The following is a 144,179-nucleotide window of genomic DNA, read 5'->3' on the forward strand; positions in this document are numbered from 1 at the left end:
CACAGGAGTTGGCCCAGAGACACACAACTGGTTAACAACAAAGTCATATTCACAACCAGCGTCTGCACCAAGAGCCCGGTGCCCCACAGAACTGTGCCCATCGAGCAGTCAATATCTCCTGGACTCTCAAAAGATCTGAGCTGACACCCACCCCCGCCCCCCCCCACCTCCTTGCTGCCCCCAAAGATTGTATTTCACAGGCTGGTACCGGATCTGCAGCTTGCGGAGAGGGACATATCTGATCAGAGAACACAGGCCAGAACAAGGGGGAGGAGGGGAGAATGGAGCACATCCTGGCCCAATACACCTTGAGGATGATGTTCCTAATCAGAGAAGCCAGTCCACAGAGAAGACCACATGGGCAGCCCCACGATGAAACGTCCCTCAAAGACCCATAGCCCTAGAGGGGACAACACTGGAGACACAGTGTGGGAACTGCGCCCGAACTGATCCTGCCACATCGAGGCATGACACTAAGAGAGTGCAGCGGAAGAGAAAGAAAACGGAGCATCAAAGTCCCCGGGGAATGGCAAAGGTGGACTTTGTGGTCAGGGCTCGGTGCCCCAACAGACTGGACTGGAAAACACTCCTAAAGTTCACCACACAGTCCTTGTACTTTTCTTTCTTGGTTAGTGTTGTTTTCTTTTAGTGTCATTGGATTTTGGTTGGGTTTTGTTTTCATTTTTGTTTGTTTTTTTTTCTTTTTGTTGCTTGGTTTTGCTCAGTTTTGTCTTGTGCATGTTATTACCTTCACAGGTCTGTCTAATTAAGAGAGGCTGGATGAAGAATCTGGAGGAGTAAACATGTGACCGGCCCTTTCCATTGGGCATGGGAGTGAGGACGGTGGGGGGAAAGGAAGTGGTGTCAAGAAACCCAGAGACAAGCGAACAACAAGTGATGGAAATCGGTGGTGAGGGGGGATGTAGGAGGCCTGGTAGGGCGTGATCAAGGGTAATGTAACCAAGAGTAATTACTGAAACCCAAAGTAAGACTGAGCATGGCAGTGGGCACAAGAGGAAAATCAAAGGGTATAGAAGAGTGAGCTGGGAAGCAAGGGCCTGTTATAGATGTCTAAATAAAGGCATGTACATATACTTACAAAGGGGCCTGGGGAAATAGATCTATGTCCATATGTTTATAGATTTAGTATTAAGGTAGCAGATGGACATAGGGCCTCCGCTCAAGGACTCCCTCATTGCGAGAACACTGTTTTATTAAATTGGCATTCTACGATGCTCACTTTCCCTACACGATCACTGACCACAGAGCGGCTGCATAAGCAAATGTGGTGAAGAAATCCGATAGTGTCCAGCTACCAAATGATATAGCGTGTGGGGTCTTAAAGGCTTGAAGGTAAAGAAGCAGCCATCTGGCTCAGAAGCAACAGAGCCCACATGGAGGAAGGATACCAGCCTGTGTGATCACAAAGTTTCAAAGGGATAAGGCAACAGGCATCATGAGAACAAAAAAATCTTATCATGGAGAATGAGAGGGGACCGCCGGGTATAGACTCAAAACCTATTTACAGTGCACTGGACATCCCCTTACAGAAGGATCTCAGAGAGGAGATGAAAGAATACAGGGTATGAGACAGCAAAGATGAAACACAACATTCCTCTAGTTCTTAATGCTTCCTCTTGCCCCACTATCATGATCCCAGTTCTACCATACTAATCTGGCCAAACTAGAGAAGGTATTCTAGTACTGATAGGAATTTCAAACACGGGGAATCCAGGGTGGATGGGCCCTTTAGGACCAGTGTTATGAGAGGAGATACTGGGAGGGTGGAGGAAGGGCAGGATGGAAAGTGGGAACCGATTACAAGGATCTTCATTGACCTCAAAAGAAAGGTGGGTGAAGATATGACAAATGAATTAGTACATTTCAAAGGACTGATGAGGGATGGGTGGCGGGTATTGAGGGGGGAAAAATGAGGAGCTGAGGCCAGGGGCTTGGGTGGAGAGTGGAGATTTTGAGAATAATGAGGGCAATTAATGTACAGATGTGCTTCAAACAGCTGATGTATATATGGATTGTGGTTAGTGTTGTAGGAGCCCCTAATAAAAAGATCATAAAAGAAACAAAAATAATCTGGGCAGAGGGCTCATGCAAGGAGGATCTCAGGCTGGATTAGACCAGTCAAAACATCTACTGGAGTCGCCTCACCCTGTGTCTATTCCTGAGTCAGGCATGAAGCTTAGGGCACACAGCCCCAGCAGCTGGCCAGTGAGAGCGGTGGGTCTCTGAGGCCATTCTACAGGAGGAATGGTCCTCTGTCCTGCAGGGCCCACCTTCCTTTGTAAGCGTGCTGTCTGGGGCACGGCTTTCATGGAGTCCACACCATGGGAGCTCTACTACTCATGGGGGATTGGCAGGAAGCCTCTGCTCATGCGCACACACCACCAACTAGCTGGAGGATCTCCGTGAACAAAGCCTGAGGCAGGCAACAAGCCCTCTAACTGGTTCTGTAAGAGATACAATCAGCATCCAGAAACCTGCAACTGGGAGTAAGAGGCAGCATACCTTGGTCCCAGCCCATCCCACTCTAATCTACAAGAAGTGATATTGCAATGCAGAGGGTTTTCATAAAGCACTGCCAGGACTGTGGAATGAGCAGCCTCATTTGTGGACATGGATACTCTGTGATCCAGACGTACTACCTCCTCCCTTCCAGTCAGCTGACACAAAAACCCTTGCAAGCAGAAAGACATGCATCTGAACAGTACCCTCCAGCCACTCATGTGCAGCCCTGCTGCCTCCAAAGAGCCTTCTGAGTGAGAGAGAAATCATGCAGAAGTCTGGTCTGTCACTCAAGTGAGTTTTATGAGCGTTAGGGAGGCGTGGTGGGCAAGTCTGGCCGACCCCAATGGCTGAATTGAATTTACATGGCCTAGGTTGGTCAATCCAGGTCCAGGACTGACCCAGGTGTACCTCCCCTTCATGGCCAGAAACCTGGACCTCTGAGCATGCACAGGGTGCCTCTCCTAACTGGGCTCTTATCTTGGCCCTATGGGCATGCATAATGGATGCCCCAGTCCCTAGGATAGCTACCTAACATTTGCCCCCCTGAAGAGATATGGACCCAAATCTTTGGGGTACTGGGCGACGACATCTCTAGCTACTTCCTGCTGGCAAAACGGGCGATGTGGGGCTTTGGGTCCATACCCTTCCTACACTGCTGGGAGGGCTTGTCCATTGAGGGCAACTTTATCCAGGATGGATAAGGTTGAGGTGGTCCAGGAGATGGTAGTCGTGGACCTGGCACACTTGGTTCGGAAGCTTTAGTCACCCGATAACTTCTGGGAAAAACAAACGGTCTAAAAGGTAAACAGTTTGACTACGACAAGGCTAAGCTTGTGAGTTGACAGTGGCCTTGAAATTAGGTGAGTGTCACAGGAAACAAAAAATATCTTAGGAATACCAGACATGTGTGTTTGTTCATTGGAAGTACAGGAAGAGGGATAAAAGCATTCACACTTTCCCCTAGGAGGGCACAGGTTTGGCCACTACTAGGTGCAGTGGGATCACTGATTCATTTATGATGCTAAGGTCTTGGACCCACTGATAAGACCCATCCTTCTTTTTAACCCTATAATGCTTCAATTTTAATTTTGGGAAAAAATTATTTTATTTTTGTTGTGGACTTTCATAGTTATAAATATATATATATATGAATATATGAATATATACATTTTTAATGTTATGAAAACATCATGCTCCGCATTATAGAGTTAAATGGAAATAATGGGCTAGTACAGGAGGAGTCAAAAGTGACCATAATAGAGTAACTGCCTAAGTCATTTTGAATTTTCTTGGGATCAATTGGAGTAAAGGCTTGTAAATTACCCGGGGTCCAAATTCCCATGGTGCCTCCTACAACGCGTAGAATGTTCAGGGATGTTTCAGGGCTGGGAGATTAGTAACCCCTAAGTCCAGGATAACTTAGGGCAGGGGTCCTGAAACTGTTTACCCAGGGGGCCAGTTTACTGTACCTCAGGCTATTGGAGGGGCAGACTATAGTTAAAAAAAAAACAACAAAAATTATGAAAAAATTCATGTGCACCATGCACATCTTGATTTGAAGTTCAAAAAAAAAATAAATGGAGACACATACACCCGGCAGAAAGGATCATTGTCCTCGGCTGTCTGCATGTGGCCCATAGGCTGTAGTTTGAGGACCCATGCTCTAGGCGGTCACCAAGAGGATGTGGTTTCAACCCAATAGCTTGGAGACACTACAATTTGTTTAAAAGTAATGGGGCAGAAGGAGTCCCTGATTGACCCACGCAAGACTAGTTTTCCCATCCCCTATTACTAAGAGTTCATAGTTATGGTTAAGGGGAACCAGGATATCCAGATCTGATCCCTTTAATTCAAATGTGGGCTGACATTGCCACTAAGAAGCCTGCAAATATAAGACTTACTCCCTCCCTCAAAGAAAGGGTCCTTGTTTCCAAGGTTTCAGGAAACATGGCAGGACCGGAAAAACAAACGGTCCAAGTTCCCAAAACCACATAGGTGGAGGCCATCCCTCCCCCACACCCTCCCCCACCACCTCCCTCTCCCCCACCTTCCCCTCCCCTCCCCTCCCGATCTCTCTCCCCTAATCGGCTTTATCCCATTTTGCAGGAAAACTCTGGGAGTGGGAGAGCTGGCTTCAGACCCTTTGGTTCCAACCCCGCCCTATAAGTTTTCTAGGGTCCAGAAATAGAAAACTTCTAACAGGCCCTTATTGAGTCACTCCCTCCCCCACCGCCCCCCCCAACCTCACCCCCACCCCCAACCAGCAGCCCCCCACACACACTAGTACTGGTATGTCTTCCATACTCATCAGCCCACCTGTTATGATTGCCAGCAACTTCTCCAGGTGCTGTTCACCACGGAGGAAGGGTAGCCCTTCCACACAGAGGCCCAGTAAGCAGTCAGTGAACCTGATGGTCAGCGAGCGGGCACTCCCCACTTGAGAGAAACTCTTTTGGCCACTACACGATCAATGTGGGATCTCAATTCCTAGCAAGGCCCAGAGGGCTTTACCAGGTGTCACCCGTTGCTCTTACACGACCCTCTGCGGAAGAACTAGGAAACCTATGACTGTATCTAAGGTCAGTGAAAATTTTCAGGCTCTTATAAGAGAATGTCCGCCTGCCTTTCTAGAGTAGCTGATGTAAGCCTACGGGCTTTATACCCCTAACGGCCCCGAGGCCCCGAGAACCGGAGGGCAATAAGTATTGCCTTTATTACTCAGTCAGTCTGCCTCAGACATGAAAAAGAAGTTGGAAGGGTTTGAACGGAAAAATCTTAGTGATTTGGTACAAGTGGCTCATTGAGTGTATAACAACAGAGATGACCCTAGCACGACAGAGACAAAGAAACTAGCTAAAATACTAGTAATTGCCATGAGAGACCCCAGAGACTCAGGAAAAGGAGAGCATGGTCCACTCACGGAGAGACTAACCTGTGGGCACGGCCAAGCCATGGGGAAGGATCAATGTGCCTACTGCAGGAAAGAAGGACACTGGAAAAATCAGTGTCTTGAAACCCCAGGAGAGGTGCACGACCCTCCACTAGAGTGGACGGGCATCATCTGCACCTAGAAAAACCAAGCAAGAGACAATAATGCTTGAAGAAGCTGAATGAAGGGGTCAGAGCTCTTTTTCCCTTCGCCACCATAAGCCCAGGCTAACTCTCCATGTAGGAGGCCAGCCAGTAAATTTCTTGGTGGACAGAGGGGCCACCTTCTTAGGTTCAGAAAGGAATACGGGCACATTTTCAAAGAAAAAAATGTGAATTACTGTAAGCCTATGATTCCTTTCACAGATAACTCAAACCAGAAAGTTTGCAGGGATGTTAGGTGGGCTTCACAAGACAACAAGATAACAAATATCTATCTGCCCTTTGTCCCAGTTAGCTACCTGGTTATGATGGCACTGGCTCCTGGCTCAGCTGCTGAGCCAGTGAAGCAGTTATAGCAGGAGAAGACTAGGTGGCCGGTGGCCATCAACGGAAGGACCAAATCTCCACAGTGGGCTTCCTGTTTCAATATGGAGCCACGTATGTCAGCTGCGGGACACCATCTCTATCCTGAGCTCATAATTGCCACCCCAGGTCTAGAATGCAGCACGCAGGTACACACTATATGAAACAGTCTCTGATTAACCCCTCTCGATAACTTGCTGACATGGGAGTCTGGATAATCCAGTACATTTACTTTCCAGATGAGAAAACTCACTCAAAAACACACAGGAGTTGGCCCAGAGACACACAACTGGTTAACAACAAAGTCATATTCACAACCAGCGTCTGCACCAAGAGCCCGGTGCCGCACAGAACTGTGCCCATCGAGCAGTCAATATCTCCTGGACTCTCAAAAGATCTGAGCTGACACCCACCCCCCGCCCCCCCACCTCCTTGCTGCCCCCAAAGATTGTATTTCACAGGCTGGTACCGGATCTGCAGCTTGCGGAGAGGGACATATCTGATCAGAGAACACAGGGCAGAACAAGGGGGAGGAGGGGAGAATGGAGCACATCCTGGCCCAATACACCTTGAGGATGATGTTCCCAATCAGAGAAGCCAGTCCACAGAGAAGACCACATGGGCAGCCCCACGATGAGAAACATCCCTCAAAGACCCATAGCCCTAGAGGGGACAACACTGGAGACACAGTGTGGGAACTGCGCCCGAACTGATCCTGCCACATCGAGGCATGACACTAAGAGAGTGCAGCGGAAGAGAAAGAAAACGGAGCATCAAAGTCCCCGGGGAATGGCAAAGGTGGACTTTGTGGTCAGGGCTCGGTGCCCCAACAGACTGGACTGGAAAACACTCCTAAAGTTCACCACATAGTCCTTGTACTTTTCTTTCTTGGTTAGTGTTGTTTTCTTTTAGTGTCATTGGATTTTGGTTTCATTTTTGTTTGTTTTTTTTTATTTTTGTTGCTTGGTTTTGCTCAGTTTTGTCTTGTGCATGTTATTACCTTCACAGGTCTGTCTAATTAAGAGAGGCTGGATGAAGAATCTGGAGGAGTAAACATGTGACCGGCCCTTTCCATTGGGCATGGGAGTGAGGACGGTGGGGGGAAAGGAAGTGGTGTCAAGAAACCCAGAGACAAGCGAACAACAAGTGATGGAAATCGGTGGTGAGGGGGGATGTAGGAGGCCTGGTAGGGCGTGATCAAGGGTAATGTAACCAAGAGTAATTACTGAAACCCAAAGTAAGACTGAGCATGGCAGTGGGCACAAGAGGAAAATCAAAGGGTATAGAAGAGTGAGCTGGGTAGCAAGGGCCTGTTATAGACGTCTAAATAAAGGCATGTACATATACTTACAAAGGGGCATGGGGAAATAGATCTATGTCCATATGTTTATAGATTTAGTATTAAGGTAGCAGATGGACATAGGGCCTCGGCTCAAGGACTCCCTCATTGCGAGAACACTGTTTTATTAAATTGGCATTCTACGATGCTCACTTTCCCTACACGATCACTGACCACAGAGCGGCTGCATAAGCAAATGTGGTGAAGAAATCCGATACTGTCCAGCTACCAAATGATATAGCGTGTGGGGTCTTAAAGGCTTGAAGGTAAAGAAGCAGCCATCTGGCTCAGAAGCAACAGAGCCCACATGGAGGAAGGATACCAGCCTGTGTGATCACAAAGTTTCAAAGGGATAAGGCAATAGGCATCATGAGAACAAAAAAATCTTATCATGGAGAATGTGAGGGGACCGCCGGGTATAGACTCAAAACCTATTTACAGTGCACTGGACATCCCCTTACAGAAGGATCTCAGAGAGGAGATTAAAGAATACAGGGTATGAGACAGCAAAGATGAAACACAACTTTCCTCTAGTTCTTAATGCTTCCTCTTGCCCCACTATCATGATCCCAGTTCTACCATACTAATCTGGCCAAACTAGAGAAGGTATTCTAGTACCGATAGGAATTTCAAACACGGGGAATCCAGGGTGGATGGGCCCTTTAGGACCAGTGTTATGAGAGGAGATACTGGGAGGGTGGAGGAAGGGCAGGATGGAAAGTGGGAACCGATTACAAGGATCTTCATTGACCTCAAAAGAAAGGTGGGTGAAGATATGACAAATGAATTAGTACATTTCAAAGGATTGATGAGGGATGGGTGGCGGGTATTGAGGGGGGAAAAATGAGGAGCTGAGGCCAGGGGCTTGGGTGGAGAGTGGAGATTTTGAGAATAATGAGGGCAATTAATGTACAGATGTGCTTCAAACAGCTGATGTATATATGGATTGTGGTTAGTGTTGTAGGAGCCCCTAATAAAAAGATCATAAAAGAAACAAAAATAATCTGGGCAGAGGGCTCATGCAAGGAGGATCTCAGGCTGGATTAGACCAGTCAAAACATCTACTGCAGTCGCCTCACCCTGTGTCTATTCCTGAGTCAGGCATGAAGCTTAGGGCACACAGCCCCAGCAGCTGGCCAGTGAGAGAGGTGGGTCTCTGAGGCCATTCTACAGGGGGAATGGTCCTCTGTCCTGCAGGGCCCACCTTCCTTTGTAAGCGTGCTGTCTGGGGCACGGCTTTCATGGAGTCCACACCATGGGAGCTCTACTACTCATGGGGGATTGGCAGGAAGCCTCTGCTCATGCGCACACACCACCAACTAGCTGGAGGATCTCCGTGAACAAAGCCTGAGGCAGACAACAAGCCCACTAACTGGTTCTGTAAGAGATACAATCAGCATCCAGAAACCTGCAACTGGGAGTAAGAGGCAGCATACCTTGGTCCCAGCCCATCCCACTCTAATCTACAAGGAGTGATATTGCAAAGCAGAGGGTTTTCATAAAGCACTGCCAGGACTGTGGAATGAGCAGCCTCATTTGTGGACATGGATACTCTGTGATCCAGACGTACTACCTCCTCCCTTCCAGTCAGCTGAGACAAAAACCCTTGCAAGCAGAAAGCCATGCATCTGAACAGTACCCACCAGCCACTCATGTGCAGCCCTGCTGCCTCCAAAGAGCCTTCCTGAGTGAGAGAGAAATCATGCAGAAGTCTGGTCTGTCACTCAAGTGAGTTTTATGAGCGTTAGGGAGGCGTGGTGGGCAAGTCTGGCCGACCCCAATGGCTGAATTGAATTTACATGGCCTAGGTTGGTCAATCCAGGTACAGGACCGACCCAGGTGTACCTCCCCTTCATGGCCAGAAACCTGGACCTCTGAGCATGCACAGGGTGCCTCTCCTAACTGGGCTCTTATCTTTGCCCTATGGGCATGCATAATGGATGCCCCAGTCCCTAGGATAGCTACCTAACATTTGCCCCCCTGAAGAGATATGGACCCAAATCTTTGGGGTACTGGGCAACGACATCTCTAGCTACTTCCTGCTGGCAAAACGGGCGAAGTTGGGCTTTGGATCCATACCCTTCCTACACTGCTGGGAGGGGTTGTCCATTGAGGGCAACTTTATCCAGGATGGATAAGGTTGAGGTGGTCCAGGAGATGGTAGTCGTGGACCTGGCACACTTGGTTCGGAAGCTTTAGTCACCCGATAACTTCTGGGAAAAACAAACGGTCTAAAAGGTAAACAGTTTGACTACGACAAGGCTAAGCTTGTGAGTTGACAGTGGCCTTGAAATTAGGTGAGTGTCACAGGAAACAAAAAATATCTTAGGAATACCAGACATGTGTGTTTGTTCATTGGAAGTACAGGAAGAGGGATAAAAGCATTCACACTTTCCCCTAGGAGGGCACAGTATTGGCCACTACTAGGTGCAGTGGGATCACTGATTCATTTATGATGCTAAGGTCTTGGACCCACTGATAAGACCCATCCTTCTTTTTAACCCTATAATGCTTCAATTTTAATTTTGGGAAAAAATTATTTTCTTTTTGTTGTGGACTTTCATAGTTATAAATATATATATATATATTTGAATATATACATTTTTTAATGTTATGAAAACATCATGCTCCGCATTATAGAGTTAAATGGAAATAATGGGCTAGTACAGGAGGAGTCAAAAGTGACCATAATAGAGTAACTGACTAAGTCATTTTGAATTTTCTTGGGATCAATTGGAGTAAAGGCTTGTAAATTACCCGGGGTCCAAATTCCCATGGTGCCTCCTACAACGCGTAGAATGTTGAGGGATGATTCAGGGCTGGGAGATTAGTAACCCCTAAGTCCAGGATAACTTAGGGCAGGGGTCCTGAAACTGTTTACCCAGGGGGCCAGTTTACTGTACCTCAGGCTATTGGAGTGGCAGACTATAGTTAAAAAAAAACAACAAAAATTATGAAAAAATTCATGTGCACCATGCACATCTTGATTTGAAGTTCAAAAAAAAAATAAATGGGGCACATACACCCGGCAGAAAGGATCATTGTCCTCGGCTGTCTGCATGTGGCCCATAGGCTGTAGTTTGAGGACCCATGCTCTAGGCGGTCACCAAGAGGATGTGGTTTCAACCCAATAGCTTGGAGACACTACAATTTGTTTAAAAGTAATGGGGCAGAAGGAGTCCCTGATTGACCCACGCAAGACTAGTTTTCCCATCCCCTATTACTAAGAGTTCATAGTTATGGTTAAGGGGAACCAGGATATCCAGATCTGATCCCTTTAATTCAAGTGTGGGCTGACATTGCCACTAAGAAGCCTGCAAATATAAGACTTACTCCCTCCCTCAAAGAAAGGGTCCTTGTTTCCAAGGTTTCAGGAAACATGGCAGGACCGGAAAAACAAACGGTCCAAGTTCCCAAAACCACATAGGTGGAGGCCATCCCTCCCCCACACCCTCCCCCACCACCTCCCTCTCCCCCACCTTCCCCTCCCCTCCCCTCCCGATCTCTCTCCCATAATCGGCTTTATCCCATTTTGCAGGAAAACTCTGGGAGTGGGAGAGCTGGCTTCAGACCCTTTGGTTCCAACCCCGCCCTATAAGTTTTCTAGGGTCCAGAAATAGAAAACTTCTAACAGGCCCTTATTGAGTCACTCCCTCCCCCACCGCCCCCACCAACCTCACCCCCACCCCCAACCAGCAGCCCCCCCCACACACTAGTACTGGTATGTCTTCCATACTCATCAGCCCACCTGTTATGATTGCCAGCAACTTCTCCAGGTGCTGTTCACCACGGAGGAAGGGTAGCCCTTCCACACAGAGGCCCAGTAAGCAGTCAGTGAACCTGATGGTCAGCGAGCGGGCACTCCCCACTTGAGAGAAACTCTTTTGGCCACTACACGATCAATGTGGGATCTCAATTCCTAGCAAGGCCCAGAGGGCTTTACCAGGTGTCACCCGTTGCTCTTACACGACCCTCTGCGGAAGAACTAGGAAACCTATGACTTTATCTAAGGACAGTGAAAATTTTCAGGCTCTTATAAGAGAATGTCCGCCTGCCTTTCTAGAGTAGCTGATGTAAGCCTACGGGCTTTATACCCCTAACGGCCCCGAAACCCCGAGAACCGGAGGGCAATAAGTATTGCCTTTATTACTCAGTCAGTCTGCCTCAGACATGAAAAAGAAGTTGGAAGGGTTTGAACGGAAAAATCTTAGTGATTTGGTACAAGTGGCTCATTGAGTGTATAACAACAGAGATGACCCTAGCACGACAGAGACAAAGAAACTAGCTAAAATACTAGTAATTGCCATGAGAGACCCCAGAGACTCAGGAAAAGGAGAGCATGGTCCACTCACGGAGAGACTAACCTGTGGGCACGGCCAAGCCATGGGGAAGGATCAATGTGCCTACTGCAGGAAAGAAGGACACTGGAAAAATCAGTGTCTTGAAACCCCAGGAGAGGTGCACGACCCTCCACTAGAGTGGACGGGCCTCATCTGCACCTAGAAAAACCAAGCAAGAGACAATAATGCTTGAAGAAGCTGAATGAAGGGGTCAGAGCTCTTTTTCCCTTCGCCACCATAAGCCCAGGCTAACTCTCCATGTAGGAGGCCAGCCAGTAAATTTCTTGGTGGACAGAGGGGCCACCTTCTTAGGTTCAGAAAGGAATACGGGCACATTTTCAAAGAAAAAAATGTGAATTACTGTAAGCCTATGATTCCTTTCACAGATAACTCAAACCAGAAAGTTTGCAGGGATGTTAGGTGGGCTTCACAAGACAACAAGATAACAAATATCTATCTGCCCTTTGTCCCAGTTAGCTACCTGGTTATGATGGCACTGGCTCCTGGCTCAGCTGCTGAGCCAGTGAAGCAGTTATAGCAGGAGAAGACTAGGTGGCCGGTGGCCATCAACGGAAGGACCAAATCTCCACAGTGGGCTTCCTGTTTCAATATGGAGCCACGTATGTCAGCTGCGGGACACCATCTCTATCCTGAGCTCATAATTGCCACCCCAGGTCTAGAATGCAGCGCGCAGGTACACACTATATGAAACAGTCTCTGATTAACCCCTCTCGATAACTTGCTGACATGGGAGTCTGGATAATCCAGTACATTTACTTTCCAGATGAGAAAACTCACTCAAAAACACACAGGAGTTGGCCCAGAGACACACAACTGGTTAACAACAAAGTCATATTCACAACCAGCGTCTGCACCAAGAGCCCGGTGCCCCACAGAACTGTGCCCATCGAGCAGTCAATATCTCCTGGACTCTCAAAAGATCTGAGCTGACACCCCCCCCGCCCCCCCCCACCTCCTTGATGCCCCCAAAGATTGTATTTCACAGGCTGGTACCGGATCTGCAGCTTGCGGAGAGGGACATATCTGATCAGAGAACACAGGGCAGAACAAGGGGGAGGAGGGGAGAATGGAGCACATCCTGGCCCAATACACCTTGAGGATGATGTTCCCAATCAGAGAAGCCAGTCCACAGAGAAGACCACATGGGCAGCCCCACGATGAGAAACGTCCCTCAAAGACCCATAGCCCTAGAGGGGACAACACTGGAGACACAGTGTGGGAACTGCGCCCGAACTGATCCTGTCACATCGAGGCATGACACTAAGAGAGTGCAGCGGAAGAGAAAGAAAACGGAGCATCAAAGTCCCCGAGGAATGGCAAAGTTGGACTTTGTGGTCAGTGCTCGGTGCCCTAACAGACTGGACTGGAAAACACTCCTAAAGTTCACCACACAGTCCTTGTACTTTTCTTTCTTGGTTAGTGTTGTTTTCTTTTAGTGTCATTGGATTTTGGTTGGGTTTTGTTTTCATTTTTGTTTGTTTTTTTTTTCTTTTTGTTGCTTGGTTTTGCTCAGTTTTGTCTTGTGCATGTTATTACCTTCACAGGTCTGTCTAATTAAGAGAGGCTGGATGAAGAATCTGGAGGAGTAAACATGTGACCGGCCCTTTCCATTGGGCATGGGAGTGAGGACGGTGGGGGGAAAGGAAGTGGTGTCAAGAAACCCAGAGACAAGCGAACAACAAGTGATGGAAATCGGTGGTGAGGGGGGATGTAGGAGGCCTGGTAGGGCGTGATCAAGGGTAATGTAACCAAGAGTAATTACTGAAACCCAAAGTAAGACTGAGCATGGCAGTGGGCACAAGCGGAAAATCAAAGGGTATAGAAGAGTGAGCTGGGTACCAAGGGCCTGTTATAGACGTCTAAATAAAGGCATGTACATATACTTACAAAGGGGCATGGGGAAATAGATCTATGTCCATATGTTTATAGATTTAGTATTAAGGTAGCAGATGGACATAGGACCTCCGCTCAAGGACTCCCTCATTGCGAGAACACTGTTTTATTAAATTGGCATTCTACGATGCTCACTTTCCCTACACGATCACTGACCACAGAGCGGCTGCATAAGCAAATGTGGTGAAGAAATCCGATAGTGTCCAGCTACCAAATGATATAGCGTGTGGGGTCTTAAAGGCTTGAAGGTAAAGAAGCAGCCATCTGGCTCAGAAGCAACAGAGCCCACATGGAGGAAGGATACCAGCCTGTGTGATCACAAAGTTTCAAAGGGATAAGGCAACAGGCATCATGAGAACAAAAAAATCTTATCATGGAGAATGAGAGGGGACCGCCGGGTATAGACTCAAAACCTATTTACAGTGCACTGGACATCCCCTTACAGAAGGATCTCAGAGAGGAGATTAAAGAATACAGGGTATGAAACAGCAAAGATGAAACACAACTTTCCTCTAGTTCTTAATGCTTCCTCTTGCCCCACTATCATGATCCCAGTTCTACCATACTAATCTGGCCAAACTAGAGAAGGTATTCTAGTACCGATAGGAATTTCAAACACGGGGAATCCAGGGTGGATGGGCCCTTTAGGACCAGTGTTATGAGAGGAGATACTGGGAGGGTGGAGGAAGGGCAGGATGGAAAGTGGGAACCGATTACAAGGATCTTCATTGACCTCAAAAGAAAGGTGGGTGAAGATATGACAAATGAATTAGTACATTTCCAAGGATTGATGAGGGATGGGTGGCGGGTATTGAGGGGGGGAAAAATGAGGAGCTGAGGCCAGGGGCTTGGGTGGAGAGTGGAGATTTTGAGTATAATGAGGGCAATTAATGTACAGATGTGCTTCAAACAGCTGATGTATATATGGATTGTGGTTAGTGTTGTAGGAGCCCCTAATAAAAAGATCATAAAAGAAACAAAAATAATCTGGGCAGAGGGCTCATGCAAGGAGGATCTCAGGCTGGATTAGACCAGTCAAAACATCTACTGGAGTCGCCTCACCCTGTGTCTATTCCTGAGTCAGGCATGAAGTTTAGGGCACACAGCCCCAGCAGCTGGCCAGTGAGAGAGGTGGGTCTCTGAGGCCATTCTACAGGGGGAATGGTCCTCTGTCCTGCAGGGCCCACCTTCTTTTGTAAGCGTGCTGTCTGGGGCACGGCTTTCATGGAGTCCACACCATGGGAGCTCTACTACTCATGGGCTGATTGGCAGGAAGCCTCTGCTCATGCGCACACACCACCAACTAGCTGGAGGATCTCCGTGAACAAAGCCTGAGGCAGACAACAAGCCCACTAACTGGTTCTGTAAGAGATACAATCAGCATCCAGAAACCTGCAACTGGGAGTAAGAGGCAGCATACCTTGGTCCCAGCCCATCCCACTCTAATCTACAAGGAGTGATATTGCAAAGCAGAGGGTTTTCATAAAGCACTGCCAGGACTGTGGAATGAGCAGCCTCATTTGTGGACATGGATACTCTGTGATCCAGACGTACTACCTCCTCCCTTCCAGTCAGCTGAGACAAAAACCCTTGCAAGCAGAAAGCCATGCATCTGAACAGTACCCACCAGCCACTCATGTGCAGCCCTGCTGCCTCCAAAGAGCCTTCCTGAGTGAGAGAGAAATCATGCAGAAGTCTGGTCTGTCACTCAAGTGAGTTTTATGAGCGTTAGGGAGGCGTGGTGGGCAAGTCTGGCCGACCCCAATGGCTGAATTGAATTTACATGGCCTAGGTTGGTCAATCCAGGTACAGGACCCACCCAGGTGTACCTCCCCTTCATGGCCAGAAACCTGGACCTCTGAGCATGCACAGGGTGCCTCTCCTAACTGGGCTCTTATCTTGGCCCTATGGGCATGCATAATGGATGCCCCAGTCCCTAGGATAGCTACCTAACATTTGCCCCCCTGAAGAGATATGGACCCAAATCTTTGGGGTACTGGGCAACGACATCTCTAGCTACTTCCTGCTGGCAAAACGGGCGAAGTTGGGCTTTGGGTCCATACCCTTCCTACACTGCTGGGAGGGGTTGTCCATTGAGGGCAACTTTATCCAGGATGGATAAGGTTGAGGTGGTCCAGGAGATGGTAGTCGTGGACCTGGCACACTTGGTTCGGAAGCTTTAGTCACCCGATAACTTCTGGGAAAAACAAACGGTCTAAAAGGTAAACAGTTTGACTACGACAAGGCTAAGCTTGTGAGTTGACAGTGGCCTTGAAATTAGGTGAGTGTCACAGGAAACAAAAAATATCTTAGGAATACCAGACATGTGTGTTTGTTCATTGGAAGTACAGGAAGAGGGATAAAAGCATTCACACTTTCCCCTAGGAGGGCACAGGTTTGGCCACTACTAGGTGCAGTGGGATCACTGATTCATTTATGATGCTAAGGTCTTGGACCCACTGATAAGACCCATCCTTCTTTTTAACCCTATAATGCTTCAATTTTAATTTTGGGAAAAAATTATTTTATTTTTGTTGTGGACTTTCATAGTTATAAATATATATATATATGAATATATACATTTTTTAATGTTATGAAAACATCATGCTCCGCATTATAGAGTTAAATGGAAATAATGGGCTAGTACAGGAGGAGTCAAAAGTGACCATAATAGAGTAACTGCCTAAGTCATTTTGAATTTTCTTGGGATCAATTGGAGTAAAGGCTTGTAAATTACCCGGGGTCCAAATTCCCATGGTGCCTCCTACAACGCGTAGAATGTTCAGGGATGTTTCAGGGCTGGGAGATTAGTAACCCCTAAGTCCAGGATAACTTAGGGCAGGGGTCCTGAAACTGTTTACCCAGGGAGCCAGTTTACTGTACCTCAGGCTATTGGAGGGGCAGACTATAGTTAAAAAAAAACAACAAAAATTATGAAAAAATTCATGTGCACCATGCACATCTTGATTTGAAGTTCAAAAAAAATAAATGGGGCACATACACCCGGCAGAAAGGATCATTGTCCTCGGCTGTCTGCATGTGGCCCATAGGCTGTAGTTTGAGGACCCATGCTCTAGGCGGTCACCAAGAGGATGTGGTTTCAACCCAATAGCTTGGAGACACTACAATTTGTTTAAAAGTAATGGGGCAGAAGGAGTCCCTGATTGACCCACGCAAGACTAGTTTTCCCATCCCCTTTTACTAAGACTTCATAGTTATGGTTAAGGGGAACCAGGACATCCCGATCTGATCCCTTTAATTCAAGTGTGGGCTGACATTGCCACTAAGAAGCCTGCAAATATAAGACTTACTCCCTCCCTCAAAGAAAGGGTCCTTGTTTCCAAGGTTTCAGGAAACATGGCAGGACCGGAAAAACAAACGGTCCAAGTTCCCAAAACGACATAGGTGGAGGCCATCCCTCCCCCACACCCTCCCCCACCACCTCCCTCTCCCCCACCTTCCCCTCCCCTCCCCTCCCGATCTCTCTCCCCTAATCGGCTTTATCCCATTTTGCAGGAAAACTCTGGGAGTGGGAGAGCTGGCTTCAGACCCTTTGGTTCCAACCCCGCCCTATAAGTTTTCTAGGGTCCAGAAATAGAAAACTTCTAACAGGCCCTTATTGAGTCACTCCCTCCCCCACCGCCCCCCCAACCTCACCCCCACCCCCAACAAGCAGCCCCCCCCCCACACACTAGTACTGGTATGTCTTCCATACTCATCAGCCCACCTGTTCTGATTGCCAGCAACTTCTCCAGGTGCTGTTCACCACGGAGGAAGGGTAGCCCTTCCACACAGAGGCCCAGTAAGCAGTCAGTGAACCTGATGGTCAGCGAGCGGGCACTCCCCACTTGAGAGAAACTCTTTTGGCCACTACACGATCAATGTGGGATCTCAATTCCTAGCAAGGCCCAGAGGGCTTTACCAGGTGTCACCCGTTGCTCTTACGCGACCCTCTGCGGAAGATCTAGGAAACCTATGACTGTATCTAAGGTCAGTGAGAATTTTCAGAATCTTATAAGAGAATGTCCGCCTGCCTTTCTAGAGTAGCTGATGTAAGCCTACGGGCTTTATACCCCTAATGGCCCCGAGGCCCCGAGAACCGGAGGGCAATAAGTATTGCCTTTATTACTCAGTCAGTCTGCCTCAGACATGAAAAAGAAGTTGGAAGGGTTTGAACGGAAAAATCTTAGTGATTTGGTACAAGTGGCTCATTGAGTGTATAACAACAGAGATGACCCTAGCACGACAGAGACAAAGACACTAGCTAAAATACTAGTAATTGCCATGAAAGACCCCAGAGCATGGTCCACTCACGGAGAGACTAACCTGTGGGCACGGCCAAGCCATGGGGAAGGATCAATGTGCCTACTGCAGGAAAGAAGGACACTGGAAAAATCAGTGTCTTGAAACCCCAGGAGAGGTGCACGACCCTCCACTAGAGTGGACGGGCCTCATCTGCACCTAGAAAAACCAAGCAAGAGACAATAATGCTTGAAGAAGCTGAATGAAGGGGTCAGAGCTTTTTCCCTTCGCCACCATAAGCCCAGGCTAACTCTCCATGTAGGAGGCCAGCCAGTAAATTTCTTGGTGGACAGAGGGGCCACCTTCTTAGGTTCAGAAAGGAATACGGGCACATTTTCAAAGAAAAAAATGTGAATTACTGTAACCCTATGATTCCTTTCACAGATAACTCAAACCAGAAAGTTTGCAGGGATGTTAGGTGGGCTTCACAAGACAACAAGATAACAAATATCTATCTGCCCTTTGTCCCAGTTAGCTACCTGGTTATGATGGCACTGGCTCCTGGCTCAGCTGCTGAGCCAGTGAAGCAGTTATAGCAGGAGAAGACTAGGTGGCCGGTGGCCATCAACGGAAGGACCAAATCTCCACAGTGGGCTTCCTGTTTCAATATGGAGCCACGTATGTCAGCTGCGGGACACCATCTCTATCCTGAGCTCATAATTGCCACCCCAGGTCTAGAATGCAGCGCGCAGGTACACACTATATGAAACAGTCTCTGATTAACCCCTCTCGATAACTTGCTGACATGGGAGTCTGGATAATCCAGTACATTTACTTTCCAGATGAGAAAACTCACTCAAAAACACACAGGAGTTGGCCCAGAGACACACAACTGGTTAACAACAAAGTCATATTCACAACCAGCGTCTGCACCAAGAGCCCGGTGCCGCACAGAACTGTGCCCATCGAGCAGTCAATATCTCCTGGACTCTCAAAAGATCTGAGCTGACACCCCCCCCGCCCCCCCCCACCTCCTTGCTGCCCCCAAAGATTGTATTTCACAGGCTGGTACCGGATCTGCAGCTTGCGGAGAGGGACATATCTGATCAGAGAACACAGGGCAGAACAAGGGGGAGGAGGGGAGAATGGAGCACATCCTGGCCCAATACACCTTGAGGATGATGTTCCCAATCAGAGAAGACAGTCCACAGAGAAGACCACATGGGCAGCCCCACGATGAGAAACGTCCCTCAAAGACCCATAGCCCTAGAGGGGACAACACTGGAGACACAGTGTGGGAACTGCGCCCGAACTGATCCTGCCACATCGAGGCATGACACTAAGAGAGTGCAGCGGAAGAGAAAGAAAACGGAGCATCAAAGTCCCCGGGGAATGGCAAAGGTGGACTTTGTGGTAAGGGCTCGGTGCCCCAACAGACTGGACTGGAAAACACTCCTAAAGTTCACCACACAGTCCTTGTACTTTTCTTTCTTGGTTAGTGTTGTTTTCTTTTAGTGTCATTGGATTTTGGTTGGGTTTTGTTTTCATTTTTGTTTGTTTTTTTTTTCTTTTTGTTGCTTGGTTTTGCTCAGTTTTGTCTTGTGCATGTTATTACCTTCACAGGTCTGTCTAATTAAGAGAGGCTGGATGAAGAATCTGGAGGAGTAAACATGTGACCGGCCCTTTCCATTGGGCATGGGAGTGAGGACGGTGGGGGGAAAGGAAGTGGTGTCAAGAAACCCAGAGACAAGCGAACAACAAGTGATGGAAATCGGTGGTGAGGGGGGATGTAGGAGGCCTGGTAGGGCGTGATCAAGGGTAATGTAACCAAGAGTAATTACTGAAACCCAAAGGAAGACTGAGCATGGCAGTGGGCACAAGAGGAAAATCAAAGGGTATAGAAGAGTGAGCTGGGAAGCAAGGGCCTGTTATAGACGTCTAAATAAAGGCATGTACATATACTTACAAAGGGGCATGGGGAAATAGATCTATGTCCATATGTTTATAGATTTAGTATTAAGGTAGCAGATGGACATAGGGCCTCCGCTCAAGGACTCCCTCATTGCGAGAACACTGTTTTATTAAATTGGCATTCTACGATGCTCACTTTCCCTACACGATCACTGACCACAGAGCGGCTGCATAAGCAAATGTGGTGAAGAAATCCGATAGTGTCCAGCTACCAAATGATATAGCGTGTGGGGTCTTAAAGGCTTGAAGGTAAAGAAGCAGCCATCTGGCTCAGAAGCAACAGAGCCCACATGGAGGAAGGATACCAGCCTGTGTGATCACAAAGTTTCAAAGGGATAAGGCAACAGGCATCATGAGAACAAAAAAATCTTATCATGGAGAATGAGAGGGGACCGCCGGGTATAGACTCAAAACCTATTTACAGTGCACTGGACATCCCCTTACAGAAGGATCTCAGAGAGGAGATGAAAGAATACAGGGTATGAGACAGCAAAGATGAAACACAACTTTCCTCTAGTTCTTAATGCTTCCTCTTGCCCCTCTATCATGATCCCAGTTCTACCATACTAATCTGGCCAAACTAGAGAAGGTATTCTAGTACCGATAGGAATTTCAAACACGGGGAATCCAGGGTGGATGGGCCCTTTAGGACCAGTGTTATGAGAGGAGATACTGGGAGGGTGGAGGAAGGGCAGGATGGAAAGTGGGAACCGATTACAAGGATCTTCATTGACCTCAAAAGAAAGGTGGGTGAAGATATGACAAATGAATTAGTACATTTCCAAGGATTGATGAGGAATGGGTGGCGGGTATTGAGGGGGGGAAAAATGAGGAGCTGAGGCCAGGGGCTTGGGTGGAGAGTGGAGATTTTGAGAATAATGAGGGCAATTAATGTACAGATGTGCTTCAAACAGCTGATGTATATATGGATTGTGGTTAGTGTTGTAGGAGCCCCTAATAAAAAGATCATAAAAGAAACAAAAATAATCTGGGCAGAGGGCTCATGCAAGGAGGATCTCAGGCTGGATTAGACCAGTCAAAACATCTACTGGAGTCACCTCACCCTGTGTCTATTCCTGAGTCAGGCATGAAGCTTAGGGCACACAGCCCCAGCAGCTGGCCAGTGAGAGAGGTGGGTCTCTGAGGCCATTCTACAGGGGGAATGGTCCTCTGTCCTGCAGGGCCCACCTTCCTTTGTAAGCGTGCTGTCTGGGGCACGGCTTTCATGGAGTCCACACCATGGGAGCTCTACTACTCATGGGGGATTGGCAGGAAGCCTCTGCTCATGCGCACACACCACCAACTAGCTGGAGGATCTCCGTGAACAAAGCCTGAGGCAGACAACAAGCCCACTAACTGGTTCTGTAAGAGATACAATCAGCATCCAGAAACCTGCAACTGGGAGTAAGAGGCAGCATACCTTGGTCCCAGCCCATCCCACTCTAATCTACAAGGAGTGATATTGCAAAGCAGAGGGTTTTCATAAAGCACTGCCAGGACTGTGGAATGAGCAGCCTCATTTGTGGACATGGATACTCTGTGATCCAGACATACTACCTCCTCCCTTCCAGTCAGCTGACACAAAAACCCTTGCAAGCAGAAAGCCATGCATCTGAACAGTACCCACCAGCCACTCATGTGCAGCCCTGCTGCCTCCAAAGAGCCTTCCTGAGTGAGAGAGAAATCATGCAGAAGTCTGGTCTGTCACTCAAGTGAGTTTTATGAGCGTTAGGGAGGCGTGGTGGGCAAGTCTGGCCGACCCCAATGGCTGAATTGAATTTACATGGCCTAGGTTGGTCAATCCAGGTACAGGACCCACCCAGGTGTACCTCCCCTTCATGGCCAGAAACCTGGACCTCTGAGCATGCACAGGGTGCCTCTCCTAACTGGGCTCTTATCTTGGCCCTATGGGCATGCATAATGGATGCCCCAGTCCCTAGGATAGCTACCTAACATTTGCCCCCCTGAAGAGATATGGACCCAAATCTTTGGGGTACTGGGCGACGACATCTCTAGCTACTTCCTGCTGGCAAAACGGGCGAAGTTGGGCTTTGGGTCCATACCCTTCCTACACTGCTGGGAGGGCTTGTCCATTGAGGGCAACTTTATCCAGGATGGATAAGGTTGAGGTGGTCCAGGAGATGGTAGTCGTGGACCTGGCACACTTGGTTCGGAAGCTTTAGTCACCCGATAACTTCTGGGAAAAACAAACGGTCTAAAAGGTAAACAGTTTGACTACGACAAGGCTAAGCTTGTGTGTTGACAGTGGCCTTGAAATTAGGTGAGTGTCACAGGAAACAAAAAATATCTTAGGAATACCAGACATGTGTGTTTGTTCATTGGAAGTACAGGAAGAGGGATAAAAGCATTCACACTTTCCCCTAGGAGGGCACAGGTTTGGCCACTACTAGGTGCAGTGGGATCACTGATTCATTTATGATGCTAAGGTCTTGGACCCACTGATAAGACCCATCCTTCTTTTTAACCCTATAATGCTTCAATTTTAATTTTGGGAAAAAATTATTTTATTTTTGTTGTGGACTTTCATAGTTATAAATATATATATATATATATGAATATATACATTTTTTAATGTTATGAAAACATCATGCTCCGCATTATAGAGTTAAATGGAAATAATGGGCTAGTACAGGAGGAGTCAAAAGTGACCATAATAGAGTAACTGCCTAAGTCATTTTGAATTTTCTTGGGATCAATTGGAGTAAAGGCTTGTAAATTACCCGGGGTCCAAATTCCCATGGTGCCTCCTACAACGCCTAGAATGTTCAGGGATATTTCAGGGCTGGGAGATTAGTAACCCCTAAGTCCAGGATAACTTAGGGCAGGGGTCCTGAAACTGTTTACCCAGGGGGCCAGTTTACTGTACCTCAGGCTATTGGAGGGGCAGACTATAGTTAAAAAAAAACAACAAAAATTATGAAAAAATTCATGTGCACCATGCACATCTTGATTTGAAGTTCAAAAAAAAAAAATAAATGGGGCACATACACCCGGCAGAAAGGATCGTTGTCCTCGGCTGTCTGCATGTGGCCCATAGGCTGTAGTTTGAGGACCCATGCTCTAGGCGGTCACCAAGAGGATGTGGTTTCAACCCAATAGCTTGGAGACACTACAATTTGTTTAAAAGTAATGGGGCAGAAGGAGTCCCTGATTGACCCACGCAAGACTAGTTTTCCCATCCCCTATTACTAAGAGTTCATAGATATGGTTAAGGGGAACCAGGACATCCCGATCTGATCCCTTTAATTCAAGTGTGGGCTGACATTGCCACTAAGAAGCCTGCAAATATAAGACTTACTCCCTCCCTCAAAGAAAGGGTCCTTGTTTCCAAGGTTTCAGGAAACATGGCAGGACCGGAAAAACAAACGGTCCAAGTTCCCAAAACCACATAGGTGGAGGCCATCCCTCCCCCACACCCTCCCCCACCACCTCCCTCTCCCCCACCTTCCCCTCCCCTCCCAACCCGATCTCTCTCCCCTAATCGGCTTTATCCCATTTTGCAGGAAAACTCTGGGAGTGGGAGAGCTGGCTTCAGACCCTTTGGTTCCAACCCCGCCCTATAAGTTTTCTAGGGTCCAGAAATAGAAAACTTCTAACAGGCCCTTATTGAGTCACTCCCTCCCCCACCGCCCCCCCCCAACCTCACCCCCACCCCCAACCAGCAGCCCCACACACACACTAGTACTGGTATGTCTTCCATACTCATCAGCCCACCTGTTATGATTGCCAGCAACTTCTCCAGGTGCTGTTCACCACGGAGGAAGGGTAGCCCTTCCACACAGAGGCCCAGTAAGCAGTCAGTGAACCTGATGGTCAGCGAGCGGGCACTCCCCACTTGAGAGAAACTCTTTTGGCCACTACACGATCAATGTGGGATCTCAATTCCTAGCAAGGCCCAGAGGGCTTTACCAGGTGTCACCCGTTGCTCTTACAAGACCCTTTGTGGAAGAACTAGGAAACCTATGACTGTATCTAAGGTCAGTGAAAATTTTCAGGCTCTTATAGGAGAATGTCCGCCTGCCTTTCTAGAGTAGCTGATGTAAGCCTACGGGCTTTATACCCCTAACGGCCCCGAGGCCCCGAGAACCGGAGGGCAATAAGTATTGCCTTTATTACTCAGTCAGTCTGCCTCAGACATGAAAAAGAAGTTGGAAGGGTTTGAACGGAAAAATCTTAGTGATTTGGTACAAGTGGCTCATTGAGTGTATAACAACAGAGATGACCCTAGCACGACAGAGACAAAGAAACTAGCTAAAATACTAGTAATTGCCCTGAGAAACCCCAGAGACTCAGGAAAAGGAGAGCATGGTCCACTCACGGAGAGACTAACCTGTGGGCACGGCCAAGCCATGGGGAAGGATCAATGTGCCTACTGCAGGAAAGAAGGACACTGGAAAAATCAGTGTCTTGAAACCCCAGGAGAGGTGCACGACCCTCCACTAGAGTGGACGGGCCTCATCTGCACCTAGAAAAACTAAGCAAGAGACAATAATGCTTGAAGAAGCTGAATGAAGGGGTCAGAGCTCTTTTTCCCTTCGCCACCATAAGCCCAGGCTAACTCTCCATGTAGGAGGCCAGCCAGTAAATTTCTTGGTGGACAGAGGGGCCACCTTCTTAGGTTCAGAAAGGAATACGGGCACATTTTCAAAGAAAAAAATGTGAATTACTGTAAGCCTATGATTCCTTTCACAGATAACTCAAACCAGAAAGTTTGCAGGGATGTTAGGTGGGTTTCACAAGACAACAAGATAACAAATATCTATCTGCCCTTTGTCCCAGTTAGCTACCTGGTTATGATGGCACTGGCTCCTGGCTCAGCTGCTGAGCCAGTGAAGCAGTTATAGCAGGAGAAGACTAGGTGGCCGGTGGCCATCAACGGAAGGACCAAATCTCCACAGTGGGCTTCCTGTTTCAATATGGAGCCACGTATGTCAGCTGCGGGACACCATCTCTATCCTGAGCTCATAATTGCCACCCCAGGTCTAGAATGCAGCGCGCAGGTACACACTATATGAAACAGTCTCTGATTAACCCCTCTCGATAACTTGCTGACATGGGAGTCTGGATAATCCAGTACATTTACTTTCCAGATGAGAAAACTCACTCAAAAACACACAGGAGTTGGCCCAGAGACACACAACTGGTTAACAACAAAGTCATATTCACAACCAGCGTCTGCACCAAGAGCCCGGTGCCCCACAGAACTGTGCCCATCGAGCAGTCAATATCTCCTGGACTCTCAAAAGATCTGAGCTGACACCCACCCCCGCCCCCCCCACCTCCTTGCTGCCCCCAAAGATTGTATTTCACAGGCTGGTACCGGATCTGCAGCTTGCGGAGAGGGACATATCTGATCAGAGAACACAGGGCAGAACAAGGGGGAGGAGGGGAGAATGGAGCACATCCTGGCCCAATACACCTTGAGGATGATGTTCCCAATCAGAGAAGCCAGTCCACAGAGAAGACCACATGGGCAGCCCCACGATGAGAAACGTCCCTCAAAGACCCATAGCCCTAGAGGGGACAACACTGGAGACACAGTGTGGGAACTGCGCCCGAACTGATCCTGCCACATCGAGGCATGACACTAAGAGAGTGCAGCGGAAGAGAAAGAAAACGGAGCATCAAAGTCCCCGGGGAATGCCAAAGATGGACTTTGTGGTCAGGGCTCGGTGCCCCAACCGACTGGACTGGAAAACACTCCTAAAGTTCACCACACAGTCCTTGTACTTTTCTTTCTTGGTTAGTGTTGTTTTCTTTTAGTGTCATTGGAATTTGGTTGGGTTTTGTTTTCATTTTTGTTTGTTTTTTTTTCTTTTTGTTGCTTGGTTTTGCTCAGTTTTGTCTTGTGCATGTTATTACCTTCACAGGTCTGTCTAATTAAGAGAGGCTGGATGAAGAATCTGGAGGAGTAAACATGTGACCGGCCCTTTCCATTGGGCATGGGAGTGAGGACGGTGGGGGGAAAGGAAGTGGTGTCAAGAAACCCAGAGACAAGCGAACAACAAGTGATGGAAATCGGTGGTGAGGGGGGATGTAGGAGGCCTGGTAGCGCGTGATCAAGGGTAATGTAACCAAGAGTAATTACTGAAACCCAAAGTAAGACTGAGCATGGCAGTGGGCACAAGAGGAAAATCCAAGGGTATAGAAGAGTGAGCTGGGAAGCAAGGGCCTGTTATAGACGTCTAAATAAAGGCATGTACATATACTTACAAAGGGGCATGGGGAAATAGATCTATGTCCATATGTTTATAGATTTAGTATTAAGGTAGCAGATGGACATAGGGCCTCCGCTCAAGGACTCCCTCATTGCGAGAACACTGTTTTATTAAATTGGCATTCTACGATGCTCACTTTCCCTACACGATCACTGACCACAGAGCGGCTGCATAAGCAAATGTGGTGAAGAAATCCGATAGTGTCCAGCTACCAAATGATATAGCGTGTGGGGTCTTAAAGGCTTGAAGGTAAAGAAGCAGCCATCTGGCTCAGAAGCAACAGAGCCCACATGGAGGAAGGATACCAGCCTGTGTGATCAAAAAGTTTCAAAGGGATAAGGCAACAGGCATCATGAGAAAAAAAAAATCTTATCATGGAGAATGAGAGGGGACCGCCGGGTATAGACTCAAAACCTATTTACAGTGCACTGGACATCCCCTTACAGAAGGATCTCAGAGAGGAGATGAAAGAATACAGGGTATGAGACAGCAAAGATGAAACACAACTTTCCTCTAGTTCTTAATGCTTCCTCTTGCCCCTCTATCATGATCCCAGTTCTACCATACTAATCTGGCCAAACTAGAGAAGGTATTCTAGTACCGATAGGAATTTCAAACACGGGGAATCCAGGGTGGATGGGCCCTTTAGGACCAGTGTTATGAGAGGAGATACTGGGAGGGTAGAGGAAGGGCAGGAAAGTGGGAACCGATTACAAGGATCTTCATTGACCTCAAAAGAAAGGTGGGTGAAGATATGACAAATGAATTAGTACATTTCCAAGGATTGATGAGGAATGGGTGGCGGGTATTGAGGGGGGGAAAAATGAGGAGCTGAGGCCAGGGGCTTGGGTGGAGAGTGGAGATTTTGAGAATAATGAGGGCAATTAATGTACAGATGTGCTTCAAACAGCTGATGTATATATGGATTGTGGTTAGTGTTGTAGGAGCCCCTAATAAAAAGAACATAAAAGAAACAAAAATAATCTGGGCAGAGGGCTCATGCAAGGAGGATCTCAGGCTGGATTAGACCAGTCAAAACATCTACTGGAGTCGCCTCACCCTGTGTCTATTCCTGAGTCAGGCATGAAGCTTAGGGCACACAGCCCCAGCAGCTGGCCAGTGAGAGAGGTGGGTCTCTGAGGCCATTCTACAGGGGGAATGGTCCTCTGTCCTGCAGTGCCCACCTTCCTTTGTAAGCGTGCTGTCTGGGGCACGGCTTTCATGGAGTCCACACCATGGGAGCTCTACTACTCATGGGGGATTGGCAGGAAGCCTCTGCTCATGCGCACACACCACCAACTAGCTGGAGGATCTCCGTGAACAAAGCCTGAGGCAGACAACAAGCCCACTAACTGGTTCTGTAAGAGATACAATCAGCATCCAGAAACCTGCAACTGGGAGTAAGAGGCAGCATACCTTGGTCCCAGCCCATCCCACTCCAATCTACAAGGAGTGATATTGCAAAGCAGAGGGTTTTCATAAAGCACTGCCAGGACTGTGGAATGAGCAGCCTCATTTGTGGACATGGATACTCTGTGATCCAGACATACTACCTCCTCCCTTCCAGTCAGCTGACACAAAAACCCTTGCAAGCAGAAAGCCATGCATCTGAACAGTACCCACCAGCCACTCATGTGCAGCTTTGCTGCCTCCAAAGAGCCTTCCTGAGTGAGAGAGAAATCATGCAGAAGTCTGGTCTGTCACTCAAGTGAGTTTTATGAGCGTTAGGGAGGCGTGGTGGGCAAGTCTGGCCGACCCCAATGGCTGAATTGAATTTACATGGCCTAGGTTGGTCAATCCAGGTACAGGACCCACCCAGGTGTACCTCCCCTTCATGGCCAGAAACCTGGACCTCTGAGCATGCACAGGGTGCCTCTCCTAACTGGGCTCTTATCTTGGCCCTATGGGCATGCATAATGGATGCCCCAGTCCCTAGGATAGCTACCTAACATTTGCCCCCCTGAAGAGATATGGACCCAAATCTTTGGGGTACTGGGCGACGACATCTCTAGCTACTTCCTGCTGGCAAAACGGGCGAAGTTGGGCTTTGGGTCCATACCCTTCCTACACTGCTGGGAGGGGTTGTCCATTGAGGGCAACTTTATCCAGGATGGATAAGGTTGAGGTGGTCCAGGAGATGGTAGTCGTGGACCTGGCACACTTGGTTCGGAAGCTTTAGTCACCCGATAACTTCTGGGAAAAACAAACGGTCTAAAAGGTAAACAGTTTGACTACGACAAGGCTAAGCTTGTGAGTTGACAGTGGCCTTGAAATTAGGTGAGTGTCACAGGAAACAAAAAATATCTTAGGAATACCAGACATGTGTGTTTGTTCATTGGAAGTACAGGAAGAGGGATAAAAGCATTCACACTTTCCCCTAGGAGGGCACAGGTTTGGCCACTACTAGGTGCAGTGGGATCACTGATTCATTTATGATGCTAAGGTCTTGGACCCACTAATAAGACCCATTCTTCTTTTTAACCCTATAATGCTTCAATTTTAATTTTGGGAAAAAATTATTTTATTTTTGTTGTGGACTTTCATAGTTATAAATATATATATATATTTGAATATACACATTTTTTAATGTTATGAAAACATCATGCTCCGCATTATAGAGTTAAATGGAAATAATGGGCTAGTACAGGAGGAGTCAAAAGTGACTATAATAGAGTAAATGCCTAAGTCATTTTGAATTTTCTTGGGATCAATTGGAGTAAAGGCTTGTAAATTACCCGGGGTCCAAATTCCCATGGTGCCTCCTACAACGCGTAGAATGTTAAGGGATGTTTCAGGGCTGGGAGATTAGTAACCCCTAAGTCCAGGATAACTTAGGGCAGGGGTCCTGAAACTGTTTACCCAGGGGGCCAGTTTACTGTACCTCAGGCTATTGGAGGGGCAGACTATAGTTAAAAAAAAAACAACAAAAATTATGAAAAAATTCATGTGCACCATGCACATCTTGATTTGAAGTTCAAAAAAAAAAAATAAATGGGGCATTTACACCCGGCAGAAAGGATCATTGTCCTCGGCTGTCTGCATGTGGCCCATAGGCTGTAGTTTGAGGACCCATGCTCTAGGCGGTCACCAAGAGGATGTGGTTTCAACCCAATAGCTTGGAGACACTACAATTTGTTTAAAAGTAATGGGGCAGAAGGAGTCCCTGATTGACCCACGCAAGACTAGTTTTCCCATCCCCTATTACAAAGAGTTCATAGTTATGGTTAAGGGGAACCAGGACATCCCGATCTGATCCCTTTAATTCAAGTGTGGGCTGACATTGCCACTAAGAAGCCTGCAAATATAAGACTTACTCCCTCCCTCAAAGAAAGGGTCCTTGTTTCCAAGGTTTCAGGAAACATGGCAGGACCGGAAAAACAAACGGTCCAAATTCCCAAAACCACATAGGTGGAGGCCATCCCTCCACCACACCCTCCCCCACCACCTCCCTCTCCCCCACCTTCCCCTCCCCTCCCCTCCCGATCTCTCTCCCCTAATCGGCTTTATCCCATTTTGCAGGAAAACTCTGGGAGTGGGAGAGCTGGCTTCAGACCCTTTGGTTCCAACCCCGCCCTATAAATTTTCTAGGGTCCAGAAATAGAAAACTTCTAACAGGCCCTTATTGAGTCACTCCCTCCCCCACCGCCCCCCCCCAACCTCACCCCCACCCCCAACCAGCAGCCCCCCACACACACTACTACTGGTATGTCTTCCATACTCATCAGCCCACCTGTTAAGTTTGCCAGCAACTTCTCCAGGTGCTGGTCACCACGGAGGAAGGGTAGCCCTTCCACACAGAGGCCCAGTAAGCAGTCAGTGAACCTGATGGTCAGCGAGCGGGCACTCCCCACTTGAGAGAAACTCTTTTGGCCACTACACGATCAATGTGGGATCTCAATTCCTAGCAAGGCCCAGAGGGCTTTACCAGGTGTCACCCGTTGCTCTTACGCGACCCTCTGCGGAAGAACTAGGAAACCTATGACTGTATCTAAGGTCAGTGAAAATTTTCAGGCTCTTATAAGAGAATGTCCGCCTGCCTTTCTAGAGTAGCTGATGTAAGCCTGTGGGCTTTATACCCCTAACGGCCCCGAGGCCCCGAGAACCGGAGGGCAATAAGTATTGCCTTTATTACTCAGTCAGTCTGCCTCAGACATGAAAAAGACGTTGGAAGGGTTTGAACGGAAAAATCTTAGTGATTTGGTACAAGTGGCTCATTGAGTGTATAACAACAGAGATGACCCTAGCACGACAGAGACAAAGAAACTAGCTAAAATACTAGTAATTGCCATGAGAGACCCCAGAGACTCAGGAAAAGGAGAGCATGGTCCACTCACGGAGAGACTAACCTGTGGGCACGGCCAAGCCATGGGGAAGGATCAATGTGCCTACTGCAGGAAAGAAGGACACTGGAAAAATCAGTGTCTTGAAACCCCAGGAGAGGTGCACGAACCTCCGCTAGAGTGGACGGGCCTCATCTGCACCTAGAAAAACCAAGCAAGAGACAATAATGCTTGAAGAAGCTGAATGAAGGGGTCAGAGCTCTTTTTCCCTTCGCCACCATAAGCCCAGGCTAACTCTCCATGTAGGAGGCCAGCCAGTAAATTTCTTGGTGGACAGAGGGGCCACCTTCTTAGGTTCAGAAAGGAATACGGGCACATTTTCAAAGAAAAAAATGTGAATTACTGTAACCCTATGATTCCTTTCACAGATAACTCAAACCAGAAAGTTTGCAGGGATGTTAGGTGGGCTTCACAAGACAACAAGATAACAAATATCTATCTGCCCTTTGTCCCAGTTAGCTACCTGGTTATGATGGCACTGGCTCCTGGCTCAGCTGCTGAGCCAGTGAAGCAGTTATAGCAGGAGAAGACTAGGTGGCCGGTGGCCATCAACGGAAGGACCAAATCTCCACAGTGGGCTTCCTGTTTCAATATGGAGCCACGTATGTCAGCTGCGGGACACCATCTCTATCCTGAGCTCATAATTGCCACCCCAGGTCTAGAATGCAGCGCGCAGGTACACACTATATGAAACAGTCTCTGATTAACCCCTCTCGATAACTTGCTGACATGGGAGTCTGGATAATCCAGTACATTTACTTTCCAGATGAGAAAACTCACTCAAAAACACACAGGAGTTGGCCCAGAGACACACAACTGGTTAACAACAAAGTCATATTCACAACCAGCGTCTGCACCAAGAGCCCGGTGCCCCACAGAACTGTGCCCATCGAGCAGTCAATATCTCCTGGACTCTCAAAAGATCTGAGCTGACACCCACCCCCGCCCCCCCCACCTCCTTGCTGCCCCCAAAGATTGTATTTCACAGGCTGGTACCGGATCTGCAGCTTGCGGAGAGGGACATATCTGATCAGAGAACACAGGGCAGAACAAGGGGGAGGAGGGGAGAATGGAGCACATCCTGGCCCAATACACCTTGAGGATGATGTTCCCAATCAGAGAAGCCAGTCCACAGAGAAGACCACATGGGCAGCCCCACGATGAGAAACGTCCCTCAAAGACCCATAGCCCTAGAGGGGACAACACTGGAGACACAGTGTGGGAACTGCGCCCGAACTGATCCTGCCACATCGAGGCATGACACTAAGAGAGTGCAGCGGAAGAGAAAGAAAACGGAGCATCAAAGTCCCCGGGGAATGCCAAAGATGGACTTTGTGGTCAGGGCTCGGTGCCCCAACAGACTGGACTGGAAAACACTCCTAAAGTTCACCACACAGTCCTTGTACTTTTCTTTCTTGGTTAGTGTTGTTTTCTTTTAGTGTCATTGGAATTTGGTTGGGTTTTGTTTTCATTTTTGTTTGTTTTTTTTTCTTTTTGTTGCTTGGTTTTGCTCAGTTTTGTCTTGTGCATGTTATTACCTTCACAGGTCTGTCTAATTAAGAGAGGCTGGATGAAGAATCTGGAGGAGTAAACATGTGACCGGCCCTTTCCATTGGGCATGGGAGTGAGGACGGTGGGGGGAAAGGAAGTGGTGTCAAGAAACCCAGAGACAAGCGAACAACAAGTGATGGAAATCGGTGGTGAGGGGGGATGTAGGAGGCCTGGTAGCGCGTGATCAAGGGTAATGTAACCAAGAGTAATTACTGAAACCCAAAGTAAGACTGAGCATGGCAGTGGGCACAAGAGGAAAATCCAAGGGTATAGAAGAGTGAGCTGGGAAGCAAGGGCCTGTTATAGACGTCTAAATAAAGGCATGTACATATACTTACAAAGGGGCATGGGGAAATAGATCTATGTCCATATGTTTATAGATTTAGTATTAAGGTAGCAGATGGACATAGGGCCTCCGCTCAAGGACTCCCTCATTGCGAGAACACTGTTTTATTAAATTGGCATTCTACGATGCTCACTTTCCCTACACGATCACTGACCACAGAGCGGCTGCATAAGCAAATGTGGTGAAGAAATCCGATAGTGTCCAGCTACCAAATGATATAGCGTGTGGGGTCTTAAAGGCTTGAAGGTAAAGAAGCAGCCATCTGGCTCAGAAGCAACAGAGCCCACATGGAGGAAGGATACCAGCCTGTGTGATCACAAAGTTTCAAAGGGATAAGGCAACAGGCATCATGAGAACAAAAAAATCTTATCATGGAGAATGAGAGGGGACCGCCGGGTATAGACTCAAAACCTATTTACAGTGCACTGGACATCCCCTTACAGAAGGATCTCAGAGAGGAGATGAAAGAATACAGGGTATGAGACAGCAAAGATGAAACACAACTTTCCTCTAGTTCTTAATGCTTCCTCTTGCCCCTCTATCATGATCCCAGTTCTACCATACTAATCTGGCCAAACTAGAGAAGGTATTCTAGTACCGATAGGAATTTCAAACACGGGGAATCCAGGGTGGATGGGCCCTTTAGGACCAGTGTTATGAGAGGAGATACTGGGAGGGTGGAGGAAGGGCAGGATGGAAAGTGGGAACCGATTACAAGGATCTTCATTGACCTCAAAAGAAAGGTGGGTGAAGATATGACAAATGAATTAGTACATTTCCAAGGATTGATGAGGAATGGGTGGCGGGTATTGAGGGGGGGAAAAATGAGGAGCTGAGGCCAGGGGCTTGGGTGGAGAGTGGAGATTTTGAGAATAATGAGGGCAATTAATGTACAGATGTGCTTCAAACAGCTGATGTATATATGGATTGTGGTTAGTGTTGTAGGAGCCCCTAATAAAAAGATCATAAAAGAAACAAAAATAATCTGGGCAGAGGGCTCATGCAAGGAGGATCTCAGGCTGGATTAGACCAGTCAAAACATCTACTGGAGTCACCTCACCCTGTGTCTATTCCTGAGTCAGGCATGAAGCTTAGGGCACACAGCCCCAGCAGCTGGCCAGTGAGAGAGGTGGGTCTCTGAGGCCATTCTACAGGGGGAATGGTCCTCTGTCCTGCAGGGCCCACCTTCCTTTGTAAGCGTGCTGTCTGGGGCACGGCTTTCATGGAGTCCACACCATGGGAGCTCTACTACTCATGGGGGATTGGCAGGAAGCCTCTGCTCATGCGCACACACCACCAACTAGCTGGAGGATCTCCGTGAACAAAGCCTGAGGCAGACAACAAGCCCACTAACTGGTTCTGTAAGAGATACAATCAGCATCCAGAAACCTGCAACTGGGAGTAAGAGGCAGCATACCTTGGTCCCAGCCCATCCCACTCTAATCTACAAGGAGTGATATTGCAAAGCAGAGGGTTTTCATAAAGCACTGCCAGGACTGTGGAATGAGCAGCCTCATTTGTGGACATGGATACTCTGTGATCCAGACGTACTACCTCCTCCCTTCCAGTCAGCTGACACAAAAACCCTTGCAAGCAGAAAGCCATGCATCTGAACAGTACCCACCAGCCACTCATGTGCAGCCCTGCTGCCTCCAAAGAGCCTTCCTGAGTGAGAGAGAAATCATGCAGAAGTCTGGTCTGTCACTCAAGTGAGTTTTATGAGCGTTAGGGAGGCGTGGTGGGCAAGTCTGGCCGACCCCAATGGCTGAATTGAATTTACATGGCCTAGGTTGGTCAATCCAGGTACAGGACCCACCCAGGTGTACCTCCCCTTCATGGCCAGAAACCTGGACCTCTGAGCATGCACAGGGTGCCTCTCCTAACTGGGCTCTTATCTTGGCCCTATGGGCATGCATAATGGATGCCCCAGTCCCTAGGATAGCTACCTAACATTTGCCCCCCTGAAGAGATATGGACCCAAATCTTTGGGGTACTGGGCGACGACATCTCTAGCTACTTCCTGCTGGCAAAACGGGCGAAGTTGGGCTTTGGGTCCATACCCTTCCTACACTGCTGGGAGGGGTTGTCCATTGAGGGCAACTTTATCCAGGATGGATAAGGTTGAGGTGGTCCAGGAGATGGTAGTCGTGGACCTGGCACACTTGGTTCGGAAGCTTTAGTCACCCGATAACTTCTGGGAAAAACAAACGGTCTAAAAGGTAAACAGTTTGACTACGACAAGGCTAAGCTTGTGAGTTGACAGTGGCCTTGAAATTAGGTGAGTGTCACAGGAAACAAAAAATATCTTAGGAATACCAGACATGTGTGTTTGTTCATTGGAAGTACAGGAAGAGGGATAAAAGCATTCACACTTTCCCCTAGGAGGGCACAGGTTTGGCCACTACTAGGTGCAGTGGGATCACTGATTCATTTATGATGCTAAGGTCTTGGACCCACTAATAAGACCCATTCTTCTTTTTAACCCTATAATGCTTCAATTTTAATTTTGGGAAAAAATTATTTTATTTTTGTTGTGGACTTTCATAGTTATAAATATATATATATATTTGAATATAGACATTTTTTAATGTTATGAAAACATCATGCTCCGCATTATAGAGTTAAATGGAAATAATGGGCTAGTACAGGAGGAGTCAAAAGTGACTATAATAGAGTAAACGCCTAAGTCATTTTGAATTTTCTTGGGATCAATTGGAGTAAAGGCTTGTAAATTACCCGGGGTCGAAATTCCCATGGTGCCTCCTACAACGCGTAGAATGTTCAGGGATGTTTCAGGGCTGGGAGATTAGTAACCCCTAAGTCCAGGATAACTTAGGGCAGGGGTCCTGAAACTGTTTACCCAGGGGGCCAGTTTACTGTACCTCAGGCTATTGGAGGGGCAGACTATAGTTAAAAAAAAAAACAACAAAAATTATGAAAAAATTCATGTGCACCATGCACATCTTGATTTGAAGTTCAAAAAAAAAAATAAATGGGGCATTTACACCCGGCAGAAAGGATCATTGTCCTCGGCTGTCTGCATGTGGCCCATAGGCTGTAGTTTGAGGACCCATGCTCTAGGCGGTCACCAAGAGGATGTGGTTTCAACCCAATAGCTTGGAGACACTACAATTTGTTTAAAAGTAATGGGGCAGAAGGAGTCCCTGATTGACCCACGCAAGACTAGTTTTCCCATCCCCTATTACAAAGAGTTCATAGTTATGGTTAAGGGGAACCAGGACATCCCGATCTGATCCCTTTAATTCAAGTGTGGGCTGACATTGCCACTAAGAAGCCTGCAAATATAAGACTTACTCCCTCCCTCAAAGAAAGGGTCCTTGTTTCCAAGGTTTCAGGAAACATGGCAGGACCGGAAAAACAAACGGTCCAAGTTCCCAAAACCACATAGGTGGAGGCCATCCCTCCCCCACACCCTCCCCCACCACCTCCCTCTCCCCCACCTTCCCCTCCCCTCCCCTCCCGATCTCTCTCCCCTAATCGGCTTTATCCCATTTTGCAGGAAAACTCTGGGAGTGGGAGAGCTGGCTTCAGACCCTTTGGTTCCAACCCCGCCCTATAAGTTTTCTAGGGTCCAGAAATAGAAAACTTCTAACAGGCCCTTATTGAGTCACTCCCTCCCCCACCGCCCCCCCCAACCTCACCCCCACCCCCAACCAGCAGCCCCCCCCACACACACTAGTACTGGTATGTCTTCCATACTCATCAGCCCACCTGTTCTGATTGCCAGCAACTTCTCCAGGTGCTGTTCACCACGGAGGAAGGGTAGCCCTTCCACACAGAGGCCCAGTAAGCAGTCAGTGAACCTGATGGTCAGCGAGCGGGCACTCCCCACTTGAGAGAAACTCTTTTGGCCACTACACGATCAATGTGGGATCTCAATTCCTAGCAAGGCCCAGAGGGCTTTACCAGGTGTCACCCGTTGCTCTTACGCGACCCTCTGCGGAAGATCTAGGAAACCTATGACTGTATCTAAGGTCAGTGAGAATTTTCAGAATCTTATAAGAGAATGTCCGCCTGCCTTTCTAGAGTAGCTGATGTAAGCCTACGGGCTTTATACCCCTAATGGCCCCGAGGCCCCGAGAACCGGAGGGCAATAAGTATTGCCTTTATTACTCAGTCAGTCTGCCTCAGACATGAAAAAGACGTTGGAAGGGTTTGAACGGAAAAATCTTAGTGATTTGGTACAAGTGGCTCATTGAGTGTATAACAACAGAGATGACCCTAGCACGACAGAGACAAAGAAACTAGCTAAAATACTAGTAATTGCCCTGAGAGACCCCAGAGACTCAGGAAAAGGAGAGCATGGTCCACTCACGGAGAGACTAACCTGTGGGCACGGCCAAGCCATGGGGAAGGATCAATGTGCCTACTGCAGGAAAGAAGGACACTGGAAAAATCAGTGTCTTGAAACCCCAGGAGAGGTGCACGACCCTCCACTAGAGTGGACGGGCCTCATCTGCACCTAGAAAAACTAAGCAAGAGACAATAATGCTTGAAGAAGCTGAATGAAGGGGTCAGAGCTCTTTTTCCCTTCGCCACCATAAGCCCAGGCTAACTCTCCATGTAGGAGGCCAGCCAGTAAATTTCTTGGTGGACAGAGGGGCCACCTTCTTAGGTTCAGAAAGGAATACGGGCACATTTTCAAAGAAAAAAATGTGAATTACTGTAAGCCTATGATTCCTTTCACAGATAACTCAAACCAGAAAGTTTGCAGGGATGTTAGGTGGGCTTCACAAGACAACAAGATAACAAATATCTATCTGCCCTTTGTCCCAGTTAGCTACCTGGTTATGATGGCACTGGCTCCTGGCTCAGCTGCTGAGCCAGTGAAGCAGTTATAGCAGGAGAAGACTAGGTGGCCGGTGGCCATCAACGGAAGGACCAAATCTCCACAGTGGGCTTCCTGTTTCAATATGGAGCCACGTATGTCAGCTGCGGGACACCATCTCTATCCTGAGCTCATAATTGCCACCCCAGGTCTAGAATGCAGCGCGCAGGTACACACTATATGAAACAGTCTCTGATTAACCCCTCTCGATAACTTGCTGACATGGGAGTCTGGATAATCCAGTACATTTACTTTCCAGATGAGAAAACTCACTCAAAAACACACAGGAGTTGGCCCAGAGACACACAACTGGTTAACAACAAAGTCATATTCACAACCAGCGTCTGCACCAAGAGCCCGGTGCCCCACAGAACTGTGCCCATCGAGCAGTCAATATCTCCTGGACTCTCAAAAGATCTGAGCTGACACCCCCCCCGCCCCCCCCCCACCTCCTTGCTGCCCCCAAAGATTGTATTTCACAGGCTGGTACCGTATCTGCAGCTTGCGGAGAGGGACATATCTGATCAGAGAACACAGGGCAGAACAAGGGGGAGGAGGGGAGAATGGAGCACATCCTGGCCCAATACACCTTGAGGATGATGTTCCCAATCAGAGAAGCCAGTCCACAGAGAAGACCACATGGGCAGCCCCACGATGAGAAACGTCCCTCAAAGACCCATAGCCCTAGAGGGGACAACACTGGAGACACAGTGTGGGAACTGCGCCCGAACTGATCCTGCCACATCGAGGCATGACACTAAGAGAGTGCAGCGGAAGAGAAAGAAAACGGAGCATCAAAGTCCCCGGGGAATGCCAAAGATGGACTTTGTGGTCAGGGCTCGGTGCCCCAACCGACTGGACTGGAAAACACTCCTAAAGTTCACCACACAGTCCTTGTACTTTTCTTTCTTGGTTAGTGTTGTTTTCTTTTAGTGTCATTGGAATTTGGTTGGGTTTTGTTTTCATTTTTGTTTGTTTTTTTTTCTTTTTGTTGCTTGGTTTTGCTCAGTTTTGTCTTGTGCATGTTATTACCTTCACAGGTCTGTCTAATTAAGAGAGGCTGGATGAAGAATCTGGAGGAGTAAACATGTGACCGGCCCTTTCCATTGGGCATGGGAGTGAGGACGGTGGGGGGAAAGGAAGTGGTGTCAAGAAACCCAGAGACAAGCGAACAACAAGTGATGGAAATCGGTGGTGAGGGGGGATGTAGGAGGCCTGGTAGCGCGTGATAAAGGGTAATGTAACCAAGAGTAATTACTGAAACCCAAAGTAAGACTGAGCATGGCAGTGGGCACAAGAGGAAAATCCAAGGGTATAGAAGAGTGAGCTGGGAAGCAAGGGCCTGTTATAGACGTCTAAATAAAGGCATGTACATATACTTACAAAGGGGCATGGGGAAATAGATCTATGTCCATATGTTTATAGATTTAGTATTAAGGTAGCAGATGGACATAGGGCCTCCGCTCAAGGACTCCCTCATTGCGAGAACACTGTTTTATTAAATTGGCATTCTACGATGCTCACTTTCCCTACACGATCACTGACCACAGAGCGGCTGCATAAGCAAATGTGGTGAAGAAATCCGATAGTGTCCAGCTACCAAATGATATAGCGTGTGGGGTCTTAAAGGCTTGAAGGTAAAGAAGCAGCCATCTGGCTCAGAAGCAACAGAGCCCACATGGAGGAAGGATACCAGCCTGTGTGATCACAAAGTTTCAAAGGGATAAGGCAACAGGCATCATGAGAACAAAAAAATCTTATCATGGAGAATGAGAGGGGACCGCCGGGTATAGACTCAAAACCTATTTACAGTGCACTGGACATCCCCTTACAGAAGGATCTCAGAGAGGAGATGAAAGAATACAGGGTATGAGACAGCAAAGATGAAACACAACTTTCCTCTAGTTCTTAATGCTTCCTCTTGCCCCTCTATCATGATCCCAGTTCTACCATACTAATCTGGCCAAACTAGAGAAGGTATTCTAGTACCGATAGGAATTTCAAACACGGGGAATCCAGGGTGGATGGGCCCTTTAGGACCAGTGTTATGAGAGGAGATACTGGGAGGGTAGAGGAAGGGCAGGAAAGTGGGAACCGATTACAAGGATCTTCATTGACCTCAAAAGAAAGGTGGGTGAAGATATGACAAATGAATTAGTACATTTCCAAGGATTGATGAGGAATGGGTGGCGGGTATTGAGGGGGGGAAAAATGAGGAGCTGAGGCCAGGGGCTTGGGTGGAGAGTGGAGATTTTGAGAATAATGAGGGCAATTAATGTACAGATGTGCTTCAAACAGCTGATGTATATATGGATTGTGGTTAGTGTTGTAGGAGCCCCTAATAAAAAGATCATAAAAGAAACAAAAATAATCTGGGCAGAGGGCTCATGCAAGGAGGATCTCAGGCTGGATTAGACCAGTCAAAACATCTACTGGAGTCGCCTCACCCTGTGTCTATTCCTGAGTCAGGCATGAAGCTTAGGGCACACAGCCCCAGCAGCTGGCCAGTGAGAGAGGTGGGTCTCTGAGGCCATTCTACAGGGGGAATGGTCCTCTGTCCTGCAGGGCCCACCTTCCTTTGTAAGCGTGCTGTCTGGGGCACGGCTTTCATGGAGTCCACACCATGGGAGCTCTACTACTCATGGGGGATTGGCAGGAAGCCTCTGCTCATGCGCACACACCACCAACTAGCTGGAGGATCTCCGTGAACAAAGCCTGAGGCAGACAACAAGCCCACTAACTGGTTCTGTAAGAGATACAATCAGCATCCAGAAACCTGCAACTGGGAGTAAGAGGCAGCATACCTTGGTCCCAGCCCATCCCACTCTAATCTACAAGGAGTGATATTGCAAAGCAGAGGGTTTTCATAAAGCACTGCCAGGACTGTGGAATGAGCAGCCTCATTTGTGGACATGGATACTCTGTGATCCAGACATACTACCTCCTCCCTTCCAGTCAGCTGACACAAAAACCCTTGCAAGCAGAAAGCCATGCATCTGAACAGTACCCACCAGCCACTCATGTGCAGCCCTGCTGCCTCCAAAGAGCCTTCCTGAGTGAGAGAGAAATCATGCAGAAGTCTGGTCTGTCACTCAAGTGAGTTTTATGAGCGTTAGGGAGGCGTGGTGGGCAAGTCTGGCCGACCCCAATGGCTGAATTGAATTTACATGGCCTAGGTTGGTCAATCCAGGTACAGGACCCACCCAGGTGTACCTCCCCTTCATGGCCAGAAACCTGGACCTCTGAGCATGCACAGGGTGCCTCTCCTAACTGGGCTCTTATCTTGGCCCTATGGGCATGCATAATGGATGCCCCAGTCCCTAGGATAGCTACCTAACATTTGCCCCCCTGAAGAGATATGGACCCAAATCTTTGGGGTACTGGGCGACGACATCTCTAGCTACTTCCTGCTGGCAAAACGGGCGAAGTTGGGCTTTGGGTCCATACCCTTCCTACACTGCTGGGAGGGGTTGTCCATTGAGGGCAACTTTATCCAGGATGGATAAGGTTGAGGTGGTCCAGGAGATGGTAGTCGTGGACCTGGCACACTTGGTTCGGAAGCTTTAGTCACCCGATAACTTCTGGGAAAAACAAACGGTCTAAAAGGTAAACAGTTTGACTACGACAAGGCTAAGCTTGTGAGTTGACAGTGGCCTTGAAATTAGGTGAGTGTCACAGGAAACAAAAAATATCTTAGGAATACCAGACATGTGTGTTTGTTCATTGGAAGTACAGGAAGAGGGATAAAAGCATTCACACTTTCCCCTAGGAGGGCACAGGTTTGGCCACTACTAGGTGCAGTGGGATCACTGATTCATTTATGATGCTAAGGTCTTGGATCCACTAATAAGACCCATTCTTCTTTTTAACCCTATAATGCTTCAATTTTAATTTTGGGAAAAAATTATTTTATTTTTGTTGTGGACTTTCATAGTTATAAATATATATATATATTTGAATATAGACATTTTTTAATGTTATGAAAACATCATGCTCCGCATTATAGAGTTAAATGGAAATAATGGGCTAGTACAGGAGGAGTCAAAAGTGACTATAATAGAGTAAATGCCTAAGTCATTTTGAATTTTCTTGGGATCAATTGGAGTAAAGGCTTGTAAATTACCCGGGGTCCAAATTCCCATGGTGCCTCCTACAACGCCTAGAATGTTCAGGGATGTTTCAGGGCTGGGAGATTAGTAACCCCTAAGTCCAGGATAACTTAGGGCAGGGGTCCTGAAACTGTTTACCCAGGGGGCCAGTTTACTGTACCTCAGGCTATTGGAGGGGCAGACTATAGTTAAAAAAAAAACAACAAAAATTATGAAAAAATTCATGTGCACCATGCACATCTTGATTTGAAGTTCAAAAAAAAAAAATAAATGGGGCATTTACACCCGGCAGAAAGGATCATTGTCCTCGGCTGTCTGCATGTGGCCCATAGGCTGTAGTTTGAGGACCCATGCTCTAGGCGGTCACCAAGAGGATGTGGTTTCAACCCAATAGCTTGGAGACACTACAATTTGTTTAAAAGTAATGGGGCAGAAGGAGTCCCTGATTGACCCACGCAAGACTAGTTTTCCCATCCCCTATTACAAAGAGTTCACAGTTATGGTTAAGGGGAACCAGGACATCCCGATCTGATCCCTTTAATTCAAGTGTGGGCTGACATTGCCACTAAGAAGCCTGCAAATATAAGACTTACTCCCTCCCTCAAAGAAAGGGTCCTTGTTTCCAAGGTTTCAGGAAACATGGCAGGACCGGAAAAACAAACGGTCCAAATTCCCAAAACCACATAGGTGGAGGCCATCCCTCCACCACACCCTCCCCCACCACCTCCCTCTCCCCCACCTTCCCCTCCCCTCCCCTCCCGATCTCTCTCCCCTAATCGGCTTTATCCCATTTTGCAGGAAAACTCTGGGAGTGGGAGAGCTGGCTTCAGACCCTTTGGTTCCAACCCCGCCCTATAAATTTTCTAGGGTCCAGAAATAGAAAACTTCTAACAGGCCCTTATTGAGTCACTCCCTCCCCCACCGCCCCACCCCAACCTCACCCCCACCCCCAACCAGCAGCCCCCCACACACACTAGTACTGGTATGTCTTCCATACTCATCAGCCCACCTGTTAAGTTTGCCAGCAACTTCTCCAGGTGCTGGTCACCACGGAGGAAGGGTAGCCCTTCCACACAGAGGCCCAGTAAGCAGTCAGTGAACCTGATGGTCAGCGAGCGGGCACTCCCCACTTGAGAGAAACTCTTTTGGCCACTACACGATCAATGTGGGATCTCAATTCCTAGCAAGGCCCAGAGGGCTTTACCAGGTGTCACCCGTTGCTCTTACGCGACCCTCTGCGGAAGAACTAGGAAACCTATGACTGTATCTAAGGTCAGTGAAAATTTTCAGGCTCTTATAAGAGAATGTCCGCCTGCCTTTCTAGAGTAGCTGATGTAAGCCTGTGGGCTTTATACCCCTAACGGCCCCGAGGCCCCGAGAACCGGAGGGCAATAAGTATTGCCTTTATTACTCAGTCAGTCTGCCTCAGACATGAAAAAGACGTTGGAAGGGTTTGAACGGAAAAATCTTAGTGATTTGGTACAAGTGGCTCATTGAGTGTATAACAACAGAGATGACCCTAGCACGACAGAGACAAAGAAACTAGCTAAAATACTAGTAATTGCCATGAGAGACCCCAGAGACTCAGGAAAAGGAGAGCATGGTCCACTCACGGAGAGACTAACCTGTGGGCACGGCCAAGCCATGGGGAAGGATCAATGTGCCTACTGCAGGAAAGAAGGACACTGGAAAAATCAGTGTCTTGAAACCCCAGGAGAGGTGCACGACCCTCCGCTAGAGTGGACGGGCCTCATCTGCACCTAGAAAAACCAAGCAAGAGACAATAATGCTTGAAGAAGCTGAATGAGGGGGTCAGAGCTCTTTTTCCCTTCGCCACCATAAGCCCAGGCTAACTCTCCATGTAGGAGGCCAGCCAGTAAATTTCTTGGTGGACAGAGGGGCCACCTTCTTAGGTTCAGAAAGGAATACGGGCACATTTTCAAAGAAAAAAATGTGAATTACTGTAACCCTATGATTCCTTTCACAGATAACTCAAACCAGAAAGTTTGCAGGGATGTTAGGTGGGCTTCACAAGACAACAAGATAACAAATATCTATCTGCCCTTTGTCCCAGTTAGCTACCTGGTTATGATGGCACTGGCTCCTGGCTCAGCTGCTGAGCCAGTGAAGCAGTTATAGCAGGAGAAGACTAGGTGGCCGGTGGCCATCAACGGAAGGACCAAATCTCCACAGTGGGCTTCCTGTTTCAATATGGAGCCACGTATGTCAGCTGCGGGACACCATCTCTATCCTGAGCTCATAATTGCCACCCCAGGTCTAGAATGCAGCGCGCAGGTACACACTATATGAAACAGTCTCTGATTAACCCCTCTCGATAACTTGCTGACATGGGAGTCTGGATAATCCAGTACATTTACTTTCCAGATGAGAAAACTCACTCAAAAACACACAGGAGTTGGCCCAGAGACACACAACTGGTTAACAACAAAGTCATATTCACAACCAGCGTCTGCACCAAGAGCCCGGTGCCGCACAGAACTGTGCCCATCGAGCAGTCAATATCTCCTGGACTCTCAAAAGATCTGAGCTGACACCCACCCCCGCCCCCCCCACCTCCTTGCTGCCCCCAAAGATTGTATTTCACAGGCTGGTACCGGATCTGCAGCTTGCGGAGAGGGACATATCTGATCAGAGAACACAGGGCAGAACAAGGGGGAGGAGGGGAGAATGGAGCACATCCTGGCCCAATACACCTTGAGGATGATGTTCCCAATCAGAGAAGCCAGTCCACAGAGAAGACCACATGGGCAGCCCCACGATGAGAAACGTCCCTCAAAGACCCATAGCCCTAGAGGGGACAACACTGGAGACACAGTGTGGGAACTGCGCCCGAACTGATCCTGCCACATCGAGGCATGACACTAAGAGAGTGCAGCGGAAGAGAAAGAAAACGGAGCATCAAAGTCCCCGGGGAATGGCAAAGGTGGACTTTGTGGTAAGGGCTCGGTGCCCCAACAGACTGGACTGGAAAACACTCCTAAAGTTCACCACACAGTCCTTGTACTTTTCTTTCTTGGTTAGTGTTGTTTTCTTTTAGTGTCATTGGATTTTGGTTGGGTTTTGTTTTCATTTTTGTTTGTTTTTTTTTTCTTTTTGTTGCTTGGTTTTGCTCAGTTTTGTCTTGTGCATGTTATTACCTTCACAGGTCTGTCTAATTAAGAGAGGCTGGATGAAGAATCTGGAGGAGTAAACATGTGACCGGCCCTTTCCATTGGGCATGGGAGTGAGGACGGTGGGGGGAAAGGAAGTGGTGTCAAGAAACCCAGAGACAAGCGAACAACAAGTGATGGAAATCGGTGGTGAGGGGGGATGTAGGAGGCCTGGTAGGGCGTGATCAAGGGTAATGTAACCAAGAGTAATTACTGAAACCCAAAGTAAGACTGAGCATGGCAGTGGGCACAAGAGGAAAATCCAAGGGTATAGAAGAGTGAGCTGGGAAGCAAGGGCCTGTTATAGACGTCTAAATAAAGGCATGTACATATACTTACAAAGGGGCATGGGGAAATAGATCTATGTCCATATGTTTATAGATTTAGTATTAAGGTAGCAGATGGACATAGGGCCTCCGCTCAAGGACTCCCTCATTGCGAGAACACTGTTTTATTAAATTGGCATTCTACGATGCTCACTTTCCCTACACGATCACTGATCACAGAGCGGCTGCATAAGCAAATGTGGTGAAGAAATCCGATAGTGTCCAGCTACCAAATGATATAGCGTGTGGGGTCTTAAAGGCTTGAAGGTAAAGAAGCAGCCATCTGGCTCAGAAGCAACAGAGCCCACATGGAGGAAGGATACCAGCCTGTGTGATCACAAAGTTTCAAAGGGATAAGGCAACAGGCATCATGAGAACAAAAAAATCTTATCATGGAGAATGAGAGGGGACCGCCGGGTATAGACTCAAAACCTATTTACAGTGCACTGGACATCCCCTTACAGAAGGATCTCAGAGAGGAGATGAAAGAATACAGGGTATGAGACAGCAAAGATGAAACACAACTTTCCTCTAGTTCTTAATGCTTCCTCTTGCCCCTCTATCATGATCCCAGTTCTACCATACTAATCTGGCCAAACTAGAGAAGGTATTCTAGTACCGATAGGAATTTCAAACACGGGGAATCCAGGGTGGATGGGCCCTTTAGGACCAGTGTTATGAGAGGAGATACTGGGAGGGTGGAGGAAGGGCAGGATGGAAAGTGGGAACCGATTACAAGGATCTTCATTGACCTCAAAAGAAAGGTGGGTGAAGATATGACAAATGAATTAGTACATTTCCAAGGACTGATGAGGGATGGGTGGCGGGTATTGAGGGGGGAAAAATGAGGAGCTGAGGCCAGGGGCTTGGGTGGAGAGTGGAGATTTTGAGAATAATGAGGGCAATTAATGTACAGATGTGCTTCAAACAGCTGATGTATATATGGATTGTGGTTAGTGTTGTAGGAGCCCCTAATAAAAAGATCATAAAAGAAACAAAAATAATCTGGGCAGAGGGCTCATGCAAGGAGGATCTCAGGCTGGATTAGACCAGTCAAAACATCTACTGGAGTCGCCTCACCCTGTGTCTATTCCTGAGTCAGGCATGAAGCTTAGGGCACACAGCCCCAGCAGCTGGCCAGTGAGAGAGGTGGGTCTCTGAGGCCATTCTACAGGGGGAATGGTCCTCTGTCCTGCAGGGCCCACCTTCCTTTGTAAGCGTGCTGTCTGGGGCACGGCTTTCATGGAGTCCACACCATGGGAGCTCTACTACTCATGGGGGATTGGCAGGAAGCCTCTGCTCATGCGCACACACCACCAACTAGCTGGAGGATCTCCGTGAACAATGCCTGAGGCAGACAACAAGCCCACTAACTGGTTCTGTAAGAGATACAATCAGCATCCAGAAACCTGCAACTGGGAGTAAGAGGCAGCATACCTTGGTCCCAGCCCATCCCACTCTAATCTACAAGGAGTGATATTGCAAAGCAGAGGGTTTTCATAAAGCACTGCCAGGACTGTGGAATGAGCAGCCTCATTTGTGGACATGGATACTCTGTGATCCAGACGTACTACCTCCTCCCTTCCAGTCAGCTGACACAAAAACCCTTGCAAGCAGAAAGCCATGCATCTGAACAGTACCCACCAGCCACTCATGTGCAGCCCTGCTGCCTCCAAAGAGCCTTCCTGAGTGAGAGAGAAATCATGCAGAAGTCTGGTCTGTCACTCAAGTGAGTTTTATGAGCGTTAGGGAGGCGTGGTGGGCAAGTCTGGCCGACCCCAATGGCTGAATTGAATTTACATGGCCTAGGTTGGTCAATCCAGGTACAGGACCCACCCAGGTGTACCTCCCCTTCATGGCCAGAAACCTGGACCTCTGAGCATGCACAGGGTGCCTCTCCTAACTGGGCTCTTATCTTGGCCCTATGGGCATGCATAATGGATGCCCCAGTCCCTAGGATAGCTACCTAACATTTGCCCCCCTGAAGAGATATGGACCCAAATCTTTGGGGTACTGGGCGACGACATCTCTAGCTACTTCCTGCTGGCAAAACGGGCGAAGTTGGGCTTTGGGTCCATACCCTTCCTACACTGCTGGGAGGGCTTGTCCATTGAGGGCAACTTTATCCAGGATGGATAAGGTTGAGGTGGTCCAGGAGATGGTAGTCGTGGACCTGGCACACTTGGTTCGGAAGCTTTAGTCACCCGATAACTTCTGGGAAAAACAAACGGTCTAAAAGGTAAACAGTTTGACTACGACAAGGCTAAGCTTGTGTGTTGACAGTGGCCTTGAAATTAGGTGAGTGTCACAGGAAACAAAAAATATCTTAGGAATACCAGACATGTGTGTTTGTTCATTGGAAGTACAGGAAGAGGGATAAAAGCATTCACACTTTCCCCTAGGAGGGCACAGGTTTGGCCACTACTAGGTGCAGTGGGATCACTGATTCATTTATGATGCTAAGGTCTTGGACCCACTGATAAGACCCATCCTCTTTTTAACCCTATAATGCTTCAATTTTAATTTTGGGAAAAAATTATTTTATTTTTGTTGTGGACTTTCATAGTTATAAATATATATATATATGAATATATACATTTTTTAATGTTATGAAAACATCATGCTCCGCATTATAGAGTTAAATGGAAATAATGGGCTAGTACAGGAGGAGTCAAAAGTGACCATAATAGAGTAACTGCCTAAGTCATTTTGAATTTTCTTGGGATCAATTGGAGTAAAGGCTTGTAAATTACCCGGGGTCCAAATTCCCATGGTGCCTCCTACAACGCCTAGAATGTTCAGGGATATTTCAGGGCTGGGAGATTAGTAACCCCTTAGTCCAGGATAACTTAGGGCAGGGGTCCTGAAACTGTTTACCCAGGGGGCCAGTTTACTGTACCTCAGGCTATTGGAGGGCAGACTATAGTTAAAAAAAAACAACAAAAATTATGAAAAAATTCATGTGCACCATGCACATCTTGATTTGAAGTTCAAAAAAAAAAATAAATGGGGCACATACACCCGGCAGAAAGGATCGTTGTCCTCGGCTGTCTGCATGTGGCCCATAGGCTGTAGTTTGAGGACCCATGCTCTAGGCGGTCACCAAGAGGATGTGGTTTCAACCCAATAGCTTGGAGACACTACAATTTGTTTAAAAGTAATGGGGCAGAAGGAGTCCCTGATTGACCCACGCAAGACTAGTTTTCCCATCCCCTATTACTAAGAGTTCATAGATATGGTTAAGGGGAACCAGGACATCCCGATCTGATCCCTTTAATTCAAGTGTGGGCTGACATTGCCACTAAGAAGCCTGCAAATATAAGACTTACTCCCTCCCTCAAAGAAAGGGTCCTTGTTTCCAAGGTTTCAGGAAACATGGCAGGACCGGAAAAACAAACGGTCCAAGTTCCCAAAACCACATAGGTGGAGGCCATCCCTCCCCCACACCCTCCCCCACCACCTCCCTCTCCCCCACTTTCCCCTCCCCTCCCCTCCCGATCTCTCTCCCCTAATCGGCTTTATCCCATTTTGCAGGAAAACTCTGGGAGTGGGAGAGCTGGCTTCAGACCCTTTGGTTCCAACCCCGCCCTATGAGTTTTCTAGGATCCAGAAATAGAAAACTTCTAACAGGCCCTTATTGAGTCACTCCCTCCCCCACCGCCCCACCCCAACCTCACCCCCACCCCCAACCAGCAGCCCCACACACACACTAGTACTGGTATGTCTTCCATACTCATCAGCCCACCTGTTATGATTGCCAGCAACTTCTCCAGGTGCTGTTCACCACGGAGGAAGGGTAGCCCTTCCACACAGAGGCCCAGTAAGCAGTCAGTGAACCTGATGGTCAGCGAGCGGGCACTCCCCACTTGAGAGAAACTCTTTTGGCCACTACACGATCAATGTGGGATCTCAATTCCTAGCAAGGCCCAGAGGGCTTTACCAGGTGTCACCCGTTGCTCTTACGCGACCCTCTGCGGAAGATCTAGGAAACCTATGACTGTATCTAAGGTCAGTGAGAATTTTCAGAATCTTATAAGAGAATGTCCGCCTGCCTTTCTAGAGTAGCTGATGTAAGCCTACGGGCTTTATACCCCTAATGGCCCCGAGGCCCCGAGAACCGGAGGGCAATAAGTATTGCCTTTATTACTCAGTCAGTCTGCCTCAGACATGAAAAAGAAGTTGGAAGGGTTTGAACGGAAAAATCTTAGTGATTTGGTACAAGTGGCTCATTGAGTGTATAACAACAGAGATGACCCTAGCACGACAGAGACAAAGAAACTAGCTAAAATACTAGTAATTGCCCTGAGAGACCCCAGAGACTCAGGAAAAGGAGAGCATGGTCCACTCACGGAGAGACTAACCTGTGGGCACGGCCAAGCCATGGGGAAGGATCAATGTGCCTACTGCAGGAAAGAAGGACACTGGAAAAATCAGTGTCTTGAAACCCCAGGAGAGGTGCACGACCCTCCACTAGAGTGGACGGGCCTCATCTGCACCTAGAAAAACTAAGCAAGAGACAATAATGCTTGAAGAAGCTGAATGAAGGGGTCAGAGCTCTTTTTCCCTTCGCCACCATAAGCCCAGGCTAACTCTCCATGTAGGAGGCCAGCCAGTAAATTTCTTGGTGGACAGAGGGGCCACCTTCTTAGGTTCAGAAAGGAATACGGGCACATTTTCAAAGAAAAAAATGTGAATTACTGTAAGCCTATGATTCCTTTCACAGATAACTCAAACCAGAAAGTTTGCAGGGATGTTAGGTGGGCTTCACAAGACAACAAGATAACAAATATCTATCTGCCCTTTGTCCCAGTTAGCTACCTGGTTATGATGGCACTGGCTCCTGGCTCAGCTGCTGAGCCAGTGAAGCAGTTATAGCAGGAGAAGACTAGGTGGCCGGTGGCCATCAACGGAAGGACCAAATCTCCACAGTGGGCTTCCTGTTTCAATATGGAGCCACGTATGTCAGCTGCGGGACACCATCTCTATCCTGAGCTCATAATTGCCACCCCAGGTCTAGAATGCAGCGCGCAGGTACACACTATATGAAACAGTCTCTGATTAACCCCTCTCGATAACTTGCTGACATGGGAGTCTGGATAATCCAGTACATTTACTTTCCAGATGAGAAAACTCACTCAAAAACACACAGGAGTTGGCCCAGAGACACACAACTGGTTAACAACAAAGTCATATTCACAACCAGCGTCTGCACCAAGAGCCCGGTGCCCCACAGAACTGTGCCCATCGAGCAGTCAATATCTCCTGGACTCTCAAAAGATCTGAGCTGACACCCACCCCCGCCCCCCCCCCACCTCCTTGCTGCCCCCAAAGATTGTATTTCACAGGCTGGTACCGGATCTGCAGCTTGCGGAGAGGGACATATCTGATCAGAGAACACAGGGCAGAACAAGGGGGAGGAGGGGAGAATGGAGCACATCCTGGCCCAATACACCTTGAGGATGATGTTCCCAATCAGAGAAGCCAGTCCACAGAGAAGACCACATGGGCAGCCCCACGATGAGAAACGTCCCTCAAAGACCCATAGCCCTAGAGGGGACAACACTGGAGACACAGTGTGGGAACTGCGCCCGAACTGATCCTGCCACATCGAGGCATGACACTAAGAGAGTGCAGCGGAAGAGAAAGAAAACGGAGCATCAAAGTCCCCGGGGAATGCCAAAGATGGACTTTGTGGTCAGGGCTCGGTGCCCCAACCGACTGGACTGGAAAACACTCCTAAAGTTCACCACACAGTCCTTGTACTTTTCTTTCTTGGTTAGTGTTGTTTTCTTTTAGTGTCATTGGAATTTGGTTGGGTTTTGTTTTCATTTTTGTTTGTTTTTTTTTCTTTTTGTTGCTTGGTTTTGCTCAGTTTTGTCTTGTGCATGTTATTACCTTCACAGGTCTGTCTAATTAAGAGAGGCTGGATGAAGAATCTGGAGGAGTAAACATGTGACCGGCCCTTTCCATTGGGCATGGGAGTGAGGACGGTGGGGGGAAAGGAAGTGGTGTCAAGAAACCCAGAGACAAGCGAACAACAAGTGATGGAAATCGGTGGTGAGGGGGGATGTAGGAGGCCTGGTAGCGCGTGATAAAGGGTAATGTAACCAAGAGTAATTACTGAAACCCAAAGTAAGACTGAGCATGGCAGTGGGCACAAGAGGAAAATCCAAGGGTATAGAAGAGTGAGCTGGGAAGCAAGGGCCTGTTATAGACGTCTAAATAAAGGCATGTACATATACTTACAAAGGGGCATGGGGAAATAGATCTATGTCCATATGTTTATAGATTTAGTATTAAGGTAGCAGATGGACATAGGGCCTCCGCTCAAGGACTCCCTCATTGCGAGAACACTGTTTTATTAAATTGGCATTCTACGATGCTCACTTTCCCTACACGATCACTGACCACAGAGCGGCTGCATAAGCAAATGTGGTGAAGAAATCCGATAGTGTCCAGCTACCAAATGATATAGCGTGTGGGGTCTTAAAGGCTTGAAGGTAAAGAAGCAGCCATCTGGCTCAGAAGCAACAGAGCCCACATGGAGGAAGGATACCAGCCTGTGTGATCACAAAGTTTCAAAGGGATAAGGCAACAGGCATCATGAGAACAAAAAAATCTTATCATGGAGAATGAGAGGGGACCGCCGGGTATAGACTCAAAACCTATTTACAGTGCACTGGACATCCCCTTACAGAAGGATCTCAGAGAGGAGATGAAAGAATACAGGGTATGAGACAGCAAAGATGAAACACAACTTTCCTCTAGTTCTTAATGCTTCCTCTTGCCCCTCTATCATGATCCCAGTTCTACCATACTAATCTGGCCAAACTAGAGAAGGTATTCTAGTACCGATAGGAATTTCAAACACGGGGAATCCAGGGTGGATGGGCCCTTTAGGACCAGTGTTATGAGAGGAGATACTGGGAGGGTAGAGGAAGGGCAGGAAAGTGGGAACCGATTACAAGGATCTTCATTGACCTCAAAAGAAAGGTGGGTGAAGATATGACAAATGAATTAGTACATTTCCAAGGATTGATGAGGAATGGGTGGCGGGTATTGAGGGGGGGAAAAATGAGGAGCTGAGGCCAGGGGCTTGGGTGGAGAGTGGAGATTTTGAGAATAATGAGGGCAATTAATGTACAGATGTGCTTCAAACAGCTGATGTATATATGGATTGTGGTTAGTGTTGTAGGAGCCCCTAATAAAAAGATCATAAAAGAAACAAAAATAATCTGGGCAGAGGGCTCATGCAAGGAGGATCTCAGGCTGGATTAGACCAGTCAAAACATCTACTGGAGTCGCCTCACCCTGTGTCTATTCCTGAGTCAGGCATGAAGCTTAGGGCACACAGCCCCAGCAGCTGGCCAGTGAGAGAGGTGGGTCTCTGAGGCCATTCTACAGGGGGAATGGTCCTCTGTCCTGCAGGGCCCACCTTCCTTTGTAAGCGTGCTGTCTGGGGCACGGCTTTCATGGAGTCCACACCATGGGAGCTCTACTACTCATGGGGGATTGGCAGGAAGCCTCTGCTCATGCGCACACACCACCAACTAGCTGGAGGATCTCCGTGAACAAAGCCTGAGGCAGACAACAAGCCCACTAACTGGTTCTGTAAGAGATACAATCAGCATCCAGAAACCTGCAACTGGGAGTAAGAGGCAGCATACCTTGGTCCCAGCCCATCCCACTCTAATCTACAAGGAGTGATATTGCAAAGCAGAGGGTTTTCATAAAGCACTGCCAGGACTGTGGAATGAGCAGCCTCATTTGTGGACATGGATACTCTGTGATCCAGACATACTACCTCCTCCCTTCCAGTCAGCTGACACAAAAACCCTTGCAAGCAGAAAGCCATGCATCTGAACAGTACCCACCAGCCACTCATGTGCAGCCCTGCTGCCTCCAAAGAGCCTTCCTGAGTGAGAGAGAAATCATGCAGAAGTCTGGTCTGTCACTCAAGTGAGTTTTATGAGCGTTAGGGAGGCGTGGTGGGCAAGTCTGGCCGACCCCAATGGCTGAATTGAATTTACATGGCCTAGGTTGGTCAATCCAGGTACAGGACCCACCCAGGTGTACCTCCCCTTCATGGCCAGAAACCTGGACCTCTGAGCATGCACAGGGTGCCTCTCCTAACTGGGCTCTTATCTTGGCCCTATGGGCATGCATAATGGATGCCCCAGTCCCTAGGATAGCTACCTAACATTTGCCCCCCTGAAGAGATATGGACCCAAATCTTTGGGGTACTGGGCGACGACATCTCTAGCTACTTCCTGCTGGCAAAACGGGCGAAGTTGGGCTTTGGGTCCATACCCTTCCTACACTGCTGGGAGGGGTTGTCCATTGAGGGCAACTTTATCCAGGATGGATAAGGTTGAGGTGGTCCAGGAGATGGTAGTCGTGGACCTGGCACACTTGGTTCGGAAGCTTTAGTCACCCGATAACTTCTGGGAAAAACAAACGGTCTAAAAGGTAAACAGTTTGACTACGACAAGGCTAAGCTTGTGAGTTGACAGTGGCCTTGAAATTAGGTGAGTGTCACAGGAAACAAAAAATATCTTAGGAATACCAGACATGTGTGTTTGTTCATTGGAAGTACAGGAAGAGGGATAAAAGCATTCACACTTTCCCCTAGGAGGGCACAGGTTTGGCCACTACTAGGTGCAGTGGGATCACTGATTCATTTATGATGCTAAGGTCTTGGATCCACTAATAAGACCCATTCTTCTTTTTAACCCTATAATGCTTCAATTTTAATTTTGGGAAAAAATTATTTTATTTTTGTTGTGGACTTTCATAGTTATAAATATATATATATATTTGAATATAGACATTTTTTAATGTTATGAAAACATCATGCTCCGCATTATAGAGTTAAATGGAAATAATGGGCTAGTACAGGAGGAGTCAAAAGTGACTATAATAGAGTAAATGCCTAAGTCATTTTGAATTTTCTTGGGATCAATTGGAGTAAAGGCTTGTAAATTACCCGGGGTCCAAATTCCCATGGTGCCTCCTACAACGCGTAGAATGTTCAGGGATGTTTCAGGGCTGGGAGATTAGTAACCCCTAAGTCCAGGATAACTTAGGGCAGGGGTCCTGAAACTGTTTACCCAGGGGGCCAGTTTACTGTACCTCAGGCTATTGGAGGGGCAGACTATAGTTAAAAAAAAAACAACAAAAATTATGAAAAAATTCATGTGCACCATGCACATCTTGATTTGAATTTCAAAAAAAAAAAATAAATGGGGCATTTACACCCGGCAGAAAGGATCATTGTCCTCGGCTGTCTGCATGTGGCCCATAGGCTGTAGTTTGAGGACCCATGCTCTAGGCGGTCACCAAGAGGATGTGGTTTCAACCCAATAGCTTGGAGACACTACAATTTGTTTAAAAGTAATGGGGCAGAAGGAGTCCCTGATTGACCCACGCAAGACTAGTTTTCCCATCCCCTATTACAAAGAGTTCATAGTTATGGTTAAGGGGAACCAGGACATCCCGATCTGATCCCTTTAATTCAAGTGTGGGCTGACATTGCCACTAAGAAGCCTGCAAATATAAGACTTACTCCCTCCCTCAAAGAAAGGGTCCTTGTTTCCAAGGTTTCAGGAAACATGGCAGGACCGGAAAAACAAACGGTCCAAATTCCCAAAACCACATAGGTGGAGGCCATCCCTCCCCCACACCCTCCCCCACCACCTCCCTCTCCCCCACCTTCCCCTCCCCTCCCCTCCCGATCTCTCTCCCCTAATCGGCTTTATCCCATTTTGCAGGAAAACTCTGGGAGTGGGAGAGCTGGCTTCAGACCCTTTGGTTCCAACCCCGCCCTATAAATTTTCTAGGGTCCAGAAATAGAAAACTTCTAACAGGCCCTTATTGAGTCACTCCCTCCCCCACCGCCCCCCCCCAACCTCACCCCCACCCCCAACCAGCAGCCCCCCACACACACTACTACTGGTATGTCTTCCATACTCATCAGCCCACCTGTTAAGTTTGCCAGCAACTTCTCCAGGTGCTGGTCACCACGGAGGAAGGGTAGCCCTTCCACACAGAGGCCCAGTAAGCAGTCAGTGAACCTGATGGTCAGCGAGCGGGCACTCCCCACTTGAGAGAAACTCTTTTGGCCACTACACGATCAATGTGGGATCTCAATTCCTAGCAAGGCCCAGAGGGCTTTACCAGGTGTCACCCGTTGCTCTTACGCGACCCTCTGCGGAAGAACTAGGAAACCTATGACTGTATCTAAGGTCAGTGAAAATTTTCAGGCTCTTATAAGAGAATGTCCGCCTGCCTTTCTAGAGTAGCTGATGTAAGCCTGTGGGCTTTATACCCCTAACGGCCCCGAGGCCCCGAGAACCGGAGGGCAATAAGTATTGCCTTTATTACTCAGTCAGTCTGCCTCAGACATGAAAAAGAAGTTGGAAGGGTTTGAACGGAAAAATCTTAGTGATTTGGTACAAGTGGCTCATTGAGTGTATAACAACAGAGATGACCCTAGCACGACAGAGACAAAGAAACTAGCTAAAATACTAGTAATTGCCATGAGAGACCCCAGAGACTCAGGAAAAGGAGAGCATGGTCCACTCACGGAGAGACTAACCTGTGGGCACGGCCAAGCCATGGGGAAGGATCAATGTGCCTACTGCAGGAAAGAAGGACACTGGAAAAATCAGTGTCTTGAAACCCCAGGAGAGGTGCACGACCCTCCGCTAGAGTGGACGGGCCTCATCTGCACCTAGAAAAACCAAGCAAGAGACAATAATGCTTGAAGAAGCTGAATGAAGGGGTCAGAGCTCTTTTTCCCTTCGCCACCATAAGCCCAGGCTAACTCTCCATGTAGGAGGCCAGCCAGTAAATTTCTTGGTGGACAGAGGGGCCACCTTCTTAGGTTCAGAAAGGAATACGGGCACATTTTCAAAGAAAAAAATGTGAATTACTGTAACCCTATGATTCCTTTCACAGATAACTCAAACCAGAAAGTTTGCAGGGATGTTAGGTGGGCTTCACAAGACAACAAGATAACAAATATCTATCTGCCCTTTGTCCCAGTTAGCTACCTGGTTATGATGGCACTGGCTCCTGGCTCAGCTGCTGAGCCAGTGAAGCAGTTATAGCAGGAGAAGACTAGGTGGCCGGTGGCCATCAACGGAAGGACCAAATCTCCACAGTGGGCTTCCTGTTTCAATATGGAGCCACGTATGTCAGCTGCGGGACACCATCTCTATCCTGAGCTCATAATTGCCACCCCAGGTCTAGAATGCAGCGCGCAGGTACACACTATATGAAACAGTCTCTGATTAACCCCTCTCGATAACTTGCTGACATGGGAGTCTGGATAATCCAGTACATTTACTTTCCAGATGAGAAAACTCACTCAAAAACACACAGGAGTTGGCCCAGAGACACACAACTGGTTAACAACAAAGTCATATTCACAACCAGCGTCTGCACCAAGAGCCCGGTGCCCCACAGAACTGTGCCCATCGAGCAGTCAATATCTCCTGGACTCTCAAAAGATCTGAGCTGACACCCACCCCCGCCCCCCCCCCACCTCCTTGCTGCCCCCAAAGATTGTATTTCACAGGCTGGTACCGGATCTGCAGCTTGCGGAGAGGGACATATCTGATCAGAGAACACAGGGCAGAACAAGGGGGAGGAGGGGAGAATGGAGCACATCCTGGCCCAATACACCTTGAGGATGATGTTCCCAATCAGAGAAGCCAGTCCACAGAGAAGACCACATGGGCAGCCCCACGATGAGAAACGTCCCTCAAAGACCCATAGCCCTAGAGGGGACAACACTGGAGACACAGTGTGGGAACTGCGCCCGAACTGATCCTGCCACATCGAGGCATGACACTAAGAGAGTGCAGCGGAAGAGAAAGAAAACGGAGCATCAAAGTCCCCGGGGAATGCCAAAGATGGACTTTGTGGTCAGGGCTCGGTGCCCCAACCGACTGGACTGGAAAACACTCCTAAAGTTCACCACACAGTCCTTGTACTTTTCTTTCTTGGTTAGTGTTGTTTTCTTTTAGTGTCATTGGAATTTGGTTGGGTTTTGTTTTCATTTTTGTTTGTTTTTTTTTCTTTTTGTTGCTTGGTTTTGCTCAGTTTTGTCTTGTGCATGTTATTACCTTCACAGGTCTGTCTAATTAAGAGAGGCTGGATGAAGAATCTGGAGGAGTAAACATGTGACCGGCCCTTTCCATTGGGCATGGGAGTGAGGACGGTGGGGGGAAAGGAAGTGGTGTCAAGAAACCCAGAGACAAGCGAACAACAAGTGATGGAAATCGGTGGTGAGGGGGGATGTAGGAGGCCTGGTAGCGCGTGATAAAGGGTAATGTAACCAAGAGTAATTACTGAAACCCAAAGTAAGACTGAGCATGGCAGTGGGCACAAGAGGAAAATCCAAGGGTATAGAAGAGTGAGCTGGGAAGCAAGGGCCTGTTATAGACGTCTAAATAAAGGCATGTACATATACTTACAAAGGGGCATGGGGAAATAGATCTATGTCCATATGTTTATAGATTTAGTATTAAGGTAGCAGATGGACATAGGGCCTCCGCTCAAGGACTCCCTCATTGCGAGAACACTGTTTTATTAAATTGGCATTCTACGATGCTCACTTTCCCTACACGATCACTGACCACAGAGCGGCTGCATAAGCAAATGTGGTGAAGAAATCCGATAGTGTCCAGCTACCAAATGATATAGCGTGTGGGGTCTTAAAGGCTTGAAGGTAAAGAAGCAGCCATCTGGCTCAGAAGCAACAGAGCCCACATGGAGGAAGGATACCAGCCTGTGTGATCACAAAGTTTCAAAGGGATAAGGCAACAGGCATCATGAGAACAAAAAAATCTTATCATGGAGAATGAGAGGGGACCGCCGGGTATAGACTCAAAACCTATTTACAGTGCACTGGACATCCCCTTACAGAAGGATCTCAGAGAGGAGATGAAAGAATACAGGGTATGAGACAGCAAAGATGAAACACAACTTTCCTCTAGTTCTTAATGCTTCCTCTTGCCCCTCTATCATGATCCCAGTTCTACCATACTAATCTGGCCAAACTAGAGAAGGTATTCTAGTACCGATAGGAATTTCAAACACGGGGAATCCAGGGTGGATGGGCCCTTTAGGACCAGTGTTATGAGAGGAGATACTGGGAGGGTGGAGGAAGGGCAGGATGGAAAGTGGGAACCGATTACAAGGATCTTCATTGACCTCAAAAGAAAGGTGGGTGAAGATATGACAAATGAATTAGTACATTTCCAAGGATTGAAGAGGAATGGGTGGCGGGTATTGAGGGGGGGAAAAATGAGGAGCTGAGGCCAGGGGCTTGGGTGGAGAGTGGAGATTTTGAGAATAATGAGGGCAATTAATGTACAGATGTGCTTCAAACAGCTGATGTATATATGGATTGTGGTTAGTGTTGTAGGAGCCCCTAATAAAAAGATCATAAAAGAAACAAAAATAATCTGGGCAGAGGGCTCATGCAAGGAGGATCTCAGGCTGGATTAGACCAGTCAAAACATCTACTGGAGTCGCCTCACCCTGTGTCTATTCCTGAGTCAGGCATGAAGCTTAGGGCACACAGCCCCAGCAGCTGGCCAGTGAGAGAGGTGGGTCTCTGAGGCCATTCTACAGGGGGAATGGTCCTCTGTCCTGCAGGGCCCACCTTCCTTTGTAAGCGTGCTGTCTGGGGCACGGCTTTCATGGAGTCCACACCATGGGAGCTCTACTACTCATGGGGGATTGGCAGGAAGCCTCTGCTCATGCGCACACACCACCAACTAGCTGGAGGATCTCCGTGAACAAAGCCTGAGGCAGACAACAAGCCCACTAACTGGTTCTGTAAGAGATACAATCAGCATCCAGAAACCTGCAACTGGGAGTAAGAGGCAGCATACCTTGGTCCCAGCCCATCCCACTCTAATCTACAAGGAGTGATATTGCAAAGCAGAGGGTTTTCATAAAGCACTGCCAGGACTGTGGAATGAGCAGCCTCATTTGTGGACATGGATACTCTGTGATCCAGACATACTACCTCCTCCCTTCCAGTCAGCTGACACAAAAACCCTTGCAAGCAGAAAGCCATGCATCTGAACAGTACCCACCAGCCACTCATGTGCAGCCCTGCTGCCTCCAAAGAGCCTTCCTGAGTGAGAGAGAAATCATGCAGAAGTCTGGTCTGTCACTCAAGTGAGTTTTATGAGCGTTAGGGAGGCGTGGTGGGCAAGTCTGGCCGACCCCAATGGCTGAATTGAATTTACATGGCCTAGGTTGGTCAATCCAGGTACAGGACCCACCCAGGTGTACCTCCCCTTCATGGCCAGAAACCTGGACCTCTGAGCATGCACAGGGTGCCTCTCCTAACTGGGCTCTTATCTTGGCCCTATGGGCATGCATAATGGATGCCCCAGTCCCTAGGATAGCTACCTAACATTTGCCCCCCTGAAGAGATATGGACCCAAATCTTTGGGGTACTGGGCGACGACATCTCTAGCTACTTCCTGCTGGCAAAACGGGCGAAGTTGGGCTTTGGGTCCATACCCTTCCTACACTGCTGGGAGGGGTTGTCCATTGAGGGCAACTTTATCCAGGATGGATAAGGTTGAGGTGGTCCAGGAGATGGTAGTCGTGGACCTGGCACACTTGGTTCGGAAGCTTTAGTCACCCGATAACTTCTGGGAAAAACAAACGGTCTAAAAGGTAAACAGTTTGACTACGACAAGGCTAAGCTTGTGAGTTGACAGTGGCCTTGAAATTAGGTGAGTGTCACAGGAAACAAAAAATATCTTAGGAATACCAGACATGTGTGTTTGTTCATTGGAAGTACAGGAAGAGGGATAAAAGCATTCACACTTTCCCCTAGGAGGGCACAGGTTTGGCCACTACTAGGTGCAGTGGGATCACTGATTCATTTATGATGCTAAGGTCTTGGACCCACTAATAAGACCCATTCTTCTTTTTAACCCTATAATGCTTCAATTTTAATTTTGGGAAAAAATTATTTTATTTTTGTTGTGGACTTTCATAGTTATAAATATATATATATATTTGAATATAGACATTTTTTAATGTTATGAAAACATCATGCTCCGCATTATAGAGTTAAATGGAAATAATGGGCTAGTACAGGAGGAGTCAAAAGTGACTATAATAGAGTAAACGCCTAAGTCATTTTGAATTTTCTTGGGATCAATTGGAGTAAAGGCTTGTAAATTACCCGGGGTCCAAATTCCCATGGTGCCTCCTACAACGCGTAGAATGTTCAGGGATGTTTCAGGGCTGGGAGATTAGTAACCCCTAAGTCCAGGATAACTTAGGGCAGGGGTCCTGAAACTGTTTACCCAGGGGGCCAGTTTACTGTACCTCAGGCTATTGGAGGGGCAGACTATAGTTAAAAAAAAAAAAAAAATTATGAAAAAATTCATGTGCACCATGCACATCTTGATTTGAAGTTCAAAAAAAAAAATAAATGGGGCATTTACACCCGGCAGAAAGGATCATTGTCCTCGGCTGTCTGCATGTGGCCCATAGGCTGTAGTTTGAGGACCCATGATCTAGGCGGTCACCAAGAGGATGTGGTTTCAACCCAATAGCTTGGAGACACTACAATTTGTTTAAAAGTAATGGGGCAGAAGGAGTCCCTGATTGACCCACGCAAGACTAGTTTTCCCATCCCCTATTACAAAGAGTTCATAGTTATGGTTAAGGGGAACCAGGACATCCCGATCTGATCCCTTTAATTCAAGTGTGGGCTGACATTGCCACTAAGAAGCCTGCAAATATAAGACTTACTCCCTCCCTCAAAGAAAGGGTCCTTGTTTCCAAGGTTTCAGGAAACATGGCAGGACCGGAAAAACAAACGGTCCAAATTCCCAAAACCACATAGGTGGAGGCCATCCCTCCCCCACACCCTCCCCCACCACCTCCCTCTCCCCCACCTTCCCCTCCCCTCCCCTCCCGATCTCTCTCCCCTAATCGGCTTTATCCCATTTTGCAGGAAAACTCTGGGAGTGGGAGAGCTGGCTTCAGACCCTTTGGTTCCAACCCCGCCCTATAAATTTTCTAGGGTCCAGAAATAGAAAACTTCTAACAGGCCCTTATTGAGTCACTCCCTCCCCCACAGCCCCCCCCCAACCTCACCCCCACCCCCAACCAGCAGCCCCCCCCACACACTAGTACTGGTATGTCTTCCATACTCATCAGCCCACCTGTTATGATTGCCAGCAACTTCTCCAGGTGCTGTTCACCACGGAGGAAGGGTAGCCCTTCCACACAGAGGCCCAGTAAGCAGTCAGTGAACCTGATGGTCAGCGAGCGGGCACTCCCCACTTGAGAGAAACTCTTTTGGCCACTACACGATCAATGTGGGATCTCAATTCCTAGCAAGGCCCAGAGGGCTTTACCAGGTGTCACCCGTTGCTCTTACGCGACCCTCTGCGGAAGAACTAGGAAACCTATGACTGTATCTAAGGTCAGTGAAAATTTTCAGGCTCTTATAAGAGAATGTCCGCCTGCCTTTCTAGAGTAGCTGATGTAAGCCTGTGGGCTTTATACCCCTAACGGCCCCGAGGCCCCGAGAACCGGAGGGCAATAAGTATTGCCTTTATTACTCAGTCAGTCTGCCTCAGACATGAAAAAGACGTTGGAAGGGTTTGAACGGAAAAATCTTAGTGATTTGGTACAAGTGGCTCATTGAGTGTATAACAACAGAGATGACCCTAGCACGACAGAGACAAAGAAACTAGCTAAAATACTAGTAATTGCCATGAGAGACCCCAGAGACTCAGGAAAAGGAGAGCATGGTCCACTCACGGAGAGACTAACCTGTGGGCACGGCCAAGCCATGGGGAAGGATCAATGTGCCTACTGCAGGAAAGAAGGACACTGGAAAAATCAGTGTCTTGAAACCCCAGGAGAGGTGCACGACCCTCCGCTAGAGTGGACGGGCCTCATCTGCACCTAGAAAAACCAAGCAAGAGACAATAATGCTTGAAGAAGCTGAATGAAGGGGTCAGAGCTCTTTTTCCCTTCGCCACCATAAGCCCAGGCTAACTCTCCATGTAGGAGGCCAGCCAGTAAATTTCTTGGTGGACAGAGGGGCCACCTTCTTAGGTTCAGAAAGGAATACGGGCACATTTTCAAAGAAAAAAATGTGAATTACTGTAACCCTATGATTCCTTTCACAGATAACTCAAACCAGAAAGTTTGCAGGGATGTTAGGTGGGCTTCACAAGACAACAAGATAACAAATATCTATCTGCCCTTTGTCCCAGTTAGCTACCTGGTTATGATGGCACTGGCTCCTGGCTCAGCTGCTGAGCCAGTGAAGCAGTTATAGCAGGAGAAGACTAGGTGGCCGGTGGCCATCAACGGAAGGACCAAATCTCCACAGTGGGCTTCCTGTTTCAATATGGAGCCACGTATGTCAGCTGCGGGACACCATCTCTATCCTGAGCTCATAATTGCCACCCCAGGTCTAGAATGCAGCGCGCAGGTACACACTATATGAAACAGTCTCTGATTAACCCCTCTCGATAACTTGCTGACATGGGAGTCTGGATAATCCAGTACATTTACTTTCCAGATGAGAAAACTCACTCAAAAACACACAGGAGTTGGCCCAGAGACACACAACTGGTTAACAACAAAGTCATATTCACAATCAGCGTCTGCACCAAGAGCCCGGTGCCCCACAGAACTGTGCCCATCGAGCAGTCAATATCTCCTGGACTCTCAAAAGATCTGAGCTGACACCCACCCCCGCCCCCCCCCCACCTCCTTGCTGCCCCCAAAGATTGTATTTCACAGGCTGGTACCGGATCTGCAGCTTGCGGAGAGGGACATATCTGATCAGAGAACACAGGGCAGAACAAGGGGGAGGAGGGGAGAATGGAGCACATCCTGGCCCAATACACCTTGAGGATGATGTTCCCAATCAGAGAAGCCAGTCCACAGAGAAGACCACATGGGCAGCCCCACGATGAGAAACGTCCCTCAAAGACCCATAGCCCTAGAGGGGACAACACTGGAGACACAGTGTGGGAACTGCGCCCGAACTGATCCTGCCACATCGAGGCATGACACTAAGAGAGTGCAGCGGAAGAGAAAGAAAACGGAGCATCAAAGTCCCCGGGGAATGCCAAAGATGGACTTTGTGGTCAGGGCTCGGTGCCCCAACAGACTGGACTGGAAAACACTCCTAAAGTTCACCACACAGTCCTTGTACTTTTCTTTCTGGTTAGTGTTGTTTTCTTTTAGTGTCATTGGAATTTGGTTGGGTTTTGTTTTCATTTTTGTTTGTTTTTTTTTCTTTTTGTTGCTTGGTTTTGCTCAGTTTTGTCTTGTGCATGTTATTACCTTCACAGGTCTGTCTAATTAAGAGAGGCTGGATGAAGAATCTGGAGGAGTAAACATGTGACCGGCCCTTTCCATTGGGCATGGGAGTGAGGACGGTGGGGGGAAAGGAAGTGGTGTCAAGAAACCCAGAGACAAGTGAACAACAAGTGATGGAAATCGGTGGTGAGGGGGGATGTAGGAGGCCTGGTAGCGCGTGATAAAGGGTAATGTAACCAAGAGTAATTACTGAAACCCAAAGTAAGACTGAGCATGGCAGTGGGCACAAGAGGAAAATCCAAGGGTATAGAAGAGTGAGCTGGGAAGCAAGGGCCTGTTATAGACGTCTAAATAAAGGCATGTACATATACTTACAAAGGGGCATGGGGAAATAGATCTATGTCCATATGTTTATAGATTTAGTATTAAGGTAGCAGATGGACATAGGGCCTCCGCTCAAGGACTCCCTCATTGCGAGAACACTGTTTTATTAAATTGGCATTCTACGATGCTCACTTTCCCTACACGATCACTGACCACAGAGCGGCTGCATAAGCAAATGTGGTGAAGAAATCCGATAGTGTCCAGCTACCAAATGATATAGCGTGTGGGGTCTTAAAGGCTTGAAGGTAAAGAAGCAGCCATCTGGCTCAGAAGCAACAGAGCCCACATGGAGGAAGGATACCAGCCTGTGTGATCACAAAGTTTCAAAGGGATAAGGCAACAGGCATCATGAGAACAAAAAAATCTTATCATGGAGAATGAGAGGGGACCGCCGGGTATAGACTCAAAACCTATTTACAGTGCACTGGACATCCCCTTACAGAAGGATCTCAGAGAGGAGATGAAAGAATACAGGGTATGAGACAGCAAAGATGAAACACAACTTTCCTCTAGTTCTTAATGCTTCCTCTTGCCCCTCTATCATGATCCCAGTTCTACCATACTAATCTGGCCAAACTAGAGAAGGTATTCTAGTACCGATAGGAATTTCAAACACGGGGAATCCAGGGTGGATGGGCCCTTTAGGACCAGTGTTATGAGAGGAGATACTGGGAGGGTGGAGGAAGGGCAGGATGGAAAGTGGGAACCGATTACAAGGATCTTCATTGACCTCAAAAGAAAGGTGGGTGAAGATATGACAAATGAATTAGTACATTTCCAAGGATTGATGAGGAATGGGTGGCGGGTATTGAGGGGGGGAAAAATGAGGAGCTGAGGCCAGGGGCTTGGGTGGAGAGTGGAGATTTTGAGAATAATGAGGGCAATTAATGTACAGATGTGCTTCAAACAGCTGATGTATATATGGATTGTGGTTAGTGTTGTAGGAGCCCCTAATAAAAAGATCATAAAAGAAACAAAAATAATCTGGGCAGAGGGCTCATGCAAGGAGGATCTCAGGCTGGATTAGACCAGTCAAAACATCTACTGGAGTCGCCTCACCCTGTGTCTATTCCTGAGTCAGGCATGAAGCTTAGGGCACACAGCCCCAGCAGCTGGCCAGTGAGAGAGGTGGGTCTCTGAGGCCATTCTACAGGGGGAATGGTCCTCTGTCCTGCAGGGCCCACCTTCCTTTGTAAGCGTGCTGTCTGGGGCACGGCTTTCATGGAGTCCACACCATGGGAGCTCTACTACTCATGGGGGATTGGCAGGAAGCCTCTGCTCATGCGCACACACCACCAACTAGCTGGAGGATCTCCGTGAACAAAGCCTGAGGCAGACAACAAGCCCACTAACTGGTTCTGTAAGAGATACAATCAGCATCCAGAAACCTGCAACTGGGAGTAAGAGGCAGCATACCTTGGTCCCAGCCCATCCCACTCTAATCTACAAGGAGTGATATTGCAAAGCAGAGGGTTTTCATAAAGCACTGCCAGGACTGTGGAATGAGCAGCCTCATTTGTGGACATGGATACTCTGTGATCCAGACATACTACCTCCTCCCTTCCAGTCAGCTGACACAAAAACCCTTGCAAGCAGAAAGCCATGCATCTGAACAGTACCCACCAGCCACTCATGTGCAGCCCTGCTGCCTCCAAAGAGCCTTCCTGAGTGAGAGAGAAATCATGCAGAAGTCTGGTCTGTCACTCAAGTGAGTTTTATGAGCGTTAGGGAGGCGTGGTGGGCAAGTCTGGCCGACCCCAATGGCTGAATTGAATTTACATGGCCTAGGTTGGTCAATCCAGGTACAGGACCCACCCAGGTGTACCGCCCCTTCATGGCCAGAAACCTGGACCTCTGAGCATGCACAGGGTGCCTCTCCTAACTGGGCTCTTATCTTGGCCCTATGGGCATGCATAATGGATGCCCCAGTCCCTAGGATAGCTACCTAACATTTGCCCCCCTGAAGAGATATGGACCCAAATCTTTGGGGTACTGGGCGACGACATCTCTAGCTACTTCCTGCTGGCAAAACGGGCGAAGTTGGGCTTTGGGTCCATACCCTTCCTACACTGCTGGGAGGGGTTGTCCATTGAGGGCAACTTTATCCAGGATGGATAAGGTTGAGGTGGTCCAGGAGATGGTAGTCGTGGACCTGGCACACTTGGTTCGGAAGCTTTAGTCACCCGATAACTTCTGGGAAAAACAAACGGTCTAAAAGGTAAACAGTTTGACTACGACAAGGCTAAGCTTGTGAGTTGACAGTGGCCTTGAAATTAGGTGAGTGTCACAGGAAACAAAAAATATCTTAGGAATACCAGACATGTGTGTTTGTTCATTGGAAGTACAGGAAGAGGGATAAAAGCATTCACACTTTCCCCTAGGAGGGCACAGGTTTGGCCACTACTAGGTGCAGTGGGATCACTGATTCATTTATGATGCTAAGGTCTTGGACCCACTAATAAGACCCATTCTTCTTTTTAACCCTATAATGCTTCAATTTTAATTTTGGGAAAAAATTATTTTATTTTTGTTGTGGACTTTCATAGTTATAAATATATATATATATTTGAATATAGACATTTTTTAATGTTATGAAAACATCATGCTCCGCATTATAGAGTTAAATGGAAATAATGGGCTAGTACAGGAGGAGTCAAAAGTGACTATAATAGAGTAAACGCCTAAGTCATTTTGAATTTTCTTGGGATCAATTGGAGTAAAGCCTTGTAAATTACCCGGGGTCCAAATTCCCATGGTGCCTCCTACAACGCGTAGAATGTTCAGGGATGTTTCAGGGCTGGGAGATTAGTAACCCCTAAGTCCAGGATAACTTAGGGCAGGGGTCCTGAAACTGTTTACCCAGGGGGCCAGTTTACTGTACCTCAGGCTATTGGAGGGGCAGACTATAGTTAAAAAAAAAAACAAAAATTATGAAAAAATTCATGTGCACCATGCACATCTTGATTTGAAGTTCAAAAAAAAAAATAAATGGGGCATTTACACCCGGCAGAAAGGATCATTGTCCTCGGCTGTCTGCATGTGGCCCATAGGCTGTAGTTTGAGGACCCATGCTCTAGGCGGTCACCAAGAGGATGTGGTTTCAACCCAATAGCTTGGAGACACTACAATTTGTTTAAAAGTAATGGGGCAGAAGGAGTCCCTGATTGACCCACGCAAGACTAGTTTTCCCATCCCCTATTACAAAGAGTTCATAGTTATGGTTAAGGGGAACCAGGACATCCCGATCTGATCCCTTTAATTCAAGTGTGGGCTGACATTGCCACTAAGAAGCCTGCAAATATAAGACTTACTCCCTCCCTCAAAGAAAGGGTCCTTGTTTCCAAGGTTTCAGGAAACATGGCAGGACCGGAAAAACAAACGGTCCAAATTCCCAAAACCACATAGGTGGAGGCCATCCCTCCCCCACACCCTCCCCCACCACCTCCCTCTCCCCCACCTTCCACTCCCCTCCCCTCCCGATCTCTCTCCCCTAATCGGCTTTATCCCATTTTGCAGGAAAACTCTGGGAGTGGGAGAGCTGGCTTCAGACCCTTTGGTTCCAACCCCGCCCTATAAATTTTCTAGGGTCCAGAAATAGAAAACTTCTAACAGGCCCTTATTGAGTCACTCCCTCCCCCACAGCCCCCCCCCAACCTCACCCCCACCCCCAACCAGCAGCCCCCCCCACACACTAGTACTGGTATGTCTTCCATACTCATCAGCCCACCTGTTATGATTGCCAGCAACTTCTCCAGGTGCTGTTCACCACGGAGGAAGGGTAGCCCTTCCACACAGAGGCCCAGTAAGCAGTCAGTGAACCTGATGGTCAGCGAGCGGGCACTCCCCACTTGAGAGAAACTCTTTTGGCCACTACACGATCAATGTGGGATCTCAATTCCTAGCAAGGCCCAGAGGGCTTTACCAGGTGTCACCCGTTGCTCTTACGCGACCCTCTGCGGAAGAATTAGGAAACCTATGACTGTATCTAAGGTCAGTGAAAATTTTCAGGCTCTTATAAGAGAATGTCCGCCTGCCTTTCTAGAGTAGCTGATGTAAGCCTGTGGGCTTTATACCCCTAACGGCCCCGAGGCCCCGAGAACCGGAGGGCAATAAGTATTGCCTTTATTACTCAGTCAGTCTGCCTCAGACATGAAAAAGACGTTGGAAGGGTTTGAACGGAAAAATCTTAGTGATTTGGTACAAGTGGCTCATTGAGTGTATAACAACAGAGATGACCCTAGCACGACAGAGACAAAGAAACTAGCTAAAATACTAGTAATTGCCATGAGAGACCCCAGAGACTCAGGAAAAGGAGAGCATGGTCCACTCACGGAGAGACTAACCTGTGGGCACGGCCAAGCCATGGGGAAGGATCAATGTGCCTACTGCAGGAAAGAAGGACACTGGAAAAATCAGTGTCTTGAAACCCCAGGAGAGGTGCACGACCCTCCACTAGAGTGGACGGGCCTCATCTGCACCTAGAAAAACCAAGCAAGAGACAATAATGCTTGAAGAAGCTGAATGAAGGGGTCAGAGCTCTTTTTCCCTTCGCCACCATAAGCCCAGGCTAACTCTCCATGTAGGAGGCCAGCCAGTAAATTTCTTGGTGGACAGAGGGGCCACCTTCTTAGGTTCAGAAAGGAATACGGGCACATTTTCAAAGAAAAAAATGTGAATTACTGTAAGCCTATGATTCCTTTCACAGATAACTCAAACCAGAAAGTTTGCAGGGATGTTAGGTGGGCTTCACAAGACAACAAGATAACAAATATCTATCTGCCCTTTGTCCCAGTTAGCTACCTGGTTATGATGGCACTGGCTCCTGGCTCAGCTGCTGAGCCAGTGAAGCAGTTATAGCAGGAGAAGACTAGGTGGCCGGTGGCCATCAACGGAAGGACCAAATCTCCACAGTGGGCTTCCTGTTTCAATATGGAGCCACGTATGTCAGCTGCGGGACACCATCTCTATCCTGAGCTCATAATTGCCACCCCAGGTCTAGAATGCAGCGCGCAGGTACACACTATATGAAACAGTCTCTGATTAACCCCTCTCGATAACTTGCTGACATGGGAGTCTGGATAATCCAGTACATTTACTTTCCAGATGAGAAAACTCACTCAAAAACACACAGGAGTTGGCCCAGAGACACACAACTGGTTAACAACAAAGTCATATTCACAACCAGCGTCTGCACCAAGAGCCCGGTGCCGCACAGAACTGTGCCCATCGAGCAGTCAATATCTCCTGGACTCTCAAAAGATCTGAGCTGACACCCACCCCCGCCGCCCCCCCACCTCCTTGCTGCCCCCAAAGATTGTATTTCACAGGCTGGTACCGGATCTGCAGCTTGCGGAGAGGGACATATCTGATCAGAGAACACAGGGCAGAACAAGGGGGAGGAGGGGAGAATGGAGCACATCCTGGCCCAATACACCTTGAGGATGATGTTCCCAATCAGAGAAGCCAGTCCACAGAGAAGACCACATGGGCAGCCCCACGATGAGAAACGTCCCTCAAAGACCCATAGCCCTAGAGGGGACAACACTGGAGACACAGTGTGGGAACTGCGCCCGAACTGATCCTGCCACATCGAGGCATGACACTAAGAGAGTGCAGCGGAAGAGAAAGAAAACGGAGCATCAAAGTCCCCGGGGAATGCCAAAGATGGACTTTGTGGTCAGGGCTCGGTGCCCCAACAGACTGGACTGGAAAACACTCCTAAAGTTCACCACACAGTCCTTGTACTTTTCTTTCTTGGTTAGTGTTGTTTTCTTTTAGTGTCATTGGAATTTGGTTGGGTTTTGTTTTCATTTTTGTTTGTTTTTTTTTCTTTTTGTTGCTTGGTTTTGCTCAGTTTTGTCTTGTGCATGTTATTACCTTCACAGGTCTGTCTAATTAAGAGAGGCTGGATGAAGAATCTGGAGGAGTAAACATGTGACCGGCCCTTTCCATTGGGCATGGGAGTGAGGACGGTGGGGGGAAAGGAAGTGGTGTCAAGAAACCCAGAGACAAGCGAACAACAAGTGATGGAAATCGGTGGTGAGGGGGGATGTAGGAGGCCTGGTAGGGCGTGATCAAGGGTAATGTAACCAAGAGTAATTACTGAAACCCAAAGTAAGACTGAGCATGGCAGTGGGCACAAGAGGAAAATCCAAGGGTATAGAAGAGTGAGCTGGGAAGCAAGGGCCTGTTATAGACGTCTAAATAAAGGCATGTACATATACTTACAAAGGGGCATGGGGAAATAGATCTATGTCCATATGTTTATAGATTTAGTATTAAGGTAGCAGATGGACATAGGGCCTCCGCTCAAGGACTCCCTCATTGCGAGAACACTGTTTTATTAAATTGGCATTCTACGATGCTCACTTTCCCTACATGATCACTGACCACAGAGCGGCTGCATAAGCAAATGTGGTGAAGAAATCCGATAGTGTCCAGCTACCAAATGATATAGCGTGTGGGGTCTTAAAGGCTTGAAGGTAAAGAAGCAGCCATCTGGCTCAGAAGCAACAGAGCCCACATGGAGGAAGGATACCAGCCTGTGTGATCACAAAGTTTCAAAGGGATAAGGCAACAGGCATCATGAGAACAAAAAAATCTTATCATGGAGAATGAGAGGGGACCGCCGGGTATAGACTCAAAACCTATTTACAGTGCACTGGACATCCCCTTACAGAAGGATCTCAGAGAGGAGATGAAAGAATACAGGGTATGAGACAGCAAAGATGAAACACAACTTTCCTCTAGTTCTTAATGCTTCCTCTTGCCCCACTGTCATGATCCCAGTTCTACCATACTAATCTGGCCAAACTAGAGAAGGTATTCTAGTACCAATAGGAATTTCAAACACGGGGAATCCAGGGTGGATGGGCCCTTTAGGACCAGTGTTATGAGAGGAGATACTGGGATGGTGGAGGAAGGGCAGGATGGAAAGTGGGAACCGATTACAAGGATCTTCATTGACCTCAAAAGAAAGGTGGGTGAAGATATGACAAATGAATTAGTACATTTCCAAGGATTGATGAGGGATGGGTGGCGGGTATTGAGGGGGGAAAAATGAGGAGCTGAGGCCAGGGGCTTGGGTGGAGAGTGGAGATTTTGAGAATAATGAGGGCAATTAATGTACAGATGTGCTTCAAACAGCTGATGTATATATGGATTGTGGTTAGTGTTGTAGGAGCCCCTAATAAAAAGATCATAAAAGAAACAAAAATAATCTGGGCAGAGGGCTCATGCAAGGAGGATCTCAGGCTGGATTAGACCAGTCAAAACATCTACTGGAGTCGCCTCACCCTGTGTCTATTCCTGAGTCAGGCATGAAGTTTAGGGCACACAGCCCCAGCAGCTGGCCAGTGAGAGAGGTGGGTCTCTGAGGCCATTCTACAGGGGGAATGGTCCTCTGTCCTGCAGGGCCCACCTTCCTTTGTAAGCGTGCTGTCTGGGGCACGGCTTTCATGGAGTCCACACCATGGGAGCTCTACTACTCATGGGGGATTGGCAGGAAGCCTCTGCTCATGCGCACACACCACCAACTAGCTGGAGGATCTCCGTGAACAAAGCCTGAGGCAGACAACAAGCCCACTAACTGGTTCTGTAAGAGATACAATCAGCATCCAGAAACCTGCAACTGGGAGTAAGAGGCAGCATACCTTGGTCCCAGCCCATCCCACTCTAATCTACAGGAGTGATATTGCAAAGCAGAGGGTTTTCATAAAGCACTGCCAGGACTGTGGAATGAGCAGCCTCATTTGTGGACATGGATACTCTGTGATCCAGACGTACTACCTCCTCCCTTCCAGTCAGCTGAGACAAAAACCCTTGGAAGCAGAAAGCCATGCATCTGAACAGTACCCACCAGCCACTCATGTGCAGCCCTGCTGCCTCCAAAGAGCCTTCCTGAGTGAGAGAGAAATCATGCAGAAGTCTGGTCTGTCACTCAAGTGAGTTTTATGAGCGTTAGGGAGGCGTGGTGGGCAAGTCTGGCCGACCCCAATGGCTGAATTGAATTTACATGGCCTAGGTTGGTCAATCCAGGTACAGGACCCACCCAGGTGTACCTCCCCTTCATGGCCAGAAATCTGGACCTCTGAGCATGCACAGGGTGCCTCTCCTAACTGGGCTCTTATCTTGGCCCTATGGGCATGCATAATGGATGCCCCAGTCCCTAGGATAGCTACCTAACATTTGCCCCCCTGAAGAGATATGGACCCAAATCTTTGGGGTACTGGGCGACGACATCTCTAGCTACTTCCTGCTGGCAAAACGGGCGAAGTTGGGCTTTGGGTCCATACCCTTCCTACACTGCTGGGAGGGGTTGTCCATTGAGGGCAACTTTATCCAGGATGGATAAGGTTGAGGTGGTCCAGGAGATGGTAGTCGTGGACCTGGCACACTTGGTTCGGAAGCTTTAGTCACCCAATAACTTCTGGGAAAAACAAACGGTCTAAAAGGTAAACAGTTTGACTACGACAAGGCTAAGCTTGTGAGTTGACAGTGGCCTTGAAATTAGGTGAGTGTCACAGGAAACAAAAAATATCTTAGGAATACCAGACATGTGTATTTGTTCAATGGAAGTACAGGAAGAGGGATAAAAGCATTCACACTTTCCCCTAGGAGGGCACAGGTTTGGCCACTACTAGGTGCAGTGGGATCACTGATTCATTTATGATGCTAAGGTCTTGGACCCACTGATAAGACCCATCCTTCTTTTTAACCCTATAATGCTTCAATTTTAATTTTGGGAAAAAATTATTTTATTTTTGTTGTGGACTTTCATAGTTATAAATATATATATATATATATATTTGAATATATACATTTTTTAATGTTATGAAAACATCATGCTCCGCATTATAGAGTTAAATGGAAATAATGGGCTAGTACAGGAGGAGTCAAAAGTGACCATAATAGAGTAACTGCCTAAGTCATTTTGAATTTTCTTGGGATCAATTGGAGTAAAGGCTTGTAAATTACCCTGGGGTCCAAATTCCCATGGTGCCTCCTACAACGCATAGAATGTTCAGGGATGTTTCAGGGCTGGGAGATTAGTAACCCCTAAGTCCAGGATAACTTAGGGCAGGGGTCCTGAAACTGTTTACCCAGGGGGACAGTTTACTGCACCTCAGGCTATTGGAGGGGCAGACTATAGTTAAAAAAAACAACAAAAATTATGAAAAAATTCATGTGCACCATGCACATCTTGATTTGAAGTTCAAAAAAAAAATAAATGGGGCACATACACCCGGCAGAAAGGATCATTGTCCTCGGCTGTCTGCATGTGGCCCATAGGCTGTAGTTTGAGGACCCATGCTCTAGGCGGTCACCAAGAGGATGTGGTTTCAACCCAATAGCTTGGAGACACTACAATTTGTTTAAAAGTAATGGGGCAGAAGGAGTCCCTGATTAACCCACGCAAGACTAGTTTTCCCATCCCCTATTACTAAGAGTTCATAGTTATGGTTAAGGGGAACCAGGACATCCCGATCTGATCCCTTTAATTCAAGTGTGGGCTGACATTGCCACTAAGAAGTCTGCAAATATAAGACTTACTCCCTCCCTCAAAGAAAGGGTCCTTGTTTCCAAGGTTTCAGGAAACATGGCAGGACCGGAAAAACAAACGGTCCAAGTTCCCAAAACCACATAGGTGGAGGCCATCCATCCCCCACACCCTCCCCCACCACCTCCCTCTCCCCCACCTTCCCCTCCCCTCCCCTCCCGATCTCTCTCCCATAATCGGCTTTATCCCATTTTGTAGGAAAACTCTGGGAGTGGGAGAGCTGGCTTCAGACCCTTTGGTTCCAACCCCGCCCTATAAATTTTCTAGGGTCCAGAAATAGAAAACTTCTAACGGGCCCTTATTGAGTCACTCCCTCCCCCACAGCCCCCCCCCCAACCTCACCCCCACCCCCAACCAGCAGCCCCCCACACACACTAGTACTGGTATGTCTTCCATACTCATCAGCCCACCTGTTAAGATTGCCAGCAACTTCTCCAGGTGCTGTTCACCACGGAGGAAGGGTAGCCCTTCCACACAGAGGCCCAGTAAGCAGTCAGTGAACCTGATGGTCAGCGAGCGGGCACTCCCCACTTGAGAGAAACTCTTTTGGCCACTACACGATCAATGTGGGATCTCAATTCCTAGCAAGGCCCAGAGGGCTTTACCAGGTGTCACCCGTTGCTCTTACACAACCCTCTGCGGGAGAACTAGGAAACCTATGACTGTATCTAAGGTCAGTGAAAATTTTCAGGCTCTTATAAAAGAATGTCCGCCTGCCTTTCTAGAGTAGCTGATGTAAGCCTACGGGCTTTATACCCCTAACGGCCCCGAGGCCCCGAGAACCGGAGGGCAATAAGTATTGCCTTTATTACTCAGTCAGTCTGCCTCAGACATGAAAAAGAAGTTGGAAGGGTTTGAACGGAAAAATCTTAGTGATTTGGTACAAGTGGCTCATTGAGTGTATAACAACAGAGATGACCCTAGCACGACAGAGACAAAGAAACTAGCTAAAATACTAGTAATTGCCATGAGAGACCCCAGAGACTCAGGAAAAGGAGAGCATGGTCCACTCACGGAGAGACTAACCTGTGGGCACGGCCAAGCCATGGGGAAGGATCAATGTGCCTACTGCAGGAAAGAAGGACACTGGAAAAATCAGTGTCTTGAAACCCCAGGAGAGGTGCACGACCCTCCGCTAGAGTGGACGGGCCTCATCTGCACCTAGAAAAACCAAGCAAGAGACAATAATGCTTGAAGAAGCTGAATGAAGGGGTCAGAGCTCTTTTTCCCTTCGCCACCATAAGCCCAGGCTAACTCTCCATGTAGGAGGCCAGCCAGTAAATTTCTTGGTGGACAGAGGGGCCACCTTCTTAGGTTCAGAAAGGAATACGGGCACATTTTCAAAGAAAAAAATGTGAATTACTGTAAGCCTATGATTCCTTTCACAGATAACTCAAACCAGAAAGTTTGCAGGGATGTTAGGTGGGCTTCACAAGACAACAAGATAACAAATATCTATCTGCCCTTTGTCCCAGTTAGCTACCTGGTTATGATGGCACTGGCTCCTGGCTCAGCTGCTGAGCCAGTGAAGCAGTTATAGCAGGAGAAGACTAGGTGGCCGGTGGCCATCAACGGAAGGACCAAATCTCCACAGTGGGCTTCCTGTTTCAATATGGAGCCACGTATGTCAGCTGCGGGACACCATCTCTATCCTGAGCTCATAATTGCCACCCCAGGTCTAGAATGCAGCGCGCAGGTACACACTATATGAAACAGTCTCTGATTAACCCCTCTCGATAACTTGCTGACATGGGAGTCTGGATAATCCAGTACATTTACTTTCCAGATGAGAAAACTCACTCAAAAACACACAGGAGTTGGCCCAGAGACACACAACTGGTTAACAACAAAGTCATATTCACAACCAGTGTCTGCACCAAGAGCCCGGTGCCCCACAGAACTGTGCCCATCGAGCAGTCAATATCTCCTGGACTCTCAAAAGATCTGAGCTGACACCCACCCCCCGCCCCCCCACCTCCTTGCTGCCACCAAAGATTGTATTTCACAGGCTGGTACCGGATCTGCAGCTTGCGGAGAGGGACATATCTGATCAGAGAACACAGGGCAGAACAAGGGGGAGGAGGGGAGAATGGAGCACATCCTGGCCCAATACACCTTGAGGATGATGTTCCCAATCAGAGAAGCCAGTCCACAGAGAAGACCACATGGGCAGCCCCACGATGAGAAACGTCCCTCAAAGACCCATAGCCCTAGAGGGGACAACACTGGACACACAGTGTGGGAACTGCGCCCGAACTGATCCTGCCACATCGAGGCATGACACTAAGAGAGTGCAGCGGAAGAGAAAGAAAACGGAGCATCAAAGTCCCCGGGGAATGGCAAAGGTGGACTTTGTGGTCAGGGCTCGGTGCCCCAACAGACTGGACTGGAAAACACTCCTAAAGTTCACGACACAGTCCTTGTACTTTTCTTTCTGGTTAGTGTTGTTTTCTTTTAGTGTCATTGGATTTGGGTTGGGTTTTGTTTTCATTTTTCTTTTTTGTCGCTTGGTTTTGCTCAGTCTTGTTTTGTGCATGTTATTACCTTTACAGTTCTGTCTAATTAAGAGAGGCTGGATGAACAATCTGGAGGAGCAAACATGTGACCGGCCCTTTCCATTGGGCATGGGAGTGAGGACGGTGGGGGGAAAGGAAGTGGTGTCAAGAAACCCAGAGACAAGCGAACAACAAGTGATGGAAATCGGTGGTGAGGGGGGATGTAGGAGGCCTGGTAGGGCGTAATCAAGGGTAATGTAACCAAGAGTAATTACTGAAACCCAAAGTAAGACTGAGCATGGCAGTGGGCACAAGAGGAAAATCCAAGGGTATAGAAGAGTGAGCTGGGAAGCAAGGGCCTGTTATAGACGTCTAAATAAAGGCATGTACATATACTTACAAAGGGGCATGGGGAAATAGATCTATGTCCATATGTTTATAGATTTAGTATTAAGGTAGCAGATGGACATAGGGCCTCCGCTCAAGGACTCCCTCATTGCGAGAACACTGTTTTATTAAATTGGCATTCTACGATGCTCACTTTCCCTACACGATCACTGACCACAGAGCGGCTGCATAAGCAAATGTGGTGAAGAAATCCGATAGTGTCCAGCTACCAAATGATATAGCGTGTGGGGTCTTAAAGGCTTGAAGGTAAAGAAGCAGCCATCTGGCTCAGAAGCAACAGAGCCCACATGGAGGAAGGATACCAGCCTGTGTGATCACAAAGTTTCAAAGGGATAAGGCAACAGGCATCATGAGAACAAAAAAATCTTATCATGGAGAATGAGAGGGGACCGCCGGGTATAGACTCAAAACCTATTTACAGTGCACTGGACATCCCCTTACAGAAGGATCTCAGAGAGGAGATGAAAGAATACAGGGTATGAGACAGCAAAGATGAAACACAACTTTCCTCTAGTTCTTAATGCTTCCTCTTGCCCCACTATCATGATCCCAGTTCTACCATACTAATCTGGCCAAACTAGAGAAGGTATTCTAGTACCGATAGGAATTTCAAACACGGGGAATACAGAGTGGATGCGCCCTTTACCAGTGTTATGAGTGGAGATACTGGGAGGGTGGAGGAAGGGCAGGATGGAAAGTGGGAACCGATTACAAGGATCTTCATTGACCTCAAAAGAAAGGTGGGTGAAAATATGACAAAAGAATTAGTACATTTCCAAGGATTGATGAGGGATGGGTGGCGGGCATTGAGGGGGAAAAATGAGGAGCTGAGGCCAGGGGCTTGGGTGGAGAGTGGATATTTTGTGAATAAGGAGGGCAATTAATGTACAGATGTGCTTCAAACAGATGATGTATTTATGGATTGCGGTTAGTGTTGTAGGAGCCACTAATGAAAAGATCATAAAAGAAACAAAAATAATCTTGGCAGAGGGCTCATGCAAGGATGATCTCAGGCTGGATTAGACCAGTCAAAACAGCTACTGGAGTCGCCTCACCCTGTGTCTATTACTGAGTCACCCATGATGCTTAGGACCCACAGCCCCAGCAGCTGGCCAGAGAGGGAGGTGGATCTCTGAGGCCATTCCACAGGGGGAATGGTCCTCTGTCCTGCAGCCCCCCCCCCTCCTTTGTAAGCGTGCTGCCTGGGGCAAGGCTTTCATGGAGTCCACACCATAGGAGCTCTACTACTCATGGGGGATTGGCAGGAAGCCTCTGCTCATGTGCATACACCACCACCTAGCTAGAGGATCTCCGTGAACAAAGCCTGAGGCAGACAACAAGCCCACTAACTGATGCTGTAAGAGATACAATCAGCATCCAGAAACCTGCAACTGGGAGTAAGCGGCAGCATACCTTGGTCCCAGCCCCTCCCACTCTAATCTACAATAAGTGACATTGCAAAGCAGAGGGTTTTCATAAAGCACTGCCAGGACTGTGGAATGAGCAGCCTCATTTGTGGACATGGATACTCTGTGATCCAGACATACTACCTCCTCCCTTCCAGTCAGCTGACACAAAAACCCTTGCAAGCAGAAAGCCATGCATCTGAACAGTATCCACCAGCCACTCATGTGCAGCCCAGCTGCCTCCAAAGAGCCTTCCTGAGTGAGAGAGAAATCATGCAGAAGCCTGGTCTGCACTCAAGAGAGTTTTATGAGCATTAGGGAGGCGTGGTGGGCAAGTCTGGCCGACCCCAGTGGCTGAATTGAATTTACATGGCCTAGATTGGTCAATCCAGGTACAGGAACCACCCAGGTGACCTCCCCATCATGGCCAGAAATCTGGACCTCTGAGCATGCACAGGGTGCCTCTCCTAACTGGGCTCTTATCTTGGCCCTATGGGCATGCATAACGGATGCCCCAGTCCCTAGCATAGCTACCTAACATTTGCCCCCCTGAAGAGATATGGACCCAAATCTTTGGGGTACTGGGCGACGACATCTCTAGCGACTTCCTGCTGGCAAAACGGGCGAAGTGGGGCTTTGGGTCCATACCCTTCCTACACTGCTGGGAGGGGTTGTCCATTGAGGGCAACTTTATCCAGGATGGATAAGGTTGAGGTGGTCCAGGAGATGGTAGTCGTGGACCTGGCACACTTGGTTCGGAAGCTTTAGTCACCCGATAACTTCTGGGAAAAACAAACGGTCTAAAAGGTAAACAGTTTGACTACGACAAGGCTAAGCTTGTGAGTTGACAGTGGCCTTGAAATTAGGTGAGTGTCACAGGAAACAAAAAATATCTTAGGAATACCAGACATGTGTGTTTGTTCATTGGAAGTACAGGAAGAGGGATAAAAGCATTCACACTTTCCCCTAGGAGGGCACAGGTTTGGCCACTACTAGGTGCAGTGGGATCACTGATTCATTTATGATGCTAAGGTCTTGGACCCACTGATAAGACCCATCCTTCTTTTTAACCCTATAATGCTTCAATTTTAATTTTGGGAAAAAATTATTTTATTTTTGTTGTGGACTTTCATAGTTATAAATATATATATATAAATATAGACATTTTTTAATGTTATGAAAACATCATGCTCCGCATTATAGAGTTAAATGGAAATAATGGGCTAGTACAGGAGGAGTCAAAAGTGACCATAATAGTGTAACTGCCTAAGTCATTTTGAATTTTCTTGGGATCAACTGGAGTAAAGGCTTGTAAATTACCCGGGGTCCAAATTCCCATGGTGCCTCCTACAATGGGTAGAATGTTCAAGGATGTTTCAGGGCTGGTAGATTAGTAACCCCTAAGTCCAGGATATCTTAAGGCAGGGGTCCTGAAACTGTTTACCCAGGGGGCCAGTTTACTGTACCTCAGGCTATTGGAGGGGCAGACTATAGTTAAAAAAAAACAACAAAAATTATGAAAAAATTCATGTGCACCATGCACATCTTGATTTGAAGTTCAAAAAAAAATAAATGGGGCACATACACCCGGCAGAAATGATCATTGTCCTCGGCTGTCTGCATGTGGCCCATAGGCTGTAGTTTGAGGACCCACGCTCTAGGCAGTCACCAAGAGGATGTGGTTTCAACCCAATAGCTTGGAGACACTACAATTTGTTTAAAAGTAATGGGGCAGAAGGAGTCCCTGATTGACCCACGCAAGACTAGTTTTCCCATCCCCTATTACTAAGAGTTCATAGTTATGATTAAGGGGAACCAGGACATCCCGATCTGATCCCTTTAATTCAAGTGTGGGCTGACTTTGCCACTAAGAAGCCTGCAAATATAAGACTTACTCCCTCCCTCAAAGAAAGGGTCCTTGTTTCCAAGGTTTCAGGAAACATGGCAGGACCGGAAAAACAAACGGTCCAAGTTCCCAAAACCACATAGGTGGAGGCCATCCCTCCCCCACACCCTCCCCCACCACCTCCCTCTCCCCCACCTTCCCCTCCCCTCCCCTCCCGATCTCTCTCCCATAATCGGCTTTATCCCATTTTGCAGGAAAACTCTGGGAGTGGGAGAGCTGGCTTCAGACCCTTTGGTTCCAACCCCGCCCTATAAGTTTTCTAGGGTCCAGAAATAGAAAACTTCTAACAGGCCATTATTGAGTCACTCCCTCCCCCACCACCCCCCCCCCAACCTCACCCCCACCCCCAACCAGCAGCCCCCCACACACACTAGTACTGGTATGTCTTCCATACTCATCAGCGCCCTGGAATGATTGCCAGCAACTTCTCCAGGTGCTGGTCACCACGGAGGAAGGGTAGCCCTTCCACACAGAGGCCCAGTAAGCAGTCAGTGAACCTGATGGTCAGCGAGCGGGCACTCCCCACTTGAGAGAAACTCTTTTGGCCACTACACGATCAATGTGGGATTTCAATTCCTAGCAAGGCCCAGAGGGCTTTACCAGGTATCACCCGTTGCTCTTACGCGACCCTCTGCGGAAGAACTAGGAAACCTATGACTGTATCTAAGGTCAGTGAGAATTTTCAGGCTCTTATAAGAGAATGTCCGCCTACCTTTCTAGAGTAGCTGATGTAAGCCTACGGGCTTTATACCCCTAACGGCCTCAAGGCCCAGAGAACCGGAGGGCAATAAGTATTGCCTTTATTACTCAGTCAGTCTCCCTCAGACATGAAAAAGAAGTTGGAAGGGTTAGAACGGAAAAATCTTAGTGATTTGGTACAAGTGGCTCATTGAGTGTATAACAACAGAGATGACCCTAGCACGACAGAGACAAAGAAACTAGCTAAAATACTAGTAATTTCCATGAGAGACCCCAGAGACTCAGGAAAAGGAGAGCATGGCCCACTCACGAAGAGACTAACCTGTGGGCACGGCCAAGCCATGGGGAAGGATCAATGTGCCTACTGCAGGAAAGAAGGACACTGGAAAAATCAGTGTCTTGAAACCCCCGGAGAGGTGCACGACCCTCCACAGGAGTGGAAGGGCTTCATCTGCACCTAGAAAAACCAAGCAAGAGACAATAATGCTTGAAGAAGATGAATGAAGGGGTCAGAGCTCTTTTTCCCTTCGCCACCATAAGCCCAGGCTAACTCTCCATGTAGGAGGCCAGCCAGTAAATTTCTTGGTGGACAGAGGGGCCACCTCCTTAGGTTCAGAAAGGAATATGGGCACATTATCAGAGAAAAAAAATGTGAATTACTGTAAGCCTATGATTCCTTTCACAGATAACTCAAACCAGAAAGTTTGCAGGGATGTTAGGTGGGCTTCACAAGACAACAAGATAACAAATATCTATCTGCCCTTTGTCCCAGTTAGCTACCTGGTTATGATGGCACTGGCTCCTGGCTCAGCTGCTGAGCCAGTGAAGCAGTTATAGCAGGAGAAGACTAGGTGGCCGGTGGCCATCAACGGAAGGACCAAATCTCCACAGTGGGCTTCCTGTTTCAATATGGAGCCACGTATGTCAGCTGCAGGACACCATCTCTATCCTGAGCTCATAATTGCCACCCCAGGTCTAGAATGCAGCGCGCAGGTACACACTATATGAAACAGTCTCTGATTAACCCCTCTCGATAACTTGTTGACATGGGAGTCTGGATAATCCAGTACATTTACTTTCCAGATGAGAAAACTCACTCAAAAACACACAGGAGTTGGCCCAGAGACACACAACTGGTTAACAACAAAGTCATATTCACAACCAGCGTCTGCACCAAGAGCCCGGTGCCCCACAGAACTGTGCCCATCGAGCAGTCAATATCTCCTGGACTCTCAAAAGATCTGAGCTGACACCCACCCCCCGCCCCCCCCACCTCCTTGCTGCCCCCAAAGATTGTATTTCACAGGCTGGTACCGGATCTGCAGCTTGCGGAGAGGGACATATCTGATCAGAGAACACAGGGCAGAACAAGGGGGAGGAGGGGAGAATGGAGCACATCCTGGCCCAATACACCTTGAGGATGATGTTCCCAATCAGAGAAGCCAGTCCACAGAGAAGACCACATGGGCAGCCCCACGATGAGAAACGTCCCTCAAAGACCCATAGCCCTAGAGGGGACAACACTGGACACACAGTGTGGGAACTGCGCCCGAACTGATCCTGCCACATCGAGGCATGACACTAAGAGAGTGCAGCGGAAGAGAAAGAAAACGGAGCATCAAAGTCCCCGGGGAATGGCAAAGGTGGACTTTGTGGTCAGGGCTCGGTGCCCCAACAGACTGGACTGGAAAACACTCCTAAAGTTCACCACACAGTCCTTGTACTTTTCTTTCTTGGTTAGTGTTGTTTCCTTTTAGTGTCATTGGATTTTGGTTGGGTTTTGTTTTCATTTTTGTTTGTTTTTTTTTCTTTTTGTTGCTTGGTTTTGCTCAGTTTTGTCTTGTGCATGTTATTACCTTCACAGGTCTGTCTAATTAAGAGAGGCTGGATGAAGAATCTGGAGGAGTAAACATGTGACCGGCCCTTTCCATTGGGCATGGGAGTGAGGACGGTGGGGGGAAAGGAAGTGGTGTCAAGAAACCCAGAGACAAGCGAACAACAAGTGATGGAAATCGGTGGTGAGGGGGGATGTAGGAGGCCTGGTAGGGCGTGATCAAGGGTAATGTAACCAAGAGTAATTACTGAAACCCAAAGTAAGACTGAGCATGGCAGTGGGCACAAGAGGAAAATCCAAGGGTATAGAAGAGTGAGCTGGGAAGCAAGGGCCTGTTATAGACGTCTAAATAAAGGCATGTACATATACTTACAAAGGGGCATGGGGATATAGATCTATGTCCATATGTTTATAGATTTAGTATTAAGGTAGCAGATGGACATAGGGCCTCCGCTCAAGGACTCCCTCATTGCGAGAACACTGTTTTATTAAATTGGCATTCTACGATGCTCACTTTCCCTACACGATCACTGACCACAGAGCGGCTGCATAAGCAAATGTGGTGAAGAAATCCGATAGTGTCCAGCTACCAAATGATATAGCGTGTGGGGTCTTAAAGGCTTGAAGGTAAAGAAGCAGCCATCTGGCTCAGAAGCAACAGAGCCCACATGGAGGAAGGATACCAGCCTGTGTGATCACAAAGTTTCAAAGGGATACGGCAACAGGCATCATGAGAACAAAAATATCTTATCATGGAGAATGAGAGGGGACCGCCGGGTATAGACTCAAAACCTATTTACAGTGCACTGGACATCCCCTTACAGAAGGATCTCAGAGAGGAGATGAAAGAATACAGGGTATGAGACAGCAAAGATGAAACACAACATTCCTCTAGTTCTTAATGCTTCCTCTTGCCCCACTATCATGATCCCAGTTCTACCATACTAATCTGGCCAAACTAGAGAAGGTATTCTAGTACCGATAGGAATTTCAAACACGGGGAATACAGAGTGGATGCGCCCTTTACCAGTGTTATGAGTGGAGATACTGGGAGGGTGGAGGAAGGGCAGGATGGAAAGTGGGAACCGATTACAAGGATCTTCATTGACCTCAAAAGAAAGGTGGGTGAAAATATGACAAAAGAATTAGTACATTTCCAAGGAATGATGAGGGATGGGTGGCGGGCATTGAGGGGGAAAAATGAGGAGCTGAGGCCAGGGGCTTGGGTGGAGAGTGGATATTTTGTGAATAAGGAGGGCAATTAATGTACAGATGTGCTTCAAACAGATGATGTATTTATGGATTGCGGTTAGTGTTGTAGGAGCCACTAATGAAAAGATCATAAAAGAAACAAAAATAATCTTGGCAGAGGGCTCATGCACGGATGATCTCAGGCTGGATTAGACCAGTCAAAACAGCTACTGGAGTCGCCTCACCCTGTGTCTATTACTGAGTCACCCATGATGCTTAGGACCCACAGCCCCAGCAGCTGGCCAGAGAGGGAGGTGGATCTCTGAGGCCATTCCACAGGGGGAATGGTCCTCTGTCCTGCAGGGCCCACCCTCCTTTGTAAGCGTGCTGCCTGGGGCAAGGCTTTCATGGAGTCCACACCATGGGAGCTCTACTACTCATGGGGGATTGGCAGGAAGCCTCTGCTCATGTGCATACACCACCACCTAGCTAGAGGACCTCCGTGAACAAAGCCTGAGGCAGACAACAAGCCCACTAACTGATGCTGTAAGAGATACAATCAGCATCCAGAAACCTGCAACTGGGAGTAAGCGGCAGCATACCTTGGTCCCAGCCCCTCCCACTCTAATCTACAATAAGTGACATTGCAAAGCAGAGGGTTTTCATAAAGCACTGCCAGGACTGTGGAATGAGCAGCCTCATTTGTGGACATGGATACTCTGTGATCCAGACGTACTACCTCCTCCCTTCCAGTCAGCTGAGACAAAAACCCTTGCAAGCAGAAAGCCATGCATCTGAACAGTATCCACCAGCCACTCATGTCCAGCCCAGCTGCCTCCAAAGAGCCTTCCTGAGTGAGAGAGAAATCATGCAGAAGCCTGGTCTGCACTCAAGAGAGTTTTATGAGCGTTAGGGAGGCGTGGTGGGCAAGTCTGGCCGACCCCAGTGGCTGAATTGAATTTACATGGCCTAGATTGGTCAATCCAGGTACAGGAACCACCCAGGTGACCTCCCCTTCATGGCCAGAAATCTGGACCTCTGAGCATGCACAGGGTGCCTCTCCTAACTGGGCTCTTATCTTGGCCCTATGGGCATGCATAATGGATGCCCCAGTCCCTAGCATAGCTACCTAACATTTGCCCCCCTGAAGAGATATGGACCCAAATCTTTGGGGTACTGGGCGACGACATCTCTAGCTACTTCCTGCTGGCAAAACGGGCGAAGTGGGGCTTTGGGTCCATACCCTTCCTACACTGCTGGGAGGGGTTGTCCATTGAGGGCAACTTTATCCAGGATGGATAAGGTTGAGGTGGTCCAGGAGATGGTAGTCGTGGACCTGGCACACTTGGTGCAGACGCTTTAATCACCCGATAACTTCTGAGAAAAACAAACGGTCTAAAAGGTGAACAGTTTGACTACAACAAGGCTAAGCTTGTGAGGTGGCAGTGGCCTTGAAATTAGGTGAGTGTCACAGGAAACAAAAATAATCTTAGGATTACCAGACATGTGTGTTTGTTCATTGGAAGTACAGGAAAAGGGATAAAAGCATTCACACTTTCCTCTAGGAGGGCACAGGTTTGGGCACTACTAGGTGCAGTGGGATCACTGATTCATTTATGATGCTAAGGTCTTGGACACGCTGATCAGACCCATCCTTCTTTTTAACCCTATAACGCTTCTATTTTAATTTTGGGAAAAAAATTTTTTTTGTTGTGGACTTTCATAGTTATAAATATATATATGTATTAATATATACATTTTTTAATGTTATGAAAACATCATGCTTCGCGTTATAGAGTTAAATGGAAATAATGGGCTAGTGCAGGACGAGTCAAAAGTGACCAAAATAGAGTAACTGCCTAAGTCATTTTGAATTTTCTTGGGTTCAAGTGGAGTAAAAGGCTTGTAAATTACCCGGGGTCCAAATTCCCATGGTGCCTCCTACAATGGGTAGAATGTTCAGGGATGTTTCAGGGCTGGGAGATTAATAACCCCTAAGTCCAGGATACCTTAGGGCAGGGGTCCTGAAACTGTTTACTCAGGGGGCCAGTTCACTATCCCTCAGGCCTTTTGAAGGAAAGATTATAGTTTAAAAAAACAAATATTACGAACAAATTCATGTGCACACTACAAATATTGATTTGAAGTTCAAAAAAACAAATAAATGGGGCACATACACCCGGCAGAAAGGATCAACGTCCTCGGCTGTCTGCATGTGGCCCACAGGTTGTAGTTTGAGGACCCCTGCTCTCAGCATTCACCAAGAGGATGTGGTTTCAACCCAATAGCTTGGAGACTCTACAATTTGTTTAAAAGTGATGGGGCAGAAGGAGTCCCTGATTGACCCACACAAGACTAGTTTTCCCATCCCCTATTACTAAGAGTTCATAGTTATGGTTAAAGGGACCCAGGATATCCCGATCTGATCCCGTTACTTCAAGTGTGGGCTGACATTACCACTAAGAAGCCTGCAAATATAAAAGACTTACTCCCTCCGCAAAGAAAGGGCCCTTGTTTCCAAGGATTCAGCAAACATGGAAGGACCGGAAAAACAAACGGTCCAAGTTCTCAAAACCACATAGGTGGAGGCCATCCCTCCCCAACACCCTCCCCCACCCCTCCCCCCTCCCCTCCCCTCCGCACCACCCCTCCCCCTCCCCTCCCCCACACCCCTCCCCCCTCCCCTCCCCTCCCTCACACCCCTCCCGATCTCTCTCCCCTAATCGGCTTTATCCCATTTTGCAGGAGAACTCTGGGAGTGGGAGAGCTGGCTTCAAACCCTTTCTTTCAACCCCCGCCCTATAAGGTTTCTAGGGTCCAGAAATAGAAAACTTCTAACAGGCCCTTATTGAGTCACTCCCTCCCCCACCGGCACCACAACCTCACCCCCACCCCTAACAAGCAGCCCCCCACACACACTAGTACTGGTATGACTTCCATACTCATCAGCCCACCTGGAATGCTTGCCAACAACTTCTCCAGGTGCTGTTCACAACGGAGGAGGGTAGCCCTTCCAGACAGAGGCCCAGTAAGCAGTCAGTGAACCTGATGGTCAGCGAGCGGGCACTCCCCACTTGAGAGAAACTCTTTTGGCCACTACACGAACAATGTGGGATCTCAATTCCTAGCAAGGCCCAGAGGGCTTTACCAGGTATCACCCATTGCTCTTACATGACCCTCTGCGGAAGAGCTAGGAAACCTATGAATTTATCTAAGGTCACTGAGAATTTTCAGGCTAAGAGAATGTCCGCCTGCCTTTCTAGAGTGGCTGATGGAAGCCTACAGGCTTTATACCCCTAACAGCCCGGAGGCCCGGAGAACAGGAGGGCAATAAATATTGCCTTTATGACTCAGTCAGTCTGCCTCAGACATGAAAAAGAAGTGGGAAGGGTTTCAAGGGAAAAATCTTAGTGATTTGATACAAGTGGTTCATTGAGTATATAACAACCGAGATGACCCTAGCACGACAGAGACAAAGAAACTAGCTAAAATACTAGGAATTGCCATGAGAGACCCCAGAGACTCAGGAAAAGGAGAGCATGGCCCACTCACAGAGAGACTAACCTCTGGGCACCGCCAAGCCATGGGGAAGGATCAATGTGCCTACTGCAGGAAAGAAGGACACTGGAAAAATCAGTGCCTTGAAAACCCCAGGAGAGGTTTAGTTTTAGGAAAACACTCCTAAAGTTCACCACACAGTCCTTGTACTTTTCTTTCTTGGTTAGTTTTGTTTTCTTTTAGTGTCATTGGATTTTTGTTGTCTTGGTTTTTTGGGGTTGCTTTTCTTGGTTTTGTGCATGTTATTACCTTTTCTGGTCTGTCTAAATTAGATAGGCTGGATGTCCAATCTGGAGGACAAAACCCAGGACCAACACTTCTGGGGGGTGGGGCATGGGAAAGAGGGAGGTGGGAGTAAAGGAAGCGGTGTTAAGAAACCCAGAAACGAGAGAACAGGAAGTCATGCATATCCGTGGTGAGGTAGATGTAGGAGGCCTGGTAGGGCGGGATCAAGGGTAATGGATCCAAGAAGAATTACTGAAACCCAAAGGAAGACTGAGCATGGCAGTGGGCACAAGAGGAAAATGAAAGGGAAATAGAAGAGCAAGCGAGGAAGCAAGGGCCTGTTATAGAGGTCTTTAAAAAAGTATGTCCATATGTAAATATATTCATATATGAGCATGGGGAAATAGACCTACGTCCATATATTTATAGGTTTCGTATTAAGGTAGCAGATGGACTCTGGGCCTCCACTCAAGTACTCCCTCATTGCAAGAATTCTTTGTTCTATTAAATTGGCATTCTATGGTGCTCACCTTCCCCACAGGTACACTGAAGACAAAGCTGATGGTGCCCAGCTGTCAAAAGATATAGCGTCTGAGGTCTTAAAAGCTTGAATGTAAACAAGCGGCCACCTAGCTCAGAAGCAACAAAGCCCACATTGAATAATCACACCAGCCTATGAGATCACGAGGTTTCGAAGGGATCATGTGTCAGGCATCATCAGAACAAAAACATCTTATTGGGAATGAGAAGAGTGCTTGGTAGAGACCCAAAGCCCATTTCCAGACCACTGGACAATACCTTACAGAAGGGTCTCAGAGAGGAGATGAGCCAAGACTAGGTACGAGATAGCAATGATGAAACACAACTTTCCTCTAGTTGCTAAATGCTTTCTCTCCCCCCATTATCATGACCCCAATTCTACCTTACAAATCTGGCTAGACCAGAGAATGTACACTGGTACAGATAGCAACTGGAAACACAGGGAATCCAGGGTGGATGAGTCCTTTAGGACCAGTATTATGAGTGAAGACACTGAGAGGGTAAGAGGGAGGGCAGTTTGGAAACGGGGAACTGATTACAAGGATGTACATTTTACTTCAACAGAAAAGTGGGTGAAGGGAGATATCAGACAGTGCAAGATATGACAAAAATTAGTAAATTACCAAGGATTGATGAGCGAGGGGTAGCGCACATGGGGGGTGGGGATGGGAATGAGGAGCTGAGGCCATGGGCTTGGGTGGAGAGTGGATATTTTGAGAATGAGGGAAATGAATGTACAAATGTGCTTTACACAACTGATGTATGCATAGAATGTGTTTAGTGTTGTATGAGCCCCTAATAAAACGTTAAAAAAAACCATCTGGGCAGAGGAATCATTCAAGGATCATCTCAGGCTGGATTAGACCCTTCTAAGTAGAAAGTCCTGCATCTGAACAGTATCCACCAGCCATTCATGTCCAGTTCTGCTGCCTCCAAAGAGCCTTCCTGGGTTTGTCAGATCTCTCTGGGGACAGACAGACCTCGGTCCTCTGCTCTGCGTGAGAAAGAATGCATGTAGAAGCCTGATTGTCATCCAAGTGGGTTTTATGAGCATTAGGGAGGCATGGTGGGCAACCCTAGTCAACCCCAGCAGCTGAATTTAATTTACTTGGCCTTGGTGGGTCAATCAAGTTGCAGCACTCACCCAGGTGTACCTGCTCTTCCTGGCCGGAAACCTGAACCTCTGAGCAGGCACAGTGTGCCACTCCTTCTTGGGCTGCTACCTTGGCCCTCTGGGCATGCATAATGGACACCCCAGTCCCTAGGATAGTTACCTAACATTTGCCCCCTGAAGAGGTATGGACCCAAACCTTTGGGGTACTGGGCGACGACATCTCTAAGTACTTCCTGCTGCAAAAGGGGCAAATGGGGCTCAGAAGGGATTGTCCACTCAGGTCCCAGGATGGACAAAGTTGAGGTTGTTCAGGAAATCGTGGTCCTGCAGCTGGCACACTTGGTTTGGAGGCCTTGGTAACCTGAGAACTTCTGGAAAAACAAACAAAAAGACAAAAGGTTGAAGAGTTTAAGTGAGACAAGTCTAAGATTCGGAGGAGGTAGTTCCCTTCAAGTTAGGTGAGTGTCACAAGAAATAAATATACTTAGGATTATCAGGCATGTGTTTGTTCACTCTAAGTACAGGAACGGGGATTAAAGCATTCACAATTTCCCTAGGAGGGCACAGGGTTTGGGCACTACTAGGTGCAGTGGGATCACTGCTTCATTTATGATCCTAAGGTCTTACACCTGCTGATAAGACCCATCCTTTTTAACCCTATAATGGCTCAATTTTCAATTTGGGGGAAATGTTTTTGTTTTTATTCTTTATTTTCAAAGTTATCTATCTATTTATCTCTCTGTTTATCTATCTATCTATTAATATATACATTTCTTTATATGTTATGGAAATATGCTCAGCGTTATAGAGTTAAATGGTAATATTGGGGTACTACAGGGGGAGTCAACAGTAATCAAAAGTAGAGTAACTGCCTAAGTCATTTTTAATTTTCTTGGCTTCAATTTGAATAAAAGGCTGGTAAATTACCCAGGGACCAAATTTCCCTGGTGCCTCTACTATGGGTAGAATGATCAGGGGTGTGTCAGGGCTGCAAGAATAGTAACCCCTAAGTCCAGGATCCCTTAGGGCAGGGGTCCTCAAACTGTTTACCTAGGGGGCCAGTTCTGTCCCTCAGATCATTGGAGGGTCAGACTATAGTTTTTTAAAAACCTATGAACAAGTTCCTATGCACACTGCATGAGTCGGCTGCTAAGCAGGACCGGCAGAGGCAGCAAAAACACCCTGAGGGTGGAATAAATGTCGTCAGGCCACATGTGCCCCACGGCCCACAGTTTGAGGACGCCTGCCTTAGGGGTTCCTGTGTGCACTGAGGATGAAGGTCTCTACTGCTCCTCAAAAGGAGAAATGCTCTAACTTCTGGCATCTCCGCCCATTTCCCATCACTCTACAGAACTGTTCCAGGTGAATCAGGGTTGGAAGGAAAAGTGTGCCATTCTCTGGCCACCATTCTCCTTTCTCAAATAAAGTTGCATAGTGTATCAGCTTTTGTTTGTCTAGCCTCTGTGTCAACTCTATCCCAATTGGACAGGATTCATGCAAGGGGGCAATTCCTAAGTATGAAGCTGCTAAGTCCCATCTGGAAAGCACAAAACATGGCTATTTAGAGCTTGCTGCCTCAAGGTCAATAACCCCGCTTCAGAGCAGACCCCTGGTGTGCTATTAAACTGATGCCTCTGACAGGTGCCCCCACCATAGACAAAGGGTCAAAGAGCAGTCGCTGTGGGCGACTTTAGGTCCAACCATTTTCTAGACAATAAGCTAGGAGGACCACTGCTTGGGATGGCCCCACAGCCTTCCAAGATGCCTGCTGGCAGGAGCAGACTCTCAAATCTCTGAAGGGAAGGGGCATCTGGCAGCTCAGGGAACCTTTAGGAAAATAGGAATTTCTGGCTGGAACATCATGGCAGCTGAGCTATATTAAGAGCTGTCCCCAAAAGTGCGTGAAGAAACACCACTGAAAGCCTAAAAGTAAGGGTTACCCAGGCTAGGCTTCCGAACGCCTTTGTCTTAAGACTGAGCAACGGAAAACCAGCCAGTAACAAGGAACAAACCTACACTGGTAGAACACTAACCCTAGAACACCTGAAGTTTTCAATGCAGGAAATAATATTTTTTTGTTTTTATTCTTTACTTTCATTGTTATCAATATATATGACAACCAAAGTATATTTTAAAAGTATAAATTTTCAAAAATATAACCAAATTGTCATATTTATAATATATAATTTTGGTACCAGATACATTTTAATTAAATGTTACAAAAAAGTCCTGCTCAGTGTTATAGGGCTCAAGCAGCTTGTTTTAAAAACCAGGAGAAAGGCAAAGGGAATGGAGGGGAAAAGGGAAACATTTGGCTGCCGGGACAAGGCAGGGCTATCTCCCAGGCCTAAATCAACCAGCTCCCGAGGTAGTGCCCTTCCACGTGTTTGGACTGGTGGGCACCATTTTGGCCAGGGTCATAGGCCCTGTTTCCCCATGGCGGCTATGTAGGTTCTCTGGGAAAACCATAAAGAGCCTTGATAATGGTGAAGCCATTCTGAACTGACAGAAGCCACCATGAAAGGTAAATAAAGTAGCTATGAACTTTCAATGAACTAGCTGATATTGGGGTGGTAGGCCGTGCAGACGTAGCCCAAGGGAATGTCCCAAAGGAAATGGATGTTCAGAAGGCTTTTGAGAACAAGAGCAGTTTTTGTTCAACTAAGAATGGCTAACCGCAACACCCCACTTCTCTACTCTGCCTGCTTGCACACCTGCACATTGCACAAGTATAAAAACCTTTGGAAAATTCAACTGGGGGCTGCTCAGTCTCCTCTCAAGAGGGCTGACAGACCCTGTGCAGAAAATAAAACTTTTTCTGTTGAACTTGCCGGTGGTCGGAGATGCTTTCTTTCTGGGAATGGACAGTAGCTACAACATTTCGAGGTGCACCGAGATCCGAGTGCCACTGTCGGAGCCTGCTTAGAAAGGGGAACCAGGACATCCTGATCTGATCCCTTAAATTCATGTGTGGATTGACATTGCCACTAAGAAGCCAACATATATAAAAGACTTACTTCCTCCCCCAACATAAAGAGTTCTTGTTTCCAAGATTTCAGTAAACATGGCAGGACCGGAAAAGCAACCTGTCCAAGTTCCTAAAACCACCAAGGTGGAGGCTGTCCCTGTCCCTCCCCCTCCCTTCCCCCTTTCCCTCCCTGTCTGATTTATCCCATTTTGCAAGAGGACTCTGGGAGCAGGAGAGCTGGCTTCCGACCCTTGGTGCCGCTGCCACCCTATCAGGTTCCCAAGGGGCCGGAGAGAGGAATACTCACAGCCTCTTTTGGAGCCCCCCCACCCCACAACAAATACACTAGGGCAGGCATGTCTTAACAACCCCCAGAGAAAGATCACTCAGCAGCAGCCATTCTCCCCTTAAGGCAAGCAAACCCCAAACCTGGGAAGACTCCCGAATCCCTTTTTCAGTATATGTTCCCTTTTGTTCCAGGGATTTGTATAATTGGAACCAACAAAACCCCTTTTTTCTGACAAACCATAAGGTCTGATTTCTTTGCTAGATATGGTTTTCCATACTCATCAGCCCACCTGAGGTGATTTCCTGCAACTTCTCCAGGTGCTGTTCATATCAGAGGAATGGGACCCCTTCCAGAGAGGCCCAGAAGGCAGTCAATGGACCTAATGGTCAGCCAGCGGGCACTCCCCACTTGAGAGAAATTTTTTTCCCCACTGCACAACCAATGTGGGATCCAAACTCCTAGCAAGGCCCAGAGGGCTTAAGCAGATATCACCAGTTGCTCTTGCAGGGCCTCCGCTTAACCACTAGGAAGCCTATAAATTTATCTAAGGTCAGTGAGAATTCTCAGGCTCCTACAAGAGAATGTCCGCCTGCCTTTTTAGAGTGGCTGATGGACGCCTACGGGCTTTATACCCCTATTGACCTGAAAGCCCCCTGAGAACAGGAGGGAAGTAAGTATTGCCTGTATTATTCAGTCAGTCTGCCTCAGACATGAAAAAGAAGTGGGAAGGGTTTGAAGGGAAAAATCCTAGTGATTTGGTAGAAGTGGCTCATTGAGTGTATAACAACAGAGACAAATAAACTAGCTAAAATACTAGTAATTGCCATGAGAGACCCCAGAGGCTCAGGAAAAGGAGAGCATGGCCCATTCACGGAGAGAATAACCTGTGGGCACCCCCAAGCCCCGAAGAAGGATCAATGTGCCTACTGCAGGAAAGAAGGACATTGGAAACATCAGTCCCTTGAAAACGCCAGGAGAGGTGCACGACCCTCCACTAGAGAGGACGGGCCTCATTCACACCTAGAAAGACCCAAGCGAGAGACAATAATGCTTGAAGAAGCTGATTGAAGGTGTCAGGGCTGTTTCACTTGGCCTCCAGGATCCCACGCTAACACTCCAAAAAGGGGGCCAGCCAGTAAATTTCTTGGTGGACACAGGGGCCACCTTCTTGGTTCTGGAAAAGACTACAGGTGCATTGTCAAAAGGAAAGATTTTAATTACAGGTACCACATGGCAGACCCAAGCATACCCATGGACAACGGCCAGAATAACAGATTTAGCACAAGAGACAGTTCCACACTCCTTCCTGGTAATGCCTCAGGGCCCCTTTCCCCTAATTGGTCGGGATTTATTACGATAAATGGTGGCCATGATTACTTTCTCATCTGCTGCAACCACCTTAACCCTTGAACTTGAAAAGGCAAAGGTTTTGCTCACCGCTCCACTGCCAGAGGGATATGTGTTTTATCAAAGAGCAGAAGAAACCTCCTCAAAGGAACTTCTTGATAAATGGCTAAAAGATATTCCTTTTGTTTGGGCAGAGAACAACCTGCCAGACCTTGCTGAACATCAGGTGCCTGCGGTCGTACAACTTCTGAGCTCAGCCACACTGGTGAGTGTCAAGCAAAACCCTACTCCCTGGAAAGCACAGGTGGGTATTGCTGTTCACATATGCAGACTAAAGAGGACAGGCATTTTGGTGCCCTGGAAGTCCACATGGAATGCTCCCCTGCTGCCCATGCCGAAACCGGGAACTGAGGACTTCCAAATGGTGTAGGATCTCGGAGAGGTAAATGCGAGGGTAGAAACTGTCCACTCCACGGTACCAAACTCCGAGACCCTCCTGAGTACTATCCCGTCAAACTGAATTTGTTATACTGTTTTGGACTTAAAGGATGCTTTGTTCTTCATACCCTTGTCCTCTGAACGTCAACCCAATGAAGACTTACAGGAATACAAGGAGGAACACCCCCAAACCCCCTTGCTCCAGTATGCAGATGACCTCCTCCTGGCCTCCGAAACCCTGGAGGAATGCCCAAGTGCTACCGAGGACCTGTTAATAGTCCTTGGCCAATTGGGGTCCAGGGAATCTGAAAGAGAGGCTCAACTGTGTGTCAATAAAGCTGTATACCTAGGCTACCAACTGGAGGAGGGAAAACAGACCTTGTCCCCCAGCCGCACTGAGGTGATCCTCAAAATCCCAGTCCCTGAGACTAAGAGGCAGGTGTGAGAGTTTCTAGGATTTGTGGGGTACTGTCCATTGTGGAATTTGGGATTTGAGGGATTAGCCAAACTCCTATATGCAAGTACTGGGGAAAGGAAAAAACTTCAATGGACTGAAGTAGAACAGCAAGCCTTTGAATCCTTAAAAACGTCGTTCATATGGGCACCCTCTCTTCCCCTTCCAGACGTAGAAAATCCCTTCCAATTGTCTATGAGGCCAGGGGCACAGCAAAAGGAATGCTAACTCAGAACTTGCAGCCATGAAAGAGACCTGTGGCCGATCTTTCAATCACACTAGACTCTGTAACTGCAGGATGGCCGAGCTGCATGCGAGCTGAGGCTGCCACGGCCATCCTAGTTATAGAAGCTAGGAAGCTTACACTGGGGCAGGATATTGCTGGGGTAGGGGGACCTATGGTTGAGCCCCTCCTAACAAGTCCCCTGGACCGGTGGATCTCGAATGCCAGGATTATACCACAAATCCCCAAGGTAATGGCCATGACCATGCCATCCCCAGTGTTACTGCCACAACCTACATACTCGGAAAATGATCTAAAAGTAAGCCAAGAGCTGGGCTCCCAAAGAAACTCGGAGCATCCAGGTGGCTGCTCCATCCTGATGGAAGAAGATTCATGCCAGAAGCTCTGGGAGAGATCTGATTCAAGGACTACATGAAGGTATGCACTCAGGATCCTCTAAATGGTCTCAGTTGCTCCTCAGGTACTTTTACATACCCAGGTTTGGACACTGGGTGGCAGATGACACCACTGTTGCTTGCACTGTGCTTGCTCGGGGAAACATCCCTACAAAAGAAAAGGAGCAACCCCAACCACAAGCTCGAGGTAGTACTCCTGGAGAATTGTGGGAGGTGGACTTTATGGATATCAAACTTAGAAAGTATGGCTACGGGTATTTGCTGGTGCTAGTGGACACCTATTCTGGATGGGTGGGAGCCTTCCCAACGAAGAAGGACACTGCTGCCACTGGGTGTAAATTATTAGTAACTAAAATTGTCCCTAGATTTGGCTTCCCACCACCTTGGGGTCCAACAATGGCCCAGTATTCATTGCTCAAATTACTAAAGTATTAGCAATGCTTCTAAATATTAACTGGAAGCTCTACTGGGCTTATAGGCCCCAAAGTTCAAGGCAAGTAGAAAGAATAAACAGAACCCTAAAGGAATTGTTACTTAAGTTGCATTTAGAAACTGGCGAGAACTGGATTGATCCTTTCTTTACCTTTTGCCCTACTTCGAGTCCGATGCACTCCCTATGTGAAAAGCATGACCCCGTTTGAATTTAAGTTTGGCAGACCTTCCCCAATCCTCCCAAGACTGAAGGAAGTAGAAGTAATGGAAGTCACTACTTGTTCCTTCATGAAGTGCCTGCAGGCTGTCCAGCAGGTGAGACAAATCATCTGCTCCGACACCTTCATTTTGGGCCCAACCAAGGGAAAGGTGAAGAGGCAGCCCACAACTTGCAACCTGGAGACTGAACGTGGGTAAAGAAGCACTGACCCGAGACCTTAGAACCTAGGGGGACTGGCCCATACTAGGTGATACTTATAACACCAACTGCTATTAAAGTAGTGGGGAAGGGGCCGTGGATTCATCAGTCACAAGTCAAAAAAAGCCCTCCCTGAGCATATCCTGAAAAGATGAACACTCAGAAAGACAGAAAAATCCTCAAAATTAAGGCTTTACAGAACTTAATTGTTTTTGTCTGAGCATTGCTGACAGCACCCGCCATTTCGCCCAACCACAAACACATCTGTGGACTGCTACTCGAACCTCCAACAGTGAATATGTAACTTCTTACACTGGGTCTGACCCCCGTTTCCGCTTTGATTTGTTTGATTTGCTAGGAAAGAGCTGGCATTCTGGATCCTTTAAAGGTAAAGGGCACAATGGGGCCCATAACCGGAATCCCGTCCTATGGGTGCGGAATACCCTCTATAGAAAGAAGGCTCCAAACACACCATTTCTATAGATGCCCGGCTCATGGGCTCCCTAACTGCCAAGGGGAGGGACATTGCCATTGTGCAGCTTAGGGTTGTGAAACTATCATCTTCAGGGTGGAAACTTGTTAAAGACGACCCTATTGTTTTTACAAGAATGGGACTCAAGTCGGAGGGGTTTGATCCCACCACGTGTATGGTTTCCAAATGTAACCCAATAAGAACTGGATTCAAGCGTTATTGGGTTCACTGGGAACACATGGGGAATTCAGTATTATGTAAATGATAGAGATCCCGGGACAACCTTTACTATGCAGCAAAGTAAAATATGGCAACTTCCTGTCCATAAATAGGCCCAAACCTGGTGATAAATCCTGAAGAGCCACAGCTGGGTGTCATTAAGATTCCTTTGCCGCACCCTCCAGACTCTTCAGTAACTTTCCCGTTCACTGCCAGCCCAACTCAAAGGGCCCTTCCCATTCAGGAGCCACCTCAAGGTTCTGTGTTTGATACTCTGGATGCTGTATTCCAATTTATGAACTCAAATCCTAACCTCGCAACTGATTGTTGGCTTTGTCTGAACCCTGCTCCCCCTTACTCGGTAGGCACAGCTACAAATAGCACTATTGGTGCAGAGCGTAATCCAATTAGAAATGTTAGTAAGAAGGATTACATGAAGCAGCAGTCTGTAGGTGAGGTTAGAGTGGACTCAACTCTAGCTCACTTTAAAAGATTACCAAGGGCGAAGACTGTTTTTATTCATCTAATTATCCCTTTAATATATCAAAATATCAAGATTTTTGCCTTCAAGCTGTTCCTATTGAACCAAATGGTGATCCTTATTTGTTATCTGCCCCAACGGGTACTTGCTTTACTTGTTCCACAGGACTAGCACCCTGTCTCCTTTCCCCAGTATTAGCAGCAGACCCGGGTATTTGTGTCCTAGTGCATGTTATTCCTCAAGTGTACCTGTGTTCTGGTGAAGGAGGTAGGGATAACTTTGGAATTTCTGGATGAGCTAAAAGAGCCCCAATGTCAGTCCCACTGTTAACGGGGCTTGGGATTAAGGGATTAGCTGCAGTCGGGTCACTTGCTTTAATACAAGGAAACTTAAACTATCAGACTCTTAGTCAGCAAATTGCTTTAGATTTGCAGGGATAAAAATACCATGTTTCCCATTTAGAAAGATCCTTAGACTCCCTTGTAGAAGTGTGTTGCCAAACCGCCGAGGGCTTGACTTGCTCCTTTTGAAACAAGGAGGGTTGTGCATGGCATTAGGAGAAACTTGTTTTATGCAAACCATTCAGGAATCATTAAAGATAGTTTAGCCCTGGTTAGGAAAAGATTAGAGGAAAGAGTCAAGAAAAGAAATGAAGAAACCAATTGGTTTGAAAAGATACTTAATTGGGCAACCTGGCGAACCACCCTAGTAACGCCCCTAGCCGGACCCCTAATCCTCCTCCTGCTAAACCTCACGTTTGGACCAATAATAACCAATAAGCTAGTGGCAGTCCTCACACAGAAAGTACAAACCATAAAACTCTTAGTGCTGAGCCCACCATACACTGGGCTGGCTACCGCAGATTCAATGATTTGAACTCGGCTAAGAAGAGGAGGGAATGTAGCAGCTCTGGGCAAAGCTTAAACAGCCTTGACAAGAGAAGTCATTTTGAGCTGATAGAAGCCATTATGAACAGTAAATAAACTAGCTATGAACTGTCAACGAACTAGCTGATATTGGGGAGGTAGGCTGTGCAGACATAGCCCAAGGGAACGTACAGAAGGAAAGACCAGAGCATGTAATGTTCAACTAAGAATGGCTAACTGCAACACCCTGCTTCTCTACTCTACCTGCTTGCACACCTGCACATTGCAAAAGTATAAAAACCTTTGGAAAATTAGACTGGGGGCTACTCAGTCTCCTCTCAAGAGAGCTGACAGTCTCTGCGCAGAAAATAAAACTTGTTCTGTTGAACTTGCCCGCGGTCTGGGTGGCTTTCTTTCTGGGAAGAGACAGTAGCTACAACAGACACAGGTGGCGCCATTCTGCCTGGGAGTGGAGTTATGTGGCTGGGAAAATGGAAGCCGCAGATTGTGGCCTAGCCGAAAGCCAGCCTGGAGCCAACCACCCAGCCAGAGACCTGCCCAAACCAACAGGGTAGATGTGGGCGCTCCCAGCCATCCTGCTTGGCGGAGCCGCAGCACACCACTGTGTCCCAGTCTTGGTGCAACAGACTCCATTTTGAGGCCTGCACCTCCATCTTAGCTCTCAAGACTGACCCCTAACCGACCTCCCCTCCCCTGCTCTACCCCAAATTCCTGGAACCAGCTTGTCCCAAAGCCAGAATGTTTTCTGAATATATGGTCACTCCAACCCTCCCTCACATATAGATAAGATTAACGACCCCTCTGAAGCACCTATGTGCGCAGATCCTCCCCAGCCATGATCGAAATACTCTACGGACAACCTTTTCTTTTCTCGCCTCTTCCTGCAACTGATTGCCCTCTGCTAGCTTCGTACCTTCCATACTTGTTCTTGCTCCGCAACCTTCTTAGACAACACGAAAACTCCCCCATCCCTGAACCATCTCCGACCTCTGCTGATCACCAAAAACCAGTGCATCCTGGAAATGCTGTGTTAATTAAATCCCTAGCACCCAGACCCTTAGCACCCCGGTGGGAAGGCCCTTACACCGTAGTGCTCACCACTCCCTTGGCAGTCAAGGGTCTTGGAATAGATTCCTGGGTACATTTGTCCCGAGTCAAGGCAGCAGTGAACTCTGACCATGGCTCCCAGTGGTCTGGCTCAGTCTACTGGTCCTATGTCTCTCCACCTCACTCGCCTCACCAAGCCAGCCAGCTAAACCTAATATAATTTCCCCTTTTGCTGGCGATTTTACTTCACTGAAAACTATACCAATTACGCCCGCACTAAGCGTTATGATTATTTGCTGGCCACCGCTGACTGCCCACCCACAGGGTGCAGAACACCCATATACTTAAATTTCACTGACTTTAAGCGGCATCAAGGAAAAGCTGATCCCATCATTTGCTACCTGTATGACCAGAAGGCAACTACCCAATGTGCAAAAAGGTGAATACAGAAAAATGTAGGGTGTCCTTGGTCTTCCTGCCAGATACTTTACCTTTCCCTTTGTCCCCAGGGATGATTCTATTACCATAAATCTAAATACACTCTCACAATCCCAGACCCCTGGGATAGCCGCTGGACACCTCTGGTTCCAGGAGCGTGGTACGCCACTCGCCGAGAGAAATTTCCAGACGCCAAACTCTATGTATGGAGGTCGCTACTCCAGGTCCAATCCACCATCCACTGTAATATTCAGATCCAAGACCTTCAACTCACTAAGCAAATTTCTAAACCTTCTGAGTCTCCCTTCTCCCAGCTTACCCTGCTACAGCAGGGACTGGCCATCGCCACTTTGCTGGACTAGGCAACCTCTCCACCTGCTGCATGTGCAGCCCTAGAACGCCCTCCTCTGGTAGCAGTACCAGGTCCTGCCCTGTCATTTTCATCCAACGTAAAGACCACAAAACCCATAACCATCCCCAATATTCCTCTGTAAATCCAACCAGAAAACACTCAAGTGCCCTTTTGCTACTCCAATCCATCGACACAGACATGTAATGTCACCCAAATCCCCTCCAAACCACTAACAGCGCCAGAAAAAATTTTTCTTTTGGTGCAACTATACACTAAGCATTTAAATATCAGTTCTACCTTACCCTTTTGTGCCTGCCCGTCACTCTGGTTCCGCAGCTCACTACATACACTCCGGCTGAGGTCCAGGACAAATACATCCAGGTATACAGTCGCCAAACTAAAAGAGCAGTTTTTCTTCCGATAGCAGTGAGAATCTCCTTAGCCTCAGCAGCAGGTGCAGTAGGACTCAGCGGCGGGACCCTTAGACCCTCTATCACCACAGCAGACAAGTTATCCACACGCTTCCAGCTGGCAGTCGATGCCTGTGCCAAATCTCTAGCCTCCCTGCAGAAACAAACAACCTCTGTTGCCCAAGTTGCCTTGCAGAGCTGCTGCACTTTAGACCTCATCACTGCTGAAAAAGGAGGAACCTGCTTATTCCTCCAGGAGGAATGCCTTTATTACATCAATAAGCTGGGAATTGTGGAAACTAGAGTCCAGACCCTCAACAAGCTAAACCGTGAGCTGCAAAACAACAGATTCAGAACAGACGGATCCTCTTCCTGGTGGAACTCTTCTCTGTACTCCTTCCTAGCCCCCATACTAGAACCCATAATTTTAGTAGTAATTTTGTTCTTAATTGCTCCGTGTCTCATTCAGCTCCTGCAAAGTCGACTCCGCGAAATCACCCGTATAGCAGTCCACCAGCAACAACAACCTCTCCACCCTGTGCCAGGCCGCAATTCCCAGTACTCTGCCTGGAAAAGCCCCTCCCCTTGCTCTTCGCCCACTACCCACAGGAAGCAGTTACAGAAATGCACTAATGTTGTCCCTTTTCCCTATAGGGTCAGTCTAAAACGTCCTGTCTTGGCACAACAGACTCCATTTTAGCTCTCAAGACTGACCCCTAACTGACCTCCCCTCCTCTGCTCAACCCCAAATTCCTGGAACCAGCTCCTCCCAAAGCCAGGTTTTCTGAAGATATGGTCACTCCACGCGTCCCTGACATATATAGGTAAGATTAACGACCTTCTCCCTTCGGAAGCACCTGTGTGCGCAGATCCACCCCCCCCCCCAAGCTATGATTCTCCCCAGCTGTGCCTGCCAGCAGTGGGCATAAAAAACGCCGCCAGGATTTTTTCCCTGGCGTGGCTTCAATAGCTCAATACCCTGAGTTGCTGAACCCGCCACAAGTTCGCAATAAAGCCTGCTTCTAAAACTTAATTAATTGGGTCTTTGATTCTGTTTTCGAGTCCAAATAAACTTTTACACTGAGCCTCAAGAAGGCTTTGGGAGTCAAAATCCTCCCAGCCTCCAGGCAGCAGCGTCCCAGCCCCCTCCCAAATGCAGCCCGGGAAGGCAGGCACAGAGAGGCACATCAAGTACCGCACACCAGCAAGAAACGGCGCAAAGACCAACACCAGCAAGAAACGGCGCAAAGACCGACACCAGCAAGAAATGGCGCAAAGACAGACACCAGCAAGAAACGGCGCAAAGACCGACACCAGCAAGAAACGGCGCAAAGACCGACACCAGCAAGAAACGGCGCAAAGACCGACACCAGCAAGAAACGGCGCAAAGACCGACACCAGCAAGAAACGGCCCAAAGTCCGACACCAGCAAGAAACGGCGCAAAGACCGACACCAGCAAGAAACGGCGCAAAGACCGACACCAGCAAGAAACGGCGCAAAGACCGACACCAGCAAGAAACGGCGCAAAGACCGACACCAGCAGGAAACGGCGCAAAGACCGACACAAAAGGCTGGGGCTGCGGCAATACGCTACAAGCGTCCCCAGGGGCCTCCACCGTATTGGGTGGGGCGCCACTTGGATTGGCTCACCTAGGCCAGGTGAACTCAACCCAACAATTCTCCCAAGGGTGGTGAGGTGAAAGGAGCCCAGAGGGGCCCACAACCCGTGAGACCAGCATGGGAAGGCCCACTCCTGGGGCCGGCTTACCTCATAGCTTCCAGTCACACAGCACCGCTTCTGTTCGAACATCACCGCTTCTGTTGGACCTCACCGGGGACAGGTGTGCCTCGGTCCTCGGCTCCACGCCAGAAACAGCTCACGCCGAGGCCTGGTTTGGGATCCTCTTGAGTTTTATGAGCGGTTAGGGAGGCGTGGTCGATGACGTAGTTCGACCTCATTGGCTGTATTCTTGAATTGAATTCACCTGGCCTAGGTGAGCCAATGCAGGTACAGCGCCCACCCAGGCGTAGCTCCCCCTGCTGGCTGGAAACCTGAACTTCTGAGCATGCAGTGAGCCTCTACTTCATGAGCCGGTAGCTCAGACCTCTGAGCTTGTGTAATGGGCCTGCCAGTCCCTATTCTAGCTCCCTAACAGGTTTTCCAGCCAAAGGTCTGCCTTCTGGGGCTGTTCTACAGAAAGCACTTGGTTCCTGACCCCTACGCATTCGGGGTGGTGGATGCCCTTGCTTCCATGCTTGCTTCTATGTAATTCTGGAATGGTCCTTGTTTCACACGGTCGGCGAGGTCAGGAATTCTGGACTGGTTGGCTACCAGGCACAAAATAAATAGCCAACGGATTGAAATCTCAACCCCTATATTGGTTTATTATGGACCACACAGACTTGTCTTCTGGAACTTCCCTCCTCAATTTCTGAACCCTTGAACTCCTTGCCACCTCTACGTGGAAAACAAGGATTCCAAACTCCTATCACCACATCTGCCTGCCCCCCCCGTCCCTCTGTGGTCCCCCTTGTCTTCCAGAGGTGCATTGTCAACCAGCAAAGTCGGGCCTCTCCATTTCTCAGAAGCTGCAGATTGTTACGTGACATCACCCTGTGTTTAAATATTAGTGATTATGCTATCTAAAAAACAAATCTGAGCCAACTGGGGACAAACAAAACTCATTTCAAACACCAGCTCTGTCTCCCATAAGGTGCCGTGTACAACTGCTACAACACAACAGTGGGTCCTGCTGGGTCTCCACTAGCATCTGGGAGGAAGGCTATTTATTACCGGGAATCCTACCTTGGTCCGTTGGTGTTAATTGCAGACTCACTGGGTGACGGATTGTATCTGACACGCACCATGTTTCCCGCAGCAAACACAACACTTTGTCAAACTCCGTTTGGTATTGCTCCATCCCTCCATCATTCTCCCTAATGACAAAAATAATTAACACATTCATATAAAAGCACAGGATGAGGAGAGCTTTAATTTATTCATCTAGTTCAGGGTCCTCCCTGTTATCAATATATGACAAGTTAATGTCATATATTAATTAAAAAGCAACAGTGAAGCAATTTAGGAAACTGAGGGATTGTCATGGGTCCTGGTTGTGACAGCATGTTTTGGGCATCATGGAAGATTACAGATTTGCCTTCTGTGGTATCTCATATCCATCATCCGAAAACTACCTGCTCTTAAGGGTAGAGAGAGCGAGCTTGTCTTTGAAAAAGGTGCCTGGGTCTCCTTTCCGGTTGCCGCAGCGCTAGGAACCATGAGTACCAAAGTCTCTCGCGACACCCTCTACGAGGTGGTGCAGGAAGTCCTGCACAGGAACCAGCGCAAGCGCCGGAAGTTTTTGGAGACGGTGGAGCTGCAGAGCAGCCTGAAGAACTACGACCCTCAGAAGGACAAACGCTTCTCTGGCACCGTCAGGCTTAAGTCCACCCCGCGCCCCAAGTTCTCAGTGTGTGTCCTTGGGGACCAGCAGCACTGCGACAAGCTAAGGCCGTGGAGATCCCTCACATGGACATCGAGGCGCTCAAGAAGCTCAACAAGAATAAGAAGTTGGTCAAAAAGCAGGCCAAGAAGTATGATGCCTTTTTGGCCTCAGAGACCCTGATCAAGCAGATTCCTCGAATTCTGGGCCCGGGTCTGAACAAGGCCGGGAAATTCCCTTCCCTGCTGACCCACAATGAGAACATGGTGGCCAAGGTCGACGAGGTGAAGTCCACCGTCAAGTTCCAGATGAAGAAGGTGCTGTGTCTGGCAGTGGCAGTTGGCCATGTGAAGATGACAGATGATGAACTCGTGTACAACATCCACTTGGCTGTCAACTTTTTGGTGTCGCTGCTGAAGAAGAATTGGCAGAATATCCATGCTTTGTACATTAAGAGCACCGTGGGGAAACCCCAGCGGCTGTACTAAGCTACAGTTCAATAAACTTTATTGTTCCTGTTAAAAAAAAAAAAAGAAAGAAAAAAGTGCCTGGGTTTGGTAGCTGCTCACAGGATGGCAGGTGTAATGTATTATGAGAATTTAAAAAGGCTCTGAGAAGACGGTTATTGGAAGTTCTGGCTGGAGGGCAAGGCCATGACTCCTGAAAGATTCTGGATCCAAAAGTCAAGTCAGAACTGGATGCCACAGACTTTCTCAATCCAGCCCTCTTTGCCCCTCCCCTAAGGCCAATACATTTTTTTTTTCTTTCATTATTTATTTATTTATTTTAATCGTTTTATTGGGGCTCATAAGGCTCTTATCAAAATCTGCACATACATCAATTGAGCAAAGCACCCTTATACATTCGTGGCACTCATCACTCTCATAATTCACCTTCCACTTGGGTTCCTGGAATCAGCTCGGTTTCCCTTTTTTTCCCCCCATCCCCCTCCCTCCCCGATCCCACCCCTGGTCCCTTGATAATTTATAAATAATTATTATATCTTATCTTACACTCCCCGGCGTCTCCCCTCACCCGCCTCCCCCTTGCCAATCTCCCAGAGAGGAGGTTACACATAGATCTCTGAGATCGGTTCTCCCTTTCTACATGCCCTTCCCTCCTGGTGTCGCCACTCCCACAGCTGGTGTTGAGGGGTTCGTCTGTCCTAGATTCCCTGTGCCTCCAGATCCCCACTGCACCGCTATACATCCTCTGGTATAACCAGGTCCGCAAGGCAAGGTAGGATTGGGGTCATGATGATTGGGAGGGGAGGAAGCGTTCAGGAACTAGAGGAAGGTTTTGAGTTTCATTGTTGCTACACTGAACCCTGAGTGGCCCATCTCCTCCTCACTACCCCTCTGGAAGTGGTGTCCAGCTGTCTACAGGTGGGCGTTGGGTCCCCATCATGCACTCCCCCTCTTTCACGGTGATGTGATTCTCACCACCACCCCACCTTTGATGTTGGAGACCTGGTCTCCTCTGTCCTTCATGATCACCTATGTTGGTGTGCTGCTTCCGTGTGGGCTCGGTTGCTTCTGGGCTAGATGGCCGCTTGTTTGCATTCAAGCCTTTAAGTCCCCAGACGCTATATCTCTCAGTAGCCGGGCACCATCCGCCTTCTTCACCACACTTGCTTATGCACACTTTCGTCTTCAGCCATTATGTGAGGGAGGTGATCACACAATGATTGTTTTTGTTCCTTTGCATCTGCTACATGGTCCATTCAACACTTTGTATTCGCTTAGGCCGTGTGCTTCTTCTCTGTGGGCTTTGTTGCTTCTGAGCTAGATGGCCGCTTATTTGCCTTCAAGCCTTTAAGACCCCAGACGCTATATCTTTTTTTGATAAGCCGGGCACCATCAGCGTTCTTCACCACATTTGCTTACACACACGGCTGTCTTCAGTGATCATGTCGGGAAGATGGGTATCCTGCAATGGCTGCTTAGCAGGGCGAGGTGCTATTGTATTGGGGGATTATGCATGAGGAGGCCCAATGTCCATCTGCTACCCTACTACTGAACCTATAAATATATGCATATAAATCTATTGCCCCCATAATCATAAATATGTTTACATATGTACATGTCTGTATTTAGGCTTCTCTGTATGCACTTTGCCTCCTACTCCTTTCCTCTATTTCCTTTCGCTTTCCTCCCGACCCATTACCATGTTTAGCCTTCATTCTGGATTCAGTAGTTCCTCTCAGTTACCTTGCTCTTGGTCACTCCCTTCCAGTCCTCCCCTCCCCTCCCTCCTCTAGTTTTGAACCATTCGCTGTTCCCTTGTCCCTGTGTTGGGCGACATATCCTCCCTTCCCCTACCTCCCACGCTCTCATGTCCCTCCAGGACCGTTGGTCCTGTTGTTTTCTTCTCTCATTATTTGTCCAGCCTATCTTGTCTAGGTGGACCTGCTGACATAGTAATATGTGCATACAAATGGATATGACTTTGACTGCGCCCAAGTGGCCCATAAGAACATGGCTTTGACAGAAGCAACATCGACACGCTGATAAGCAGAAAAGCCACTAACATACAAAATTTACTGGGTAAAAAAACAAAACAAATTTAAAAAGACTAAACAAAAAGATAGCAAATATTAAAAGAAAAAATTGCTAGTAGTTCAAGGTCCTTTCATTGGCCTTTAGGAGTGTTTTCTAGGTGTAGCTTGTGAGGCGCCACGTCCTGGCCCAGAAGACCATCCTTTCTACTCCCTCGGGCTCCCTTTGCTCTGCTTCCTCCGCTGCTCCATTGCATGTCCCCAGTGTTTGCCTCAGTGTGGCGGGGTCAGCTCAGTTGCCCATCCCCCATTGTGTCTCAGGTGCTGTCCCGTGTAGGGCCATGTGTTGGTGCAGGATGTCATATCTCGTAGTGTGGTCAGCTGAATGGTCCTCTCTGTATGATGGGCTCGTCTAGCTGGTCTATCGACTTTGGGCTTGGTGGACCCAGGTGTACTCCACTATGTCCTTTCTCCTTCTTTTGTTTCAGCTTCCTTCTGGATGTGGTGTGGTGGGTCAGTTCCTTTCCCACTCCAGACAATCTATTTTTTGTTTTCTGTGGTATTCCCTTCGAGTGTGGGGGTCGGCCTAATTCTGGTTTGGGCCGGCTTGTCGTCCAGCCTCTTTGTGTAGACCTCCGTACTTTGCGTTGTCCTCCTTGTTTGGTGTGTCGTGTTGGGGTCCGTATGCATGTTCCAAATCTGTGGGGACATAACCGATACTCTCCCCCGGGTGGGTTAGTACCCTGCCCCCCCCCATACCATCCATTCGGATTCTCCCCCTCCCGGTTCTCCCTCTCCCTACCCCACTACCCCTTCTTTATGCTGGGCTCTTATGTACCTCCCTAGGTGTGGCCTGTCCTCCTTCCAACTATCTATGCTTCCTCCCGTTTATTGTGGGATGGATGTTTATTCTTCTATTTCTGTCATGCTGATTGTACTTACCTCAGGGGACTCATGTTGTACCTGTCCCTTTGGGTCTGGCTTACCTCGCTTAACATAATTCCTTCCAGCTCTTCCCATGAAATAACGTGTTTCATGTGCTCATCGGTGCTTTTCAGTGCTGCATAATACTCCATTGTGTGTATGTGCCAAAGTTTGCTAATCCACTCGTCTGTCGATGGAAACTTAGGCTGTTTCAAAGTCTTTGCTATTGTGAATTGTACCGCAATACACATTGGAGCGCATATGACTGGTCGTGTTTTATTTGCTGCTTCAACCGGGTATATGCCCAGTAGAGGGATGGCTGGGTCATGAGGTAGATCAATTTCCATTTTCTTTAGGTATCGCCAGATTGCTTTCCACAGTGGCTGTACAAATCTACACGACCACCAGCAGTGGAGGAGGGTTCCTACTTCACCACAGCCCCTCCAACACTTGTTGCTCTCTGATTTACTGATCTGGGCTAGCCTCAGGGGTGTTAGGTGGTATCTCATGGTTGTTTTGATTTGCATTTCTCTTATGGCAAGGGACTTCGAGCACTTTCTCATATGTTTATTGGCCATATTGATCTCCTCTCTAGTGAAAGTTCTTCTCATTTCTTTTGCCCACTTCCTTAGGGGGTTAACTGTTTTCCTCTTTTTGCAGGTCACGATGGTGTTGTAGATTTTAGTAATGAGCCCTTTGTCTGATGTGTCATTACTAAAAATCTTCTCCCAGTCTGTGGGTTGCCTTGTCACCCTCTTGGCAAAGTCTTTCGAGGTGCACATGCGTTTTATTCTTATTAGATCCATTTGTCGATTTCCAATTCACCTGTGTGTGTCCCCTTCCCTGTTGCAGTGAGCCTATGTGCTCCCTGGGCCAGTACTCTGAGATTAGTCCCGATTCCCTCCTTAATGGTCCTGATGGTTTGGGGTTTGACTTCTAGATCTGTGATCCACCTTGAGTGTATTCTTGTGCATGGGGTGAGGTAGACGTCTTATTTCAACTTTCTACATGTGGATATCCATTGTTTCCAGCACCACTTATTAAAGAGGGCATCTGCTTCCCACTTGACATTTTTGGGACCCTTGTCGAAGATCAGTTGTCTATATGCTGATGATTTTACTCCTGGGCTTTCTATTCTTTTCCACTGGTCTGAGTGTCTATCATTGTGCCAGTACCATGCTGTTTTGACCACTGTAGCTGTGTAGTAGGCATTGAAATCAGGTAGGGAGAGTCCTCCAATTGTGTCCTTCTTCTTGAGGAGTTCTCTGCTAATTCTGGGTTTCTTCTCTCTCCATATGAAGTTGGTGGTCAGTTTTTCCAATTCTTTGAAGAAGGTTGATGGTAATTGGATTGGTATAGCAGGCCAATACATTTCTAAGGGTTATGGATTCTACTTCAGAATCGTTCTCAATCTCAATCCCAGGGCCCTCTTCACCATTGCTGGCTAGACCTGTTCACCTCTTGCCATATGTGTGTGTGTGTGTGTGTATCACACACACACACACACACACACACATATGGGTTTATTGTAAGTCTGGGTCTGTAGGTTTCTCGGGTGGGAAATGTCTCGGTCCTTGGCTACACACTAGAAAGAAATTCATACCAAAGCCTGGTTGGTGATCCGAGTGGGTTTATATACAGGAGAGAAGAAGGTTCCGGCGTTACAGTAAACTGAACACGGGCACCCTCATGACACTGCACACCCAGCCCTGCTGAGCGGAAGGCAGAGAAGCAGCTGAAGGGAAGGTTCCAGCCTTTTAAGGGCTTTCAGCTGTGAGGCGTCAATTAAGCTCTCCTGGCTTGGCCTTGAATTGGTGCATGCCCTTTAGCCTGCATTGGCTTCCAACCTCCTGTAGGGGGCCCCCTAAGCATGGAGAGGAACAACCCCTTGTCTTGCTACCTAACAGGTCTACATTCCTGTATGGTTACATTGAGATGGAAGTAGCCCCTTTAGACAGCCTGTGAGGTTCACCAGGAGCCACAGGCCCCAGCGTTCCCTGTTACCACCTTAAACCTTAAACTACTGTTGGCGTTTATATTATCTGTGCTGGTCTGTGGACATGGAATGTTTCCATGCCAGACCCTGAAGTTGCACAAATAGGCATCCAGAACAGAACTCATACAGGCTCTAAGAAGATGCTCAGATGCTTCTTGCTAGGATGAGAATTCATCGAAGTTTGTGAGCAGTTCAGATCTTGTAAGGGAGAACAGGTCAGTAGTGTATCCAGAGAAGAGAGCAAAGGTCAGGGGAAAGGGAGGAGGCCCACAGACATCTGTGCTCTGTGTTTGGCCACAAGACAAGAAACCAGGTCTCCCTGAAAAAGAAAGCAGAACAGCAAGTCCCTCGGAACTAGGACATCTTTAAACCTGACCTATACAACACTCGGCTCAGGGAGGCGCCTTGGAAAACCGTAAAAGCCCAAAAAGAGGGACAAGGAGGAAGCCCAAGTCTTTGGTTTTCCCTGCTGTGCTTTCAGTGTTGAAATGTCTGTGCACGGAGCCTTTGAAATTTCAGAATCAGAGAGTGGATTCATAAGCCAAGCTCCTGCTTTATTCTTCAATGCATTTTAGCCCAACTCCTCCTTGGTGACACATGTAACAGAAATTCTGGACTTAGGAGCCACTTGGTCCTTGGACACTAGGAGATTACAGTGGAATCTGAAACAGGGCTCTAACCACCAACTGGACTGGCCTAGGAAGCCCAAGTATTCAGTCTCCCAAACACCAACCTCCCGTTGCTCTTCATCTGCCTCCACCTTGTTCAGCTTTAGTTGTCCGTGGAAGCGTTTGGCACCCATCTGATGCTTCAGAACCCAGAAAGGAGGAAAGGTAAAACTGGGATTCAAATGAAACAAGATGTGCCCGGGGCTCCTCGTGGCATTTGACACCTTCAGTTCCCTCTTCGGACGCAGATGTGGCAAGGTTCACAAACAAGCTTTACCAGAAAGAACAGCCTGCTTCCAAGTGAGAAAAAGCCCTTTACACATGAGTTCCTGAGGTCAGCCCAGCCCTGTGCGCCCCCCACCCCTCCCAGAGTCCCCTGCTCTCTGGCGAAGCATTAAAGCAAGTGGAAGCAGAGATTTGCTCAGAATAAAAAATCATTTTTCACAATAGCATGCCACATTCTGGATGGCAATCACGGCTGCACAAACCGTATCCATCCCCCAGTCATAATGTTGCCGCCTCAGTGACCACACACACACATTGTGTGGTGAGACTCAGAGTCTATTCCATTTGTGATCAATTGTTTCCTCCCTCTCCACACTTTGCACTTAGGAGACATGCTCTCTGGAGGCGGTTGAGGCTTGTCTTGTGGCCAATAATCATCTCCTACGCCTTCCTTTCCAGTCACTAATTTGATGTCTTCACTCAAAGAAATGCCCATAAGTTGAGGTTTCAGAGGAGAGCTCCTTGAGCTCCCCAGACAACAAGGGGGCCGAGTGTCACCGTCATTATCCTGAGCTGGGAGGGAACACTAGTGTTCCGGAGGCTGGGAATCCGTCACTGCCTGCCCATCGCACAGACAGAGCAGGTGCTGGTTATAATTGCTTCTAGACGTCCTGCCATGCTCAGTTGAACGTCAAAGCCATAAACGCTGCCCGACTACAATAAAACTGGAGTACGCAGACATTTCTGCATCATTGCCGGGTGAAAATACACTGAGTGGAGTTGGATGAGATGGCAGCAAGCGCTTAAGGAGGGGGTGCTGTGGGAATACCAACAAGATGACTGCCAGTCTCCGTTTCCTCCTCTCGTCTGCTTTGTGTTTTCTTTCAGGACCAGAAGAAATGATGCATATGTAAGGATAAAAATTTTTTCCATTTCCAGAGGAGTTTTCCACCCCCCAATCTACCCGCAGCCTCCTTTGAGCAAGCCAGTAAAAGCTTTTTTTTTTTTTTTTTAAACCTGCCTTCTCACTATGGCAATTTCCGGAGCTGCTATGTGGCTGTGTTTAAAAGTCCCCCTTGGGATCCAGAGTGCAATCCATATCACAAAGGCATCCTCCCAGTCCCAAATAGCAATGCGACCTCAATTCAGAAGGTTGTTCTTGTTTCCATAGACCCAGAATGGAGTTTAAGCTGTTGATCTTGACTGTGGTTGTCGCGTCAGCCTCTCATGGGCACCTCATGGGCAGTGGAGCAAACTGTGCCTATCTGTGCTACCACCAGGACTGGGAGAGGAAGCCAACAGTGGTGGGCCATAGGTCAATGTGTGGATGGGGATGATCAGGTCTTTCTTCATTATTCTGTTTCAGTCTGGAAACACCACTGAAGCCTGCTCAGTGTCATAGCAACACACAAACCTTCACTGACTGTCTGGGGCACATTGGCTGAAAATCAAACCCGGGTCTTCCCGGTGAAAGTCGATGAGAGGTCTACCACTGAAGCACCGTGGCCCTCACCTCAAACCAGGGCAGTCATTTCCGGAGTTCAAACCAGACCACAATGCAGGATGACTGAGATTGCCACCAGAATCTGATACTGATGCAGAAAAAAACCTAACTACCATTTTATTGACTCCCAATAGGACAAAGATCTGCCCCTTTGGGGTTTTGAGACTTTAAGTCCTTACAGCAGGGGTCGCAACCTGTGGGTCGCGACCCCTTTGGGGATCAAATAACCCTTTAACAGGGGTCATCCAATTCATAACGATAGCAAAATTACAGTTATAAAGTAGCAATGAAAATAATTTTATGGTTGCAGGTGACCACAACATGAACTGTATTAAAGGGTGGCGGCATTCAGAAGGTTGAGAACCATTGCCTTACAGAAATAGACAACCTCATATTTCTCCCACGGACGGGCTAGTCAGTTCAAACCCCTGACCTTGCGATTAGCAGGTTAATGCATAGTCCACTACACCACCAGGGCTCCTAATGATATAATAAGAGATACTATTGTTAGATCTCTCGTGGGAGAAATATACCTCAGTCCTTGGCTTCGCGTGAGAAAGAATCCACTCCGCAGCCTGGATTGTGATCCAAGTGAGTTTTTTGAGAGAAGAAGTTTCAGGTTTACACAGGCACCTCAGGGCCCCTCACCCCTGCACAGCTTGCCTAGAAGCTGCTGGAGAGAAAGTCACTACGTGGGCTCCAGGATCCTGCCTTTTCTTTCTTTTCTTTTTTTTTTAAATAGTTTTATTAGGGGCTCATACAATTCTTATCACAATCCATACATACATCAATTGTGTAAAGCACATTGTACACTCACTGCCCTCATTATTCTCAAAACACTTGCCTCCACTTAAGCCCCTGGCATCAATCAAGTCCTCATTTTTACCCCTTCCTCCCCGCTCCCCCATCCCTCAAGAAACCTTGATAATTTGTGAGTGGTGATAGTGGGAGGGTAGAGGGAGGGTGGATTGGAAAGAGGAAACCGATTACAAGTATCTACATGTGACCTCCTCCCTGGGGGACGGACAACAGAAAAGTGGGTGAAGGGAGACATCGGAGAGGTCAAGATCCTGCCTTTTCAATTCCTCCATAGGGAGGCATGGTTGATGGTCCTGGTCAACCCCATTGGCTGGATTGAATTCACCTGGCCCAGATGGGCCAATCCAGGTGTAACACCCACCTAGGTGTACCACCCCTTCCTGGCCGGAAGTTTGAACCTGAGCATATGTAATGGATGACCCAGTCCCTATGCTAAGCTACCTAACAGTATTTGCAAGATGCCGAGCAATGTTCTAAGCTTTTTGTATATAATAATTCAATTATTTCACTTAACAAGCCTATGTGTGGACTCTATTCTTGCCTCATTTTACAGATGAAAAATCAGTGGCACAGGATGATAAAGTCATGAGCCTATGACCACACAGTGAGGAAGTGGAAAGGAGAGATTTGAACCCAGGCTGCAGAGTCCATGCCTTGGGTGCCTACAGCGCCACATAGGACACAGGAAAGCATGGAGCAGACTCGGCGTAAGACCTAGATGTATGTGCTAGCACTGCATGAGAGTAGCTGCTACTCAGATCCAGAAGAGAATACAAGGCTATTGCAAAAATTATTTTTTCCAAGAGAGGGTGGAATTCTGCATCTTGTGCGAAATCCCCCAACCTGCACATGGCACAGCTACTTCAGAAGGTTCCCAACAATGTGTGCTGTGTGGCAAACCAAACTGAGCTCAGGGGGAGCTGGTCTGTGGGTTATGTTACCCAGAAGGTGAGCAGTTTGAACTCACCAGCCACCACTCCAAGGGAGAAAGAGAAGGCTTTCTGCTCCCATGGACTTGCAGTCTTTGAAGTGGCAGGGAGCATTTCCATGCAGCCTATGATTAGGATCTAGGAGGGTGAGGGTGGATGGAGTTGGTTGAGACCTGGCTTCAGGGCATTTCCCAGAAGGGCTTCCTGCAGTGACTCTGCCTTCAGGAATGTCTGGTGACCCTGAGGGCAGCAAAGTCCTAAGCACACTCAGGCAGTGGTTCTCAACCTTCCTAATACAGGTCCTTTTGTTGTGGTGACCCCCTGACCATTAAATGATTTTCTTGCTACTTCATCACTGTAATTTTGCTACAGTTATGAATTGGACGAGCCCTGTGAAAGGGTCATATGACTCCCAAAGGGGTCGCAACCCACAGGGTGAGAACCACTGCACTAAGGGTTCCCCTTCCGGGCAGCTCTACCAGTGTCTGATGTGCATAGTTCTGTGAGGTGAGAGAAATGAACTTAGTGTCTGCTTCTGGTGACAGTTGATGTGGGTGGGCTTTCTCCCTATGTCAAATCCCTCTCAAGCCATTTGTCACCACAACAGAGGGAGCCACACACATAAAGCAAGAAGAGGAGGCAGCATAGCAGGACGGTAAGCAGAACAAAGATTGAATAAGCACAATTCACTTCAATCATGAATCGGGTGCCCTTGAGATGTGAGGAAGACCCCAGTCTAGTGACATTAGATCAGGTTTAGGGATTGAGTGACGGGACCCTCTTGGCTCCCCTCAGCCCCTATCTTGCTTTCCCATTGACCCTGCCCCTTACATCGTGATTGGTCCTTATTCCAGCATGATGGTTGGTTTCATAATCACGACATGTGGGAATGTGTTAGTCGATAGGTTATACAGGCACAGTCTCTGGAATGGGTAAGTGAGGAGGTGTGACTGGTGACATGACTGGTGGAATGGATCATGTGAAGTGATTTGAGATCGTTGTTCAGACCTGATAGGTCATCCAGGCCTCTAGTTGATCCTGGCAGTACTCTAGTTTAAGGAAACAGAATGTTAGGCATTTAAGTCATATTTGAGCTTAAATTTTGAGCAATAGGCTGTGGCTCACAGTGAGAGTCTATGTGGAGACCCTAAATCCATTTTGAGGGGCCACACATTCAGCCACCATTGAGTTCTTTCCTACTGCTGACCGGCAGTGGAAAGCTTGACCCGCAGGCAGTGTGCTTGCGTCCACTCCCCGGGCCAGACTCAGCGATATACGGTCGTGTGCACATCCCAATGAAGGTCCCGCTCATGCTCTCACAGGCCCTCCCGCAACTCCATGAATTGATCCGTCTTCAGGGACAGTTTTGTGACAAAGGTGTTTGTTTTCCATGTCTCATTTAAGCTTTCAGGAGCTCAGGTGGTGATGCTGGATAGTGTTGGACTATTAACAGCAAGATCGCTGGTTCGAAGCCACTAGTCATTCCACAGGAGAAAGATGAGGTTATTGCTTCCTGTAAAGGTAGCAACTTCAGGATCCCTACACAGAGTCACTATGAGTCAGAGTCAGCAGGACAGAATGAGTGTCATTTTATTTAAGTAACTGTGGCTGTGGGTCCTTCCGACACCATTGTGGCCTCATGCGGATGCTCTCCTTCATCCAGAACAGCGGTTTGTGCCTTTTTCTTGTGTAAAACATAGCAAAGGAGTTCCTAATAAAATAAAGTTGAATTGGGAGTCTTTTTTCCCTCAAACAAAGTAAATCCATAAATAGAAATGAGACTATGGTGCTAATAACCAGTTGGAGAGTTGAGAGAGCTGAACTCTCAATCCTGGTAGAAACCCATTGTAACTTTAAAAACTTGCTCAAGGTCATCCATAGCCTATGAGGTTGAGTTGAGCAGACACAAAACAGATGTGTTGGGGAGTAATTGTGTACATTAAGTAAACAATTTATCTTTCTAAAGATTCTGTCTAAAACTTACTTTAAATAGTAAGTTTTCCCCTGGGCTAGGGAAAGGTCAGGGAGCTTAACCCCCTAGTATCCACCCCCTCTCAGCATTCATCATGTTAGGCCAGAGGAGCCAAATCACACCCACTACCCAGGGAGCACTGCTTCCAAAAGCCCATTGCCTGTGCCGGGGCAGAGGGCAGGTACCCGGACCAGAAATGCTGACGGAGTGGAACCAGCAGGCTCAGCCCCCAGCTTCCTGAGAGAGCAGCTGTGATGGTTCACTTTTGGACAAATGTCAATGCATGACTTGGGCAGCACGAAAAGCAGATGTGCAGAGGTTGTTCGCTGTATTCCAGAAGTTCACACACTCCCCGCAGGCTCTTTGGCTCAATGGCAGGAAGCCGTTGGTGGCTTCCACCTTCAATCCCAAAAGGCCACTGCCGTCCAGTGGATTCCAACCACAGTGACCCTAGATGGAGTTTTCAAGGCTGTAAATCTTCATGGGAGCCAGCAGTCTCATTGTCCCCCTTGGGACAGGGAGCTAGCAGCCCGTTTCACCTCCAGGACCCCTTCCTCTCTAATTCTGGATCCAGTCCCTCCAAATATCCTGCCCTGCCCTTGTCTAGGCTTCTTAAATGCGTTCCATGCTGCTTATGTTAGTCTGGGTGCCTTAGCGAAACAAATCCACAGAAACGCGTATGTATAAGAGAGAGTTTTATGTAAAGGGTGAGTGCACATCAGGAAAACATGCCCGCATTTGCTTATGCACCCGCTTTGTCTTCAGCGATCATGTCGAGATAGGCTGGTGGCTTCTTCCATGTGGGCTTTGTTGTTTCTTAGCTAGATGGCCCCTTGTTTATCTTCCAGTCTTTAAGACCCTGGACACTATATCTTTTGATAGCCGGGCCCAGGGTGCTTAACCACTACACCACAAGGGTTCATTAGCATGTGACTTATCTCCTGCCATTCACACTAGATGCTCAAAATAGCAGGAAACCAGGTTTCTCCTTTGTGGCCACACCAGGTACTGACAGAACCAAGAACAGAGAAATGCTTAGTTATATATCTTGACTATCATTAGCATATTATATGCCTGGCAATCTGTAAGCCTTCGCTCCCCTGACCTCTCACAGCCTCGGTAAAATGAAGCTAATAAAAGTAGTGCTCTCACAAGCTTGGTAGGAGATTAAACAACTCACATAAGGCTACACAGCCTATCAACGAGGAGGCGAGATGAGGCAGTGTGTGGCTGCTGAACCCACACCCTTCACAACACCTCCATTAAAATGACTGAGGGCTATGAGGAACCAGACAGAAGCAGGTTCACACCCCAGATTGAGTCAATTTAACTGCCTATTGTGCCTGACCCTTCTATCTCTGATCTTAGAAATGGGGTTAACAACAACAAAACACTGTAGAAGAAATGTCCAGCAGATGACAGGCACGCGATTAAACAACAAAAAATAAATCACTTAAGTTGAAATTCGAACTCCTGGAAACCCCTCACATACGTGCAGAAAAGGATTGAGCCCATACGGTGTTTCCAGTGCCCCCGTCCTTCCCCCCTAAAATGAGCATTTGATAAGGTAATGCCTGGATTGTTCCAAGCCCAAGACTGTGGAGAACTAAAGGAAAACCCAGCATTATGAATCTTTGAGCACAGCCCTGCTGGGAAACCGCCCTGCAGTCACTTGTTGATGACTGGAGGAGGGACAAGAGTAGGGAGAAGAAGGAGGACTTAATGTGACACATAAGCAGGGATGGCCTACATTCCATAAAGGAAAAAACTCAAGGTCTGCTTTTCTGGTGCCTGAAAGTTAAAACCCATCTGGTGCAGTTGAAAAGGTGTGTGTGTGTAGTGGGGGGGGTGTTAGGGAGGAGGGGCGATGAGTCCAAAGGATGAACTCCATCTGCAATTGTGTCCTCAATTGCTTTCCCCTGCTAGCCACACGATATTTGTGGCTGGCCTGCCCTGCTTTTGTTATCAAGCCCAGAGAGGGCAAGAGACTAGCTCGAAGTCACACTGCAAGTTGGCAGCAGAATCAGGCCGAGAACTCTGGATGCTTAGAAAGCTTCACACAGACCTGAGAAAGTACCAAGGGAAGACCTGTTCGCTAACTGGGCAGCACTCACTGCATGCCAGCGCTGTTCCAGTGCCCCAGCCAGGGCATTGCTCCCTGTGTCCGTGTGTCCTCAGTGATGCACACAGGTGACGGACTGGCTTTTAATAGCATGCTTGGAAGGTTGAGGCCACCCAGCGGCACGTAGAAAGAAGGGCCTGCAAATCTACTTCAGACCAAGCAGCCTTTCAAGACCCTGGGGAGCACAGTTCTTCTTGGACACACAAGGAGGCCAGGAGTTGAAGTTGATTCCATGCTGTAGTTGATTCCATGGTTACCGGTTGTAGCTATACCTAGAGTCACATCCACATTCATGTTTATATCTCTTCACTCCATGGGGTGTTCATGGCTCCAACTCTTCTGAAGCAGACCACCAGGATTTTGTTTAAGAGGCCTCTGGATAGGTTTGAACTGCCAACCTTTTAGTTTGTAGCTGAGTGCTAAACAACTTGTGCCATGCAGGGTGCTAAGCTCAGAAACTCAGTCGGTGCTTCATGATCTCAGTTGGAATTATAGAGAGGGTCAGTGATGACCCATTGACTGCTGGGTAATTGTTGATGTAGTCTCCCTGTGCAGACATGTAAAGTACCTGAAAACTTAAAATCCAACTCATTGAGTGCATCATCCTGCCGTGCGCCAGCCCAGCAGCATGCTCTGCTGGGGACATTTGGCCATGCCTGGAGACATTCTGAAGAAGGGAGTCCCACTGCCATCTAGTGGGCTGAGACCAGGGATGCTCGCTTAGCATCCTGGTGCAGGGAACAACACAGCCCCACAAAAATGATGTTGACCAAAATGTCAGCAGAGCTGCCACTGGGAAAATGGTCTAGTCCAAGCGCTGACCTTCATAGAGGAAGAAAGCCAATCCAGAGCAGCTAAGTGACCTGCTGTGGGTTGCACAGCCTGATTCCAAGCCCAGTACTATACCCAAAGCTGTTACCACGTCCAAAATTAAACAGCAATAGCTGCCCAAAGGCCTCTTAGTTTGAGGACCAAGTAAGACAGTAAATGAGAAAGCCCTTTGACAAATGTGGCATGCTGCACAACCATGAGATGTTATTACCCAGGTACTTTTGATATATGTAAATAGATCTTGTACCAGGTCAGTTAATTTTCCAACTGCTCTATCTGAGCTTTCAGATGGCAGCACCTCTGTCCAACCCAGGAAAGGACTCCTGTGCAGGCTGAGCAGCCGTGGAAAGCCTCATGCCTGGCTTCTCCCACCCCTCAGCTAATCTCCAAGTGATTAATAAGGGCTCTCACTATGTTGTGCCTCCCAGCTGACAGATACTAGGCTATCAATGCATTCGTATCACCTCCTTGATGCCTGAGGAGGAATATAGTTTCATGTGTGAGAGTGCCCCAACCCGCGGGACTCAGTTATTCGAGGGGTTCCAAGGAGGACCCAGCCTGAAAGAGAAACGGGCGAGAGAGAGGAGCGAGACCAAGCAGATTCTTGTCAAGGTCTGAGTTTATTGCTACACAAGCCTCTCTATAAAGGGTGAGGCAAACAAGGGAGTTCAAAGGGGAGATAAAAAAAAGGAAGGGCGGGGGTGTAGAGCGCACAGGGCAGGCGGCCGCAAGTCTGCAGTTGGAATGTCCGGTGCTGGAGCAGACAAGGGTGGGCCATCTGGTGTGTGTCAGGGTAAGATAAGGTTGAGGTGACGTGGCTTTAGCCCTGCTGGGCAGGCAATATGGCCTTGGTTTTGTCAGGCTGATTATGTCCGGTTCCCAACATGAGAGAAGCCAGGAATATCTCCTCTCACAACTGTGCAGCAAACGAGATCAGATCTCCCAATCTGATTTTCAGCCCTCCTGTCTTTCCAAGTGAAGTGGATGGGCCATTTCACATTGTCTCAAGTCTTTGCACATTGCATGCCAACATTGCGACACAGGGTGCGGCTGTGGGTCTTAGTAGACAAAGCCCCCACCCAGAACCCTGCCCCCAGAGCTCCTTGGTCACCCTGCACAACGCAGGTCCAGGCCGGTCTCCACACTGCAAGGCGATCAACCCTGACCCTCCAGTGTGACCGTCCTCACACGCTCCCACATCCACCTAGAAGGACTGGAGATGAGAGATTCCGGAAGCTCCCTGCCTCATCTGCCTCCCTCCCCAGAGCGACAGAGCAACTGTAACTGATTAGGCAGGATGCAGCCTCGTTCACAGTCCCCACCCTCTCTGGGAAAGCAGGGATGTCTGGCACCTCATCCAAGGCCTTTCCCCTGTGATCTCATTACTAAGGAGCTGCTCCTCTACCGCCCAATTCCATCACCTCATCTACATATGGGGGAGATGAGTATGTCTTCTTTGCTGCTCCTTCCCTGAGTCCACCCCAGGAGCTCCCTGAACAGATCATCAATCACTTCTCATTACACCTGCAGCAGCCGTCAGATACTGCTGAACAGAGACAGGCGCCTCCCCTGCTGCTGCCAGGCTCCAGTGCACATGTGCACACACACGTGCACACACATTGTACAGGCACACTCACATGGACACACAAGCATGCACACCCATGTGCACAAACTTTGTTCAGAGGTGGGAATTCTGCCCATTTTAGCCTCTAATATTGCAATCAGAGAGTGATAGAACAATGAAAGATGAAGGTGGATGAAGGAAGATCTATTTATTCCCTTACTTGTTACATAACCATTCAGTGCTCTTTTTTTATCCGTACAAACACACCACCACACCATCAACAATCATCAAGTAGCTGTCATGTATGCAGTGCTGCCCTATTCAAGGCGGTGCTGAGTATGTGACGAGGATTCTCTCTAAAGCACAGCTCTGAGGAAGTCTGTCTCCTTCGCACTTTTACACACACAGGGAGAGGAGCCTGCAGGAGACTCCGTGCGTTGGGTGAAGCCACACGATGAGTGAGGAGACCGAGTGTGAAGCCAGGGGAGTGAGAGCGCAGAGTTCACCACTTCACCACCATGCTGGTGTGCACAATCGATGAAAGGGTGGCTGCCAGCAGCAGGACAGAAAAAAAGTAAAGCATGTAACTTGTGGTTTTAGCTCTGGCTTACTTCCAAAAGGAATTGTTTTTGTTGTTCTAAAAAGCTTTATACCGAGAAAAAAAAAGAAAGAAAGAAAGCTTTATACCTCTATAAAAACAAAAGGCTACTGCTGTCAAGCACCTTCAGACTCAAGCCAGAGGAGAGCTCTCCCAGTGGGCTTCCAAGCTGTAAATCTTCACAGAAACACAGTACCTCCTGTGGAGTAGCTGGTTGGTTCAAGCCAGCAACCTGGCAGTTAACAAGTACGTCCCTTGTACCTGTAATACCTGTATAAAGTGTATTAAAGATGAACTACTCCTGGTGTGTAATTTTAAATTGAATTATTGTGCCTGGAAGTTTTTTTTAATAGCTAAGAATGGTGAAATCAGACTCCTTTAGATGTTATGAGAAGAATACACACTACACAGGGCTTGGACCCAACCCAGCTTAATTCAAAGGAAGGCAGATTTATTTTCTTCTGCTTCCCAGAAGGTTCCCCAGCAGAACGTGTGTTAAACAAAATTGTTTAGCTATGGAAAAGAGCAATCTCCTCTTGGGAAGATCCTGGTAGAAAGGGGCTTTGGTTACATATCCAGCTCAACCCAGCCCCAGAGGCCTCGTCATGTTTTATTTTGTTTTGCCCTTGACACTGATTGTCTTGGGAACTGTGGTCCCCGAGCAATGGCCAGGAAGTCAGGTCTTCTTGATGTAAATCCTCTAATATCCCCTACAATGATTTTCAGTGCCAATGGTAAGGCCCGCCCAGTGGCTGCCACATGCCCCTGAGCAGACACGTCGGAGCAGATGAGAGCATGAGACAGCATTTAAGAGAACGGTAGGCTGGCCTTGACTTAGCTGTTTGGCCTCTCCTCAGAAGTCATTTGTGACACTGACTGTCATGGGTTTCATTAAGAACAAGTCTATCTCTACCAAAGAAAACTGCAAGGTAAAAGGACTTTCAGCTCCAGCTACATATGTCTCCAAACTTACTTACATATTGTCCTGTTTTCAGAAGAAAAAAAATTTACTCAGTGCCTCCCGGGCAAATAAAAACTTTGGTACTACAACCTACAATCCCAGATAAAGTGTAGGTATCTGCTTTGGCAGCTCCCCTGGATCGAGCTGCTCCAGTAGCTCTCCACAAAAACCCTGTGAAGAGATGATCAGGCAGGAGAGTCTAGTCTGTTCTGCAGAAAGAAGCTACCCCTGAAACCTCAGTGGCTTAAAATCTAGAAGTTTATTTCTTGTTCATGCAAATTCTGACACTGGAAGGGCAATTCTCCAGGGTGTTTGTCCTGCACACCGTCCGTCAGTGATTTGGGCTGCTTCACAAATATGGTGCCACCAGATCAAAAGGTGGATTCCAGGTCATCACAGAAGAGGAAAAGAGAAGTGGGGGTTGTGGATCAGTCTTTACATGCTTTGACACTTTAGTTGACATAGATCGCTGGATAGGGCTGCTTATATAAAGGTTATCAGTTCAAACCCACCTACCTGTACCACAAAAGGAAGGGGTCATCTGCTTTCATAAAGGGTACAGCCTAGACAACCTCATGCAGCAATTGTACTCTGTACCACAAGGGGTGAGCATGAATCAGAACTGACTTGAAGGCAACAGGATTTGGGGTTTTGTTTGTTTGTTTGTTTGGTTGGTTGGTTGGTTGGTTGGTTGATTGGTTTGGTTTGGTGAGTGGGAGGTGGTTCTACCTACAGCATATTAATCTGAAGTAGTCACTTTAGGTTTTTTTGTTTGTTTTTTGAGAGATGTGGAAAAGCTCATTGGCTTTAATGGGGAGTTAACTCTGCCACAGACGGCCTCCTCAAAATTTCCCTCCCGCTTCAGAAACTAGCAGAGATTTTCAATGAAGGAGCCTGCTGGCACCCGCTGGACATCTCCTTGCAAGGTCAGTCCTTTGGAGCCACTGGGAGGGAGAAAAAAGAGACTTCTATTCCTGTAAAGAATTCCAGCCCCAGAAATCCTCAGGGGGCAATTCTGCCCTGTCCTCTCGGGTAGCTATGAGTCCGAATTGAATTTATGGCTATGAGTTGAGTTTTAATTCCATTCACTTACTGCTCTTGACAGGTTGCTAGATTAGGGCTTGTCTTCCCAAATGCCAGCACTAAACGAAAATGAGCTGTCCGTGCCACAACAAAGGGGTTGGAAATAAATCAGGCACACTCATTAGATACCTATGGCAAAATTCAGAACTGAGCATGCTCTGACCCAAGTCATGTAGACCCAGGTGGAAAGTCCACCTGGTCATACAGAATAGGACTTCACAAAAGTGCACCAAAATCAACCAGTACGATCAACCAATGCCTTCCAGTGGTGTTGGGAGGTGATAGAAGTAGGCCTGGGCTCCTTGTCGCCCTCCCTTGTTCACGTGCTCTGCAAGTGGAGGGTGAGGCCTTGGGGGTTCCTGCCGTGGCTCCTCAGCTGGTTCTGCACTCCTGCTCAGGTATTCCTCCCATGAAACCGCCATATTCAGCTGCAAACTTTCCCCACCCCTGCCATGCAGCCCGGCGTGCTTTCCGGAGATAGTGGGGACTTTTGGGGACTGCGATACCTGAAACTTTCTTTCATAACATTCACTTGGATTTACAAAAGTGCTTCTGCCATATGAATTCTTTCAGCGTTGCTAAGCAAGAACTGAGGTCAACCACCCCAGAAACCTAACACTATCAAGTCGATTCTGACTTATATCAATCTAGGGGGTCCTCAAACTATGGCCTGCGGGCCACATGGCCCTCAGAGGACATTTATTCAGTGCGCCGGGTGTTTTTGCCCCGTTTTTTTTTTACTTCAAATTAGGTATGTGCAGTGCGCATAGGCATTTGTGCATAGTTTTATTTTTAAACTATAGTCCGGCCCTCCAGCGGTTTGAGGGACAATGAACTGGCCTCCTGTTTAAAAAGTTTGAGGACCCCTGAAAGGACAACGTAGAACTATGCCTGTGGGTTCCTGAAGTTCTAAATCTTTACAGGAGCTGAGAACCGCATCTTTCTCTGTGAGCCATAGCGGATTCCAACTGGCTGGCCTCATGGTCACACACATTCCACCAGGCTCCTTGAGCCTTAACTTGATAATTTAATGAAACGATACTTCTCCAAGTCACACTGTATTATGGTCTATAATCTTGCTATTCTAATATCAAATTTAAAATAAGGAATATAGTTAAGCTCCAAATCCATAAGCAATAAGATCATTGAATCTCTTTGGACACTATTACTTAAAAAAAGAAAAAACTCTGTCCAATTATTTTCAGCACAGAAAAGCTTCCAGTGTTTACAGCTTAGTATTTAATTGCTTTTTCTCTTCTTCTTTTGCATTGGTGAATCATTTTGAGCTTATAATAATGTCAAAATAAATAGTTTCCAGAGCCTCCAGGCATTCACTGTGTAATGATCATTTAAAAGATTTCTTGGTTAGAGGGTCCTCAAAAGAATAAAAAGCGTGTCCGCATCCCTGGTCATTTCTATATTCAAAAGAAGAAATTGCTCATCAAATGCTACAAGCCAATTTCTTTCTTCAGCCAAACTGCCCATTTTAGCATCACTGAATTAAGCAAATGGTTCTACATTTCAAAGTCAACAATGATACTCTTTTCCCTTTAACACGAGCATCTTAAACAGCTCAAAAAGTAGTCGAGCTCTTTATTATGGCTTTTCCTGAGAAAGCTGTTTCGTTGTTTATTTTATTTATTCATCTAGACTTTCATTTTAAGATTTGTGTATTTTAAGTTCTGCTAGTCAGGACATTTTAAATGGAGCCAGATTTTTTTTTATACTTTGTCTTTTAATATATAATGAGGCTGAGCAGTACATCCCTTAATAAAATATAAAGTCTTCCTATTTTTGTTTGTTTGTAATTTCCCTAAGGATTACTCTTAAAGTAGTAAAACCAAAACCCCCATAATGAATTACATTTGGTCTACCGGGGGTTGTGGCCAACCTTTAGATAGAAAAATCCAGAGACTCCCTTCTGCATCTCCTTTCCCAACCAAACCCCGTTGGCTGGAGGCTGGAAGGAAGAAAGAGGCTGGGCTGCTGGGGCAGGGTGGGGAAGGGGTAACCTTGCAGATTATTTCAAATTCTACTCTGAAGGCAGAAAGTTATCCAAATGAGATAGCTAGAGATTCACTTCCTTAGAAAAAGATTGAAATTAATGTGTCCCTTAGAAAAGCCAAAGGAAAAAAGTCGTTATTAATTTAGGCAATTGAAGAACTTTGAAAGCCATGTCTAGTACATAAAAACACCTGTCCCTAGAGCCCATCGGCCTAGGAAACTGAATTTTTATACCATGTAAAATAAAGGAAGGTCATTTCTAAGACTTGCTCAACAGAAGATTGTCATTTTAAACCGGTTACTGTAATGAGAAGTTGGGTTTTCGTAAAAAGGACTGAATGCTTGAGTCAGTGTGAAATGAAATTAGAGATGCATGTTCTGCGCATGGCAGCATGTCCGGAGGAGTCTGTGTTCCCGTGACTGCTCTCAATCTGTGTCGTGCCTTCTGGGAAACTCACAGCGTGGTGCCCACATCTAGTCTCTCGGACTTTCTTGCCAGCTTTGGAAAGGTGTTGAGTCTGTTGGATCTGCTGCACAGAGACAGCATGCAAGTGGACCCTTCCCACATTCCTCAGAGAGCAGCCCCCCAGTGTAAAGCTGTGGGTGAGGTTTGATGACCTTTGCCCCTTCATCATCCCGCATTCTTTGACGGACCCAAGCGCTCCCCCGAGGCATTACCGGAGAAGCAGCTACCCCATAGTTTCCAGATGGTGGGTATCAGCCTGTGTGCTCATTGGGATTGCCAGAGAGCTGTCCAAAAGACATCTTTGTCCCATCTCCACTGAGTCCGATTTTATTGGCCTGGAATGCAGCCTAGGTGCTTGGATTCTTTTCTCTCTCATAAGTTTTTATTGTGAATTGGGTGAAGGTTTACCAAGATCATCAGTTTTTTATTCAACAATTCATACACGTTGTGTTTTATGCCACTTATTGCAATCTCCACAATATAATATGACATGTTCCACTCCCTACTTATGTCTTCTATTTCCATTCCTCCTCCCTTCCTACCCTTCTGAACTTGGGCCTTGGATTAATACTGCCCTTTTGAGATCAAATGGTTTGCTGTTTTCAGGTTTGTGTGCCTCACTTGAGTAATTGCTCCCATTATAGACCAATCTATTATTTGCCTGAATATTGAACCACAGGTAGGAGTTCATTTTCAAACTTAGTGAATAAGGACCATCATTTCAGAGGTTCTGTTAGTCCCTATCCAGCCAATAAGCCTGGTCTCTTTTATGACTGTGAATTTTGCTTCACTATCTAGGACCTTTTGATGTGATCCCTTTCAAAGAAGTTGGAATTGATAGTTGGAGATCATCTAGTTATTCTGTGCTCAGAGTCATGAAGTCTAATGTTCATGTGGCCCACTCACCACTCTTTCCTCCAGAGTGAGGGTGACAATACTTGCCACCTAGATGGCCACTTGTGAGCTTCTGAGATCCAGCTGCTACTCACCAGCGTGGATGTCGACCATAGTCTTTACAGTCTAGGTAATGACAATTGTTCTTGGTGTCCTTCACAACTATAATCCCCAGCCCCCAAGCCCAATAAAGCACTCCCTCCAGTTGTTCGGTTATGCCTAAGGAGTTTTGATAACTTCATCTTCTGTGTGCTCCGGAATATTCAATTCCCTGGATGGTCAGAATGGTCAGTCAGGGCTCAGAATCTTGGTGTTAAGGCTCCGGGTGAGATCCTGGCACATCAGACACAGAGGTTGTGAGGCTAGAGGATGGGCAGAAGGGGATCATACTGAGTCTAACAAGGAAAGAAAAGGAAATGAAGGATATAAGCAATTAAAAGCAAGCGCATAAATAGATACAAATACACAGATGGCCCTTGCAACATTATTCCCAATCTCGCAAACGTGTCAACGGTCTAAATACCCATCAATAGGTGAATGGATAAGTCAAATATGTTGCCTACGGTATATACAATGGACTACTACTCAGCCATAAAGAGAAATGAACTCTTGACACAGGCTACAAGAGGAATGAACCTCATAAGCATTATGCTGAGTGAAATAAATCAGCTTCAAAAAGGACACATTTTGCTTAATTCCACTTACAAGAAATATCTAGGCTAGGAAAATGAATAGAGACAAACATCTCCCAATTGTTTCCAGGGATAGGTAGGAAGGTAAGTATGGTTGTTACATAATGCCATGTCAATTGGACAAATAAGTGAGGTGGAGTCTTTCTTATACCTATATGAGTGTCCTTGGATTTATTTCTCTAGTCAACCCAGCCTAACCCAGTAGACGATACTGAGCTTCCATAAGGGTGATGGCATAATTTTGGAATGGGTAAGGATGATATATGAACAACATGCAGAATGCCACTTAGTTATAATCTTATAGAGCGTGGAAGTGACGAATGTTTTCATGCATGCATATTTAGTACGATTTTTAAAGAGTGTACGCAAAAGAGCAATATGGCAAGTCTGTGTTACCATTTGCTTTTGCTCAGCTAAAAGCGATTCGGGCCTGTGTAGTCCAAAGGGAACCACAGAGGCTCAGGAGGAAAGCTGGTACCATCTCCAACTAAGACTTGTCTGACCAAACGCAGAGTCTCCCTTCAAGTAACTGACAGGTCAGAGGCAGTTCATCTCTGCTGCAGAAGCAATGATTTGTCTCAATTCCCAGACCACTGTCACAACCATGTCTTGTTGCCCTCGGTGCCCCCCTTCCCCACCACAATAAGTCACTAGAAAGCCATGCTTCATTTAAAAACAAACAAATAAACCCCTTCTGCCTCCATCCTGGCACTGTTTCAGCTTATTTAGCATCATAACATATGTCATCTGTTTCCCTAAACAATCTAACATGGACATGGCACGATGGGACTGATGAGTTAGGCAAATGAGAACCAGCCTGCCCTCTGAACACACACGATGGCATTTGACTTGCTGTCAGTAGATGCTGTCGCGTTTCTTCTCCTCTTTCCTGGAAAATAAATATAGAAAAGAAAGAGGACATGAAAAGGGCTGCAAGATGTTTAGCTCTGGTCTTTCTAGAAAGTGTAGAAAAAAAGTATGTGAACCCTGCCTGCCTTTAGATGCCCCACTCCTCTGGCAAACAAGAATTGCGCACTGACCATGGACAAGACATCTGGATCTGGGGGGAGGCTATAACAATTGCCCCCACCAGCAAAGAGTTTCCAGATTTACGGGACTGCACAGGCCAGGGAGCAGCTCATAAAAAGAACAAGAAGAATCACAAAGGAGGGTGTGCTCCAGCACCACTTCGTCCAGCTGCAGACACATGAAGGCAAAGTTTCCTTTGCTTTCAGTCAAGTTTATGATTTCCGCGGCATCCCTTACCAACACCTTCACAAAGATCTAGGTTCTTGGGTTGTTTCATTCCAGGGCGGACATCTCCTTGGTAAAGCCACACTTTATGGACAGCTCATGGTCCAAGAATTCCACCTATATGTTTTGAAAGGGGCCACGTTAAAACCCCTGGCTCAGACTTTCAGGACTGGGCACAGCACACCATGGGGACAGCAGGATTTGGTAACACTCTCATCTCCATCACAACCTGAACCTGGCAAAGCTATTTTCTTCCACTCACCATCTTTCCATCAATATTTACTCAGCTATTAATTGTTCCCCGGCTCAACATCAGAAAAGTGTTCAAACGTTACCGAATTGTCCATCTAATGGTAGAGGTCTGTGCAAGGGATATGAGAGCAAGAGGCTCAGAGATGATCAGCAGGTAACGAGAGAGGGATTCACCTTTATCATTTGTAGAAAGCCCCTGAGGCTTAGTCACATTGGCAGACTTTCCCTGGAGCAAGCAAATAAAGCTGGTTCCTTCTCAGCTCCATTCCTGATCTGGTCTTGCCATGAGACTATCCAGGCTTTGTTCCAACCCCACGTTCTGGAAACCACGAGTGGAAGGAGGTGAATCTTGGGGATACCATGGAAAAGAATGGGCATTGCACAACACTTCATTGTACTCATATGGAGCTTATGCAAAGGCCAAGAGATAGAACCAGGTGAGACTGTGAACAGGACAAGGTGATACTGCATGGTTTAAAATCAGAAAAGGTGTGCATCAGGGTTGTATCCTTTCACTGTTCTTATTCCATCTGTATGCTGAGCAATTTATACAAGAAGCTGGTCTATGTGAAAAAGAAAATGGCATCAGGATTAGAGGAAGACCCATGTAATGTCATTGGGAACATTTTCTCACTAAAAATTTTAGGTCATGGCATCAAAAAAGTGTCATTTTAACCTAAATGGGTTTTTAGACCAGTGAAATAACAGCGAGAGTGAGTCAGCATTGTGCACAGAATTGAGCAATACTGGTTCTTTGGGAAATTCATAATCCAACACTGACACTGCTGAGATAAAGGATGACAGTGAGGAAGATTCTACACCTGAGCTCTGTGATGGGCCAACGTGGTGCTCTACTCTCTTCAGGAATGGATGAGCCAGCTCCACCAAGATTCCCCTTTACTGGAGCACCTGCTATGTATGTAGACGTTGAACACAAGAACGCTTTGGCGTTCCTACAATGATTTCTGACCGATGAGGTCATCGAAAAAATGATTATGATAGCCCGGAGGTTTACTTTCAGGTTTTAACCCCTCTTCAGTTAATTTCTGTGCATGGGGGAAGGTTTGGGGCTTGCTTCATTTTCCTACATACGGTATCTCAGTTTGTCCAACACCATTTGTTGAGCAAGCAGAATTTGTCCCTTTGGATATTTCTGTGTCCTTTTTCGAAGGCTAATTTCCTGTTGACTGGTGAATATATGTGTAGCTTTTCTGTTCGAATCCATTGATCTATATACCTCTCAGTGTACCAATACACTGCTCTCCCTTAGGGAAAAACAACAACAAAAGTTGTATGAGCCCCTATATAATGATTTTTTTTAATGGACGATGAACTATTTTCCAGGCCAGCACTATCCTATGTTTGAGCACATTGCTGCAGCCACTGTGTCAATCCATCATGCCTTATAGCCTGCGGTACTCATGTTCAGGTATAGTGTTCTGCCATTTACAAGGTTCACACTGGCCAGTTCTTTCAGAAGTGGAAGACCAGGTCCTCCTCCCTCGTCTCTCTGTCTGGAAACTGCTGAAGTCTACCTGCAGTGAGTGACCCAGCAGGCATTTGAACTACTGGCTGCAAAATTTCCACCATTACAGCCAAATGCAGGCCACCACAGTACAACAGACAGTAACAGCATCTTAACACCACACAAAGGCTCCTCCCTGGGGAGGCTACATGTTCAGGCAATTGTTGCTGTTACACATGTAAGTGGGGGATACATGAAGTCGCACCATCTCCTGTGGCCCTTCCAGGAACAGGCCATTCTGCTGTTGTTTCTACTGGACTTAGGCTCAGCTGCCAACCTGCCCTCTGCACGCATTCTTCTCCTTACCCTTCCATGTCACCTTCTCTTTGCCCAAGTCAATACTGCTGGTCAGTCACCTACTGGTGGATGCTTGCTTCTGAAGTTTCTGAACCACATTTCCCCATGGTTATGAGACATTGCTGCTGCCACTGCGAGCATTTAACAGGTTACTTTACACCTTCAATGAGAAATCTAGGGGAATAGAAAGAAAGCTTCTTCTTTCTCCCAAGGAGTGGGTGGTGGTTTTGAACCGTTTCCCTTGAGGTTAGCAGCCCAATGTGTAACCCACTACACCAGTAGAGCCTTGGTGGCACTGTCCAGCAATTATTAGACTGCTAAACATGAGGTCAGGGTTTCAAACCTACCAACTTCTCCTTGGGAGAACGATAAAGCTGTTCCCATAAAAGACTGACAGCTCCAGAAGCCCTCTATAGGGTGGCTATGAGTTGGAATTTTGCGGTCATTTAGGGCTTTTTGGTGGCATGTGATTTTTTAGGGCCTTTAGGTTGTTTGTGGACGTTTAAGGTGTGTTTGGGGCATTCGGGTGGTTTGGGGTTTTTAGGGTGTTTTATAAGATTTTAGGGAGTTTTTAAGGGATTTAGGGGTGGTTTTTTAGAGTGTAGAGGTATTTTTCAGCACAATATGGTGTTTTTAGTGATGTTACAGAGTTCCTTAGGGATTTTAGGGTATTTTTAATATTATATGGGTTTTTTCCCCCAGCATTTTAGGTTTTCTTAGGGCTTTCATGGTGTTTTCAGGGCATATATGGGGTTTAGGAATGTTTAGGGTTTGGGAATCTTCTAAGGATGATTTTTGGAAGTTTCACATGTTTGGGTGGGCATTTGGTGTGTTTTTTTGTGGCTTTAGAGTGTTTATGGGATCCTGTCAATTTGCAGCTTTAATTCCGCAAAGAAAAGTCAGACAGCAAGCCAGAAAGGAGCAGAAAATGAAGGGGAAGCCCAGGCCACATGTTACAGCTGCCAAGTCCGGAGAACCTAGGTGTGGTCGTTGGCTACCTGGGACCGGGAGTGGGGCTGTGCTCCTGCCCAAGGGTGCTAGGGAGTAAACCAATCTCAGCTGGACGTTTGGCTTTTCTACTAATTAGCCGACTCCATGAACTTTCCCAAGGGCAGCTGGCGAATTGCCAGGGGAACCCAGCTAGACCCCCCACACAAAAGCACAGGGATGGTTACAGGAACAGGAGGTTTCACACAGTGGATGTGCAGGGCTTGGGGTCGGGATTGGGGGCCAAGGTGAGGAAGGGGCAGCAATAAGGCCTGGTCCCAAATAATCAGACACTGAGCAATAAAAGTACAAGGACTGCCAAGAGAACATGGGGACAAAGGATGGCTGGACTTCATTTGATATCTTTGGACGTGCTGTCAGGAGAGACCAGTCCCTGAAGGGACATCAAGGACATGATGCTTGGCAAAAAGTGGAGGACGGGCAATAAAACAGCTCGAACCAGTGTCTACATCAGTGGGCATAGTAACAATGGTGAGGATGGTTCGAGACCTGGCAGTGTTTTATTTTACTGCTTGTGTTTTTCTAGAACTGTCTTTCCTGGATGCACGAGGAAGGATAACTGTGCTTGTGGGAAGCAAATGCACAGTGGGCAGCGCTTTGGCCAACATAGGTACACCACCGGCACACGTTGCCCCTTTACTTGGCATCCAAAGTGACAGGATTTGTCTTTCCCCAGAGCTCTCCAGCCCTGGGGGAAGCGGCCCTGCCTTCGGCGCGCCGCCAGGGGGCAGCACTGCTGCTCTCTCACTGGCTACATCTGTGAGGACCCAGAGAGCAGCTCCTTTCTGCTGCTCTCCTCTCAGACTTCTGCCAGAAGTCTTGGCTCCTCCTGGATCCTCCCTTGATTCCCACTCTGCACCTTTGGGGACGCCCAGCCCATTAACTCTCTCCCATCCTTCCTTGCTGCCTCTTGTCCAGATGCCTGAGCTGGGCTTCAAGTAGTTGTAATCTTATGCTTAGGTGAGATGTGTTCAGCTTGTTTACTGTCTGTATACAAGAAAAGAGTTCAGCCCAAGACATCCACCCTTTTGTTCCTCTATGGAAAGCCTGTTACGTGTCATAGTCTTCTCTCTGTGCAGTGCTTTCCTCTGCTGCTGCTGCTTTTACATGAAATAGGACTCAGTGTGTCACCGCTACAGGAAATTATCTCTGAAAAAATAATATGCCCAGAACTCAGAAACAGTGTCAGCTTGCATCTGGCATCATGGAAGCATCATGGGTGTGTTTCCATTCATTCGCTCCTGAGTGTCACATGTTAAACTCAGTGCGTAGCATAAACAGCAGCCGCCACAAACTGAGACAAAACACACCCTTTGCTGTGAAGCACATTCCGACTCCTGGCTGATCCTGTGTCACAGAGTAGAACTGCCCCGCAGGGGCTCCCTAGCTGTCATCTTTACAGAGGCACATGGCCACACCTCCCTTTTGGGAAGCCACTGGGTAGGTTTGAACTTCAGGGTTGTAGTAGTTGATATTGTAGAGCCCTGGAGTCAGTTCGGATTCACAGGGGCCTGTGCACTAGAGAGAGAAACAAAGCCCAGTCCTGCGCCATCCTCGCACTTGTTACTGTATTTGAGCCGATTCTCGCAGCCACAGTGTCAATCCACCTAAGTAAGGGTCTTCCTCTTGTTTGCTAACCCTCTGCCAAAAATGATGCCCTTCTTGCAGGACTGGTTCCACCATAGTAATATGTCCAAAGTACCTGAGACAACGTCTCCGCATCCTCTTTCAGATCTCCTGCCTTTAGTTTGTCAGCTCACTTCGATGGAGTCGATGCTGAGCCATAGCGACTCTATGAGATCAGAGCAGAACTATCTCTGTGGGTTTCCCAAAGGCTAACTCTATGGGAGTAGAACGCCTCATTCTTTTCTTCTGAGGACTGACTGGTGGTTCCCCACTGCTGACATTACAGTTGACAACCAAGGCATAAGCTACTATGCCACCAGAAGTCCCTTGCCCCTGTGCAATAACCAACACCACCTACACACAAAACGCACCCCTTCTCTGTCAGTTTGATGTATGGTGATGGCTTGAGTTGCTATGAAATTGGAAGCTACTAGGGGGAACCCGACAAAAACTACAATTTTTTCAAAACTATGCATTTAAATTTTTTATCCCCTTCATAGTACTCTCCATTACACTTCACACATTTGTCTAATCTGTGATTACATTCTTGGAAACATTTTTCAAACTCAGCAGTTTGGGTGACACCCTTGTTTTTTCCCCCACCTCTTCTGTGTTGTCAAACCACTGTCCTTCATTCATGGAAACAGAAAGAAGTCACATGGAGTGAGTTCAGGTGATTAGGATATGAGGGACAAGAGAGGCATGCTTTTTGGGGGGATGTTTTCATACTGTTATTTCTTTTCTCTTTTTTATAATCATTTTTGGGGCCTCATACAACTCTTATCACAATTGATACATACATCACATTTGTACATTCATTGCCCTCATCATTCTGAAAACATTTGCTCTCCACTTAATCCGCTGGCATCAGCTGATAATTATTCCCCATCCCTCATGAACCCTGAATAATTTCTAAATTATTATTTTGTCATATCTTACACTATACAATATCTCCCTTCAGCCACTTTTCTGTTGTCTGTCCCCCAGGGAGATGGTTATATGTAGATCCTTATAATCGGTTTCCCCTTTCCATTCCTCCCTCCCTCCACCCTCCTCGTATCGCCACTCTCACCACTGGTCCTGAAGGGATCATCCGCCCTGGATTCCCTGTGTTTCCAGTTCCTATCTGTACCAGTGTACATCCTCAGGTCTAGCTAGATTTGTAAGGTAGAATGGGGATCATTTTACTTGTGGGGGAAGAAGCATTTAGGATCTAGAGGAAAGTTGTATGTTTCATTGTTGCTACAGTGCACCCTGACTGGCTCCTCTCCTCCCTGCTACCCTTCTGTAAGGGGATGTCCAATTATCTACAAATGAGCTTTGGGTTTTCACTCCACACTCCCCCATATTCACAAAGATATGATTTTTTTGTTCCGATGATGTCTGATACCTGATTCTTCCGACACCTCGTGATCACACATGCTGGTGTGCTTCTTTCATGTGGGCTTTGTTGCTTCTCAGCTACATGACCACTTGTTTAACTTCAAGCTTTTAAGACCCCAGAATGTATAACTTTTGATAGCCGACCACCATCAACTTTAGTCACCACATTTGCTTATGCACCCATTTGCCTCCAGCAATTGTGTTGGGGAGGTGAGCATCACGGAATGCCACTTTAATACAACAAAGTATTTTTGCATTGAGGGAGTACTTGAATGGAGGCCCAATGTACATCTGTTACCTTAATACTAAACCTATAAATGTATGCATATAGATCTATTTCCCCATCGTTATACATAAATATATTTACATATGCACATGCCTTTATTTAGACCTCTATAAATGCCCTTTGCTTCCTACCTCTTTCCTTGATTTCCTTTTACTTTCCGATTGTCCCACTCTCATGTTCAGCCTTCATTTGTGTTTCAGTAATTCCTCTCGGTTACATTACTCTTGGTTACACTCTACCAAGCCTCCTACACCCTCCTCACCATCTATTTGGATCACTTGGTGTTCCCTTGTCCCTGGGTTTGTTAACAGCACTTCCTTTTTCCCTACATCCCCCTTTCCCATCTCCCCCCCCCCCCCACTAGCTGTCAGTCCCATTGTTTTCTCCTCCAGATTGTTCATCCAGCCTATCTCATTTAGACAGACCTGTGGAAATCATAGCATGCACAAAAACGAGACAGAGCAAACCCAAGCAACAAAATGAAACAAAAGAACAACACCACCACCAACAAGCCAATGACAAAAAGCAAAACAAAACACAAGAAAGAAAAGCTTTTAGTTAGTTCAAGGACTGTTTGTTGGCCTTTAGGAGTGTTTTCTCATAGAGTACGATGGGTCAGCTAGCCCTGGCCCCAAAGTCTATTTTTGGTATTCCCTGGGGACTTCGTTGCTCTGTTCCCCTTCCTGTTCTATTGTACACCCTTAGTATTTTGCCTCGGTGTGCTGGGATCAGATCGGGCGATAGAGGCATGCTGTTTTTTTTGTGTGAGCAGGTGCACTGTCATGGTGGCAAAACCAGTCCCCTGTCTACCACTAATCAGTCCTTTTTATTTTAAATAAATCATTTTATTGGGGGATCTTACAGCTCTTGTAACAATTCATACACCAATTTGTATGAAGCACATTTGTACATACATTGCTATCATCATTTCCAAACATGTTCTTTCTCCTTGAGCTCCTTTTTCCCTTCCCCCCACCCACGTGAACCATTGATAATTTATACATACATTTTATTTTTATATTTTACACCTCTGCTGTATCCCTTCACCCAAACTTCTGCTGTTTGTTCCCCTGGGTGGTGGAGTGGGGCTGTATGTCCATCATTGAGATTGGTTTCCCCTTTCTTCTGCTTCTCCCCCCTACCTTCCCTCGTGGTGTTGCTACTCTCAGTATTGGTCCTGAGGGGTTTATCTGTCCTGGATTCTGTGTGTCGGAACTTCTAGTCAATAGCAGTGTGCAAGCTCTGGTCTAGCCAGACAACTCAGACCTTCTTTGTCACACTGTTACACAATATCTTCAGAACCTCTAAATAGGAAGCTTGATTAACAGTCTGACCTAGTGCAATGACTAAACTCCAAATGCACTATCCTACTCACATCAACAAAACCAAACAAATGAGCATCTTCTTGAAGTTTGAGTTCACTTGACGAGGTGTATTTGAGTGAGGTGATGATGGCGTCTTACACTGACTTGATTTATGTTTGCATTCTGGCTTGTGAGAAGAGCACAAGGTCTTGTCACCAGCAATGACCTTGGGAAAAAAGTGTGGGTGCACTAGCTCAGAGCAAGTTGCCAGATGCCTGCCCAAACAGGAGAATGTATATTTTGAAATGTGTACCCAGTGGAGCTTTGTACCGCTTGGTTTTTTGGCGGGGGAGGGGTGGGGGTGGGGGGAAGTCCGGCTACTCCTTTGTAGGTTAGATAATCTGAGATGTGCTATTTGAAATTTCCTGGGGCCAGTTTTAGACAAAACTAGAAAAGTTAATTTTGCTGTATGGAAAAATCTGACAGTCTGGAAGTATCTAATTTTCCTCACATGCCATCATTCCCCTAGTAGCATTATTCTTAGTTAAACCTCTCCTCTGTTCCTCCTTAGGGTTTCCCCCACTACCTGATGTTCCTTTTCTCCTACTCATCATCAAGGGACTTGTGTCCAAAGTGAGGACAGCAAATAAGAGGCCCTCCTGACTCTCTGTTAAGAAGGGTGCTCTGGTGCATGCGTGTGTTTATGTGTGCACATACAATCGCATTTGAATTTTGTTGGAAGAGGCTTCATAGAGACCGAGAGTGACATGGTTAGAGCTGCTGCACATGTAGAGCACTGTACTCTATGGTGTTCTAATTCAAATGCATGTAAGGTCCAAGAGAGGTAATAGAAGCAAGTGACCAGGGTCAGGGAAGGCAGTAGGAGGAACTGAGGGAGCCTGAATGCCTCACACCCTGCCAGTTTCACTGATTCTTGGATGGGAGAGTACCAACCTGGTGCTGTGAAATCTTCGCAGTTTTCAGAGGCTTGGGGGATTTTAATTTTGTATGTAAAAAATAGACATCTAAATGCTTGTAATTTATTGATTTCGATAAACACACTGAATGCCAGTACTCAAGTCAAACAAACCAAACTGACAGCCATCGAGTCTTTGCCAACTCATAGTGACCCTATTAGACAGGGTAGAACTGCCCCTCAGTTCAGCTCCCAGCCCTGGAGGCCCATCAGTTCCTCGTTATTATCATGAGGAATACTATTTTCACAAGAGCGTTACAGACCCCTAGAGACTAAACCATAAAGCCATATAGGCTTTGACCATCAATTCTGATATGCTTTTTCCTCAAACTGATGGGTCATTTGATGGAATCCTTGTATTACTTCCCTAACATAAAAATTAATCAAGCAAAGGAGATTCAGTGCTCAGTACTGCAGCCCCCTATTTAGAGATTAACTCTTAAAAACCACCACCACCACCACCACCACCACCACCACCACCGCCACCTTATCTATGTTGATAAAAACTTGAGTAGGCTGTATAAATATCTCAAGTATTTAGGATAAAATGGATTCTTATTCTACTGTCACATATTTAGTTTGAGTTATGTGTTTCCATCTGAACACAAATTAAATAGACCTCATTGACATCTTTTCAAAATGCCATAAAAATTAAATGATTACCTTAAAAGATACTCAGTATAATTAGGCATCAGAATAATGTACATCAACACTAGAGCGAGATAGTGTTTCAACCCATCAAGATGACACTAGCCAAGAATATTAAAAATACCATTGAGTGCTGGAAGAATGAACAGATTTATGTCAGAAGAACAGTCTGAAAGGTCCTTAGAAGCAAGCACGGGGAGACTTCACATGCTTTGGATATGTTATCAGGAGATGCCAGTCCCTGGAAAAGGCTGAAATGTTAGGTTCAAGTATAACAACAATTTTGAAGATGGTGTAGGACTGCGCAGTGGTTCATTCTGCCTTGAGTTGGAACTGACTCAATAGCACCTAATGCTAAAAGCTAGATGCTTTTGATCCTAAATGAAAAGTGGATGGTCCAGCCTCCATACCAGCTACGTGGACAACTGCCCCTCCCCCCAGAAGAATTTACTTTAGAAGACGGCACTGAACCTGTAGCTAGGGGAGATGGACATGTCTGATCAGAGCACACAGGGGCAAATGAAGGGGGAGGAAGAGAGTGGAGCACACACTGGTCCACCAGACTTGGAGGATGATTTTGGCACTCTGAACAGCCAATGTACAGAGTGGACCATATGGCTGATCCCACTATGAGACATGCCATCCCTTGCTGGCCCAGGGCCCTATGGGGACAATACCGGAGACTCTGTGTTGGGACTGACCCGACTGGCCCTCCAACACGGAGGCAAATCACTAAAAGCATGCAGCAGAGCAACCATGGGAGCAGAGCGGGTAGCCCCTGAGGGAGTACAAAAGACAGACTCTGGGGCCAGAGCATGATACGCCATCAGACCTGACTGAAGGACACACCTATAGAAAAAAAAATCAGACCTTGATCTATTTACAGGTTTTTCTTTCTTAAAAAGTTTTTTTGTCTTTTAATTAATTTACTCTTTTATTGATCATTGGTTTTCTGTTGTTGTTTTTTTGTCATCACTGTGTTCTCACCCATCGCCTATCTTGCTATGGTTTGATTTTTGGTGCATATTATTATCTCTACAGATCTATCTAGATAAGATAGGCTGGAAGAATAGTCTGGAGGAGAAAACAACAGGACCAATGGTTCCCGGGGACATGGGAGAGAGAGAGGAGGGGGTAAGGAGGTGATGCTGACCAATCCAGCGACAGGGGAGCAACAAGTAATCCAAAATCCGTCGCAAGGAGGGTGTGAGAAGCCTGGTAGGTATTCAGCAAGGGCAATGTAACCAAGAGAAATTACTCAAACCCAAGTGAAAGCTGAGCATGATAGTCGGACAAGAGGAAAGTAAAAGTAAATAGAGGAAAGAACTAGGTGACAAAGGGTATTTCTAGAGGTCTACATACTGGCATGTACATATGTAAATATATTTAAACAGGAGGGTTCGTAAATAGATCAACGTGCATATATTTATAGACTTAGTATTAAGGCAATAGATGGACATTGTCAAGTACTTACTCAATGCAAGAACACGTTATATTAAATTGGCATTCCATGATGAACACCTTTCCAACATGATGGTTGAAGAAAAATGTGTGCACTAGCAAATGTGGTGAAGAAAGCTGATGGTGCCTGGCTATTAAAAGTTATAGCATCTGGGATCTTACAGGCTTGAAAATAAAGAAGCGGCCATCTAGCTCAGAAGCAACAAAGCCCACATGGAGGAAGCTCACCAGCCTGTGTGACCATGAACTGTTGAAGGGATCAGATATCAAGCATCAAAGAACACAAAAATCATGTCATTGTAAATGAGGGTGAGTGCAGAGTGGAGACTCAAAGCCCATTGGTAGGTAACTGGACACCCCCTTCCTGAAGGGATGTGGGGAGGAGATAAGCCAGTCAGGGTGCAGGGTAGCAACAATGAAACATATGTTTCCTCTAGTTCCTAAATGCTTCCTCCCCCCACTATCATGACCCAATTCTACTTTACAAATCTGGCTAGACAAGAGGATGTACAGAGAGATCGCCTTGGAGATTGGGTGGATGTTCCCACAGTAGCGTGGAGCCCCACAAGTGCTGGTCAGGCGTTTCCCCCAGTCACTTGTAGGACCTCAGGATTTAGGCTGGGGATGCCCCCACTTTTTATAGGGGAGAACAACCTGTGGCTTGGTGTGTGGGAGAGGACCAGCGTGAATTCCCCAGCTGCTTGCCACACCAATAAGTGGGGGGTGGGAGCTCCCTCAGTTGGGCCTTCAGGTTTGCCCTAGGCAGAGGGGAGTGGCCTGGAGACCTCTATTGTCTTGTGATGGGAAAGAGAGTGAAAGGAGAGGAAAAAGAGAGAAAGAGGAAGACACAGACTGGGGCAATAATGCCAACCAGACTGACAACCACTCACCCACACACAACTAAAATGCACAGAGTAAACAAAGGTGACAACAGTAAAAAGAAAGAAAAGAAAACAACTAAAAAGGAGAACCAAATCTGTGGAGGCTGTGGTAGGAAGTAGAGAAGAGCTTGATGGAGCGGAGAAAAGAAGAAAACCTGTAAGAAGAGCCCAATAAAAGGGAAAAGAGAGAAGAGAAAAGGAAGGAGGCGGAGAGAGTATTTTTTAAGTGGTTAAAGAAATAGCTGACCCTGTGTTATGCTGTGTGTAGCTCTGACTCGTCCTGTATGCAGTACTGTCTTAGGGGTCAGGCTGCCCACTAGGAGGACAGGGTTGCCCTAGGCTGAGTGTAGGGCTCTGGAAACCAGCAGTGGTATGTGCAAGCAATGAGAGGGAGCAGAGAGAATCATACAAGCTAAGAGAGAGGTGAAGAAAGCAAAGACAGAAAGAGGAAAGAAAGAAAAAGAGAATAAAGAGAAAGAAGGAAATAAATCCAACTGAGTTCACTAAGGTTGGCTGTGATGGTAAAGATCAAGGAGAGAGAGAAGGAGGAAATAAAGTATAAAGTAGTAGCTGATCCCTGATTGCTTGGATGAGGGGCCAGAGGGGTTTAGACACTGCTCCAACATGGCAGGTCAGTGTGCCCTTTTAATGCCGGGACCCAGTGGTGCTGGGCAGAATTGCCCTAGTTGACGAGATCACCTTAGAGGCATGACGGAGGTTTCTTCAACGGTGCAGCGCACTGTAGGTGTTTGTCCCAGGTGCCTTGTGTGGTGTACAGCACTCCCACACAGGGCAGGCTGGAGTGCCTCCTGCTATTTGGGTTGATTTGCCCTAAGCGGAGGGAAGTGACCTGGAAGCCTTTAGTGGCATATGAGAGGAGAGAGTGGGAGAGAAGAGGAAAAAGAGGGGAAAAGGGGAAAAAAAGAGGGATAAAGAAGAAAGCGAGTAAATAAAAGCCCAACACCAACCTGAGCACGTTGAAACTGAGTGCGGTGGAAAAGTTAGAAGGGCTAGTGAATAAAGTGAGAATAAGTAGAGCAGTGGGTAAGGAGGTAATGATACTTGATCACCTGTCCTTGAGGCCAGAGGAATTCCAACTCTTCCTCAAGGTCACGGGGTCATGGACTTGTAAGGTCTCTCTCTCTGGCCTAAATTCCAACCCCAGTCCTTGGCTCCCCACGAGAAAAATTTCATGCGGAAGCCGGGCTCGTGATCCAAGTGAATTTAATGAGAGTTAAAAGAAGCTTCAGGTTTTACAAGGCACCCATAGGATTCCTTTGACCACGGGGCCTGGCAGAGACTGCCTCAGGTCATGCAAGGATCTCTCTCCTCCCACGAAGACGACCGGGACCACCCCTCTCCATTCTGGTCCCTGCCTTTTCAAGGGTTCCTGGGGAGGCTGGTGAAGGACCCCAGGTCAATCCCATTGGCTGAACTGCAATCATCTGGCCCAGGTGGGCTGCTCCAGGTGCAACATCCATCGGAGCCCATGGGCAGGAAAATCCAGCTTTCCTATGCTGGCTCTCCTGGGCATGCGTTAATGGACTTTCCCATCCCTGATGTAGGGTTCCACAGATGTTGTGTGAGATTACTTCAAAAGCAAGATCGCGCCCGTGGCCAGGGGTCACTTGGGTGCTGGAGTACCTGCCTTGTGCTGCATGTAGCACTGCAGCAGGGGCTGGGAGGGGGCACTGGGGGGCTCCCTCAGCCCCGTCTAGGGCTCCAAGACCGGCAGGGCCTCCCCAGCTATGTGTAGAATCACTGAGAGGGAAGATTGTTGTCCTATCTAGACTGCTGATGCTTCCTAGATCAGAGGATTTTCTTTTTTATCCCTCTGGCCAGCTAGAATGAAATTGTCTCCCACAGTCTCTGGGCTACAGCTCAGTGCTGTTTAAGGCTGACACTGCTACAGCGGGTCTTTGTTATGGTAAAAGCTGCCAGGCCCTGTGGCTGAGTTCTGGCATTCCTTAGCTAGGTTGCTTCTTATGCTGATTTATGTTAAGGGACTCCCCTATGTGGTGCTTGGAGCTGAGCAACCAGACTTGGGTTTGAGTTTTAAACCAATCATTTATGTTTCACCCTTAAAAAAAATTCTACTTGTGATGTGCTCAGATTTGGTGGCTGTCAAGCTGACCCCCAGAGGGGGAGATGCAGCTTATCAGGGGGGTTGTTTACTAGTCGGCCAATTGGAACTAAATTTGCTCCCTGGACTCCCGACTTTCTGCCTTTTTCTCCCACACCATGATCTTCCTAAGGTAATAATATATTTTTTCTTCTACTCTAAATTATGGCTACCCACCACCAACCCCTGACCGTGAGCTCAAGGCATCCAACCGCATGGAGAGCTCAGTGTGGGGTTCCCCTCGTGTCTGAGATTCTGCCCCCTCTCAGGGCGTCCACCTGCAGGGATCCCTGCTCCAGGCAAGGGCATATCTGGCGCCTGCCACTTCGTCAAAATTATAGTGCTTTAAAGCATTCTTGGTTTGCTTTGTGAGTGGAAATCCCACAAAAGAAGGGGTTCAGGAGAAACCCTGTTACCCTAGTTCTAATTTCAGAACTCCACCTCCCCGTTTCCTTCACCTAATTTCCTATTTTTCTGGTCTGGCAGCAGGAGCTCCAGATAGATGGGTCCTATCTGGTCGCCATTTTCTCTGAATCCCTCCATCTATTTTTTTTACACTCTTAAAAAGTACAAAACATTTACTCTACAAGCGCAAACAGATTTTCAAAAGCAGGGAAAAACCTGAACGTTCAGTACATGGTTCAATCGTCTTTTCATCTCTGCGCCCTAACTATGCTGAGCTCCATGGAACTGCATGGAGGGGAGCTATTCTGGCGTCATCGAGCCAAGTGAGTGTTTTGAATTACCTCAAGTGAATATTTGACTGGAAAGCATAGGGTGTAAAAAACCCCTGAAATCAGATGGTGCACATCTATCACAAAGAACAGGGCCTTGTACTTAAACCTTTTTTCTGAAAATAAGCAGCCATCTAAGTGAGATGTCAACTAAGGCTGCTCAGAACAAGCAGCACAGCCAGTGTGATGCCAGGGTGATAAATAATAGAATCTCAATCTGCAGGTATGAACAAGAATCAGAGCTTAAGTTCGGAACACCCAGTTTGCAAAAGGACTCAAATGCACATGCGGGGTGAATTCCCTCTGACCACAGTCCATGGACATGAACAGATACAGTTAAGTTCAAATGTAACACCTGATCATTTGATCTCTTCAGACTAATTTTAATTTGGTTCCAGTTTTTAGTATTTTTCACTTTCTGTTCGATTGAGGTTTTTCTCTCTTTTATCATTGTTAGTTTTTCTTTTCTACTTGTTTCTTGATTTTGTTTTGTATTTTTTTTAATACATATGAAATCCAGGAGAGGTAAATCCAGAGAGACACTAACAGAATTAACAATCTCCTAGGGACAGGCAGGGAAGATTTGGGGGAGTGAGGGGGGGGCTAACAAAAATGAATATAAAAGAAGGAAATGTTGTAAACCTGATTGTGGTGAGGATTACACAAATCTTAATATGACTGAAGTATTGAATGATATATGTGAATTATATGAGAATTAAAATAAAACAAAAGCTGAGGTCAGAGATAGGGCCGCAATTTAGCCCTGAATCTCTTGGTGAAGATTGAATGTCATTTTGTGCCAAGAGCCCATTTTTCCACTCATGAAGTTTGGGGAACGGCCATGCTCCTTCATCACTTTTCTTACCTCAATAAATGGGTACAGTTCACTCTTCTCCCTTTTCTTCTCTGTCACATACTTTGCAGCAGTCAGGGGAACAGAACTTACAGTCCTGAAAGGGATCCATGAGTGTTAGTCCAGGTAGACTAGAGAAACAAATCCACACTCATATGTTTATAGGAAAGACCTTTATATACAAGAACAGTTGTATATTGAGAAAGCATTCCAGCCCAACCAAGATCAAGTCCATTAGTCCAATATTAGCCCATGTCTGATATCAATCTATAATGTTCTCTTCAGACTCATGAAACACCTTCAATGACCCCAAATGCAGGAAGATGACAGGTCAGTAGTTGCAAAGTCTTCTGCATCCAGTGGTGGTAGAAGCATCTCAGCTTTGGCAGGGTCTCCATGTGGCTCCTCCAGTTCCCAGGGCATGGGTTCTATCAGTGTGGTGCCATGTGTCTTGTTAGTAGGACATCTCTCAGGGAATGAGCAGAAAGATAGTCTCCTGCCTCCAAGGAGGAAATACCAGATTTCCCAGAACCCTGACGGGAAGGCCAGGCCTACAAAGAGGCCTCATTGGCCATAACCCAATAGAGAGACTAGAGTCTACCCCTTCACTCTTAATCCTCTCAAGTCCCAAATTGACACCAGATTGTATAACTACAACAGACCACCCCTTGTCCATTTGACATTTTCACAAAATTCTTTAGCCATATATAATTTCAAAACAATAATAGAATCATATCAGTATCTAACAGTATAATATGAAAATGCATACATTTCACTGTGTGCCACCCTCCTTTAAACATAATATTCTGGAAGTGATGAAACAAAAATATCCTATGCTTAACAATTGCAGTTAAGGTACACCCACATATTAATCCTATAATTCTATGAATATATTCCAGTATCTATGAAAGCTTGTAAGCTAGCCACTTCACGCCTTTATCTGGCCCATTTTGGCTATCCAGTTTCTCTACTGCCTACTTACATCAACCCAGTGCTCTGAGGAGACAATCATATTCTTCAATATAAAGAGTCTTCATGCCAGTTGGAACCTTGTGAAGTCCACATCCACAAGAAAGTCAAAGCAGGACAGTTCGTCTATACAGTCTGTAGCAGTATATACCAGTGCACAGGCTCAACATTCTTCTCTTCATCTGGTCGGGTTCGGGTCAAGTCAATGTGGGCTCCCTCTCTTGGCCTCACCTCAGTGTCCATTGGTCGCATTGCCTTTAGGCCTTGGCCCCATCACCAATTCTCCACAACTCTAGTCTCCTCAGAGTAGGTCATGGACTTCAAACCAGTCAACCTGCTCTCATCTTCTTCTCTACTGCCTGTAAACCAGATCCATGAGTGTCAGTGGTCAGAATGAACCCGCTGTTCTATTGCTGCTATTCTGCCACTTTCACTCAACAAGCAGATCCAGGTGGTCACCTAGCAATCATTTCAGGCTCCTACAGGCTCCCTTGAATGTTCAGTACTAGAAAGGAGTTTCTTCAGGCTTTGAGATTTTTTCCAGTTTCTGACAAAAACCACTATTCAAAATTCAAATATTACAAAAGTTCCCTTTTAATGCACATGAAGCTCTTCCTCACAGTGGGAGCAGTGCACAGAAACGGACCTTGATGCTGGGCTGCTCCGTGCGTGCTTTGGTCAGTTGGGAGCTGCTGATTCACAGATTCACTTCACGTGGATGAAGATGCTTGTTTGCTTCCCCG

The sequence above is a fragment of the Tenrec ecaudatus genome, chromosome 5 (genome assembly GCF_050624435.1).
Source record: "Tenrec ecaudatus isolate mTenEca1 chromosome 5, mTenEca1.hap1, whole genome shotgun sequence".
NCBI classification, from domain to species: domain Eukaryota; kingdom Metazoa; phylum Chordata; class Mammalia; order Afrosoricida; family Tenrecidae; genus Tenrec; species Tenrec ecaudatus.